This window comes from Antechinus flavipes, chromosome 1 (genome assembly GCF_016432865.1).
Source record: "Antechinus flavipes isolate AdamAnt ecotype Samford, QLD, Australia chromosome 1, AdamAnt_v2, whole genome shotgun sequence".
NCBI classification, from domain to species: Eukaryota; Metazoa; Chordata; class Mammalia; order Dasyuromorphia; family Dasyuridae; genus Antechinus; species Antechinus flavipes.
The window spans coordinates 483,833,620-483,977,798 of NC_067398.1; the positions used below are offsets into that span (position 1 = coordinate 483,833,620).

Consider the following 144,179-nt stretch of genomic DNA (forward strand, 5'->3'; position numbering starts at 1 on the left):
ATGTTAGACTGCCTACCATACTGGAAGTCTTCATAGCCATTGTGCTGATTTCATTTATGACTGAAATTTGGGCAGTCTATCAGCACCATGCCAGAAGATTGAACTGCTTTCATTTGAATACTTTAGGCAAGTTTGAAGTAGGTTGTGGTCCCTTTAAGAAACTGCATTTGTGATTCCTTTCAGATTGATTTGTGATTTCTTTCTGATTCCCAACCCCTCTTGGCTGATGCATTGTCAATCCAGGATGCCAGGGCCTTTGATTCACAAATCCTGGTTAAAAGCATCCCTTTGAATTACAATAGGAGATCTGGGCTTGTCCCAGCCCCCATGGGATCTGAGCCAACTTGGACCATCCCAGCCCCAATTCTGATGATCTGCTTGGGTTTCCTAACCCCCACCAAGCAAATTCTAGCTCTCACTGAAACCCATCGAGGAGCCAACTTGGGACTCCATCCACAGGCCCCCTTTAGCTAAATCTCTCATTATAAAAAGAGCCAAAATAAAATCCTCTCTTTGCAGAGGTTCCAAACATGTTAACTATACCATTCTTGGTATCCCACGGGGCCTCTGCTCACTGGAATACTCTTTTCCAGGGCCATCTTCTCTTTACCTTCATCTATTTCCTTAACCAGACTTTAACCTTACTTCCAATCCCCATAATAAACCTCTTTTATCAATCTAGGTTTTTGGGTCTGTAAATTCCTTTACAAAGAACCTATGCTTATGCTGAATCCCAAGGGATTGCAGGGGAGACAAACCTCTCCATTTGATTCCCTGAACCCTGAATCTGCCACTAGACTTTGTTTAACTCCATGACTACCACAAACCCTAATATCATTTGGGTTCCCCAAATCTAAATCTCATCAGGTTCTCAAGATTACTTGGCAGGATACTGTACACTGAGATCTTCTCTTGAGCCGAACTGCCAATCATAGCTTGAATGTTTACCTAACATTATTTTCTGGAGAACTCATACAAGGTGAGTGTTCACATGAAGGTCAGAAGAAATGGTACAGGGAGACTTTCAAGTTCTGGCTAAAGAACTTTAGTATTAATTGTGAGACACAGGAGATCCTGGCACAGAACCACCCAGCAGGCTTGGTTCATCAAAGAAGGTGCTGTGCTCTATAAGCAAAACAGTATTGCAGTAGTTTAAATGAAATGCAAAACAAGCAAATTTAAAGACATTTCCACTCCAAATGTTTATAGGAACTATTTGTGCTTGACCTGGGGTAGAACCTCTAAAGCTTGTATTGAACTGACCAGTTACAATTGAATACACTGTGTTTTGATTCTAACATTGAGATGTCATTGTTTATCTTTAAGTAGGAGGCTGAATAGGAACAGAATTGTAGAGAGATCAAATGGGATGATATTTCTAAAAAGCTTTGAAAACTTTATTCTATGGAAATCTAAAATGGAAACTTGAATGACCACTGCTCATTTGCTTGTTATTTAGATCATTGTCCTTTATTTTCAAAGTGAACCAACAAGACTCCAGCAGAAAGTAATCTTAATCAAGTATTAGTGGTATTGTTTAGCCTCTGAAGTCTTTCTATTTTGAAATTCCATGATTTCAGTTGCATTTCATTTAATCAATTGAAGATTAGAATGATTTGCTTTTGGTTTCAAAGTGACAATGAGAACTAACATAAAAATAAGGAAAATAGCAGATGTAGTTTTAGTGAATCTAACATCTGTAAATGCAAATATTATTGAATTTAATTATTTTGAGCAACATTCAATTAGAAATACTATAGAAAACAAGCATAGTCCCGATAGTAATCAACAAATACTGGCAGATATTCAGATGAGGTAAAAGATGTTTTCAATTTTGATTAATGGGTCAGATTTTATTATCTTGCGAATGTCACATTGTACTGGAGACACATTGTACTTTTGGAGGTGTGTTGGTTCTTTCAGGTCTTTAGGGAATGTTTAATGAATGTGAGAAATGAGTATTGCATAGTAATCTTCCACTAGCTGGAAGAAGTTGATGTGCTATGCAGCTAGCCAACTTTACCTAGGGACTCTTGCTAGTATCTGGCCCATTATACTTAAAACAAGCAATGCATTTTTTTTGAGAACAAGGACTATTTGTTTCTACATTTATATCCCTAATACCCAGTACAATACCTGGAATGTAGCAAGTACTTAATAAATGCTTGTTGACTTAATATGTTTATATATACAAATATATATGTATGTGTATATATATATATTTCTTCATGAATCAGATTAGCCTTTTGCCAGAATTTATTCTTATTAACCTGATTTCTTTTGGGGTCAGAGAAGATGCCCATGAGAACCAAGCAAATTTTGGATCCCTCTTCTTGCCAAGATATGATCTGATAGATGTGGTAACAATAAAATGTAGGTGAGGGATGTCATACAGAACAGGCAGCAACATTCTTCTGCTCCAGGGACATTTACTAGTTGGGCCCCTTTCTCAAGGAAGTATCTTTTGACACTGCAAATGACCTATTCTGTTGCAATCTTTTCATTCTAGGAAAGATCTTGGGATTCTCTTTCCTTATTTTCTACAGTAGTGGCTATAGAAAGCAAATAATTTCCCAATAGTACTTCATCATCTGATTTAGATTATGTTGGAAAAGTGTGCAATATGTATGATTGTGACTCTAAGGCTAGCCCTTTGATAACCAATGTGAAGAGTTTTAAAATATGTATTTTAACATAGGAAACTATCTTCAACATTACTATTAGTAAAAATAATAGAGATATAAGTTGTACCAGTAATTTCTTTGTTATAAAGGACTCCTGGAGAGAGAAAGTTCCTCCTTCAATGCAGGTATACCCCTGCAACTTCTAGTTTTTTATAATTGGAGTGCAATAAAATTCATTGATTGCTTATGTCCATACCACAATCATTATCCTCCAAGGGCTTATGCTCTGGTGGTAGAAATGAAACATAAATACATGAAAAATTAACTATTGATTTTTTTAAAAAAAGCCTTAAATTATATAATTCTGCATTAGAAACTGAAGAACTTTGGGGTACTAGGGTTATGTATATTGTGATGACCGCGTATTTTAAAATCAGCTGGAGTCAGGAATTCAGATTAAGGGAGAATCTTCAATCTTTATTCTTTTTGAGGTGAAGGGGGATTAGCAATGTGAGCAGATGCAATAAGATGCCAGCCAGCAGTCTCTTTCTGCTTCTCTCTCCACCCCTCTGCCTCCACCCACCAAAATCGTCATTTCCCATACAACACATCAGGACTTGCACAAAGAGTGGGTGGGGGCCAGTCTTTCTCCAAGCATATATATTAATAGAGTATGGTTCAATTACTATTTAGCCTCACGTGCTTGGGATCTCAGTGCATCAACTCGAGCTTCAGCCCATTACAATATATCACCATTTTTGATTGAATAAAGTTCTTTGACAAGCTAGCATCCAGAGTAAGTCCTATGAAGTTTTAAAGAAGATTCAAAATCACAACATATAAAGATTCCTTAAAGGATGTTTAGTTCAGACAAGGGAAGACTTGATCTTCTTGGTACTAGAAGGTAAAACCAGAAGCAGTGTGAAGACATTCCAGAATTATGCTTCACTCTGTTAGCTCTATTCTTGTCTCCAACTGGGTTGCAGCTTCTAGTCTTCAAGAGTTTCCTGGGACAATGAGAGTAAAAATAACTTGCCCAGAGTTAGACAGCCATGAATTATCAGGGACAGGGCTTGAATTCAGTTCTTTCTGGCTCCAACGCCAGCTTTTCACCCATTATACCATATTGCCCATGCTAACTCTAATAAGAGTGAACTATTGCATAATTGAATTGAATGGAAAGATTGTACAATTTGAAAGAATAAGTAGAGTTTTCAAAGAATCACAAAAATCTTTTTTAGTTTGTTCTGAGGAATTTCTTTTCCAGTTAATCCCTGCAGCAATAACTAGACTTATTATTCTCCAGAGTGGGTGCATAAAATTATATCGTTCTATGCACCCATTTTATAAGAGAGAAAATTGAGATCCATAAAAGAGAAAACAGATCCTGAGATGTCAAGTGGCTTCTCTAAAGTCACACAAATAGTCACTGCTTAAGCCAAACACACTTTGGACTCCAAATCAAATGACTTTTCCGTTACATCGTGTCTCTCAACAAATAGTTTGAATAAATATTAAACTCATGATGAGATATGCAAAATTTAAGTGAAGACTTACAGCCTAATAGGTATTAAATGATGAAATTTAGATTTCTAGAGCACTGAACTCAGAGCCAGAAGATCCTGATGTGAGGGATGTAGAAAACCCTTACCCAAAATGACTACTCAGAGATCATTCAGTAGAAGGCAGAAAAGTTGTTTATTGAAAATCTCCGGAGGATGAGCCGTCCCATCACGAGATAAGAAAGAGAAAGCTTGTGGTAGGAGGGCTAAAGAAGTAGTAAAGATACATAGCTTTTATACAAGAAAGTACATCACAAGTAAGAGAGCAATTAGAAGAGGAGGGGGAAGCATCTAATTGGTTGTTGCTATTTGGGGAGATTGGAATGGAAGGTTTCTGCTTCCCTGAAATCTCCTGATTTCTAGGAAACAGAAAATCAGGCCTTGAAGCTTAATCAAGCAGATAGTGGTCCAGCTAATAGACTAAATACTGATAAATGGCATCAGTTCAGGTTAAGTAAATATGTTTATAGCTGGTCAAGGATCAAGTAAATATGAGCCTGTACATATTATACATATAGGGGAAACAGAAATGATGAAAATAAAATACAGAAAAAGAATTCATACTTTCTGTTGGAATCCTTACAAAGTAAGGTACTTAGCAAATCCTCTAGCTCACTAATGTATTTAAGTTCTCATTGGAGTTCACACATTTGGGAGATTTCAGGGTTTAGTATGAGATATCTGAATTCACACCTCCCTTAATCCCTGCCTCCAGAAGGAGGAGTCAACCTTTGGGAGATCATATATAAAGAGGCTCTTAGCTTTGAATTAGTGAGTTACTTTGGAACATTGCTACTCCCACTTGGCTGGTTGAAGGCTGAAGGACAAACCTTTGGATTTGAAGACATTCAGAGGGAGCTCTTGGAACCAAGCAGAGAGATAGGCCACTAAGCTAACCGGGTGGAAAATGGAATGAATCTCTCTTGCTTCTGAGAGAGGGCTTGTGGGCTTCCTCCCAGAGTGCTCCTCTCCAACCCCTAGCAATGTTTAAGGATTAAGGGAGGTGTGAATTCAGATATCTCATACTAAACCCTGAAATCTCCCAAATGTGTGACCTGCAATGAGTACTTAAATACATTAGTGAGCTAGAGGATTTGCTAAGTACCATGCTAAATTAGCACTCTGTAAGGATTCCAACATTTCCTGTAAATTCTTCACCTTATCTCTCTCTATTCTATACACTGACTTCAAATCCAGCCTCAAGTACCTACTAACTGTATAACTCTGGACAAATCACTAAACCTCTCTGTGTCTCAGTCTCTTTATTTATAAAATGGGGATAATAATAGCACCTACATCACAATATTGTTGTGAGGATCAAATGAAACAATACTTGTAAAAAGTTTTTACTTAACCCTATTTATCTCAGTTTCCTCTATAAAATCTATAAAATGAGCTGGAGAAGGAAAAGACAAACTGCTATATTTTCTCTACTAAGAAAACCCTAACAGGGCCATGAACTCTCAGACATGACTGAAAAAATGACTGAACACCAATAAAAAACCTTTTTTTCTGATGGAGGCACTAGTTCCTTAAGCTCTTTGATAGCAGGGATGATCTTTCTTTGTGATTGTAGTTCCAGAATTTGCCACAGTGCCAGGTATATAGTAAATGCTCCATAAATATTTGTTGACTGGTTAAGGAGACCAGAAAAGGATTCCTGGAGGAAGAGACCTTTGAACTGTCTTATAGAAAGGCAGAGATTCAAAGCATTAGAGGAAGGGAAGAAGAGCATTCCATGAATTGGAAATAATCACTGCAAAGATATAAAGATGGGAGATGGAATAATGTGTGTGAGAAACATGAAGTACTACATGGTCCAGTATGGCTGGACCAAAGAGGTAAAGAAGGAAGCAGAATATCAAAAGACTGGAAATGGAGAAAGAGGTGAGTTGTAAAGAATATTAAATACTAAAGGACTTTATATTTTATCTTAACAGACAATAGATAACTACTGTAGTTTATTGATGGGGCAGTGGAGGGTGGTGATGGTGGCGAGGGGCTTAGACCTATATTTTAGGGAAATGATTTTATTATCTGAGTGGAGGATAAATTGGAATGGGGAAAGATTTGAGTCAGGAAGGCCAATGAGAAGTTATTACAATAGTTTAAACATGAAGTGATGAGATCTTAAACTCAATAGATGCCAATGTAAATAGATCTTGAAGAAAAATAAATCATTAGACTTGATAATGGATAGGATATGTAGGACAAATGAAAATGAGGAGTTGGGACTGACCCTGTGGTTGTAGGCTTGGGTGACTGAAAGGATGCTGGTGCCCTTGACAGTAACAAGTAAGGTACAGAGTCTTAGGAAGAAATTATGAGTTCTGTTTTGGGCATATTGAGTTTTAGACATTCAATTCTAAATGTCTAAGTGGTACAGTGCATAACTAGAGCTAGGAGAGAGACCAGGGCTAGATAAATAAATAACAGATAAAAAAATAGATAAATCTGAGTCATCTATAAAGAAATGGTAATTGAATTTCTGGGAGCTGATAATATCACCCAGTAAAAGAATATATAGAAAAGGAAAAAAGGATCTAGGACAGAACCTGGAAAGACACCCACTGGTATTGGGTGTGACATGGGTAAAGATTTAGCAAAAGACACTGAGAAGAAACAGTCAGAAAAGTAGAACCAAGAGAGCAGAGTCACAAAAACCAAAAGAAAAGTGTCAAAGCTATCAAGAGTCCTAGAAGGATGAGTATAATGAAGTAATTACTGTCAAATAAGAGATTACTGATGAATTTGGAGAGAGGAATTTCTGTTGGATGATAAAGTCAGAAACTAGATTTGTAGATTGTTTGGAAGAAACTGAGAAGACAGAAAGTAGAGGCATTGGTTATAAATAGCTTTTTTAAAGTTTAGCTGAGAAGGGGAAGAGAAATAGAGAAAGAGAGCTGATGATCATGGTAGCATCTAATAAGAGGTTTTCAAGGATGGGAGTGCCTTGTTTTTATGCAGAGGGAAGGAAACAGCCAAAAGGAAGATACTGAAGCTTAAAGCAGATTATGGGCAATCTGCTAGAGGAGAATGGAAGGTGAGGTCAAAAGGACTCTATGGGGGAAGGATGGCCTGGCAAAGAGAAGGATCCTGGTATAAGAAATTGGACTGAAGAAGTTTTAAGGGGGGAGGTATTTGAGTGATATGAGGAGGAGAAAAGAAGGAACTCTTGATAAACAGATTCATTTTTTTGGTAAAGGATGAGACAAGGTCCTCAACAGAAAGGTTGGTGAGAGGAAATAGTGTAAGAGGCTTAGGGATAGAAAAAAAATGGTTTGTGATAGTTAAGCAAAATAGGCAATCAATTATGTCTCACCTTAGAGAGAGCCCACTTGAGATAAGGTAACATGAATTTATAATGGACCCAATAATAAAGCTTTTAGGACTTCCTCCAATTCTGTTCAGTAGCATGTGAATAGGAACAAAAGAGATGGTTAGTGGGAGTCATCTGGAGCTGGGATTTGGCAAGACATTGTCAGAGTTAGGACAGGGGTAAAAACAATTTGAGAATAGAGGATAATATAGAATTGATCAAGGGTAATGATCTGAGATGATCTGAGGGGTTGGAGATAATGGTAAGATAGAAATAAGTTTAAGAGATGTGAAGCATAGAGAAAGATGGAAAGATAAAAGATTTTGAACAGATAAAAGAAATTGAAAAAGGAAAAGTTTTGGAAATGAAAGAAAAAAACATTTGTGGGCAACTTTTGAGTATAGCTGAGGTGTGGTAAAGGAATAGGTCATGGGAGTTGATTAAAGAACTGGAAAATTAGGATATTTAAGAAACATCTACATGTACGTTGGAGTCATACAGAATGAAGCAAGAAAGGAGGGAGAATGTCCTAGTATACTGGTGACTGATAGTATTGGGGTTTAGAATGAATCACAAAGAAGGAGAGATTGTTGAGCAATGGATAATAAGGGAAGTGTTTGTAAGTGAGAATAGGGAGCAAAGAATAGTTTTAACTCTACCACCATAACAAATGAATTAGGGACATGAGGCTATAACTAGTACTTGGCAGGATGGCAAGGGACACAAATAGTGTTTGATCTGGAGAGAGGCAGGTACAGTGAGTTGCAAAAAATGTAAGAGTGATAAAGGAAGAGGTTTGAGATAAAAGCATGTTTGTTAAATTATGGAGAAATCTTTCCAGAAGATGCCAAGTACAGACACAGCTGAAGAGGCAGGGACAGGTGGAGTTGAGGGGATTGTGACTCAAAGAGTAGACAGCTGAGATTAGGGAGGATGGTTTGTTCTTTAGCAGCCAGGAACTATTGCAAGGATAAAGAATTTAAGAGGGTCACTGAAGAATGAGTTTAGGCAGTAAGTAACAATAAAGATAGAGAATCAGAAAGTTCAAGTTAAATGATTTGTGTTAGTGCAGTGATCGCAGTACCAGGTTCATTTACTAGTCTAGAAGTCTAGGGAGAAGAGAGAGAAGGTGTTTTATACCTGGAAGCTCCCTAGGAGCAGTGACTGCCTAAATTTTCATTAAGCAAGAGTGTAAGATAAAACCAATTTAAAGAAAGCTTGGTTAGATTCCTATCGAAGTATAGAACATTTAACAATGAAAATGGAAGGATAACAAACAGAATAAAATGAAAATCAAATACAAATTTTTTAAACTGCAAACTTTTTTTGTATTGTACTGATGACATCAAATCCCAGAATAATGTAGAGACCCTGGAAAAGATCTGTACTCACTCAAAACCATTTGACTCAACCAACTACACAGAAAATGAAAAACAAGTGGAAACTGAAGATTTTACTGACATTTTCATAGTTTCACTTAAGGTTGCATGCGCCAGTGGAAAGTTTGCCTCAAAAGCCACGAAAGTCTGGGTTAAAGTCCCGCCTCTGATAAATACATGTTAGTTCTCAATTACTTAGATCAGAGGTTTTAAACAAGTTTCTCAAGGCTTTCTGGAGTGCAGCTCAAATCAGATTGAAAATAATTGGAAAATATTTAGCAAAATTAAAAAATATAAAACAGATTAGATTAATAAGTGATTTTTAAAGTCAATATGCTGCCTGCAAGGATCCTTATGTAAGATTTAGGGACCCCATTTCTTTTTGAGTTTGATACCATTGTTCCAGACAACCCTCTAAAATGATGGGTTTCAGAGAAGGTGGTTGACCTGTATTGGCAGAAAAAATTTCCTTACCTGGGAGTTTTGTACATCATTGAAATCAAGGTTCATTCTTTCTGAGTATCCCCTCTCTTGCTTTCTTTTTAGTGGTTTTAATTTAGAGAACATCAATATATTTATAACAGAAATCAAAAGGAAGATTTTAACAAAATTTTTAATAGTAAATTTCATTGGGAGGCTCTGATTTTATTAATACCAAATAAAAAGTTTATGTGGTTGTAAAATTGGCTTTCCAATTGGACATTTATTAAATACCTATTAAGACACTTGCTAGGTTGATAAAAATATTAAAATGAAAGTTGTTCCTTTTGAAGAGCTTATATTCCATTGTTTAAAGAAGGTAACAATAATAAACATACTATTTTTTAAATGAAGCTCAGCTCTCTACCTAGAATTGTTTAAAAAGTATAAAATTGTCATTCTAAAATAAATTTATTTATATGGATCTTTAATAAATCATAGGTCTAGTCCTTATTTCTTCTTTTATTTGATAAGCTGATATAGGTATATTAAAATATCTTTATATCAAAAAAAATTTCAAAGCCTCTCATCAGTTTTCACAACAATCCTTTAAATAATGATGGCATCATCCAGGGAGATTAGGCAATTTAATTAGACATTCATTCCATTGAGGTACAAAACAAACCTAAAAATAGACTTTGGTGAGTCTGTCTAGTGGTGAGATAACCCATGAAATTTGGTACTTTGGTGACAAAGTAAACAGATTGATGGTATGGAAGTGATAAAGACTTTGGGGTTAAGGTACTGGCAGTAGAAAAATGTCAGCAATGTCCAGATAGCTCTGAAGAGACCAGAAAGTGAATGATAGTATAAAAGTGCTGCGCTAGGAATCAGAATGGATCCAATTTGGATCCTATTTGTTGTGTGAACAAGGCAAGTCAGATCCTTTCTGATTGCTTCCTCATCTAAAAATGAAGGTGCTGGATTAATAAACGACTAGAGGCCCCCTTTCTATCTGTAAACGTATGATCCCAAGAATAACTCAGTATCTCCCCAAACTCAGTATTTCTCGAAAAAATCGCATCAAAATAAATAACAGCAAAAAACAAACCATTGTTTGAAACAATGTGATATTCAGGTCAGTAGACACCAGATGATCTGCAACTCCCCTGCAAAGGGTGCCTTTTAAACAAACAAACAAAAAAAATCTGATAGCAGATCTCTAGGTGGCTTGAAAACAATTGGAGGCTTTGCAAATTGAAGGAGTGCAGCACCGAAAGGCCTGCCAAGGTACATGGATCTCTTCAGTGATGACTAAAGTCAGAGCTACTGACCACCACTAAATTGTAACATCATCTTCCGACTGACCTCTAGACCGAACATCTGAAACTCTGCTAAATCTACTATTATTCTAAGAAGTGTACGTGGAGAACGGGAGCCGGGTTGCCCAGTAGTATTACAGCGGACTGTCCACTTCCATGGCATCACCTGTGACCCAGAGCCCTTTTGTACCATAATATACTCAATACCTTAATATACTCAAGACCCTATCCTTAGCTTCAGAAAGCTTCAGAAGACAAGACGGGGGCAGCTCCGCCTACAGGCCCCAAGAGGGTTGACCGACCCCAAGGGCAGAGCGAAGTGGTAGCAGAGGCAGCTGGGCGGTGACGCACGAGGTGGACGCGGGTTCCTCCCCTCGACTCTCCTCCCTCCCGCGGAACAGACCAGAAACACGAATTGGGGGAGGAAGTTGGGAGGTTTGGGGGATGGTTAAAGAAAGGGCTGGTTTGTTTGGCAAATTAAAGGGCTTTTTTTTTTTTTTTTTTTTTCCTGGGCTGAGATAGGAGATGGCACCGACTACGGTGTTTGTGCCAGACCTTTGGTTTTCCGCAATTCCCAATGAGGATCAAGTACTCTTTCCCCTCCTCCCCCCTCTCTACTGAGTGGTGCGCTCGGCCCCGACCCCCGTTCAGGCTCCGCGGTAAATTCACTGCAGAGAGTCGCGGAGGGGAGGGGGCACGTGGGAAGTCCCACTGGGGAACCGCGAGCGTCCACTAGTCTTCCCAGTTTGCTCGCCCCCTCCCCCTGCTCCAGCCGCTTTCCTCCCTCCTGCAGAGGCGCGGCTCCGGCGCCGCCCAGTCACCTCGCACCCCGCCCTCTTTTTCCTCCTGCGAGCAGGAGCTCCACTTCCCGCAGCCCCCGTCTCCCTGTCGCTTTCACATCTCTCCCTTACTTGCCAGCGCGTCGTGCGGGGGCGGCGCCGGGGCCCTGCTGACTTACCCCGGCGCTGGGAAGCGGGGATGCTGCCGCCGCCGCTGCTGCTGCCCCTGCGGCCGGGACAGCACCTGGAGGAGGAAGCGGTGGTAGCGGCTGCTGCAGGACCACTAGCTTGTGCGCCAGTCCCGAGAGGGATTCATCCTACAGCTTCGCTGCTTTTAGGGCTTTCCCCGTTGTCGCTCGGTTTCTGCTGCCGCCGCTGAGCGCCGGGCCTCGCCAGGCATGAGGAGACGCAGCACCGGCCAGCCGAGACCTCCCGGGCCCCTAGGGACGCCCCCGGCCACAGAGCATCGCGCATGCCGGAGGCGGCCAGGGCTTCTGCTTTAGTCTCGGTGATAAGAGAAAAACCGGCGGAAGAAAGAGAGCTTGCGGCTGCTGCAGAGGCGGCTGCTGCGGGAAACCGGGAGAGCCCGGGCTGGGGGGGGGGCGACTGTCCGAGCTGGAGATTCCAGTTCCCGGGAACTGGACGCCTTGCCCGGGATTCGAGATGAGGATGCGAGGCTGGAGCATCTGAGGCGGTGGCGCTTTGGCCACCGCCACTACGCAGGGTTGTGCTGCAGTTCGGTGCCCCTTCTCCGCAGGGAAGGCTAAGCCGGGGCTCACTGCCTGCGCTTCACCCCACACCGATCTCCCGCTGCTGCCTTTTCCCACCTGCGCTCCAGCCCTATAGTGTCTAATTGAAATAAACTCCCTTCGTCCCTGCGCCTTCTCATCCATCTCCCTCTCTAGTTCTTTAGTGCATTTTCACCTTTTCCACCTTCGCTTTTCTAAATCCTTTCCCCAGCCACTTTAGCTTTCATCCGGTCCCCTCACTTCCCCTCCCCCTCCACCAAGTTCATTCATTCCTTCTGTGTATACCCGTCACTCAGACCTCCTAGCTTCTTTTTCTCCGATCTCTACTTTCACCCTTTCCCGGCTTCGGCTTCCCCTCTGCATTTTGCGGGGCGGTTTAAAACAGTCCATGGGAGAGTAAGGCCTGGACAGTTCCCTAGTGCTCGGGATCGTTGAGCATCCTGCTCGGCTAATTAGGAGGAGGAAGATGTCTCTGCTTAAGTGGTTGCTGCGGGTCTCCAATCGCTCTTTGCTCGCCTTCATCTTCTTCTTCTGCCTCTCGTCGTCTTGTCTATACTTCATCTATGTGGCTCCAGGAATCGGTAAGCGCTAAGGCATTCCCTCCTTAGACCAGAAGTCATAAATCTGCATACACTCGCACCCAGCAAAATCCAGATAGGGAAGATAATTTGGTTATTACTGGGGTAAGGGTCTTTAGGAAGTAGTTTACTTCAAACTTTGTACCATTGGATATGATATGTGTCACAGTTTTGTTGATTTGAAACTAAGACAATGTCAAGTAAGTAGATTCAGTCTAGATTCAAATAGACACAATTCACTGTGAATGCCTCTGTACCTTTTTTATGTATTCATGATTGTGTTGTACTACTGTACTGTCCAGATTTATCCCATCACCCCAGCTCTGCATAATCTTAGTAATCTTAAAAAAAACCCCTCTAGTTCATTAGTTGTGGAGTAAAATAGATTGAAAAGAGGAATCAGACCCTAAGGAATTGGTTTTTTAGGTAGCTGAGAGTTTTGGAATGTATTTACTGCATTTCCAAAATGAAATCAGATGAAGTATTCCTCTGCTGTATGGATTTAAGGGAGAGTTCCATAATATGTCTTGATCAGTTAACACAGTTACTCCTTGTGGAGATAGTAAATATGTTGCATTTCAGTGATAGATTTTCTCACCTGCTACCTGTTTGGGTGTTTTCAGAAATAGAACAATGTTAAAAATTAGTGAACCATAGATATATTAAAATTTGTATTACAGACTCATGCTTCTTTGCCACTGAATCTAATATACAGAACTGATGGCTTAATGTTTTAAATGATCATTTCCCTAGGATTTTTTTCCTCCACTAGCTTGATTGGTTGACAATCTACCATATTGTTCAAGAGTTGTTTTATTCTAGCATTATGGCTAGGACCTGGGAGAATTTAATGTTTATGGGCATCCATACATAATGTTTTTAAGTAGTTTTGCTGTACTTCTCCAATTGCTGATTTTATTTCTCACTTAAAAGTTTTCTATTTTATCCATCATATGTGTTAAAAACCATCAACTATATAACTTGAATATGTAGATATACATGCATATATATTTGGAAAACTCCTAAATTTACAAGTCGTTGAGGCCTAAAATTTATAGCTTGCCCTCAAATTCAAAACTAGAAATCTAAAAAAACCGTAATTTGCTTGTATGGCGTGATTTTGAAATTTTCAAAGCATTTTACATATACTATCTTAAGCTACAACAAGCCTGGGAGGTAAGTAATATTTATCTTTATTTTTCACATGAGGAAACTGAGGCTAAGTGATTTGCCCAGGATCATACACCTACCAAATAACTGAGGCAAAATTTGAACTCATGTTAACCTGACTCCAGGTGTCTTGAATTGTGGTTAGTTTGAGTGATGAGGGGGAGGGGGAGAAGTAGTCTCAGAAAGCAGGGAGCATTAGCATTCTTGAGAATGGATTTTTTTTTTTTTTTGGTCCTTTGATATTTAGTTTTTTAAGATAGAAAAAATATTGAAATCTGATGTCTAGCAAACCTGAAATTTCGCTGAAGTCTGATGTATCTTAAATTTTTTTGGACATAGTTTGGACATAGCTTGAGTACTATAATTATTTCTCTGAAATGAAGTAAAACATTTATTAAAGTCCTACCATGTGCCAAGTGTTTTATACTGTCTTTATGAAGTATTATTATTATTGTGGCAACTTAGGTAGAGAAAGGTAAAATAACTTGATCGGGGTCACAACTAGGAAGTGTCTGAATTTAGATTTGAACTCGGGTCCTCCTAATTTTAGGCAAAACCAATGCACCCAATCATAATCCATTTTACTTGACTCTAGTCTCAGCTGAGCTAATTCCATTAAATAAAAAATCCTGTGGCACTGACTTCACTAGCAGTAAAAAAAAAAAACAAAAAAAACACAAAACAACAACAAAAAAACTCAATAGAATTAATTATCAATTTATAAGGCAAAAACCATAGTAAGCTTTCTATTCCTAAAGGTCTATCATTTTTTGAGTCTTACAAATCAGTTTCTCAAAATCTATAATAATCTATGCTTTGTGATCTGATTCTTTAAAATCCTTTTTCTAGGGTGTACTTTTTCTTGAGGATGTCTAATTTTTTAAACCTTGAAGAAAAAGTACTTAATTTATAAGCTACAATATTATTCATTTAATAGCATTTTACAACAATCAGATTTTTTGAAAGTAATTTAAGTTCTTTACAAGCCATACAAAAAAAATTAGTGGATTGAACCTAGTCACTTTATTTGGAGGATCATTTATACTCATCTACCTTTTTCTTTGATTAGTAGTTTTAATTACTAATTATTATATTTTTATGTCATATATTACAAATACATTAAAATATTATGGATATGACTTCAAAATTTAATTGTACTGAAAAACATTGTTAAAAAAAGACTCAGCAGTTTATTAATCATCCTTATCTGAGCATGCATTACATGTGTATAATTGTATAATAGAAGATTAATTTATTTACTTCCATAAAAACTCTAATAACCCCAAATTGAAATGATTGAAATGACTTAGGCTTACTATCATTAGAATGTGATATTTGTTCAAAGTCTGGACCGCTTGTATAGTAAGATTATTAGATTTCATTAATTTTATAAAAGCATGGTCTCTTTTAATACGTGTCATCATTTAAAAGCAATCACAAGTGATGTTCTAACTTGTGAATGGATATCATTTTATTCCCCTGAATCATTTGATAAGGTGTAGGACAGTGAACTCAAAATAATTTCCCTGTTCACTAATGGCAATTAGCATGACACTGTTATTTATGCAAGGTTATGTTTAGACTAAAATCTTGTATTAGTGATTTGCCTTTGCAGTAGTAAAAAAAAATCATTCTGATAGTCTACTTACAGGATATGACTTGCATTGTTTGCAATAAAAATATAATTAATGATGGCCTTCAACATTTCTGAAAACTTACTGTTTATATGCTTCATCCCAGTAATGATACTATGTCCCATCAATGATAGCATAGAGATGAAAAGGCAGCTCCTTTCAGCAGCTTTTGGTCAGTTTCCTAGAGCAGTGAGAGGTTGTTCTGGCCCTGAGTCACACAATTAGTAGTCTCAAAGGTGGGCCTGCAAGGATCCAGGTTTTCCTGGTTTACTGATCGTCTTTCTATTCACTGTACAACATGATAGTAGTAGTTAATAGCTAACATTTTATATAGTGCTTTTTATGAGCCAAGCACTGTGCTACATTGATCTTTACAAAAATTCTGGGAGGTAATTGCTATTTTATCCCCATTTTACAGAGGAGAAACCGAGGCAAACTTTGATTAATTTACTTGTCCAGGGTCATACAGATAGTATGCATATGAGATCAGCTATGTACTCAGGTTTTTTCCCAACTTAAGGCCCACTATTCTATCCATTGTGCCACCTTGCTGCTCTGAATTGAAACACTGCCTCTCTGCTAATCAGATATATAGATAATATAAAGGAAAATTGTATGTATATATATTGTTATTGTTATTATAAAAAGAGAGCATCAAAATGTGCTTATGAATTAAACTAATTAAGAACTATTTTTGTCTTCTCCATAGAAGAGATGATACTCAAACTGAGACTTTTTTATTGGGGCAAGTCTTTCTCGGGCTTATACAGGGAACATTTATTATTTTTTATTAAAGTATTTATTAAACACTTCACATACCATGCTCTGTCCTAAGTACTGGAGATACAAATAAGGAGAAGTTCTAAGAAGGAGCTCAAGGAATGTATCAATCTGATGGGAGAAGATAGCACACAAAAAAGAAGCTTAAAAGGGAGAATACTGGAGGATACAAGGTAGGGGGCCCAATGAAGATGATGATGATGGAGTTTCTGCTGGTGGTGCAGATGAAGAGATGGTTGACATTTTGAGAGAGTACAGGGGAGTTTTTTTGTTCTGTTTCCAATCAGAGAGGCAGAAGCAACTGAGGTGACTGATGAGATGTGAGTAGCAAAACTCAAGTGTCTCCAGGATGATGAATTTATCCTCCATGGGGCTTGATGAAGATGATGATGGAGGTGAAACCAAACATCACACCTGGTGTCAAATAAAAGGCTTGTTCAGATTCCATCCTTTCTTTCTAGTCACATCCAAGATTTATGTCTTTTTTTTTAAACCTTTCCAAATGTTATATTGATAGTTTGTATATCACTTATTTCTCAGTGACCATCCTACTCACCAGATCCCTTCCTTATAATAAAAAAGTACAGTTAAAACACATCAGCACATTGGCCATACTTGCCTTATATGTAGGCTACTTGCTCTTTTTACTGCCTGTCCAAGGAAGTCACAAGTTGCATCTCCAACTATCTGGATTTCTACTTTACTTCTTAGACTCAATATATCTCAAACTGGTTATCTTTTCCCCAAACCCTCCTCCTTTATGCCTTTTCCATTACTGTAGAGGGCAATGCTTTCCTCCCTGTCACCTGGGCTCACATCTTTCACTCCTTAGTAAGTTAGTTAGTTAGTTCCTCTAACCTTGCTCCCTTCTTTCCTATTCCATCTCTTGCCAAAGACCTGACAACATCTCTTCAGCATCTCTTATAAATACCTTCTTTTCATCTCCAATACTGCCATCACTCTGGTGCAGGCTTTCATCACCTTCTGCCTGGATTGTTGAAATTGCCTGCTACTGGGTTGTCTTACCCCCATTCTATTCTATTCAGTTGGCAAGATGATTTTTTTTAAAGCAAAGGTATGCGCATTTCACTTTCTTCTTTAAACTCTATTGGCTCCCTATCACTTCCAAGATAAAACATAAAATCAGTTGTTAAATAAATACCATGAATTCAATACATTAGTGCCAGAGGGGGCCCTGCTTGTTTGTAAACTATTTCTGCCTGAAATTTCTTCAGTTCTCTGCTGTGCATATCTCCCCCTCGCCCCCCCCAAAAAAAAAAACTTAATTGAAACTATTTTTTCCTTTTGGGCATCACTATCACTATCCTCTCCCTTCAGCCTCATTGACAAACCCTCTTTTCTATTATAAATCATTAGTCAGGCAAGACAAATGGATACATTGATCATGTCCAGAAAAATTATGTCTCATTCTGTAAGTTTCATCATCAATTCCCTGGAGTTAGTCATTGCCTTAATTGGAGCTGTTAAGTCTTTCACAGTTGTTTTTCTTCATATTGTTGTATTTAATACTGGGTCTGGATCCATTGTTATGTATTATTAATTATTAGTTATTAATTTCCATGAGAAAGGTCCTATAGTCACCAAAATATTTGCAACAGAACTTCTTCTAATAGAAAAGAGCCGGAAACAAAATCCATATGCAGGACTGGGAATAGTTACACAATTGTGATATGTGAGTATAATAAGACATTACTGCTGTCAATCTATGAACATTTTGTGCTGGACACCGAAGTAAGAACTGGGGATACCCCAAGCACCTGGTACATTTGGTAGAGAAGGGAGGGATGAGTTTTTGGAAATCAAACCCTCTGGCAATCAAAGATCACCATAATTTGTTCTTATATCTTTCTTGTCTTCATATACCTTCCCTCTTACTCTTACCCCCATGGAGTCTATGAACCAGTGACAGTGGCTCCCTTACTGTTCCTTGAACCAGCATATATCTCATCTCTCAAGGCTGAATTTTCACTGGCTGTAATCCATTTATCTTGAATGTACTTTCTCTTTTTTTTGGTCATATTTTTGCTTCCTTCAAATCCCATTCAAAACCCTACCTTCCACAGGAAGGTTTGTTTGTTTGTTTGTTTGTTTGTTTGTTTTGATTCTCTTAATTCTAGTGTTTATTTCCACTTGTCTATATATAGCTTGTTTGTACATAGTTGTTTGCATGTTGTATTTATCATTGTACTTTCAACTCCTTAAGAGCAAGGACTGTCTTCTGCATTTTTTTTTGAATTCTTAAACTTAGCAGAGTGCCTGGCACATAGTAGCTATTAAATATTTGATTTATTGACAGATGTATGTTGGGGGAGGGGAGACAATTGCTCCTAGAGAGGCAATTTTTATTATTAATAATAATAAAATATTTAATCTTTTAATTAACAAGAATTTGTTTTCTCTCCCAGCCTCTTCCCCCAATTGATTGGAAAAAGAAAAAAAGTTGTAATAAATGTATAATCAAGTAGAATAAATACCCTTATTGGACACAATAAAAATTTGTCTCATTCTGCATGTTTAGTCAATCATTTCTCTATTAGGAGATGGTGATCATTTTTCATCATTAGTCTCTGGAATCATGGTTGATTATTGCCTTGATAGAATTCTTCAGTCATTTATTTTGTTGACTTTATAATGTTGTTATTGTATAAATTGTTCTTGTAGTGCTCTCTTCATTTTGCATCAGTTCATACAGATTTTTGTAGGTTTCACTGAAACTGTCTTCTTCACCATTTCTTTCAGCACAAATATTCCCCAACTGAAGGCAGTTCCTTACTTTAAAATTGCTTGCTATCACAAAAGAAGAGCTGCTTTAAATATTTTTTGTATGTATTATGTCTTTTCTTCTTTCTTTTAATTTTTTGGGAGTATATGCTTAATAGTAGTATAGTTGGGTCAAATAGTTTGCACAAATGTTGGTGTACTTTTCCAAATTGCTTTTAGATTGTCTGTACTAATTGTTAGCTGCACTGTACTGCATTAGGCATTTCCCATTTTCCTTCCTTACAGGGATAGGTTGAGTGTTTAAAGATTCAGGATATTTGAGGACCCTAGAGCCAATGTTAACCTTTTTCATTTTAAGAAGCATGGATTAGAGAGAAAAGTTCCTAATGCTAAAGGTATTATCATCCCTTCTTGGGACTTCTACTGATACAGATATTCAAGTAGTTAGCTACAAGAGATACTAAAATTCAAAGTAAGGAAAAGAATGGAAAGGAAACCACGATCATTCTTTTTCTTAAAAGATTCTGGATCTTAGTAATTATTATCTAATCATAGGATCCTCAAGAGCCTTCACTTGATTTTCAGTAGAGCATAATTTGATTTAACACTCAATTTACAAGCCTTCTCAGCATGCTATTTCTGATAAAGGTCTCATCTCTCTGGTTCCTTCTCTAGGGAGAGAAGCAGCAAGTTAGGTTCCTTGAGTATATCAACTCTAGTTTAGGGCTCAACTCATATGGTTACTATAGGCATTTTCCTAGAGATCAGTCAAGTAGTGTTTAATAAACACTTAGTACTGGCCTGGTAGGGTGCATTAGACTATAGAGTGAAGGATGTGGGAGATGTGGCAAGGGACCAGTACATAAAGACCTTCAATACTAAATGAAGGAATTTGTACTTGATACTGTCTGTTCTGAGCTAGAAGTGTAGTCCAGTTTATAGTGATGCAAAGCTAGAGAAATGTGAATTAGTTCTTAAAATCAGAAAAATAAAAGTAGAAAATTTTAAAATGGTTTGTTTACTGATTTAAATCTGAAAGGTTTCTTTCTTATAGACAAATGCCCTCATTTTTGTTTTGCTTTTCTCATTTACATGTGATTAAAAACATGCTATTAATATTATGCTGAAATTCAAATAGAATGCTTTAGTAAGGAAAAAATATAACCTTTTTTTAGTTTTTAGTATTGTTGTATTCCATGCTTTGAACTCTTTTTATTTTCATTTTTCTTAATATGTTCCAGTCAGAATTCATGCGTAAATGAATACACTGTCTTTTTGTTTTCAACCTTATGAACTCTAAAATCATACATATTCAAAGCTTTTTAGCATTTTCATTCAGGTTTGATTTTTTTTAAAATAGGAAATCTTAATGTGAATTTCTTAACATTATATTTAATCTTCTTAGTTACCAGCTTTTTCTTCCCTGATTCTCCAATCTATTCCTGGGTTTCTTAATCTAATTTTAAAATCAGTAAGAGTTGCTTTTAATCTTTGACATTAGATTTCTTTTAAGACCGCTGATGTTCTACATAATAGTCTATTTTAAAAAACTAATTAATGCATTTATCATTCATTTATTTTTTAATTTTAATTTTCAGGTTTTTCTTTCTAAATTCTCCCCTCCTCACTGGGAAAGCAAATAATTATGAAGACATGTAAAAACATATTTCCATATTAGCCATGTTACTAGAAAACCCCCCAAGAAAAATAAAGTGAAAAAATATGCTTCATTTTGCACTTGTAGTTTATCAGTTCTCTCTTTGGAAGTGGATAGCATTTTTATGAGTTCTTCAGAAATTATCATGGATCATTTACTTTATCAGTGTTGTTAAGTTTTTCACAGTTGATTATTGTTACAATATTGTTTTTACCTTGTAGATTGTTCTGGTTCTTCTCACTTCACTTTGCATGACTTCATATGAGTCTTCCCAGGTTTTTTTGAAATTATTGTGCTCATCATTTCTTATAGAACAATAGCATTCTGTTACAATCTATACCACTTCTTTAGCCATTCCCCTTTTGATGAGAATCCCCTCACTTTCCTATTCTTTGCCACCATACATATAGGTCTTATTTCTTCTTCTTTTATTTTTTTGTAGTACAGACCTAATAATCTATTGCTGGGTCAAAGGATAGTCCTTTGGGCCTAGTTTCAAATTGTTCTCCGGAATGGAACTCTACCAAGAGTGCACTAGCATATCCATTTTCCCACATTCTCTTCATCATTTATCATTTTTCTTTTCTGTGGTTTAACCAATCTGATAAGAATGAGGTGATAACTCAGAATTGTTTTTAATTTGCATTTCTCTAGTCAGTAGTGATTTAGAGCATTTTTTCATGTGATTATTGATAGCTTTGGTTTTGTCCTCTGAAAATTGTCTGTTCATAATCTTTGACTCTTAATTGGAGAATAGTTTTTATTTTTGCAAATTTGACTCATTTGAGAAATGGGACCTTTATCTCAGGAAATGGTAAAATAAATTGGTCTTAACTAGTTTCTTCCAGACTGCTTTCTAGTTTTCCAAGTATTATTATTTTTTCCTTTTTGGTCAAAGAATGAATTTTTGCCTTCAAAGCTTAGATCTTTGGGTTTATCAAACACTATATTATAATGGTCATTTATTATATATTATGCCTAATCTGTTCCACTAATTAGCCACTCTGTTTCTTATTTAATAGCAGACTGTTTTGATGATTACTGCTTTGTGATATAATTTGAAATCTGGTATTGCTAGGATGCCTTTTTATTTTTTCTTTGATTCTCTTGATATTCTTGATTTTTTGGGGGGGGGATAAATTTTATTTTTTTTTCTAGCTCTATAAAGTGTTTTTGGTAGTTTGATTGGTATGGCAATGAATAACTAAACTAATTTAGATTGAATTATCATTTTTATTTTTACTGGCTTAGTTCTATCTATGAGTAATTAATATTTCTCCATTGTTTAGATCTGACTTTGTGTATGAAAAAAGGTTTTTAGTTGTGCTCTTATAGTTCTGTTTGTGTGTCTTGGCAGATAGACTCCAAAGTGTGTAGTTATTTTAATTAGAAATTCTCTTTCTATCTCTTGCTACTGGGTTTTATTAGTAATATATAGAATGCTAATAATTTAAGTGGATTTCTTTTATAGCCTGCAACTTTGATAAAGATGCCAATTATTATATGATATGAATTTTCATGTGTTAGAGTAGTAGTTTCATACATGTTCAGAATTTGGTAAACTACCATGTTTAAAGTAAGCTAAATTGATATTGTAGTTGTTCAAAAAGGAATTCCTTTTATCTTGGTCAGTTTACATGAGTGGACTTTACAAAATAACCCAGAGAACTGCAATATCGCCTACCTTGAATTTCTCTAAACATTCATTGTCCAGGAATCAGCAAATTGCATTGTGTGTGTGGGGAAGCATTGAATAAATAAGGTATACATAAAATAAACTGAGAGTAGTCTCAGAGAAAAAGCAATAAGAATAAGGAGGACTGAGGCTTCTTGTAAAATGAGAGGAGGTAAAGCTTCAGGGAAGACAAGGTGCTAGAATTCAGAATTGAGGAAGGAAAGCATCCTAACATGGGAGAGAGGTGTTACCTAGGAATAACTTATAAAAATGCAGAGCTGGGGAGATGGAGAGTCATGTTTAAGATGAGCAAAGAGACCTAAATCACTGGATTATAGAATATGTGTGTGTGTGGGGGGGCTGGGAGTAAGGTATAAGAAGAATGGAAAGATAGGAAGGGGAATTTACAAGCTAAGTGCATGCTAGCCCGTAGGAGCTGTAGAGTTTGAGGTAGGAAGAGACTTGGCAATCTTCATCCAAAGGGCAAGGGGGAAGAATATTTCCTATTGATTTGAAATTAGCTTTCTGTGGGTATGGAAATTGAACAAGGATCTACTTAACCCTTCTCTGATGAAATATGAAATTCTATTCTGTATTCTATTTGGCCATTATTGTAATGCCGGAGAAACTGAGGCAGGAGAGAGATTAGAGAGTTTTTAATATTTTTTTGATGGGAGAGTAAGATTGACTGGACAGGACTCTTGTCTCAAATTATCCAGTCAGACAGAGATAAAGATATACTGGGACCAAGGAATCCATGTTGGTCCCAGGGCTGGAGGAGACTGTCATCCCAAAGAATCCAGCATCCAGCATACAGCCACCAGCCACCAGCCTCCAGCCATGAATGGAGGAACCCCAACTTCTTAAATACCTTTTCTCTGAACAAAGGAAGGGGTGAGAAGCGCGGGAAAACTGTCAGGATGGAACTGATAGGATGTCTGAATATACAGAGATAAAGATGTCAGTGAAATATCTTGGAATATTTTAGAGGGATATTGTAAATTCTTGAGGACAGAAAAGAGTCAGGAGGTCTACTCTCTTGTTTATCTTGCTTGGGCTAACAATTTATAACCTTAGAGTAATTTGCCCTCAGTAATGGACCAGAAGGGGGGGGGTGTTTACAACTTAGGGGATTGACACAGAACAGTTAAAGAAACTGAGACAAGGGAAACTAGTGCAGGGAAACCGAGTCAGGAAAGTTAAAGAGAACTGTGGCATAACATTATAATGAATGTGTGTAAAACTTTTCTTAATGATTGGGAGTTTTTTTTTTTTTTTTTTTAAGTATTCGAAGGCAACTTAATAACTCTGTGCCTTTATTCAGGCTGTATGGATTATTCTTAATGCTTTCCTTCCTTCCTTTTACATCTTAGAACTAATTTCCTTCTAAACCCATCTAAAACTTTTCCTGATCCCTTCAGCTGCTAATGTCCCTCACCCAATTACCTTGTATCTTATTGTATATAGTTTTTATCGTTTCCCCACTTGAAGGCAGGAAGTGTTTCCTTTTTGTATTTGTTCTTAAGACAGAAAACAAGTGCTCAGCAAATAGTAGATGTTTAATAAATGATTATTAATTGCAATGTTTCTTGTCTGGCAGGCTATCTCATGGCTTTTAAAGAATTTTAGGTATTCACTTTTCTGCCCTGTCTCTCATTCTAGAACCTGTTAATTATGAGTTCCAAATACTCAAGGGTAGGTTAACCAAGATTTGTGATTTTAAGTTGTAATTATGGACTATGGAAACACTTTTAAACAATAATGAATTAGTTGTTTTCCTTAGATATTATTTTTGTGCTCTTTTTTTTTTGATACTTTCTTATTGAGAAATCTGTCTTTTCAAACAATACTTTGTTTTCTAATAGTTTTTCACTTCAGGGATTAGATCTCTAAGGATGATAATTTAAAGAAGGCTGTTTAATGAACAGGAAATTATTTTTTAACATAGCTAATTGATTTTATATTGGTTTCTAAGGGTATAATATGATAAATTTTTATTCATCTACCACCTCACCATGCACTCTAAAATTTATAATACTGGAAACTATTATAAAACTTTGTCACAAGTAATTACAAGATCATGAGTTCTCGTTGGCTTTTGATTTTGACATCTTGGGGTATTACAAAAAAAAAGCATGATTTTGATATTTAATTCCAAATTTCCATTATCCAGCAGTTTTTCTGCTATATTTGGATGATTTAGTTTTGTTAAAACCTACAGTGCTCAGGGCTTAACAATTTTCTATTTCCTTTATTTCCCACTGTGTTGAATTGAAAACAGCCCCTGGTCTTACTTAGATTAAAAGATCTTAGGTTGATGCTTACTTTGCCCTTAGGAAATCAATTAACTGCTCTTTGCCCCAGTTTTTTACTTTATAAAATAAAGATGATAGAATTCTGTCTTGTAGTATTGTTGCAAAGAAAGCTGTTTGTAAATTTTAAAATATGATGTAAACATGAGGGTTGAAAACAGTATTCTGAAAAACATATCTATATGAATCTGGTAATCAAGGGCAGACTTCTTTTTTTCTATGGTTTATAGAATATATATATATATACATACATATATATATTTGCTACAAACTTTTCTGTACATGTAGGTCTTTTCCCCTTTTAAAATTTTTTTATTTTATTTTAAATACACATTTCTTTATGAATTATGTTAGTAGAGAATAATCAGAACAAAAGGGAAAAACCACGGGAGAGGAAAAAAACAAAAACAAAAAAAGTGAACATTGCATATGTTGATTTACATTCAATCTTTATAATTCTTTTTCTGGATGCAGATGGCATTTTCTGTCCAAAGTTTATTGGGATTGTTTTGGATCACTGAACTATTGAGAGGAACCAAGTCTTTCATAAAAACCACACATTCTTGCTGTTACTGTATATGATGTATTCCTGGTTCTGCTTGTTTGCTCAGCATCAGTTCATGTAAATCTTTCCTGGCCTTTCTATAATCAGCTTGTTCATCATTTTTTATAGAACAATAATATTCCATTATCCATGTGCCACAACTCATTCAGCCATTTTTCAATTGATGGGCATCTACCCATTTTCCAATTCTCTGTTACCACAAAAAGAGCTGCTACAAATATTTTTGCACATGTGTGCCCTTTTCTCTCCTTAATGATTTCCTTAGGATATAGACCCAGTAATGGCACAGGTGGGTTAAAGGGTATGCAAAGTTTTATAGCCCTTTGGGCATAGTTCCAGATCGCTCTTCAGAATGGTTGAATCATTTCACAATTCCACTTTACACAATTTCACAATCAGAAAGATTCATCTCTTTGATTTCAGGCCTGACACGCTATCCACTGTGCTAGTTAGCTGTTTCTTTGCATCAGAAGATTAGATAGCATCCAAAACTTGTTATTTGTGTGACATAGAGTCCCACATTTGAAAGAAATGGGGATGTCTAACCTAGTAAGGACAAAATTTAACAGGATCATGATAGCTCTCTTTATTTGAAAAACTGTCTCATGGGGAAGAATTTAGGGATTATGTTTGGAAATTGCAAGAAATCAAAACAATCTGGGGACTGCTTCAAAACTTAGTGGGGTTCCCCTTCCTTAGAATTCTTCAGTCAGAGGCTCAATGGCCATTTGTCTATTATATTGTAGAGAAGATTTCTGTAGAGTTTCACTTAGGAAGTCCCTTGCAACTTAACCTTCACCAGACTACTTAATCTTTCTGAACCTTAGTTTCCTTTATTTATAAAAAGTTAAACTTGATCTCCAAGGTCTCTCTTAATGATCCTATAACCCTCACCCATTCCCTGAGACAGTAAGTTAACATGGTACTTGATTTAAAAAGGGTAAGATTTTCAGAAGTTCATGTTATAGATTTGATGAAGACAATTTGTGTATGACAACTGGTCATCATTTTGAATTCCTCTGTTGGGGATTTAATCAATCAAGTCTCTATCATTTAGCATCCTAGAATCATCGATTTAGAACTGGAAGCATCTATATAGTCTGTCTACCTTATCCTTTTATTTTATTTTACATATGAGGAAACCAAATAATTATATACATCCACATACATGTTTTTTGAGATATTGGAATGGAGAATGGAGGCTAGACCTGTGATTTTTTTCAGTGTAGTAAACTCCTAAGAGAGGAAATTTCCTCTAGCAATGCAGATCTCCAGCTGTTCTCCCATTTAAAATTTTGAGTTTTCTGGGACACTGAAAAGTTAAGTGTTTTATCCAATGCTACAGAATTATTTTACTACAGAACAGATTTTAATACAAGTTGACCTGACCCCTGGGAAGGCCTTTTAACCCTTCCATCAGGCTACTTATCTCATTTATTAGTATAATAAACATTTGAATTAAATTAAAATTACTTTCCCAAAGTGATTAATATTAGGGTATTGACCACTTTTTCATAATTGCTTTTAGAGGCAGCTCTTTATGAAAGATTAGAAAAGAATAGAAAAATTTTAGTGTTTTATCATATCGCCATAGTACCTCATATAAAAGGTTTTTTTCTGGATTGTAAAGGATTTTTTTTTATTATTGAAAATTTAGACTTAATAGAATATGACTGATGATATTTTCATTTTCAATTGGAACTCTCTGCTGATAACCCAGAAAAGACCCCCAAATTTCCTCTTCTTGTAAAGAATTTTTTCCTATTATGTTCTGTTGCTCTTTATTGACTGTCATCAGATGAACTCCTTTGGCTTTAATATGAACTCATACTGTATCTTCAGTGTTTCATTAGATTAGAAATGTAAAAGATGGATACTACCTTCAAAAATTCTGATTGTAACCCATCCATTCTTTTCCACCCTTGTCCATATGTGTATAAATAAATACCAATGAGTCCATCTTATATAGAAGCCTTTCCCTAGATCTTCTAACATAATTTAAGTATTAGTGCATCTATTATCTATTATCCTTTTATTGCTTCCTTTTCTGGTGATAGATTGGTTTTATGTACTTTTAGGATTCAGTTTATTATTGTTAAAAAGTTACTTACAGATTTGATTTTTTAGATATTGTAGCCACATAACATTGGTGGAGAATATTTATGTAAAATAAATGGGATTTTATTTCAGGGAACAATTCTCTTCATTGAAATGTTTTTGTTATTTATCAAATGTAATTCAACTGACCTCTTTCTTCTGTTCAACTAATAGCCAATAGTTTATCATCTTTCTATGGTGTCTATCCAAGAGTTATGTAATAGCTCTAATTGTCCAACTATATAACATAATCCATTCTTGTGGATAGTTAGACTAAACTCATTTGAGTAATTAAGGCTCACTTGGGAGTTTGATGCAGTCATCACAATAACATTCTTAAATAGGAACACTTTATTTTTCCTACAAAGGATCTTTCTTTCACTTGGATTCTGAATTGAATCTCATCCATGACAATTGTAAATATCTTTGGACATATTTGTTTCCCTGTTTGTCTTAATTGATATGAATAATCTCTTAGTTATTCCTCTTTTGCTTAATTCAGTGAATTAGAATTCTTCTATCCCACTTAGCAGATCAATTTTGGTATCTAGGCCACAATCTCATCTCATCTTGAACTTGTTTAGTAACATAAAAAAGGAATTTCTTGACCTCGTTGTTTCCAAATATTGGTCTTTTGTAAAATGATAGGATTGGAATAAGTGATTTTTAAAGGCCAGTTCTAATCTTTTTTTTTCTTTTGGAAGTTGTTTATCATTTTTATTACTATATCACATTTCTCTCTCCTTCCCTCACCCATTCCCTGAGACAGTAAGCAATCTGCTATAGGTTATGTATGTTTAATCATGCAAACCACGTTACCATATTAGTTATGTGATGAAAGAAGACAACAAAAGGAAAAAAAAATCCTCAGAATCATAGAAAGTGAAAAACAGCATTAATTCAGGTTGCATTCAGACTTCATGAGTTCTTTCTCTGAAGGTAGGTAGCATTTTTTCATCTTGAGGCCTTTCCAATGGTCTTGCTGAGAATAGCTAAGTTATTCACAGTTGATTCACAAGTAATACTATGTTACTGTGTATAATGTTCTCCTGGTTTTTCTTATTTCACTTTGCTTCAATTCATATACATCTTGCCAGGTTTTTCTGAAATCTTTCTGCTCATCATTTTTTTTTTTTAGCACAATATTATTCCATTACACTCATATATCACAGCTTGACATTCCCCTAATGGGCTTATTCCCCTCAATTTCTAAATTGTTTTGCTAAACTCCAAAAGAGTTGCTATAAATATTTATGTACAATTAGATCCTCTCCCCTCTTTTAATCTCTTGAAGACATAGGCCTAATATTAGTGGGTATTGCTGGGTCAAAGGATAGGTTTGGTTTGATATCCCATTGGGCATAGTTCCATTTTGCTCTGCAGGATGGCTAGATCAGTTCACAACTCTACCAACAGTATATTGGTATCCCAATTCTCCTATGTTTCCTCCAAAATTCATTATTTTTCCTTTTCTGTTATATTAGCCAATCCAATAGATGTGAGGTGGTACTTTAGTCACTTTAAAAAAATGTAATTATGGTGGCACAGTAGTTAGAGCACCAGCCCTGAAGCCAGGAGGACCTGCATTCAAATCTGGCTTCAGACTCTTAACACTTCCTGGCTGTGTGACCCTGGTCTCTTAACCTCAATTGCCTCAGCAAAAAAAAAAAAAAAAAATGTAGTTACAATAAAAAATATGATGGTTGGGCTAATTCATTTTTTACCAATTATTAGTATATTAATTTGTTAACATTAATATTTTCAACTTTTGTGATTTTTAAAAGAGCTTGGATGTATGATAAAACCCCAGCAGTCCTAACATTTTATCATTTTATTGTTTAATTTTTGAAGGATATGTGTATGTGTGTGTATGTTCAAATTCATAGTTTCTTTTCTTTAGAATTAGAAGGATTTATGAGTTTGGAGTCAGTCACACATTAAACAAGCTAATTAATCATTTAATATCTATTTTAAAATTAAATAATTATTATCAAAACATTTATTAAATAAATGTCTATTACATAGAATGCATTATTATGTTAAGTACTGGGAGATGCAGTTAATAAAAAAGATAATCCTTGCTTTCAAAGAGCTGACATATGATTCGGGAAGTGAAGAAAATATACAAAAAAGAGGAAGAAAAGTGTGTGTGGGGGAAGATATTTGAGTTAAATGATGTGGGGACATCTTATTTCCTGGAGTTGAAATCAGGTAGCCGATGCAAAGTAGAGTGAGTTAAGCATCCACTTACTTTCCTCCCATAAAGGAAAGCTTTGGGAGACTTTGGTACTCTATCTTTCAGCCCTCCAAACAGAGGGGAGAGGAAGGTGGAGAAGATGTCAATCAAGACTTGAGTTAGCATGCTGGTGGTGAGGTTAGAAGTGATGGACTTAGCCTGGGAGAAACATCTTGTTCCAGGACAGCAGATACAAAGTGAAGTGAATTAATAAAGAAGTTAGAAGCTAATATTTGATTTTAGGAGAACGATTGAAATGCTATAAAGATCTTTTGGAGATAGAATAAAAACATTGCTAGTTTATTTTAGGAATACAATTTTCCTGTATTCTGTAAATTGAATGTATTAGGTGTGGTATTACATAAGTTACTTGTTTCAGCAGAAATTATTTTTAGTTTCACTGAAGAATCTTCTAGCTTTTTTTAGTGATTATTCCTTTTCTTTAGTCTATAGCTTAAAAAAATCCAGAGCTAGAAGAAAAATCTGTTCTTTGTAAGCTCAAATAGCCAGGAAATCCTGCCTGAATAAATAAAATATATTTACTGTTCAGGTTTCTAGAAACATTGTGTCCATGCCTGAGGTAAAACTGGATTGAAGTCAGATTCTTTATTTCCATTTTGAAAGACTGGAAAGCAAATGAAACATATAACTTTATTTCTTTACTAATCATCTTTCGTGGCTGCCCATTTGTTTTAAAGAATATTGTATTTCATTGTACTCTTTCCCATTTGGGTTTTGGGAAATTCAGTTTAATATGTGGAAAAGGGAAGGTTGTTAGCAGGTCTAGCAGAGCAAATTAATATTTTTCTAGCTCCGTGGAGTAGTGGATAGAGTGGTGAACTTTGAATCAGAAATGCCATTGTGAATTCTGCCTTAGACATTTACTAGCAATTTGACTGGGTAAGTCACTTAACATTTCTCAGTCTCAAATTCCTCATCTGCAAAATGGGAATAATAATACCTGCCTCACAAGTTTGTTGTAAAGATCAAATAACATATAAAGTATCTTGCAAATTTAAAGGAATATATATGTGTATACATATACACATACACATATATGTATGTATACATATATATATATATATATATATATATATGCTTTGTGTCATTAATCAACTAGTTTATCTTTATTCTAGCTATAATTTTAATGAATCAAAATAATTCCGGCTATATGCTAGGCATTTTTCTGGGAATTGGGGATTCAAAGACAAAAATGAAACAGTCCCTACCCTCAATTACATTAGGGAAACAACATGCACACATAAACATTATGTGCAAAATATTTTACAGGATTGGGGTAGATATTTGTATGTTTGAAAGAAGCCAGAGCAGGCAGAAGACTTTGGGTTTTAATCCTGATTCTCTCAATGGCTGCCTATATTAAGTGTTTTCAGTTATTTAATTTCTATGAATCTTGTGCAAGTCACTTAACTTCTCTGACTTTTAACTTTTCTGTAAAGTGGAAATAGTGACCTGAAAACACTGGGCCAATTAATTGAGCTAATTATAAAGTACTCTATAAATTGTGAGAAATTTTTAAAGGACTTAACTGGAAGGAATAAGCAATAATTTTAAAATGTTAATTATGCTACATTGAGTCAGAAAACATTTTTCATGCTTTAATTTAATTAAAAATGTGTTAGAAGGAGCAAGTATTCTTAGAATGGTGTGATTTGGGCAACCATTGAGATTGATTGAGATTGTATTTTTTCCATCCCTCATTGATTGAATCAGAACTCATTTGTCAGTCTGACACTATCACTTTATGTTTAAACAACACTAACTAGGTAATTTGTGTAATGTGGAGAGCAATTTTCTAATGTTTTGTTTTTCTTTGTTTTCTTTTTATCAAACTAGATAAAAATCAGTTTAGGTTATAATAGCTAACAAATTGAGAAATTGTTATATTAAATACAATGTTTATAGTATGTTACTTTATGTTTTTCTTGTCTTTATAGTCAACACCTATCTGTTTATGGTACAAGCCCGAGGTATAATGTTGAAAGAAAATGTGAAAACAATAGGACATATGATCAGACTATACACAAATAAAAATGCTACTCTCAATGGTACAGGTAAGAATATTTCCTGCTTAGAATGTTTTGCTTTACATTGATTTCTATTTTTAGAGTAAGCAGTAGTTGAAATCATTAAACTCTAGGTTTACCCCCATCTGAATACTTGTTAAAGATGAAAATATTTTCTTGTATATTTATTTTTGACTTCCTTTGAAATAACTTAATTTTCCCAAACTAGGTATTGTGTGTCATATGCATTTTAGAAGATGAAGGCAAATTTTAGTAAAGTGATGATGTTAAGCACAAAAATATCAATTCTTACAACAAAAATAAAATAAAAGCATTATATGGATAAAATTTTAATTTACCCATTGTTTTAAGAAGGAATTAGCCACATAAAGACAATTTTGTTCATAATTTCAAAGGACTACTGGGTTTCCCTCATGCTTATTCTACAAAAGAATATTGAGTAGAAGTTGGAATGCAATAACTTTCCATAGTCATTATGATCTATAAACCTAAGAAATGAAATTTCATTGAAAATATATATTGAGATTTAAAGTTGTGTAGTATGTAGAATAGCTAGATAATCCTAAGGATTTGTTATATATAGACTTGGTTTCATTCAAAACCATTTTCGCTTTTTCTCTTTCTCTTCTCTATCTCTGTCTCTCTGTTTCTCTGTCTCTGTGTCTCTCTCTCCTCTGTCTCTGTCTCTCTCTTCTGTCTCTGTGTCCTCTGTTTCTCTTTCTCTCTCTTTCTCTGTTTCTGTTTCTTTTTCTCTGTCTCTGTCTCTCTCACACATCAGAGTTAATATCTTGCCCAGGTCATACAGATAGTGTCCAGTGTCTTGAGACTGAATTTGAATTCAGGTCCTCCTGATTCCAGGACTGGTGCTCTATCCACTGTACTACCCAGCTGCCTTTCAATTGAATCTTCATGCAATCACACACACACACACACACACACACACACACACACACACACACATGTCTATCACAATTTTCATGGGAGACATTATGTCAAAGCAAGAAATGTGTTTAAATCTTCCTCTCTGTTGTATATTTGCTTCATGACTATGGGCAAGACACTAAGCCTTACCATGCTCTGGGTGACTCTGAGACTCCGAGTTCCAATTAAATTGGCAATTTATTCAAGGGAGGGATTTCTCTTCCTCACTAGGAGTATCCCGTATTGATAAAATTAAAGATCTGAAAAACCTTTTTTTGTCCTTTTTATATCTGTATATATTATATGTATGTCATATACATTTAAAAAATCCTCAACATTATTTTTATAATTTAGTTTGTGATGTCATAAATCAAAAAGCAAGATTTTTTTTTATTGTTCTTCACCCTTCTGGTTTCTGGATTAAAATTTCCAAATGTTTCTTACCTTTCTTAATAGTAGAGAAAAAAATTATAGTAATTGACTGCAGTTTAAATTTCTGTGACCAGAAGATCCTTTTTTCAATAACACCTAAACTTTTCTTTAAAATTAAAAAAAAATGATGAATTCAGAATTTTCATTACTCTATTGAAGCTTGTAAGTACTTCATATATTGTGTTTACTGCTGTTCAACAAATAGAAGTGTTTAAAATTCCCAGCTGTTCTTGAGAGGAAAGAATTCACATAATTGGAAAGAAAACATCCATTAAACACATTTGGGTTATTATCATATTTATATAATTGAGTACTATTTAGAGAATCTGAATCTTTTGTGTAAGACAGGGCCCACTGAAGAGAAGGGCTTATTGGTAAAAGAACAAAGGAGCCTTGTCTAAATGGAAAGTAATCATCCATGTGTCTGGTAGTTCATTTTACTTTGTCAGTGTTACTGATCAAGTAGTACGGGCCCCATTTTTGTTGAATAAATTTATGAATCAGTAAAAGAATATGGATTGTTGACTTCGTGAGTTTGTTGAGATAATAGAAATCTTATTTTAAAAATTGCTATTATAGTGTTTGTTATCATATCTTTTCTTTATTGGAAAAGGGGGGTAGAATTTTTTTTTTTCTACTTAGGTGTCTAGAGCAAAGGATTATTGATAGAAGGGCAAGTGTTTTTAATAAATCTTGGAAGAGGATATTTGTTTAGGTATTCTCAGTGGTTTTTCTTTTGCATTCCTGTAGATTTCTCTGCCAAATGTAGGCTTTGTCCTAGGTCAAGCATGTCAGAGTTAATACCACTTTAGAAAATAGTTTTTTTGTTTTCTCTTTCAAGTAATTTAATAAGCTTAGAGAAAATTAGGAAATTACAGGAAAAACCTTCTCCCACAATAAAATTCTAAATAAATAAATTCCTTATTTTGTGGTCTGATTGGGGTGAAGGTGAAAGTATGCCTTTTTTTTATCCTAGGATGGAAAAGGTCTATTGTAAATTCACAATTAGGTGAGTGGGGAGCAGTTTATATGAAGCCTCAACTTTAGCCCAGAGTACCAAACCTAAATTTTTCTTACACATTTTTTTTCCTTGTATGTGATACTGAAAATATACTGTGGAGTCCTTTTTATTTTTAGCATACATAATTTTTTATTCAAAAATTTTATTTGAAAAAAACTTTCTCAAATCTGTGTTCAATCTGGCAAGCTTAGGTTTTTTAAATCCTATTTTTAGAGTCAAACAATCAATTATCAGTTTTCTTAAATAGACTTTCTTTCCCCAGTTTTTCTCATTACCTCATTTTCTCTCCTCTGAACTCCTTTAAAAAAATTTACCCCAATAAGGAATCAGACAAATGTGTAATAGCAAAAAAAGTAAAATTCCAGGCAATAAATATCTTTAATTAGATTAAAAAAAAAAAAAAAGCTTAGCATGACATTTAAATCATTCCTGAGAGGAAATGGTTTATAAGGAACTGGTTTGAAAAAGCCTGTTTCCGCCTACTGGAAAAAACATTCATTTCCATGAAAAATAGGATATAGAAGATAATTTATATGTGAATATGTATATTCTTGGGGTGCTAGGGCTGAACCCCAAACATATTGGGGTTTCATACTAGTGTCATGAGATCTCTCAAAAGAATTTGTAGATTTACACTATCTCCAAATTAAGAGGCTAAGATATTATTGCACTACTGGCAGTAGGCTAAGTTCCAAAAAGGAGTTTAGCAACTAATAAGGGAAAAAGATGTAGGCTAAATTCCCTAGTAGAAGGGGGGAAGATGCCATAAGGCAGGCAGAGTTCCTCGAGAACTTGCTGCTCCAAGGTGGGCAGTTCCTAATAAACTAGCCATTGGGAGTTTAGTAAGTGGGCTAAGTTACTAAAAGGAGTTAGTGAAGAAGTGAGACACCCATAGGTTCTTTTACAGGAGAAAAATGACCTGAAATGTTGACATCTATACCTAATGATTGGATACAGTCATGGTGGGGTCATGATAGTTTTGTCAGTGCAAGGAATTGGAACAAGGAATTCAACAAGGGCCCACTGTAAAAAAAAAAAAAAAAAAAAGGCATATTTAAATTCCACTTAAATTCAATAGAAGCCTTTTCCTGTCAATGCTCCTTCCTGTTGCTTACTTTATTAAGGACTTGGAGTCTTTTTTGCTGGGGTCTATGTAAACATATTCAAAATCAATATTATTTCTCAATTCTTTATTACTAGGCTTCTAAATTATAAGTGAAAATTATCTGTTTAGTAATAAAATAATTATTTTTTTAGCCTGGAATCTCATATTTCTGAAGTATTTATTATTTGTACTATAATTATTTAAATTCCACGAGCATTTGTTAAACTGGACTATGTGCTGGGTACTCTGCTAAATATTTTGTAATATAAACAAAAGTAAAAAGTCCTTGCCTCCAAGAAGTTTATATTCTGTTGACCAAAGTTAGATATACACATATATAATGCAGACATTCTCAGTACTAAGATTATTAGTTCTTTAAGGGCAGGGACTGTCATTTGCTACTTTTTCTGTCTCCAACATTTAGGATAGTACCTGAAGAATGAGGTACTTAATAAATGTGATTAATTGGTTGTTTTTGTTATTTCACCAGTTAGATTATAAGATCCTTGAGAGTAAGGACTACCTTTTATAAACTCTTTTTGGAATCCCAACTGTTCCAACACTGCCTGGCACGTAGAAGGCACTTAATAAATATTTATTGATTGATTGGATCAGTCTCAAATAATCCATCATACATCATACCTTGCTGTGAAGGTTGTGATTCTAATAGATTTACTCTTACTTATCTCACCATTTTTTTATTCTCTTGAGAGAGTAGTGGTTTTATGAATTTATTATAGTGTCATTTCTTCAGAAGCTTAGATGGTTAATTACCTTTGTCTCACTCTTTGGTAAGAGAGACTACTTGACAAGCTGACTGGCAGTTAAATGATGGAGAATTTACTAATTGGTCTTTTAGGGAGACAATGTAGATAAAATATGGGAGAGGGAATCTTTTATAAACAGTATAAGTATCTTTTCTGTTTCCTTTGGAACAGTATGGGGTTACTATATGGAATTAGAATCATTTTTGTAGTTCAGCCTTTGAATGTTATGTGGATTGCAGAATCTATAGAATTTTGGCATGATTTGTAAAAGATATTGGGATCAATAGAATACTGTATTATTTAGTTAAAAATAAAATACTCTGCTGATTTAATAAGTTGCTGTGTAGTTTTAGGGTTTTTCAGTTTTGGTTTAGTTTTTTCTCCCAAGGAAAATAAGCTTCAAATTGGAAAATGGAAAAAAAAAGGATAATAGGGAGGTGATCATTATGATGAGTGGGGAGAATATAAGAGAGATGTAGCTCTATTTTATGTTATCAGGCTAAGATGTACTATATCCTAAGGTATTAAAAGATTTTGTAGATGTGACTTCAGATCCCAGTGACAATATCCTTTCTCTCCAAGAAACCTTCTCCAATTCACATTGTTGCCAGTAATATTTGTTGTCTCCAAATTTCTCTGGTATAGTGTTTGTTTGTATAAAATTGATTGCTTTAGATTGTAAGCTTTCTGATGACAGGAATTGCCTGATTGGTAGAGAAAGGGCTGAGGGTGTATGATTGGGGTAGAATGTCTAAACCTTTCCTGAAGAAAGAATGTCTGTCGTCTCCAAAACTTCTTCAACTCTTTCCCTCAGGAGTCACACAGCATCACATCAGCATACTATTGACCAATTAATAGGCTTCACGTAAAATATTACAGGCTGGGCTAACAAACTTGGATTACATTTATGTACAACAATTTTTTTTGTAGCATTTGCCAATTTTGTTTTATTTTTTAAAAACTAATAACTTTATTTTCAAAATACATACAAAGATAGTTTTCAACATTCATCCTTGCAAAACCTTGTGTTCCAAATTTTCCCCCTCCCTTCTTCCACCCCTTCCCCTGGACAGCAAATTATCTTAAATATGCTAAATACATACATATCTTCCATACATATTTCCACATTTATCATGCTGCACAAGAAAAATCAGATCAAAAAGGGAAAAAAATGAGAAAAAACCCAAAAAGCAAACAACAACAAAAAAGGTGAAAAAACTATGTTGTGATCCACATTCAGTCCCCACAGTCCTCTCTCTGGGTACAGGTGGTTTTCTCCATCACAAGTCTTTTGGAACTGGCCTGAAATCACCTCATTATTGAAAAGAATCATGTCCATCAGAATTGATCATCCTATAATCTTCTTGTTGCTATGTACAATGATTTCCTGGTTCTACTCATTTCACTCAGCATCAGTTCATGCAAGTCTCTCCAGGCCTCTCTGAAATTATACTGTTGGTGATTTCTTACAGAACAATAATATTCCATAACATTCATATACCATATTTATTCAGCCATTCTCCAGTGGATGGGCATCCACTCAGTTTCCTAGTTTCTTGTCACTACAAAAAGGGCTGCCACAAACGTTTTTGCACATAGGGGTCCTTTTCCCTTTTTTGTGACTCTTTCAGACGCAGTAGAAACACTGCTTGCTCAAAGGTTATGCCCAGTTTGATAGCTCTTTCGGCATAGTTCCAAATTGCTCTCCAGAAGCAATTGGATTAGTTCATGACTCTACCAACAATGTATTAGTGTCCCAGTTTTTCCATATCCCTTCCAACATTCATCATTATTTTTTTCCTGTCATTTTAGCCAATCTGAGAGATGTGGTGCTACCTCAGAGTTGTCTTAATTTGCATTTCTCTGCTCAATAGTGATTTAGGGCATTTTTTCATATAACTAGAAATGGTCTTATTTCTTCATCTGAAAATTGTTCATATCCTTTGATCATTTATCAGTTGGAAAATGGTTTGTATTCTTATAAATTTGAATCAGTTCTCTATGTGTTTTAGAAATGAGGTGTTTATCAGAATCTTTGGATATAAAGGTTTTTTCCTAATTTTCTGCTTTCCTTCTAATTATTGCATTGGCTTCTAATCTGCATTGGTTTTATTTGTATAAAATCTTTTAAATTTAATATAATCAAAACTGTCCATTTTGTATATCATAATGTACTCTAGTTCTTCTTTGGCCATAAATTCCTACCTTCTCCATAGGTAGACTATCCTTTGTTCTCATTTGCTTATGATATCACTCTTTATGTCTAAATCATGAACCCATTTTGACCTTATTTTGGTATATGGTGTTAAGTGTTGACCAATGCTTAGTTTTGGCTATACTAATTTTCATTTTTGTCAAACAGTGAGTTCTTATCCCAGGAGTTAGAGTCCTGGGGTTTGTCAAACACTTGATTACTGTAGTCATTAACTATTGTGTCTTGAATCTAACCTATTCCACCAATCAACTACTTTATTTCTTAATATGCAACAACATTAAACATCCATTTATTCAGTACCTGTGTTGTAAAACACATTATGCCTAAAAAGCTTAAATATAATACTGGTTTTGTCCTCAAGTTGCTTATAATTTAATAGGGCTGATAAAACATGTACTAAAAGAGAAATAACTAGAATGCAAAGTAGACTTTAAAATGTGTTTGATGTTCTTTTGTGTTTGAAATCCTAAATTTCTTCAATATATATTCATTATGGGAAAAATGTCTAATTATAAAATGGACCCTAGTTTTAAAAAATCATTAATAATATGGTTGCTTATTTATGAAACAACAGCTGGGTTGAAAAACTAAATTTTTACATCAGTGAGAGTTTTCTTACATCTGAGACTAACTTTAAAATATACATTTCAGGGGCAGCTACTTGGTATAGTAGATAGAGCACCAGCCCTGCAGGTAGGAAGACCTAAGTTCAAATATGGCCTCAGACACTAAACACTTTCTGGCTGTGTGACTCTGGGTAAGCCACTTAACCCTAATTTCCTCAGCAAAAAAATTGGGCATTTCAGTTTACTAAAAAATGTGCAGTTGCTTGTATACATTTTCCTGTTGAGGAGATAACATGCAGTGAAGGGTCAGTGTTTACTTCCAGAATTTTTTGGCAGTTTAGGTGGTGACAAATTTTAGGATTACCCCAGCATCACTATAGTTTTTTTATTTTTATTTTTTTTCAATTTGATGTATATTAGCTAGTACCTTGAAAGTGTTTAATTTACATTTCTTTGATTATTATTTGTGAAGTTGAGCATTTTTCAGGTGATTATTATAAATTTATTTTTCCTTTTATAACTTGTCTTTTGATCATTTATTCACTGGGAAATAAAGGTTTCAATTCAGTTTTATTTTTTACCAGTTCTTTCTTTATTTTAATTGCATGTAAAGTTTATAACTGTGAATTTGCCATATATATGTCTAAGTGATTATTTTTCTTTTGCTTATATATTTGCATATAAATTTTTATTTTGATTTCAGTATACTTATATTGTACCTAGTAATTCCTTATATTATATTTAAATAGAAAAATCCAATTTCCCTGAAAAATTGAGATGACTGCATTATATTTTATAGGAGGTTTAGCTGTTTATTTAGTTACCATATGTTATTGAGTCTATATTAACAATAACATTTCATGCTACAACCTCTCATGACTTCTGTCTAGTGTATTGCAGTAGACTCCTAATTGAGCTCCCATCTTGTCTTTCCTTCTGTGTTATTTCCAAAGTGATTTTCTTAAAGTACAGACCCCTTGCCTTCTCCTTAAACTTCAGTCCTTCCTTATTAACCTCCTGTTTGGCATTTCAGTCTCTTCACAGCCTTCCCCCAAACTACCCTGTCAAACTTTTCACTCATCATTCCTTTCATGCACACTGACTTTCATGTTGTTCCTTACATAATGACATTTCATCTTCTATCTTTCTGCTTTTGCAAAGCATATCCCCCATGCCTGGAATTTAAGTCTTCCTTCCCTCTGCCTCTTAGAATACTTATTATACTTCAAAGCTCAGCTCAAAGTATGATCTCCATGACATCTGTCCTTCTCTCTTAGCAACTAGTGACTTCCTGCACAAACCACTTTGTATTAATTATTTATTTTTGCACATATTTATATGTAAACATTCTTTCTTTCTGATATATTGTATTAAAGGCCTCCCCACTGCACCTGCCTCATTTAGAATTTTTTCTTTGTGTACATGATGCTGGCAGAATATATGTTTTTGATAAATGCTTGTTGATTATTTTCAGATTATTTATACAGTTTTTAGAATAGTCTCTTAATTAGTATTTATATTTTATAGCCATACTTTTCTGTGAATGTAAAGACTTTCATCCTTAAATATTCACCTAAATTTTCACATGAAATGTATAAGAAAATATTCCTACAACCCACTTTGAATGACTAACCTGTGAGTACACATGAAAGGAGAGAATTCATACTTACATTCCCCAATTAGGGATTAGAGTAGATAATCTTTCAAGACTCATTAATCTTTAATTCTGTTTTTTTCCTATGATAGTTTTAGGACTATGATTCTCTGACAATAGAAAGTTAGTTGAGTTGCAATTTTATCAAATACGCATGTGATACAGGTGTTATTGTAGTTAAAGAGTATTGGGATTACTGTAAATGTTAATGAGAGGTAGATACACTTGGCCAAAATATTAAAGGGAATAAATAAATCTCATTCAAAATAAATTTTTTTATGTTAGCACATGCTTTTTAAAATCTGTAAATAGTAGGAAGAGGGTTATGAAACGATTCTTAATACATTATCTACAAAAGTGTCAAATATCTACTATAACTTACTACAGATGGTATAAGAAGTACTGTTTTATATGTTGGCAATTTGAAAGATTAAAATAAGTAGAGTGAGAAATGTGATGTTGTAGCAAAAGAATATTATAATGATTTCCTTCTTAAATCTAATTTTATAACTACACACAGATCTGTTTATCTACAATATATATGTATATAATTTGGAGTTTATTGGATTTGGAGTTAATTAGCACAGGAAAATTTCTGGACCCTTTACCAATGCTTATTGGAACCTGTTGCAAAGTTTATTGTATTAGAAAATTGCTTGGTCAAATGAGAGATTAATTGTCTTGCCCAAGATTTCCCTCTTCCCACAGCCAAAATGTTTTAGAGGCAGGATTTGAACCTAGGTTTTGACTCTAAAATTAGTTCTCTTTTCTCTATAGAGTCCTCTCATTTGATCTTTTTAAGAAGTAATTTTTGTCTTTTGTTTTGATTGAAATTATCAGACCACAGATATGTCAGTGTATAGTCACTCATGTATAGAAGGGGAATTTTGTCAAAAGTGTGGAGGTTAGGAATCCTTGATTTGGAGTTATGAATGGAGTTGGAGAATAAATTGGTATAACTAAATAGATGAGGATAGGTATATGGACCATTTTCAAAATGTCCTCTGAAAAGTAACAAAACCCAGAGTGATTAAACTAATACTTTCACACTAAGCAGGAAGAAAAAGAACTAAGAAGAAAGAAAAGGAAATGATGTAGTTTGGAGTGAATTTTGTTAGAACATTTTGAATGACACCTGGTCATGTAGCTCAACAATTCAGTATTGTACTAATTAATATGTGATGCATTAGAATGACATATTAAAAAGCTTGAATGATCACAGTAATGAAAAACTTAATATTCCTGAATAATGGTAGCAATATTCATTTTAATCTTCAAGACCCTGTATAATATAAGAGCACTCAGATAATATGCTTCCCATTTCTACAGCTTATAGATTGCATGGATGAAGCCTTATTGTGAGTTTGGGCATATTTCATTCTAGTTGTTTGGGGTAATAGATAACTTGCTGTGATTTGATAGTTAAGTGGTATGTTTCCCTACTATATTTCCAAACCATTTGTAGACTTGCTTGTGCTTTACAAAGTGAGTATGGGAATCAAAAATCCCTGGTTTGCCATCATTTAGACTATCTAGAAATAAAGTATAGGGATATAAGACAGGCAAAAAAAAATTAGTTCTTATGAAAATGGATCTGTTTCTTTCTAATCCCTATGTTTAGGGTTCCCTTGTAATCTTTGTAAAGTCAGTCAGATAACAGATATTGAACATATGACTTGGATTCAAGAAGAACTGAATTAAAATCCTGATTCAGACACTTGAGGCAAGTCATTCAACTTTTCTCAGCATCAGTTTCCTTATCAGTAAAATGAGAGGGTGGATTGGGTGATTTTTAAGTTTGCTTCAAGCTGTAAATCTGTGATTCTGTGGCTTTAAGGACATTACCCATAGTGACTACATATCCTTCTCCCTAACTGTAGTTTTGTACATAATTTCTGGGACTGCTCCTGTGAATTCTGTGTATGTTATTTTTTCCCACATTGATGATAATACATATGCTGAAAAACTGATAACATAAGCATCAAGTAATTTAATAGAGATAGAAAACTCTAATTTTTCTTTTTTTTTCCTTCAAAGATTACCCTGAAGGCAATAATTCAAGTGATTATCTTGCCCAAACAACAATGTATCTTCCAGAAAACTTCACATATTCTCCTTACCATCCATGCCCAGAAAAGCTGCCTTACATGAGTAAGTGAAACCTAATGTTAATTCAATAAAATGTTTATTTGTGCTATAATTCATGCTACACTGGAGCCATTGTCTCATTGCTGTGGGAATTTCTTCCATCAGTGAAAATTGCAATCTATTCATGTCTTCTCATTCTCTATAATTTTTGTCCATGTTCTTCCATAGATCCTTCACAAAGGCTCTGGAAAGGCACAATAGAGATCCTTTCATTTAACAGAATAGGAAACTGAGACGAAGTCAGGTTTAATTGACTTGATCAGTGTCTCATGGATAAAATTGGAATTTGAACCTAGTTCATACTACTATAAATCCTGTGCTCTTTCTATTGTATTGCATTGAGACCTTCCAAGGCTATTTCAGTATAATCAGTTCCTTTAGTTATACTTATATGTTTTATTTTATACATTTAAAACCATGTTCTGAGAAGAGGTCCATAGGCTTCATTAGATTGCCAAAGAGGTCATAGCACAAGAAAAGATCTATCTCTGTTTTATTCTATCCTTTGCATTTTAAAAATAAGGAAATCTCAAGGCCTATAGAGATGAAATTATTTTTTTCAAAATAATGCAGGTCATAATAGATAGAATTGCACTTTAAAACCAGGTTTTATAAACTGTAAACCACTATGAATGTGTTTATGTATTCTTTTGCAAAATCTGAATATAATGAAACTGTTGAGTAATGTTTTTGCTGATATGTCAGTTTGCATGGGTCTTATTCATGGTTCCATGGAATTTCTCTTTTCACTTACTATTGGCTATATTATTATGTTAGATCATCATAGCCAGAAATCTTGTTAACAAAATGTGATAGTTCCATTAGAAATGAAGAATTAGGCTCTCAAATTAAAAAAAAATTATTTTTAATTTATGAAATAAAACAAGCATTTCTGTAATATAGCAAAATAATAAAAAAGATGATTGCACATGAAATTGCAAGCCCATTGTGTAATAATTTGCTATTTTTAAAAACATATAATAACTATATCATGTAAATTTCTTTTTTCCCTTTTTTTCTAGCAGATTAGATTCTATTATGATATTATATAAGGTTTTACACTTGGGTTCAAATATCACCTGTACAGGTTCAGAAAACATGACTCGGCAACAATTCATGTGAAAATGATCTTGGGAGTTTTAGTAGACTGTAAGCTTAATGTCAGCCACCAAACAGCAATGTGTGCTGCTAAGTATTAGAGAGACAAAGAAATTAAATGATCTCTGCTTTCAAGGGATTTAAATTTTACAGAAAGTAATAACATATTCACATATGATGATATGCAAAAAATGGTAATTTGTGCAGGAAAGCACTAGAGGTCTGGGACAGATCAGGAATAGCCTTTTGTAGAAGGTGGAACTAAACTTTGTAAGGAACTAGGGATTTCTCTCCTCATGCAGATAAGAAGAGGGACGATATTATAGATATAGAGGAAAAACAGTTGGGAAATGGAGTGTCACATTGAGGAACATGAAAAGAATCAGGTAGCCTGGAGTATAAAAAAGAAAAATAATGGGTAACAATCCTGGAAAGCTAAATTGGAGCCAAGTTATGAGAGGCTTTAAATCAACCAGATAGTGGAGTTTATATTTAACCCTAGAGATACTCGAGAGTCACTAGAGTATTATTGAGTACAGTAGTAGCATGTAACTAGACCTAAATTTTTTTTTTTAGGGAAATCATTTTGACATATGTAAAGTGGTCAAATTATTAAAGTGAGAGAGTTGATATTAATTAGGAGGTTATCAAAGTTACTCTGGTTAGAGATTATGAAGTAGTATGGTAACTATGTGAATGGGTAGAAGAAGGAAGGTGAGAAATGTGGAGAATTGTGAAGATTTGGCAATTTACGGGATACATGGGTTAAGAGAGAGTGGGAGACTAAAAAAAGATGGTGATGACCTTGACAGAAATAAGGAAATTAAGATGAAGGGTTTGTTTTGGACATGTGTTTGAAATATTCATAGAATATATCCAGTTTGAAATGTTTAATAGTTGATAAAAGACTAGACTCAGAAGATAAACTAGGACTGTATTTTTAAGTCTGTTTGTGATCTACATTGAAATGATGATTAAATCTATGCTAATAAGGTCATCAAAAGAATGTAGGAAGAGGAGAGGACTCAGGACATTGTTTTGGGATTTATGGATTAAGTATAAAAGGAATTGGGAATAGGAAATAGATCCAGCAAAGGGTACTGAGAAGTTGAAAAGTAAGTAGGAGAAGAAGCAAGAGAGCATAGTTTTTAGCACATAGTCAGTGCTCAGTAAATGCTTGAGGATTGATTGATCAGAAAGCTATTGCAATAGGATAAGCAAATGATAACAAGGACCTGTATTAAGGTGATGGTTGTGTAAGTATTGAGAGATTAGATAACAGAAAGGGTGCAGACCTGGGATCCTGGAAGGATAGTGATGATCTATACATATATGAAGAAGTTTGGGAGATGGAGAGGGAAGTATTTGGGGAAAGGTATTTGGGGAAATTGGATGTTGAATGTTTGAGCAATCCCCATTGCAGACCAACTACCATCAACAGGGAGGTAAGCTTACAAGTACTGGGAACAGTAGTACCTAGACTTCTTACCACGTACCACTGTCTCTGTTCTCAGCCATTACCTGGGAGAATAGCCCTTTTGGAGCTATGACTTGGCAATCACTTCTGTGATGATTGCTATAGCCACTATACTAAAGCATATACATACATATATATATATATATTTATATATTTATATTTATTTATGGGTGTGTGTATATATGTGTGTGTATATTATGTTATATTATACAAATAAAATAATATATTATACAAATAATATATTACACATATTATACATATAAACATATATACATGATATGTGTAATATATTTTTTATAACTATATGTATGTTTACATATATATAATATTATATATATATATATATATATAAAAATAAATAAAACATATATATTGCCACATCTACTGAAGACCCAGAAAAGAAAATTCTCACCATCAAAATCCTTGTTACTCTCAAATGGCTCAGCATCAGAAACCACTGGTTTTATTAATGGAGATGATCTTAACATGCATCACCATTTGCTTTGCCATTGTATCCTAAGGACCCCTGGACTTTTTCATTTGACTTGTACCTAACACCTTCTAAATGTTGATATATGCCCCAATTGGAGTATGAGTTACTTGAGAGCAGTGACTTTTATTTTCCGTTTGTGTTTTTGGTGCAACCTTTGCACATAGTAAATGCTTACTAAATGTTTTTTAATTCATTTATTTATTCATCAGATACGTAGAACTGGGAGTTATTTGCATAGCCATAGGAGTTGATAATGCAGAGAGAAGAGAAATAGACCTAGAACAGTTTTAGGGAAGACCCAGTATGGATGATGATCCAGCAAAGAAGGAAGAAAGAACCAAGAGAGATCAGTATCACAAAAACCCTTGGAGGGCTTTGGTATTTAGAAAAAGGTAGCTCATGGTGTCAAATGTTGTAGAGGGGAGACAGAACCAAGATGGTGAAGTAGCAGTAGGCAGTATAGCTAGTCCCCCCCTTTCACCAAACTCTACAGATGGTAGGAAAGAGCCTGAGTTTAAGATGGTCTAAATTGAATGCTACTCTTGGCTCAGTGATTGGTGACTCTTTCCCCTCCTGCCATCATGAGGACTAAGGGATTGCTGTGTCACTTTGGAATCCTTCAGTGTCAAGCAGAGATGAGGGATTTGGCTCAGTCCACTGTATTTTGTAAAGTGGCGTTGGGAAGCCCATCTTCACCCATGCTCCACGAAATTCTCCAGTCCCATCGGCCAAGGACCTGGGAATATTCACCCTAGAGAAGAGACTCAAGATGGACATGATAGCTGCATTTGAATGTTAGAAGGGTTGCCATATGGATGATGGATTAAGTTTGTTCTGTATGGCCCTAATGTTAAGGGTCCTATTTCAGCTATGCATAAAGAAAACTTTTCTAAGTGATCTGTCTTGAAGTAGAATGGGCTATCATGGGATTCCCATTACTGAGATTCTTCTAAAGAGATTTGAATGTTATATTTTCAGGTGGTTGTGTCAAATTTAAATAGAAATGCGGAACATTAAAATCTACATATATATTGACTTCAAAGACCACAAATTAAGTTTACCTGTGTTTATTTATTGAATTTTTATTTATTTTGTTAAATAGTCCTAGTTACAGTTTTTATCTGGTTTGGATCATACTAAGTAATGTTGGCAGCTGGGACAGTTCAGTAGGAACTATTTTGTAAGGAAGAGACCTTGGGACACTGGCCCTTGAAGGGGAGAAATCTGATATTTGTGGGGACAGAGAGACTCCAATATAGTATGGGAGAGTTTCCTATTTTAATTAATTTTTCAAATTCTGTGCTGAACTTTTCTGATACCACAACAGTACAAGACCTTTAAGCATTCTTTAAATTTTGGTTCTCTGGGCCTGGTCACTTCATGCAAGTCACATATCTGTTTTCAAGACTGAAATTAATTTTGATAACGTTCTGTTGTTTTTGTTGCTCTTCAGTTGTTCTTCATTTGAATCCAAATTATTACACCATTTGGAGTTTTCTTAGCAAAAATATTGGAGTGGTTTACCATTTTCTTTTCTGTCTCATTTTATAGATGAGGAAACTAGGACAAATAGGATTAAGTGACACAACAAGTTAAGTGTTTGAGGCCAGATTTGAATTCAAGTCTTCTTAACTCCAGGCCCAGTACTCTGTCCACCTGTCTTTCCCTGATGATGTCCTAATACATGAGAAATAGAATAAATGAGTAGAGTTGAAATTATCATAAAAAGTTTTACAGTTGGCTTAAAACTCATTAAAATGTAAAGTTTAATAGATTTTTTAAGAGTTGGTTGAGAACAGTATTATAAAATATCTACATAAAAATTTTAACAACCAGAAAAAATAATCGACAAATCTCTGAAGATTGTATTATATATATATGTATATATATAAAATAAAAATTAATGATAATAGGATTATTCAGGTTAATTTTCAGTTTAGCATCATCAGAAGTATAGAAAAAAATGGAGTATGTGTTTCTTTTAAATTTTTCCTAGAGTGGCAGTGACTACTATCCCTAGAGTTCTATCAAAATATAATTTGATTTTCTTTCTTTTTTTTTTTTAATAATTTTTTATTGATAGAACGCATGCCAGGGTAATTTTTTACAGCATTATCCCTTGCATTCATATAATTTGATTTTCAAGGTCAAATTAAGATGAAATATTTGGTTAACTTTTTTTTAACAATAATATCAAAGTTTTAAATTAATCATTGATAGTTTTAATATTTATAGATATTTCAGGGTCAAATTTGAACTGAATTTCATTACATTTTTGAGAAGTTGTTCTATCCAACTAGATATTATAGAAAAATTGTTTTTTTTTCCTAGATATAAAAAGTAAAAGGTACTTAGAATTATTTTTTGGTGGGTGTAAAAATGTGTGTAATGAAGCAATTTTTAAAATTAATGTTAAAATGGTTAATTTATCTTTACTAATTTTAATCTTTAAATTACCCAAATAAAGTTCATTTTGGGCCATATTCTTTCTGTGAATTCAATTTTAATTTATAATTGTTTTTATGCATTTTTTTGGGGTCACATAAGGGGCAGTACTCTTTGTAGTGTACAACCTTAATGATGGCTACCATTTCTAAAATGAGTAATATAGCAAAGCTCTGAGTAACAATGTTCTGTCTTAAAGGAGTTATGTTGTTTCCAATCTGGGCTTAAATAACTCAAAACTAGTGAAGAGGGGAAACAGAAATAAATTTTCAATAATAAATTTGCTGTGGAAAACTGAAAGCAATCAAGGTAAGGATCATTAAACACATGTTTACTCTAAAAGAGAAGGGAGTAGCATGGGAGTGTATGTATTTGTGAAAGTTGACTGCAGAACTTGTGAAGGGTAGAAGATTCATAGCAAAATATCTAATGAAAATGAATGAGCAAACCTGATCTTTGTGGAATTATAACTTTATTAATCTAGATATCTATCCCCTGATAGACATGATCATCTAATTTCTGTATTAGTATTTCTGGTTATAGGGAGCTCAGAATCTTATAAGACATTCCAGATCTTGAAGCTCTTTCATATATATTGAAACTAAATTTTCTTCCCCATAACTTCTACCCATCCTAGTTCTGTCTTTTGAATCCATATAGCATAAACATTTATTGCATATGACAATCCTATATCTGAAGATCTCTTTTGTGCCTCTCTAAATCTTTTCCAAGCTAAACTTTTATGTTATTATGTTAATAATATATATTATATTACTTTAGGTGAAGTAGTATCTCAACACAAACACTAGGATTATTTTAAAGATTATGTATGTAAAGCACTTTTTTTTTTTTTTTGGCTGAGACAATTGGGGTTAAGTGAGTTGCCCAGGGTCACACAGCCAGGAACTGTTAAGTGTCTGAGGCCAGATTTGAACTCAGGTTCTCCTGACTTCAGGGCTAGTGCTCTATTCACTGCACCAATTAGCTTCCCCTTGTAAAGAATTTTGTAAACCTTAAACTACTATAGAAATATTAGCTATTATTTTTATTCTGATTATCCTTAACTGAATATGGTTCAATTTTTCAAATATCCTTATTAAAGTATGGTACTTGGAAATTGACTCTCTCCCGGTTGTGGTTTTATCAGTAAAGAATATAGTAGAATATTATTTTCCTTAATCTGGACTCTCTATGTTTGATTGATTTACGAGTGACATAATTCCAAAATTAACACGCAATATTGATAATCATAGAGCTTTCAGTCAACTAAAATCTCTAGGTAAACCTCTTTTATGTGAACTGATTTAAAGACAAAAGTCAAGTTTTTCCCAACCTATTTTTATATAATTGATTTTTGGAACTTCAATTCAGGATTTTATTTTTACTTTTATTAAATTTTATCTCATTAGCATTGTCTCATTCAATCTATCAAAATAATTTTGAATTTGATTCTTTCAGCTAAGAAGATAACTTTTTTCCTAGCTTTGTCAACCACAAAATAAATAACTATCCCATCTCAAATTGAAATATTAGCTAAAACGTAGTGTTTAATATTAATGCAGATTAGCTTGTATATTAGCACTGAACTTGAAAGAATAAGATTAATAGCATGCTTACTTAGATAACCATGTGCTGATTTGAGGAAACAATGATACCAGGAGTCAGATCCAAGTAAAGATGTGTGAAGTAGACACAATTTGAGTTTTCTAGATTTTGGGTTCTGACCCAGGAAAGAAAAAATAATTGTTAAAAGAATATTTCAAGAAAACTAACAGGCACAGCATATTGGCAATTTAACCTTATATCAAAAGATAAGATTACCTGGTAACAAGAGGAGATGATTACCTTTAGAAGACAAATATCTGGAATCAAACTCCAGATGCCAAAATATTAGAAGTAGTGAAACTAATGCAGTGACTAAAATTAGTTGAGATCAGAGAAAAAGGAGAACTGAGTTTTTATATTTGTTTGATTCTTGATTCAAAGAAATTTCCCAATATCATTATGAAATTATAAAAATTTTTTTTGCATTATGGTGTTCAGGCCTCTTGACTTGTCTTCAAGTATAAGGTATTTCTGGTGATAGGGAGCTATTCTATCAGTCAGTAAGCATTAATTAAACACATAGTATATGCCAGGCACTGTGCTATGTAAGTTCTGGGGATACAAAGCTCTCAAAAAATTCACAATCTAATCAGGGAGACAAGTAAAATAACTATATGCAAACAAAGCATATAGAGAATAAAATGGAGATAAAGATAGGCACTAGAATTAAGGGACTGGATAAAAAGCTTCTTGTAAAAGATGAGATTTTAGCTGGTGCTAAATGCAGGAGAAGATATGACAAGAGAAAACATTCTAGACATGGGAAACAGCCAGTGAAAATGCCCAGATTTGGGATAGTCTCTTGTTCAAGGAACAGAGAATCCGCTATGCAAGTCATAAATTTTGCTGTCTTAATATTCCTGAACTCTTTAAAAAAGAGAAATAATTTTGCTGTGGGTCCCTGTTGACTTGGAAATACACAAGGTCTTCAACCAGCCTCATTATTTGCCAATTAATTTTTTTTTGTCACACATTTATTCATAAACCGTTTTCATCAAATTTTTTTGATCTGGAGACCATATTTCTTTCCATTATTCATATCTTCCCATTGATTTACCTACTTATGCCCAAGGTCTTTAGCTGGATTTTCTTCCTTCTGAGATGTGTGATAGTTTCAGTGTTTTTTTCCTCATAGTCTCCTATTGCTCATTTTCTGACTTTGCCCTTTGACAGTTTTCCTGAAGGCTAGACCTCAAAGCTTTTTAAGCCTCCTCCTACACAGGATAATTCACATTTCATCAACTTCAAACTCTGTCTGAAGACATATCTGGAGGGAAAAGAATTAGTCCATCTGGGTGCTGGGCCTTTTGGACAAGCCTGGTAGATACATAACATTTTGGCATTCTGTTCCGGTTCCTTCTCTTCCTCAGTTTTGTAACTGAGTACTATTGCAGCACAGAGCACTGTTTTCCAAATCATTGGGAAATAGATAGGATAGAGTTGAATTCTTTTACAATCCTGCTAGAGCATGGTAGTTAATGGAGGAAGCTTTGCTGTATGGATTAGAGATTAGTTTTCTCTGTTGTTTAGTAGTTAGATTTTACCTTGTGACAAAAATCATATTTGTAAGTATTATCCATGTTCTTGGAAAGTTCCTAGTAAAAAAGATTTAGGTTTGTGGTGTCCTACATGGTGGAAACAAGTGAAATCATTTTATGTCTTGCAAACAATTCTTATTTTAGAGAAATTTGTGAGGTTGTTAGTATTAGAGAAAAGTCTAGTCTTCTACCCAGAAATCTATAAATACTAAGTGCTAAATTATGCTTTTAGCAATTTTGTTATCTCTCACAACTTTAACTAGCACCTCTGCAAAAATAACTCCTAAATCTATAGCGCTAAGCTCTTGAGCAGCATTTTAACCTGTATACTTTGTATCTAAATATATATGCCCTGCTGGCCCCTTTTACACCATATCTAAAACTGAACTTTCCCCTCCAAACTTGTTCTTTCTTCTCAGTTTCCTATTTTTGACATTTGCCCTGTTATTTACAGTCACTTTATATTGATAAATTTGGTTTTATCTTTTACTCCTCCATCTTGCTTCCCACTCCCAATTAGTTGCTAAATCTGGTTGATTTTATCTCTTCAGTATTTTTTTGCATCTTCTTCCTTTTTCTTTCCACTATTGCAAATTTGGTAAATACCTCATTACCACTGACATGAGCTATTGGACTATTTTCCTAATTGATCATTACCTTCAGTCTTTATTTTCTCCAATTCCTGTTTCATATTCCTGACAGATAAATATTTATGAAAAATTGATCATTCATAATACTTCTCTAATCAAAACTTTTCAATGACTTGATACCTTCTGAATAAAATCCAAACTTCTCAGTCTTCCTTAAATGGCCCTCCACTATCTGGCACCAGCTTTACTTTTTAGCCTTATCTCATATTATGCCACTCCATGAACTTCACCTTCTAGCCAATTTAGATTATCCAGTTTTGCCTTTTCTCACACATTCCTATATGGAATGGCTTTTAAGACCTAAATCAAAATGTCAAACTTTCTCTCAAGCCTTTTCTGATCCTCGAGATGGAAATGATCTTTCCTTCTTCAGTGAGCATAACACTTTAGACTTCTCTAGTCAGCTAAGTGTCTCAATAGAGCATGAGAGTTGGAGTAGGAAAGAGCTAATTTCAAATCCAGCCTCAGACATTTTCTTATGTGTGACTCTGGGCAAATCAGTTTCCTCATCTGAAAAATGAAGATAAAGGCATTTATCTCACAAGGTCCTATTGAATAGTAAACACTATATAGAGATTAGTATTTATTATTCTTGTCTTTTTTTGCTTGCACTTAGTTGTACATGTGCTATATATCTCTTTCCTGGATTGTAATAAGCTCTATATGAGATAGAAACTTGTCCTATTGATTATTGTTTTCCCTGTATCTCTGTTGCGTAAATTTTTTTTCATCAGCAAAGGAGGGAATGGTCCCAACTTTTAATTATATTTGTTTAAGTATTTCCTGGTGAGGAAACTACCTAAGCCAGTGAAGATTCAGGACTACTATGCAGATTATTGTTTTAGAGAGTTAATTCAATCAAAGAAAGGTAAGTGATACATATACTATGAGTTCATGATATCTGCTCTGTGCACACCTGATGCTTAATTAATATTTGAGTGACATTAGAATATTTGCTGCAAATATTTTAAGTAATAGAATAAGTAATTTTTAAATCTAGTATGCCAAATAAGAATGTTTAATTCAAAAATAAAATAATTTATTTTCACTGAGTCATTTTGATATTTAGTATATTTGATTCTTTATTGCAAAAAACATTAAAATGTTTTCCTTGCATTTCTTTCCATATAGGGGGCCTTATCAATGTCAATATGAGTGAAATCAGTTTAGATGAAATTCAGCAGGTATTCTCTAAGGATTTAGACATTGGTCCAGGCGGTCATTGGAGGCCCAAAGACTGCAAACCCCGATGGAAGGTGAGAGACACTCTTTCATATTAATATTATTATGTTTTGAGTGTAAAAGTATGTTAGACTCAAAGCATGGAATTGATCAGACTAATCTTTATTCCTTTGATCAATCGATAGCTTTATTTACTATTAATCAGTATTATTGGCTTTATGATTTTGGATCCAGAAAGACATAATACAGCTTCTGACCTATTCTGGCTCTGGAACCCTGGGCAAATATTTTAACCTCTTAGTGTTCCAAGGAACTCTCTAAGACTAAAACTTGCAGAAAAAAATGCTAACCTGTCCTGGCTAAGAGTTCTCACTTGGGAATTCTTATACCAATGAAATTACAGGTTCTCTCCCTATCCCTAAACATATGGATTTATGAATGAAAAAAGAAGCACTTACTAAGCACTCTGTTCAAGGTACTGCTAACTGCCGGTAATTCAAATGGAAAAGGAACACAGTTCCTGCCTTCAAAAGACTCACATTTTTGTAGAGGGAGACAACATACAGAAGAGGTCAACTGAACTGAGTGGAAAAGGATTAGTTAGTGGTTTTTAGGGTAAAACAGCAAAGCTTATGTGCTAATGCATCTTTCAAAATCCTATTTTCATTGAAATCCATATTTACTTCAGGTGTTACCATTTGAATCCAAAGTGTCAATGGCCTTGTTTCTGCTCTACATTTTCAGCAACTGCAGATGTTACAGGTTGCCTCTCTCTAAGACTTTATCCCCACACATTCAAAATTCAAATTGTCAAATAGTTCTATAATCTCTTTGCTTTGGATGGTTTTAGCCCAGTGATACAGTTTGCAACTCTTTCATGCCTGATCATTCTTTGTGAATCTTGTTGGTTTCCCCCCATGTACTTAGATCCATCTATATAATTGGGAACCTCACTGTCTTCTGATACAAAGATAAACATTAGTGGAACTTGTGTTTTCTACCTGTGATCCTTTGTTTTTTTCATGTGACTAAGACATTTTCCTCTCTTATATTTCCCTGGGGATAGCTTTAACCCTACTTCCTTAAAACTAATTATTTTTTATATACTTAAGCCTGTGTATACCCACCATGCCCATCTCTGTTGTCCTCTGTGTTATATACATTTTCAGTTCTTTGGCAACTAACCGTATTGTTATTAAAAAGATGAACATTTGTTTCTGGGAGAAGTTTGGAGATATCAAAGGAGTTTTATAGTTTCCTCAAGTTTCCCATTCTCCTCTCCTGATTAATTCTGGTTAAACACCTTATCCTCCACTATTTCCCATAGTCTATCTAAACTCATATTCATTGTTTCTATGACGCTATCTACCCATCTCATCCTTTGCTATCTTCTTCTACTTTCAGTCTTTCCCAACATCAGGACTCTTCCAATGAATCCTGTCTTCTCATTAGGTGGACAAAGCATTTAAGCTTCAGCATCAGTATTTGTCCTTCCAATGAATAATTTGGATTAACTTCTTTAAGTATTGAGTGATTTACTGTCCAAGGGACTTTCGTAAATCCTCTCCAGCACCACAATTTAAAAGGATCAGTTCTGTAGCTCTAAGTTTTCCTTTTAGTCCAACTCTCATAACTATACCTTGCTACTAGAAGAGTGAGAGCTTTGACTATTTAGACCTTTAGATGACATTTCTGCTTTTTATTATGCCATCCAAATTTGTCACAGCTTTCCTTCCAAGGAGCATCTTTTAATTTCATGGCTAAAATTATTTGTCATTATCTTTGAATCCAAGAATATGAAATCTGATAGTTTTTACATTTCTTTTTCCTCCATTTTCCTGAAAAATGGGACCAGTTGCCAAAATCTTAGTTTTTTCATGTTAAACTTCAAGCCAGCTTTACAATTTGCTCTTTCACACTCATCAAGAGGCTTTTTAATTCTTCTTTACTTTTCACTTATCAGATTTTCACTTTTGGTAAATTACTTTGGTAGCATTGTGGAAAATGGTTTAGAGAAGGGCAAGACCTAGGGCAGGGAGACCAATTAAAGGACTTTTAAGGTGGTTCAAGTGAGAAGTGATGAAAGTTTGAACTAGGGTGGTGGCCATGTGGGTGAAGAAAAGGGAACAATTGGAGACATGTGGGAGAACTGATATTTAAAAACTTATTAGATACATGGAGTGAGCAGAAGTGAGGTGTCAAGGATGACACTGTGATTGTGATCCTAGGTGTCGAGGGGGGTAGTGATGCATTCACCAGAAATAAGAAAGTTTGGCAGATAGTTTTGGGGAAAATATGAGTCTTTTTTGAATATGTTGAGTTTAGGAAGTTGCTGATGTGGCACTGGCTTTTGGGAGACATACTGGGGTTAGATATAGATCTGATCAAGTATAAAGAAAATATATCCAGGAAGAAAAGGTCAAATGCTAATGAAAAAAGGGGAGACAGGGATGCAGTTTCATCCAAAGGGAGCCAGGTGAGTCTCAGTAAATGCCAGAAGATAGATTAGAGGAAGTGATCTGAGATAAAATGAAATTTGCTAATTTTGGATCATAAGTATGAGAAGTCTCAGATGGGTCTTTTTAGGCTGAAACATTTTGGAATAGGGTGGGATGAATGGTAATGAAGAGCCAGCACAGCAGGAGTTGTATAGAGAAAATTGTTCTTTAGTATTTTAGTCTTATTGGAATAGTAAGTGTCAGAGGGAGTGAGAGTATGCTAACAATTGGGGAATGAATCATTCAACGTATCAATGAATTCTGCTAGCTTAGATTGATGATTAAAAGGATACAGATTGATTCTTAAGGTTTTGGCACACCTCTTACTGTCTTGCCATGTCCTAGGAGGCATCTGGGAGCCCATATTTTCCATGAGTTTCTTGAATTGTCTTTTGTAATATGTCTTGATTTCAGTCACATCTGCTCACAGTAGGCATGAACATATAGTCATATGTTCCTGACCAAGAGAACTGACCCTTATTTGTTATTGATGTTAATTCTCTTTTTTCCTCATGAAAAATAGAACAAATTGATTACCTACAAAGACTGCAGGAAAAATCCAACTATGGGCTTGGGTACAAAAAAACTTTATTACCTGGTGAGTCCAACCTGTTCCCTGGCTATCGTATAGCAATTTCTATTCTGTAAACTTTCTTATGGTTGGAGGAATTAATTTAGGCAGGAAAATAAGTTTTATTTTGTTTTTAGCTGTTTCATGGCCAAAGAATTCATCACTTAGAGGTCACTTGTAAGTGCTAAACGTTTTCATATTTAGGTTGGTAAATGGATAGCCTGTCATCTGGCCTGTACTTGAATTTTTTGTAGCTCAGGGGAACCTACCAGAGTTTTCACTAGCTATCAGTGTGTGAGAACCAAAGGTCACTTTCTTGGTACAATTAAAAAGTTGAGTAAGACTTTGGCTTTTTAAATTGTCTTTAAAAATTTAAGAAGATTAGCATGTTCTGAAAAATAGAATATCTTGTTTGATAAATTTATAAAGTTGCTACTTTAGTAGTTTTACATTATATTTTCCTTGTTTCTGATTACATAGGAGTGTCTCATAGGACTTCCATTCATATGGAATTATTTGAAACAGCAGGTGATTACTTGTAGTAGCTTTGATTTATTTCCTGGCCTAGCCCTGTCCTAGTAGTTCATGTTTGATATTAGGACAAAATGAGACACTTGTATGTCATTCAGCAGTTTTAAAAATATTTATTTAGCCATACCAAGAGGATATTAAGCCTTGAATGAATTGAACTGAGCAAAGCTCCTTTGCTATAGTTTTTCATGACTTTCCACCAGCCCGTCCTAGGGACCCCCTGGAACCCGATGACTGCTTTTGACTCAAGTGGTCAGAAAGTGGTCAAATCTGGAGAATGGTTTTAATACTTCCTTCTGTTCCTCCCTCTTCTATTCTCCTCCCTTAAAAACCTCCAGTAGACAACCTCGTTTTATTTGCTAGGAGGGGAAAACAGGAAAGTGTTAGAATATTGTTCCCACCAGCATTTGTTAATTAATAACCTTAATTAGTAATACTTCTTATTGAAATCTCAACAGTGATGCGCAGACACTTAGAGAAGAAATTAAAAGTTTGATGGTGTCTATTTGCACATTTTTGTCTATCTGTATCTCTTCTTCTTACATAAATACAAGTAGTCATCAATTTGTCTGTAAAGATAAAAACATTTTATTTATGTATTATTTAATAATATCCAAATCCTATTTTGATGTTTCTTCATGACATAGAGGTGACTGAGGGATCTGATGGATCTTAGATAATATTATTATTATCAGTGTGATTATTCTTTTGTTTTATCCTTCATCTTGAAGAGGATCAATGACATCATGTCTTAACTTGCAAATGAATTGGATTTGAGGGATGCAGTGTTGTGCAAAGTCATCAGCCCCAGAGTCATCAGACACCAGTTGCAAGACTTAAGTCAGGAAAATTGGTGATAGTCCAGGATTCATTTAGAGACTTTGGCCTTTCAAAGCTAAGGTCTTTCACAGGTCCCAGTTTATATGAGGCAACACCTGTTCAGCAATTAAAGATTAGATAAAAATGGAGGCAAAGGATAACTTGGCAATTAGGGAGGGGGTGACCCTCAGAGTTTCTAGCCAAAACAAATGCAATTGCTATTTACCTGTTAGTGTTCTGCTCATTCCGCTATTCCTTTTTCTTTTAGATGAGGAACTCTTAGAGAGTAGACTATCTGGGGAGGTAGCTAGCTGGGGCAGTGGGTAGATTAAAAGGCCTAGAGTCAGAAAGAATCTTCTTCCTGAGTTCAAATCTGGTTTCAGATAATTACTAGCTGCATGATCTTGGAAAAGGGCAAACTAACTCAGCATATTTATTAAGAAAACTCCCAAAAGGGTCATGAAGAGTTAGCAGTGACTGAAACACTGCTAACCAGTAGACTGTCTGTGGAACTTAATAATAAAAGAATGAACTTTATAAGGTTTGTAAAAAAAAAAAAAAGTACTTTACATATATCGCCTCATTTTAGTAGCACAACAATCCAGGTAGGTAGGTACTATAGTTATTCCCATTTTATAGATGAGCAAGTTAAAGATCAGAGAAATTGTGATAGTGTGATTATTAGTATCATTATTATCATCATTATCCAACATTTACATAATATTTTTACTATGTGGATGGCACTATGTTAAGTATTTTACATTTTTCTCATATGAGACTCATAATAAGTCTGAGAGACAAGTGCTATTATTATCCCCATTTTACAGTTGAGGAAACTAAGGTGAACACATCTGAAGTGACTTGTGACACTGGCAATCTCTGTTGAGATTCATAGCAATGAAATCACAGATCTTTGAAATATTGTAGTAATAGCAAAAAAAAAATCAAAATTTGAAATTAAAAATTGTGAAAGAATAGCATACATGTCAAAATTAACTTAACATGTATTAAGATAATTCATGAAGGATGGCATAAGGTGATCAGATATTGAGGATACTTAAGATTTGGCTTCTTCATAAATCAAGAATCCCATTGAGGAATATAGATTGAAGTGGGTCATCTTTTAAGCTAAGTTTTTTTTTTAATAAAGTATCTCAAAAATCATCATTAATGGCAACATTTGTATCAAACATTAAATATTAAATCATTTGGGAATTTTCTTTCTTTATCTTATACTTTTTTTTATACTTATCTGAGATTTTCACTATTTTTTGTTTTTGTAGGTGGCAGTTCTCATTCCTTTTCGTAATCGCCATGAGCATCTTCCAATTTTTTTCTTGCATCTAATACCAATGCTACAGAAACAGAGATTGGAATTTGCTTTTTATGTCATTGAACAGGTAAGACTCTATTTAAAGTGGTAAATAAATATGTTGAATTCTGAGACCTTGTTCATTAATTGGATTAGGATTTACATTATTTATCGGAGTCAACTAATGGTCATAGTATGTAACATAAAATTTTATTTCAGTTATAGTTTAAATTCCAGCTTGCAAAATTACTTTATCACTAACTCTTTATTTAGATGTTATTTTAAGATAAAATCATCTTTGTTAAATTATATCACTATCTCCTTCCCGCCATCATTTGTATCCTTTAAAAAAAACCTATGTTATATTGCCACATCTACTGAAAAACCTTTGCTTTTGGGTAGAATTAAATTCAAAGTGTTTTTGCTCTCTTTATAGAAATTAGATACCTTAAGTCTGGATCTTCCTAAGATTCTTTCTCTTAATTATTCTCATTGTATACAGAATTTATTTTATTTTATTTATAATTTTTCATTTTTCAAAATAGATTCAAAGAGTTTTCAACATTCACCATTGCAAAACCTTGTGTTCCAAATTTTCTTCCTCCTTCTCCTAGACAGCAAGTAATACAAGGGGTTAAGCATTGAATACAGTATTTATAAGATACTTGATAATGTATATACAAGAACAATATGAAAAAAACTACAAATAATTGTTTTTTGGAAATATAAATCTAAGTAATTGGAAAAAATGAGCAATTGATAGTATAACTCAGTATAAGTTACAGTACTACCTTATTAATTTACTTACACAATGCCATGCCAAACAGACTAAGTATCGTTTTATAGAAGTAGAAAAAGATAATGAAATACATATGGGAAAAGTTCAACAATCTTAAAAGAAATGATGATAGGAATGAAGGGAGTCTAGCAATGCCAGGTCTCAAACTATACTAAAAAGCAATTATTAAAAATAGTACAATATTGGTTAAATAGGTCAGTCAGTGGAACAGATTAGACTTACAACAAGTAAAGGTTATCATACTCAAGTATTTGTTAAATACAAAGGGTTCAACTACTGGGTTAAGAACTCAGTGTTTGACAAAAACTGCTGGGAAAATTGATTAGTAGCAATGTAGAAGAAATTAGATTTAGATCAGCACTTTATACTTTATTCAGAATTAAACTCCAAATAGATACATGATATAGATATAAAAAGTTACATCATTAAACAATGAGAGAAGCATGAGAAAAAAATTACCTATCAGATTTATAGGTGATTGAAAAGTTCATGATCAAACAAGCAATAGAGAGGATCATAAAAGATAAAATGAATAATTTTGTTTACATAAGATTAAAAACTTTTTCTCATGAACAAATCTTTTTTTTATATAGCTTTTTATTTACAAGATATATGCATAGGTAATTTTTCAGCATTGACAGTCTGCAAATCCTTTTGTTCCAACTTTTTCCCTCCTTCCCCCCCACCCCTTTCCCCAGATGGCAGGTAGACCAATACATGTTAAATATGTTGAAGTTTAAGTTAAATACAATATAAGTATACATGTTCAAACAGTTATTTTGCTGTACAAAAAGAATCAGAGTTTGAAATCGTGTACAATTAGCCTGTGAAGGAAATCAAAAATGCAGGCGGACAAAATTAGAGGGATTGGGAATTCTATGTGTGGCTCATAGTCATCTCCCAGAGTTCTTTTGCTGGGTGTAGTTGGTTCAGTTCATTACTGCTCTATTAGAACTGATTTGGTTCATCTCATTGTTGAAGATGGCCAGGTCCATCAGAATTGATCATCATGTAGTATTGTTGAAGTATATAATGATCTTCTGGTCCTGCTCATTTCACTCAACATCAGTTTATGTAAGTCTCTCCAGGCCTTTCTGAAATCATCCTGCTAGTCATTTCTTACAGAACAATAATATTCCATCATATTCATATACCATAATTTATTCAGCCAATGTCCAGTTGATGGGTATCCACTCAGTTTCCAGTTTCTGGCCACTATAAAGAGGGCTGCCACAAACATTCTTGCATATACAGGTCCCTTTCTCTTTTTTAAGATTTCTTCGGGATATAAGCCCAGTAGGAACACTGCTGGATAAAAGGGTATGCACAGTTTGATAGCTTTTTGAGCATGGTTCCAAATTGTTCTCCAGAATGGCTGGCTGTATTCACAATTCCACCAACAATGTATCAGTGTCCCAGTTTTCCCACATCCCCTCCAACATTCTGTATTATCTTTCCCTGTCATTCTAGCCAATCTGACAGGTGTGTTGTGGTATCTCAGAGTTGTCTTAATTTGCATTTCTCTGATTAATAATTACTTGGAGCATCTTTTCATATGGCTAGAAATAGTTTCAATTTCTTTGTCTGAAAATTGTCTGTTCTGCATGCACAAATCTAATAAGTTAATAAGGAAATAATTAACCAAGAAAAATATTTATAGCAGATTTCTTCAGTAAATGTCTCCTTTATTTAAGGAATTGATTCAAATTAATAAAAAAAGCCATTTTCCAATTGACAAATGTCTAAGGACAAGAACAAACAGTTATTGGGGAATAAATCTAGGCTATTTGTAGTCATTTGAAAAAACACCTCAAATCATTCCTAATTAAAAAATTACCAATTAAAGTATTCCTGAGATTCTACCTCACGCCCTTCACATTAATGGCAAAGATAACAAAAAAGATAATGATAATATTGAATGGGTTGTAGTTAGATAAGCAGATTGATACACTGTATATAAGGCTGTGAATGGGAACAACCAATTTAGAAAGCAATTTGGAATTATACACAAAAACTTAGTAAACAGTAACGCCCTCTGATTAATTTAAAACCCTGCTAAACTTATATCTAAGAGATCAAAGAAAGAGGAAAAGATCGTTAGTATGGAAATATTTGTAAAAGCTCCTTTTGTGGTGATCACTGGAAACTAAGAGGACTTCCAACTGTTTAGGAATGGTTGAATAAGTTGTATATACGAGTTAATTATTAGGTTATAAGAAATAGATGGTTTCATAAAGACATGGAAAGATGTGAACTAATACAGAATGAAGTGAGCAGAACTATAACAGTTTATACCATAACATTAACATTATAAAAATGGACTTTTTATGAACTTTATAAACTAATCAAGAATGAAATAAGCAGGAGAACAATATTTTTTAAACAAACTGCAATAATATTATACAAAACCAAAAAACTTTAAAAGTTGTAACAACTATTGTTGGTATAATGACCATTTATAATTTTAGAGTATCGGTGATAAAACATGCTTGCTTATAAAGTGGTGATAGCTTTTGGGTGCAGAATAAGATGCATATTTTTGTGTATATCTATTGGAGGGATTTGTTTTGTCTTTTTCTTCAATATAATACATATTTATCTTCTTCCATAAATCTTTCATAGTGTATCTACCTGCCACATTGGAGCCTATATTTGTCTCCAATGTTTCATTATTATAAGTTCCATATTTGAGCTCTCTGTTACCCATATTATTTTATATCTTCTTTTTAGATCATATATGTTTTTAATGGTTTTTTTTATGTTACTTTAAAGCAAGTCATTTTTGGTATGTGCTGCAGCCTCTCACCTAGTTCTTTACATTGTACTTAGGTTAAATACAGTGTTAATTATTCATAGATTGTAGTGTTTCACCATTCACAGACATATAGCATCACTGGGAGAATATTATGTTATGTATGTTTAACTATGCATATTTATTCCCCCATAAATTGCCCAGACAATAGGCAATTTAAATGTGAATTAATGCACTTTTCCTATTCTTTTGATTTCCATTTTATTTTATTTTACTGGGAATGCTGTGGATGTACAACAGAGTTCTGCTTTTTTACAGTGTAGGCAGATGTTTTTATTTTCCTAGCCTATTAATTATGGGGAGCAGTATTTAGGATTAGAAGACAGTTGAACAGATAAATATAGGTGGAGTCCTTATACAATTTGAAAGTATAATTATTTTTGAACACTGTTTACAAAGCTATTGCAAGTGTGACTTGAGTTCTGAAAATGGGTAGTAGCTGAATTGACCTTGATGTTTTTAATGACTATATACATTTTTTTTTGTTTTTTAAGGAGCAGGTGTTCTTTTTAAAAGACCATAATTAATTTTATGGAGTGTCAGAAATTTTTCAAGTGATATTGTTTTAGAAATCTAACCAAGTAATACAATGCATGACAAAGCAATGGAATTGATTACCGAAACACAGTACAAACTATTCTCAATGCCCTGTGGTTACATCTTGTATCATTTCATAATTATGGCCTTAAAAAAATAAAAGTACTAGTTCTTTTTTTCCAGAGTTTGATAACTTGTCTACTTTTTGTTTGTTGGTCATCTTTTTTTCTGGTTTTAGTTGTGGTTTCTTATTTAATCATTTCTCCCCTCTTCATGCTTTTCAGTTCCCTTAGATTTGTTATACTTTGATTACATAGGGAATCCGAATGAAGAATTTCAGTTTTCTCAGGTTTCCAGAATTATATCTCCTTTAATGTTCTGCTTTGTCTTTGACATATCATTTAACTCTAACTCTCACCAACAATTCCTATTCAGATAAACTCTTTCACTGTTATTATGATAATGATGCTGTCACTACTTTGATGTTTTAGTCCTTTTAATTTTTGTCTCTTTCTTTTCAACATTTACCTTTTTACCTCCTGGAATAATCACATTTTTCTCCCATTGTTTACTTTATATGTTGGCAGTTGCTTTTATACTGCTTAAATTTCTTTCCAGAATCACGACTCTATCTGTTATCATTTTAGATATAGTTTAAGCTCAGTATCTTGAATTTGAATATAGTAGATAATACATGTATTTTTTTCTCTGTCTATAATTTTTTTAACCATTTTGTGATGATATAACTTTTATTTTTTTTTTCTCCCCTTCCGACCATTTTACCAATTGCTAAAACTTAGCACAGTCTTTCTAAAATGGTACATTTCTATTCCCAATATGAATTTTTTTGTGCCCTGGATATTTTTGGTTCTTATTTTTGGACAACTTCTCTTCTGATCTCACCTTATTTCTTATACAAAATCTGATTGTCAAAGATAGAATCATAAAATTTCAGAGCTGGAAGAGAACTCACAAAACTCATCTAGTACAACTTCATTTGAAAAGTGGAGTGTCTCTAAATCACCCATGACAAGCAGTTATTCAATCTTTGAAAATTACTAGTTTTAGGCTTTATCTAATATTAGACTTCCTCCATAGAAATAAAAATTCAAATTTCTCATGTACAAAGCTCCGTAGTATTTACTACTTCATGACTTAATTTTCTTCTCTATTACTTTTTTCCCCTTATGCATATCTTTCAACTTTATTCTTCACCCTAGAGAAACTCAGGGTCTTCTATCACTTCTTCCTTATTTTTACAAACATTTCTTTTTCTTTCTTAAATTTTGTTCCCAATTCAAATGAAATGGGCATCTTTCTATTTATAACAAAATCAGCTTGTAATACTCACATTCATTTCATAGTCATCACTACCATCATCATGTTCTAGTCTATTTCCTTCTAGAAAAGAAAGATAATTCCTTCTCTGCTGTGGAAGTAGCCATAATATTCTATCAATATACTGTATCATATTCATCAGTCTGCTATTTGCTTCTCTTGAAAATCCAGCCTTTTATATCATTGCTTTATAAAATAAGTTTTTATTGACATCTTCTGTTTGTGACATCATCATGGTTATCCCAAGTTTCTTTCTTCCATTTCCTTTTAAACAAAACAAAACATTGTATGTAATAAAACAATTGTTTTGTTTGTTTTTTTTTTTAGAAAAGAAGAAAAATTGAAAAAAATTCCAAAACATGTGCTATGTGTGACATTTGTGGAACTCATTTCACAAAGGGGTGGGCTGGGAATTTCCTCTCATATCTCTTCATTGAAGTTCTTGATCTTTAAAATTTTGTCACTTTTATATTTTGGTTTTTGGTGTGTAGTTCTATTCATTTACATTGTTATAGTTATTGTATAAATTTTCTTCACTCTTCATAAATTCATATAGCTCTTTCCTTGCTTCTCTTTCTCACACATATCATTTCTTACAGAGTATTAATATTTTATCACATTGACATACTTGTTTTTTTATTTCCCTGTTGATGGAAATCTACTTTGCTTCCAATTCTTTGCTGTGGCAAAAAAATAATGTTTTAAATATTTTAGATATTTGAGGACTTTCTTCTAATTTATGGCATCCTTGGTAGCATGCTAATGGGCTAAAGTTTCAATTTCAAAGAGTATGGACATTTTAATAATTTTATTTTCATAATTCCAAATTTCTTTTCCAAACTGTTGTACCATTTTATAGCTTCACCAACAATATGATAGCATTCCTATCATTCTACAATCCCTTCAACATTGACCAGTGCCATTTTTTGTTCATTTTTGCCAATTTTCAGGATGTGAGATGAAATTTCAGAGTAACATTATTTTCTATTGACACCTTAGAATTAGGGAAGGCAACAGCTTTTACATTTATATAGGAAGGTCTTTTTGAGACTCAGCAGTCATTGTGATGAATTCAGACACATTGGGAAATAATTTAAGAAATAATCAAGAGGTGTGGTAGCCAGTTGTTTGGGCATAGTCTAAAGTGACTATTAGTCATTAGAACCATCTAACTGGTAGTATGTAACCTTATTCTATCCATGATCTTTATCATATATAAGTTGTCAGAATAATTAGACAATGAATCTTATTCATTTGTATGACTCATTTGTCCATTTTACCATTTTATTTTACAAGGAAGAGGCTTACAAAAGTTATGTAATTTCTAGTCACACAGATTTGTGATAGGAGCCAAAATGAACTTATGTGAGTATCTTAGCTTTGGTCCAGTGATTTTAGTGTTGACTACATGTTCTATTTCATTCATTTGTAACTTCTTCCATTTTTCATCAGGAAATGTTTTTGAAGAATATTGTTTTCATGAGGGCAAATGTTTCAACAAATGTTTTGGACAATGCTTTGCAATTACCAAATGCTTGCAAATTTACAACAAAACTTAAAGCACTATATTATTGTCAATTATCCACTAAATATACAGGGTTTCCCAAGAGTCTTACCACAATTTAAAGCTGGGTTAAGACTTTTGGGACACCTTATTTATATTTTAATGTTGTCTTTGGCAATCAAAAAAACAAAAAAAAACCTTTTCTATCATTGTCAAAGATATTACTATTTCCCTAGTAATCCAGTCCACAAATTTGTTATAATTCTTGACTTTGACTTGACTCTTACTCCATATATCCAATTTATTGCCAAATTTTGTAATTTCTTCCTTTTCAGCATCTCTTATATATGTCCCCTTCTCTCCACTCACAAATTTACAAACCTGGGTCAGACCTTTATCATATCTTTCCTGGACTACCTGCAATAATCTTCCAACTGATTTTCCTGCTTTGAGTCTCTCTCTATTCTAGTCTATCTTCTGCTCAGCTGCCAAGTTGCCTTTTCTAAAGCACAAGCCCGACTATATCAAACTTTGCTCAATGAACTTCAGTGGCTTCCTATTAGCTTCATGATCAAATAAAAAGCCTTTTATTTGGCATTTAAAGCTCTTCATATTCTGGGTCCTTCCTACTTTTCTGACCATCCTATGTTATACTTTCTTCATGTACTCTACATTCTGTTACATTGGCCTCTTTATAGCTCCTCAAACATGTTCCTTCTTCTCCCATTTTGGTGCCTTTTTTTAAAGCTATCTCCCATCCCTGAAATTACTTGCCCCCTCATAATTTCTTCTTTATTTCCTAGGTTTCTGCAAGGCCAACATAAATCTTACCTTCTACATGAGACTTCTTTGAAATTACTTTCATACACTTTGTTTATATCTTATATGAATCTGGATATTTTCATGTTATCTACTCCCATTAGAGTGAATGCTCCTTAAGAGCAGGGGCCATTTTTTTTTTTGACTTTTTTTTTTTATCCCTGGTGCTTAACATAGTGCCCTGAAATTTTGATAAATGCTCACTGATTTTAAAATATCTTCAATAATACAAAGTAATTCTCTTAGTTTTTAAGTGTTTTGATTGTGTAAGTAATTATTGATAATGTAAGTAATTAAGTACAAAATCTTTGTGCCTTTGTTATAAAAGAATTCCACTTTTAATTCCTAATTACATTTTCAAGTTGAAAATAAAAATTTCTGTTATGAATAAACTCGATGGTTTGGAAAATTAACTCCTCCATTTTGATTCAATAGAGTCCAATAGTGACTTAACAAATATATATATCATCAACTAATTGTTCAGATAGCAGCAATACTTTTATTCCATTTCATTTGATGTTATCAAAATACTTAAATATGATAAAGGTAATTTTAACTAGTACTTGAAAATTTATATTCTAAAGTGTTTATTATTTTTATATTTCAATCAATCAGTAGCACCTTTTTAACTTTTCTTGCTATTTGTCATTTCATTTAATGTCGTTGTCATTTCATTTAATGTCATTGAGTTTTACAAGGAATAAAAATCTTGACCGTGGAACTTTGTAATAAATTTGCTTCCTCTTTAGTATGAGTATTTTTCTTGTTCTTATAATTTGTCTTCTCTTTGGTTTCTCTCCATAAAGACTGGCACTCAACCTTTTAATCGTGCGATGCTCTTTAATGTTGGATTTAAAGAAGCTATGAAAGATATGATGTGGGATTGTATAATTTTTCATGATGTGGATCATTTACCAGAAAATGACCGAAACTACTATGGATGTGGGGAAATGCCACGTCATTTTGCAGCAAAGTTGGACAAATACATGTACATGTAAGTAATATACCATTTCCTTGGGACAATATATTTATAAAATATTAATAATAACTGTATAGCATTATTTGGCTTGTAACAAAGAATTTAAGAGTTGGAAAAGATATTAGTGGTCCAGCTCATACATGGGAAAAAAGGAAGCTACCATTTATAATGTGCTTTAAAAGATTTGAAAAAAAAAACTTTACATATATTATCTCATTTGGTCCTCATGTCAAATATGATCATGTGAGATAGATGCCATTTTTATCCCATTTTACAGATTAAGAAACTGAGACTGAGAGAAGAGTAAATAAGTAATTTATCCAGGATCACATAGTTATAAAGTATCTGAGAGAGGTTTTGAACTGAGGACCTTTAACTCTTAATCCAGCATTCTATTCACTGTTCCACCTAGTTAACAAGGGAATTTCCTCTACAACTTATGTGACAAAGTGGTCAATCAACCCTTCCTTAAAGAACTCCAATAAAAAGAAATCCCTATATGCTCTGAAGCAGGCTCTTCCATTTTTGTACAACTCTTAATGTAAGCCAGTTTTTCTTTATATCAACCTTACTTTTGTCTCTTTGTGATTTCTGTTCATTGTTCTTAGTCATTTCTTCTGGGACTAAACAGACTGCATCTCATCCCTCTTTCACCTGGTAGTCTTTCAGACTTGAAAACTCACTGTCATGTTCATGAGCCTTCTCTTTTTCAAACTAAATGTCTCAAGTTTCTTCAAATGATTCTAAACTAACATGAACTCTAGTCATTGTCCCCAGAACTGAATTATTATTAATTCATCCAGGGAATCTATGAATTTGGATGGGGAAATAATTGCATCTTCATTTCAATAGAATTAGTTTCATTTGTAGTTCTTTAGAGTTTATTTTATGTGTGTAAAAACTTTTATTTCTGAGTAGTCCTTAAGTTTCACCATATTTCCAAAATGTCCATGACTCCCCAGAAGTTGAGAACTCTTGCTTTTAAAAAAAAACTTTATAGATGTAATAATAAAGAACTTAACCTTCATGAAGGACTTTTGATCAGTATTTTGTCTATTGACAAGCCTTGCTTCTATGGAATGAATCAGCAGGCAGCTACTAGAGACTATTCTAGGCCACAACTGAGTTTTCAGAATTTCATTCTTGATAATTTCCCACCCTTGGTTTACTTATTCCTGTAGAACTTTAGTTTATGAGATCCACCTCCCTTATCTTCTAAATTCTGGCAGACTAGTTTTAGCTTTCTTCCCCTGTGTCACAAAATTGGGTACTACATTATAGGATCAGGGAACCAAAAAGGAAACCCGTCACATTGAAATAAAGATAGAATTAGTTTCCTATCTAACTTTATAGACTTCTTGGTTTCATGGAACTAGAATAAGAACCTTTGCTTTAAAGGGTAAAAACTGACTCAGAAGAATTAAACCACAAATTTAGGCCATGAACAGGTTTAATAGCATTGTTTTATTTTGCCAGGAAGCTCTCCACTTAGAAATATGAACTCTTGGGATCTGGGAAATGGACAGATAAGTGGTATAAATTAATTACTATTACTAGTACCTTTTTCTAGGCATGGGAGCTGCAACAGGATTCATTGATAAAATTTAGGCAGGCATTAGACTATTGAAATAATAGCTTCAGTAGTTTTCATACTCTACACTGGTCTGTGCTATTGGAGATTGTTCCGTGGAATGACAAGATGTATCTTGGACTATTGCCAATATCTGAGACCCCTCCTTCTGTTCCTCTCTTCACCCCATTAATAATGATCACTTTACAAAGAGGTATACCAAAGAAAACATTATGGATAATATCACAGCTGCCTTATAATTCCCAGTTGTCATCTCTTTCCCAATTCACACAAAATGCTCTTTCCATACCCAGTAACACTCATCCTCCATCCCAAATAAGGGCTAGTTTCATGCTCTGCCAAATGCTCTCATAATAGCACCATTCCCTGAAATCAACTAATTCATTGTTAGCTGTTTTTTCAGCAGTATGAGCTGTACAAGAAACTGAACTGCCACACTTTATATCTTTAAGACCTATATACTTCTCTGATTGCCAGTTCCACAGCATCCTATTCTCTTAACAAACAATAAACAAGTATTTATTAAGTGCCTACAACATGCCAGGAGGTACTGAGTACTAGGTTTTTGACTACAAAAGTGAAAGAGATCTGACCTCAAGAAGCACATATTTTTTTAGATTTTATAGTTCATCTTGTAATTTTTAAAAATAATGGCTTTTTATTTTCAAAATATATGCAAAGAGAGTTTTTAACATTCACCCTTGCAAAATCTTGTGTTCCAATTTTTTTCTCCCTCCCTTCCCGCCGCCTCCTCCCTAGACAGTAAGTAATCCAGTATAGATTAAATATGTGCAATTCTTCTATTCATATTTCTACAATAGCTTGTTGCACCAAAAAATCAGATCAAAAAGGAAAAAAAGAAAAAGGAAACAAAAAGCGAGCATACAACAAAAAAGGTGAAAATACTATATTGTGATCCACATTCAGTCCCCATAGTCCTATTTCTGAATGCAGATGGCTCTCCATCACATATCCGTTGGAACTGGCTTGAATCATCTCATTGTTGAAAAGAGCCATATCCACCAGAATTGATTATCATATAATCTTGATGTTGCTGTGTACATTGTTCTTTTGATTTTACTCACTTCACTTAGCATCAGTTCCTGTAAGTCTCTCTCAAGATCTCTATAAAATCATCCTGCTGATCATTTCTTACAGAACAATAATATTCCATAATATTCATGTACCATAATTTATTCAGCCATTCCCCAACTGATGGATATCCAACTCAGTTTCCAGTTCCTTGCCACTACACAAAATGCTGCCACAAACATTTTTGTACATGTGGGTCCTTTTATTATGATATCTTTGTGATACAGGCCCAGTAGAGACACTGATGGATCAAAAGGTTTGCACAGTTTGATAGCCCTTTGGGCATGGTTCCATATAAGGAGCATATATTCGAATGGGAAAGAGAACTTTTACATTTACAGGGTGTCCCAAAGGTCTTTATGCAGTTTTAAAAAGGCATTACATTTTAACATCTACTGAGGACTTTTGTCCAGCACTTTGCATATTCAGGAGCCTTGAGTTTTTGAGATGAATCAGCAGGCAATTCCTAGGGACTAGAATTCTAGGTCCTACAAGTATATCTTCAGAAATTCATTAACCTGTTAAAACTTTTTTACTAAGACTTTTGGGACACTCTAGAGATGTAGATATATACAACACATAATCAAAGCAAATGACAAATAGCCTTTGGCAGAAAGGCATTAGCAGGTAGGATAGAGAAGATGTTTGCATAATATTTGAATTGAATCTTTAGTCAATAAATAAACAAGCATTTATTAAATGCTTACACTATACTGAGTCCTGAGAAAAAAGAAAAAAAGGTAATTTAGTTTCTAGCATCAGGGAGCTCATATTCAAATGGGAGCAGATAGTATTTACATAAATAGGTACTTAGAAAATTCATACAGATAGCAGCTGAGGGTAGAGGACTAGGAAGGGTCTCCTTCAGAAGGTTGGGCTTAAGCTGAATTTTGAAGAAAATCAGGGATTCTAAGAGATCTCAGTGAAAAGATAGGAGGACAGACAAGCCATCTTAGAGGTAGAAGGGACCTTAGAATTTATCTAACCTACTTCTCACCTCCACCAAAAAGAGAAATCTACCTAATAGCATAGCATGGTGGATTGTATGTATTTATGAATGTGTGTGTGTTTCTGTGTATGTACTGTATATATGTATATAATGTACATACAAATTAAGTATAAGGTAAATAATGGAAGGTAATTGGGTGGGGTAGATACTAGGAGATAAGGGGATCAGAAAAAACCTCACATGGGAGGTGATGGTTGAGCCATGCTCTCAAGAGGGATTCTCAGAGTGAATGTGAAGGAGGTACAGAGGACAGACTTTTTTGATGGTGGGAAAACAGGAGAGAGGAGATCATGAGCAATAGGCAACAAATGGGCTAATTTGACTGGAATATAGTGAGTGGAGGAGAATAAATATTAAATCTAGAAAGATTATTTCAGTCATTTCAATCATGTCTGACTCTTTATGACCTCATTTGGGGTTTTCTTGGCAAAAATACAGAAATGGTTTTTCCATTTCCTTCTCCAGTTCACTTTATAGACAAGGAAACTGAAATAAATAGTATTAAGTGACTTGCCCAGGGTCATACAGTTAGTAAGTGTAGTGTCTGAGGTCAAATTTGGACTCAAGTTCTCCTGACTACAGGGCTCACTTTCTTCACTTAAATACCTAAAATATCCCAGGTCTAGATGGTAAAGGACTTTGAAGGAAAACAGAGTTTTATCTTTTTTTTTTCTTGCTGAGGCAATTGGGGCTAAGTGACTTGCCTAGGATCACACAACTAGGAGTTTTATTCTAAAGGCATTAGGGAGCCATGGGAGTTTCTTTAGTGGGAGAATGACATTATCAGACTACCGTTTTAGAATTATATGACTTTGTCAGCCATGTGAACTTGGAAAAACTATTTAAATTTTGTGGACAAGATGATGTGAGTATCTGCATAGTACAGATAGTGGACAATGTGAATGCCATATCACTTGGTTAAAGTTAATAAAGAATAATGCAGAATGGAATCCCTAAAACAAAAGTGCATTAGAAATTCTAAAATTCCTTTATCACCAATTAAGAGAAAAAGTCAAAATTTTAAGGTGATATCAAGGAGTCTTCAAGGAAATCAAGGATTTTTTTTTTTCCTGAGGCAATTGGGGTTAAGTGATTTGCCCAGGTCACACAGCTAGGAAATATTAAGTGTCTGAGGCTAGATTTGAACTCAGTCTTCCTGCCTCTAGAGCTGGTACTCTATTCACTACACAAAAATCAGGGATTCTAAAAGGCGAATGAATAGGTAGTACCTTTTAGGCAGAAGGATCTAGAGTGGCTTTTCCCCAAAATATTGTCCATCCTAAAGAGCCCCAATATTCTCTAGGGAGTATTCAATTCAATATATGCATTATGTGAATGTTGTAAAGGAGCAGACAGACAGATAGGAGGAAAAGGAAAAGAGTTATGTTATAAAAATCCAAAGAGGTCAGGGTATTCCAGAGGACAAGGTGATTGGCAGTGTCAAATACTGCAATAATTTTGTGAGCTAGGGACTATGACTATCCTCATTTTAATGAGATTTATAGTTTTTTACTTGCCAAAGGTGAGAAAACTAGTAAGTTTCTGAGGTAGAATATGAACTTGGATTTCCTTACCTAAATCCAGCATTCTACTTATCTCCTAGCTGTGAAAAGATTACAATTGTAAAATACTCTGAACCTTAAAGCATATTATATATATGTATATATGTATGTGTTTTTATGTGTATATGTGTGTAATACATATACACATGTATATTTATATAAAATCTTTGTCTCTCCTCAACAATCGTTCCTCTGTACAGCTGCCAAATTGGTATTTTTAAGGTATTTACATCATCTCCTTACTCAATAAACTCCAGTTGCCCCTGGATAAAATATAACCTCCTGTTTGGCATTTCGTTTTTCACAATCTGCCTCCTACCTACATTTCCATTTACTGCACACTATTGTTCTGTCTATGCTCCAGCAAAACCAATTTCTTGCTATTCTTTACATATAATATTTCATCTCCCATCTCTGTGCTTTTGCACTGGCTTTCTACCACACCTGGAATGCCCTCCGTCTACATCTCAGACTTCAAAGCTTAGTTCAAGTGCTACTTCTCATAGAAAACCTGCCCTAATCTTTCTTTCCACAGCTTCACATGCATGTGAATTACTTTGTATAACTTTGTAATTTGCAGTTTTGTAATTTTTTGGTATTATGTGTTGTTTCTCTCTAGTAGAATGCAATCTGTTTCAGAGCAGGGGCCATCTAGTTTTTGCTATTTTAGAAGCTCAGTAAATATTGAATTAAATTGAGCTTATTTTAGTGACTGAAAGCTTCTGCCAGAAAAGCTCTTCCTTCTATCTAATTTAGATCTTTTCTCCCTTTGCTTGTCTTTATTGAAGGTGAAGACTAGCAGGTTATCTATCATCCACAGGTTATCTGTCATCCACACATTATCTGTTCATTATTCTTCATTATTTTGGGCTTATTGGTCCTATGTGGTTCTAGTTTCTTTAATCTTTTTTTATCTGGTCATTTCTTTACTGAGGGATTTTATTCTGCATTCTGTCCAAAGTTTCCATTTTCTTTTTAAATTGTGGACTTCCAAACTTTGTTAGTAAATAGGGTTTAAAGAAACATTTCTATGGAAATCATGTGTGTTGTGATTTCCTGTTTATGAAAATAAATAAGGCGTTCAACTGTTAAACAAATAAATAAAGTAGTAATTGGAAAGAGCATGATTTGGGGATATGGATTTAAGCCCTGACCTATGTGACTGTGGGCCTTTAAACCTGACTCCCTGTGCAAACTTCTCATCGAATATGGACTTTTTCTTTACTTTTTCTTTATGTTTTTAATCAACCAATTAATTAATTTTAAATTTTAATTATGTTTTTCCTTTTAATGTAGTTCTTTGTATGTGTGTGCTGGCTCCCTATTAGACTGTAATTGTCTTGAGATTTGGCTCTTTGTTGTAGCTAACATTGTGAACTAGGGCTTCTCAAGGTAGCTTATATAAAATGACATGTTTTAGCTGAACCGAAATCCTTTAGCAGGGTACAGTTTCCTGTTTGTTCAGTGGAAGAGCACTGGTTCTGGAACTAAAGGATTTGAATTCTTGCCTTAGATACTTACTGTTTGCATGACATTGGACAAATTAGTCAATCTCTCAAATGAGGGAGTTGTACTGACAGAATGTCTAAGACCCCTTGCAGTTTTTGATGATTTTAATACAGATGTTTAAGGGTCTCAGTAAGGTTTATAAATCTAACATTGCAACTTAGTGTAGTGGAACAAGTGTGTGTGTAGCAGTAAATGTGTGTAGTGAAAACTTAGAGCCAAGAAATTTGTTTCAAGTTCCAGTTTTGATACTTAACAACTGAGTGGCCATTGGTAAGTTGCCAAACCTTTACAAACCTCAGTTTACTTGTTAATAAAAATGGAGATCATAATTCTTTGCCTACTTCACAGTGTTCTTTTGAGGAAAACATTTAGTGAAACCGTAAAGCAGTCTACAAATGTGACCTATTCTTATTATTGAAATTGAACAGCTTGTAGCTCCCTTTCTAACAAAAAATAAGTATTCAGAGGGAAGGGAGGTGGCCCAGACCTAGTGTCAGGAGGATCTGAGTTCAAATCTGGCCTTAGACATTCACTAACTGTGTGACTCTGGGCACTTAACTATGTTTGTCTCAATTTTTTCATCTGTGAAATGAAATGGAAGTGGCATCTGCCAAGAAAACCCCAAATGGGGTCACACAGAGTTGGACATAAACCAAAAAACAGCAAAAACATTCAAAGATAGATTTGTTTAGCCACTGTGGAATTACTGTTTGAATAAGCCATACTTTTAAATTTAATACACTGTGCATGATTATTGTATTAGCAGAATAAGCTATTCATGTCATGAAATGGTTTCCATTTACTCCCTTTGGGAAGATGCTGAATGATTTAAAAGGAATCAGATACCTGGCTGGATAAATTGATAATTCAAATAACTCTGAATTCAGCCTTGTCACTACAGCTCTCCAGCACTAACTCTAGTACCCCAGAGCCTTTCATTGCTTTACCTGAGAGAATGATAAAAGATGCAAAAACAAAACAAGACAAATGAAATCTTCAAGATGAAAAGTGGGACAAAAGACTTGTATGTGCAGGTGGATAGAATACATAACAAATTTCTAGCGGGGAAAGAAAAATTTAGGAAAGTAAGGTCAGACATTTTAAATTTATAAACATTTTCTCTGTCCTAGAATCTCCACTAAAATCCAACTATTATTTCTTATCAGAGGAAAAAAAAACACCTTAAGTTTTAAAAATATATAGCCATGGCTTTTATTTTAAATAGTCACTTTTAGAAGTACCTTCATTACCCTTCCAGATTGAATCATGCCTTGCCAGAAAGAAAATCAAGGAAGAAATACTAGATACATTGTCTAATATAAATAGTGCTAGTTTTTGGCCTCTTTGCAGGGGAGAGAGAATTATGTTTTGTTATTAGTTTCTCTTAGAATATTAGGTTACTTAGAACATTGTTACTTATGAGTTCAGCTTCCTTTTAAGGATCTTTTCATTATGATATTGCTATGGTTGTGTCGACTATTGCAATTCTGATACTATCTTACTCTCCGTTCATAAAATCTCCCCATGTTTCTCTGAATTTTTTATATTAATAATTTCTTAGTGCAAAATAATGTCCCACTACATTTGTTCAGGTTTGCTCAGCCATTCCCCAGTTGATGAATATCTACTTTATTTTAACTTCTTTGTCACTACTAAGTGTGCTACTGTGAATCTTAGTTTTTATTTTTATTGCCGATGCAGAATATATGCCTAAATGTATATTTGACTTGATAAAATAAAAGAGGGGTCATTTTCCACCCAAATGAAGATGTAGGAAATGGGAATAGTTCAGTTTATGATTGGCCAAAGAGCTAGAAAATACTCTGCCATTCTTAATTTTGTTTTTTTCCTGTGGCTTAAGAAACAAAAAAGGAACTAAGAGCCATTGTGTAGTTTTTGTTGCTTCATTGATGTGACCAAAGAATTTCATCTCATAGTAGCCATTCTACTGGGAATGAGCCCTCTTTACCTATGCTTCGACTGGCCTTCAGAAAACTACATGTATAGTCTGTTGCTGGTCTCTTGCTCCCTTTCTAACAAAAGTTCATCTTGGTCAGCTCTGTAGAATATAAGCTTCCTGAGGTCAGGGATTTTTCTGTATGTGTGTATGGGGAGGAGGGGAGGAAGGGTCCTCTGCCCCTAGTGTCTTGTATGTAGTAGGCCTTAATAAATATTTATTGAATTGAAGAACCCAGGGTTACCTTAATACATTATAAGGAAATAGGGAGCAATTTTCCCAGAGGCACTAAAGTGTACTAAAAAAAAATCCCTTCATTATAATGTTTCTAAAATTTCTTTTTCAAAGTAAGTAAGAAATAACCAGCTCAAGTTTGTATAAAGACATTATGGCATAGCAGGAGAACTTGGAGTCAGAAAGCTCTGGGTTTGAATCCTTTAGTAAGTACTTAATAAATACTAATTAGCAGTACTTGGGAGGGAATCACTTTGTATTAACATCATCACTTAGAAATAATGAGCTTAATGATCTTGGAAATAGATGGATAATCTTGTACAAAATAATGAAGAGCAAAATGAGTAGAAGAAATAGAACATTATATTGTTGTTTTAAGAACAACTTTTAAGTGAATAAGTCATTTTGTTTATTATCAAAACCCAAATTAATTTCAAAGAACATATGAAAGAAGATGCTATCTGCATCCACAGAAAGAATAATAATAGAAGCATGTATAGAATGATTTTATACACATTATACATAGAATTGTGTCTAATAGTAACTATATGTGGAGTGGGGAAAAGAGAAAAAAGAAATTTACTTAACTATTATATATTTAAAAGGAATAACAAGTTGTACATAATATATTTGTAATTTCATGTATTATGATCTTTTTTATTAGACCATGTTATGAAAATGTTTTATTCCATAAAATAAAAATGAAATAAAAAATTTAAAAATTAGTTTTACACTTCTATTTTTGTGACTTAACATGTACTTTTGAAGAGCATTTCCCCCTGTCACTGTAGTATTAAAATGTTCTATTTATTAATAATTTTTAGTTATCATTTATATATCTTAATATCATAAACTTTTATATTTTGGAATAACAATGATAGGTCTTATGAACATTTTAACAACTCATTTATTCTAGAACTAATATCATGAAGATTTATATATATATGTGTGTATATATATACACACACACACACACACACACACACATACCTATATATGTAATATATGCACGTGTGTGTCATTTTTTTTTTTTTTTTTTTTTGCTGAGGCAATTGGGTTTAAGTGACTTGCCCACAGTCCCACAGCTGGGAAGTATTAAGTGTCTGAAGTCAGATTTGAACTCAGGTCCTTCTGACTTCAGGGTTGGTGCTCTATCCACTGTGCCATCTAGTTGCCTAACACTGATATTTTCTTTTTTTCTTTTTTTTTTTTCAGTTTTTTTTTTTTATTTTTAACTTTTTATTGACAGAACATATGCCTGGGTAATTTTTTACAACATTATCCCTTGCACTCATTTCTGTCCTGACTTTTCCCTTCCCTCCCTCCACCCCCTCCCCTAGATGGCAAGCAGTCTTATACATGTTAAATATGTTACACTATATCCTAAATACAATATATGTGTGCAGAACTGAACAGTTCACTTGTTGCACAGGGAGAATTAGATTTAGAAGGTAAAAATAACCTGGGTAAAAAATGCAAACAGTTTATACTCATTTCCCAGTGTTCTTTCTCTAGGTGTAGCCGCTTCTGTCCATCACTGATCAATTGAGTTAGATCTTCTCTTTGTTGAAGATATCTACTTCCACCAAGACTGATATTTTCAAAGTAAATTTTCATCCTGAAAATAAGGTTATTCACCTCCCCCAAGTTATACTTATGCATTTATAAAATGAAAACTCTTATTGCATGTAAGATTCCTGGGTAAATTTTAATGCTTAGAAGAAATTTTACCTCCTTTATTTTTCAGTCTTCCATATAATGAGTTTTTTGGTGGTGTAAGTGGACTGACAGTGGAGCAGTTTAAAAAGATCAATGGATTTCCTAATGCTTTCTGGGGATGGGGAGGAGAAGATGATGATCTCTGGAATAGGTATGTATCTTGACTGTAGAAATTCTTTATTTAATGCAAGGGTTCAAATCTCTTTTGCTATTAATGAGGAAATAGTTGGTTTCATTAAAGCAAGTCTATTCGTTGCTTCCTTTCAACTACACAATTACTTCTCAGTCCTTTCTTGATGGTCAGAAGCTGGTTTCTCCAAGATTTCTAATGACCTCTTTATTACCAAATTTAATGATCTTCTTTAATCCTCCTTGAGGTCATTGACCTCTATTGTAATGAAAGTCAATCAATCAATATTTATTAAGTGCTTTCTGTGTTCTAGGAACTGTATTAAGCAGGGCAAAAGATAGTCTCTGCTCTTAAGGGGTTTACAATCTCATGGGGGAAACAAGATGTAAATAAATACATACAAAGCAAGCTATAGCTGACATAAATAGGACATAATTTACAGAAAGAAGGCTCTGGAATTAAAAGGGCTTGGGAAAGCTTTCCTATAGAAGATGAGATAGGAAACCAGAGAAGTCAGTAGTCATAGCAGAAGAAGAACATTTCAGGCATGGGAAACAGCCAGAGAAATGCCAAGAATTGAGAGTGGAGTGTATTATTTGTGGAATAGCCAGGAGATTAGTATCTTTGGATTGATGATTATGTATTGGGGAGTAAAGTATAAGAAGACTAGAAATATAGAAGGGGATAGGTTATGAAGGCTATGAATGTCAAATAGCACATATTTTGCCTACTGGAGTTTATTGAGTAGAGTGACATGATTGGCCTGCACTTTAGGGAAATCACTTTAATGATTGAATGTAGGAAGGATTAGAATAGGGAGAAAACTGAGCCAGGCAGGACCTACCCATAGGCTATTGCAATAATCTAGGTATAAGATGATAAGAGCCTACACTAGCATGATTGCAGTGACAAGAGGAGGGATCAAGTTCATAAGAAGCTGAAATGATGAAATCAGCAGATCTTGGCAATAGATTGGATTTGGGGTTGAGAAATAGTGAGGAACCCAGGATAATTCCTACGTTGTGAGCCAAAGGGATGATATTCCACAGTTATAGGGAAAGTTACTATGGAGGGAAAATAATAAGTTCCGTTTTGGACATAATGAATTTAAGATATCTACTGCACATCCAGTGCAGGCTAAAAGATATTTGGAGATGTAAGATTGGAGCTTAGCAGAGAGTCTGGGACAAAACAGGTAAATTTGAGAATCATCAGTATAGATTTTACAATTAAATCCATGATATGAGATTACCAAGTGAAGTATTATAGAGGAAGAAGAGAAGAAAGTCCAGAATAGAAGCACCTAGTGTTAGAGAGTGTGATCTGGAAGAAAATGCAGCAGAAGATCTAGAGAAAGAGTCATCAAATAGATAGGAGGAGAACCAGAAGGAATTTTGTACCAAAGTGATCAATGTTGTCAAAGATTTAAGAGAAATCAGGGAGAATAAGAATTGAGAAAAGGCTACTGGATTTAGCATCTAAGAGATCTGCTGATAGCTTTGGAGAGAACAACTTCAGGGGAATGATGAGGTTGGGATTTGGATTATAAATTAAATTGAGAGTGAGAGGAAATTAGAGGCACCTATTGTAGATGGCCTTTTTAGCTACAAAGAGGAGAAGAGATATAGGACAATAGTTAGCAGAAATGGGAGGATCAAATGAGGTGATTTGGATTTTTTGGGGATGAAGGCAACACGGGCATGTTTGTAGGCAGCAGTTAAAAAGCCAGCAGAAAGAGAGAGAGACTGAAAATGAGTGAGAGATGGGGATAACAGAGGGGAAAATCTTTGGGAAAGATGGGATGAAATGAGATTACTTAAATCAGTAGAGGACTTAGCTTTGGTAAAGAACAAGGCCATTTTATCATGGGAAGGAGGCACAAGGCATCTGAGTAATAAGAGATAGGAAAGAGAAGAGAAGAGGGAGTTCCTGAAGAAAACCCTAGTGTATTCTAATGAAAATCACTATCTGCTTTAGCTTCTATGACATTATAATTTCATAATTATATTTCTATAATCTGTCCTTCTCTGTCTTCCTTGAATATTCTTCTTTCTTCTGAATTCTAAATATGGCCATTCTTATGTCCTTGGCTATCTTCTCTTCCTTTGAGAATTTAATCAGTATTTTCACTTCAGGTTATCACTTCTACTCCAAAATCTTCCAAACCTATTTTTGTATCCCTGACTCTTTCCACACATCCAGATCCACTTTTCCATTAATTAGATTTTTTTTTCTCCAAGAGATTCTGCCAGCACTTTAAACTTAGCCTGTCCTTAACTCAATATATTGTCTTTCTCCTGGCCATTTTCCTAATTTCTCTGTTTGTTGATGGTATCCCTATCTTTTCATATACTAGGAATCTCATATATCATTTCAATCTCTAAGTCATTCTTCCCTCTGATTTACTCTGACACATTCAGTCAGTTGTTAAATATTGTCAATTCTACTTCTCCACCGTTAGTCAAATTTCTCTTTTTTCTATTCCCAGCTAAAATCATCTTGGTTCAAGTCTCATTACCTCTTGCCTTAATTATTCTTATCTGTCCCCCTCCTCAACCTGTTAAGGTGGCCTGTGACCATAGTCAATATACAGAGATTTTTACTCTTAGAATAAACCAGAACCTAGAGAAGTAAATGTTTTAAAGCATTGGAATCCTTTTCCTAGCTCAACACCCAGAGGTTGTTTAAATAGTAAACACATTAAAAAATGAAGGGAGGGAATAAAATTCATTTTTCTATCCCAATACTCAGATCAGTTGCAGAGAGATTTTATAATAAGTGATCCTCTAACAAACCTAAGAAAGGATATTTCCAGTATTGATTATTACCCATGATTATCTAAGCTCCCCATTTGGTCAAGTATAATATTTAAGGAGGAAAATTAGACTGTCTCATATAGGTGACTGCTTGCCAGACTTAACTAACTATATCTCTCAAAGCATCAAACTTAATGTTCCCTTGTATTTCTTGAGAATCTTACCACACACCTCAGTTTTACTCTGTGTAGTCAGTTCACAACTAAATCTTGTAATAAATCTTTACAAGTTTGCCTCTTTACTTCTTTGGCTCAACCCAGCAGGAGCACAGAACTAGACCTTGTATGTTGATACCAACAGTTGTGAAATTTGTCAGTTCTCCCTCTGGCTGTCCCCTAGTGTAACAGAAATTAAGCTGGAGGAGCCAATTCTTACTGGTATTTGATATATCTCAAGGCAAAGGGCATCTTGATTTTCTGAATTCCTGATCTAACCTCACAATATAATCTACTAGAAAGTATCCTAGTTCTCCGAATTTCTCCTAAACTTTGTAGATTTTCAGAAGCTCAGGGTCGCTTGACCTTCTACATCTGAAAGAAAAAATATTAGGGGCAGCTAGCTGGCACAGCAAATAAAGCACTAGTCCTGGAGTCAGGTAATTGAATTCAAATCCCACTCAAACACTTAACTTTACAAGCCGGACAAGTCAATTAGCCCCCATTGTTATGAAAGAGAATAAAACAAAAAAGCAAGCATTTTAAAGCATTTACTATATTAAGCCCTTTGCTAAATCCTTGGAATATGTATATAAAAATGAAACTAGTTTCTTTCCTCAAGTTGGTGTAACTTCTTAAAATTTCATTTTATTATTCAGTTAATGAGCACTTGTTTTCTTTCCCTCCAACCTATTTCCATTTAGAAGGAAAAAAAGAAAAATATAACAAATATACATAGTAAAGTAAACATATCTATTTAATTTTTAAATAGAGTAGCATAGTTTATTATCAGTACCAATGTTGGTCATTTCATTGATCAGAGTTTTTGTTTTTCAGAGTGATATAATTTGTTCTTCTCTTAATTAAGCCTTGGTTCATATGAATCTTCCTAAGGTTTCCATGAAACTATCCCTTTTGCTGTTTCTTATGGTACAATAGCATTCCATTGCATTCATGTACCATAATTTATTGAGCTGTCCCTCTAATGTCCCTCTAATGACGGGTACCTCTTTAGTTCTTAGTTTTTCACCACTGCAAAAAGAGGTGTTTTAAATGTTTTTGGAACAAAAAAAGGAGAGAAATAACACATAAGAAAAAAGTGGTCAGGGAGAGATATTTTGGTTTGGAAAACTGAATGCAGCCATAGGGGAGAGGATTCACACATCCTTTCTAGGAGTAGTAAAAGAGATGAAGCTTTGGGAGAGAATGGGATTGTCAAGGAAGAGAGTGTAGAGAAAGCAGGGTAGAGAGCTAAAAACATTCTTAGGAGAACATCTACTATAAGTTGTCAAGAAGAGGACAAACACAGAGGAATGGTTAGTTAGATAGGAGCAGAACTAGGACAATAGCACACCTGTAAAGCCAGAGGAGGAGAAAATATTCAAAAACGAATTTTATATTTTATGTTCTGAGATACCAAAGATGATGAATCAAAAAACCATTGGTGTTGGATGAATGTTCAGAGAGTAGTTTCAGTAGAATGGAGGAAGGAAGCAAAGGTACAAAGAGTTGGGAGAAGGATACAGGCTCAGATTTGTTTTCAAGAAATCTGAGAGAAGAGAAATGGAATGGGAGGTATATGAGGTAGGAAGGTTATGGAGATTAGGGAAAATTGGACATATTTGGAAGGAAAGGTTGAAAAGATATGAAAAATTATCATTCCTCCTAAATGATTAATGTGTTTAGTTCTGGAGGAGACCAGAGGAATAGGTATCAAGGGAAAAATGGGCTTATAATTTTAGTAAGGAGTAGTGATAGTTCCTTTTCTCTTCCTTATATATAGTTCTCCAATTCCAGTTTGTATTAAAATAATTTGTGTATGTCCTGCATCTGATATATATACTGGCTACTTTGACAGAAAATTAACCATAAATACTGAAAATTAAAGGATTTTTGTTTGTTAAATTATTCTTGGGACTGATTTTCATAAATTCATAAAATTTCTAGAGGTCTAATTGAGATGAAAGTCAATATGATGTAGTCATGGATAAAAAGTTGGCTTTGAAACTAGGAAACTCCAGGTTCAAAAAGTCTTCCTCTGACATATACTGTCTGTGTGACCCAAAGCAAGCCATTTAAAATTCTTTCTTACAATTTCCCCAGGTAGCTCTTTAGGATTATTTATTGTAGGGAAAATGCTTACCTACATCGGTAGATGAAAATTTCTTACTATACCAAAAAAATTATAGACCTAGGTCGATAAAGGGAATTTGTATTACTGTAATCATTATTTGGGTGTAGAAAGACAAGTGGTCTAGTTCTTTTCTATAACATACAGAAAGCTCAAAGCAGATATAGAAGTAAGTCAGATTAGACTATAATTAGAATGGACCAAATTGTTCATAAAATTACAGCATTCTAATAAAATCTTTGTTGAATTGATTTTAATTGATTATTATACTTTTTATCTCCTAATATCTATTGGGCAGACTTCCCAGTATTTCTGAATTCATTTTATAGGTGGTTATTCATAAATGTTTTGCCATGAACTGATTCGTGACTCGTCCATTGCTTTTTTTTCCTCCTTTCTGGACCATTAGAAAACAAAAGAGTAAAATAGAATACAAAGGCAGTCTAGTATTACTCACAGAAATTTAAACAGATTCTTCAGAATTGCTTTATATATTTAAATTGAAAACATGTGTAAAGTTTGCCTTCCTTATATTTTCCTCTCTTCACATATTTTGAACTGTAGAGTTCATTATGCTGGATATAATGTTACAAGACCTGAGGGAGACTTAGGAAAATACAAATCCATTCCTCATCATCATCGAGGAGAAGTTCAGTTTTTAGGACGGTAAGTTCATATTTAGAAATCTGAATATAAAATGTTCACATTTAGATGATCTGTATGCTATATGAAGCATTTTAAGAATTATTGGTATGTTGATAAAATCCTGTAAAAAAGATTTTGTTTTAAAAATTCCTATTATTTATAAAATGAAAATCGATACCCCCATTATAGTAAAAACACATGGTATTAAAGACTTCAATTTGTTTCTAGTAAAAATGATTCCTCAACATCTAGAAAAAGTTCTCCAATCTTGATTTACAACTTTCTCTGATGAATGAGGTATATTTTACTTCACACATTCTTTTTTATAGGGTCTATGTAAATCCAATAAAATTAATGTCATGAGAAAGAATAGTAATCATTTAATTACCTACGATTATCACATTGCAAAAGGACAACTTTTTTTTCAACTTTTAAAAATGCAAAATGTTTGTAATTACAAGCCAAGATTTGGGCTTAAAATATTTGTGAATTTTTAATTATTACAGATTTTTAATATATCAAAGACTTCTCATATTTTCAACGTAAAATGTATCTAAAGATACTCTTTACCATATTTCTTTATATACTTTTCACCATATTTTCTCTACTTTCTTGTCCTGCAGATATAAGTTGCTACGGTATTCAAGAGAGCGTCAGTATATTGATGGGTTGAACAATTTAAAATATACTCCTAAAATACTGATCAGTAGGCTGTATAAAAACATCACTGTAAACCTCACTCCAGATTTAGCTCCTGTTCAAGATTATTAAAAGAAATGGATCTTACTTCAAGACCAAATGGAACTGTTGGACTGGATGCTTGGTGTGCACTGGTGGGAAATATTTATAGAAGCTTTTTGGTTATTGAGAGATCTGTGAAAAGTAAAGTATGTGACAGTGCACTGTTTGCCGAAAAGAAGAAATGCCAGCAGCCAATACTCAATGTTTACAGCATGGAACTTTTAACAGCCAAGCCTTCTTTCACTATATTCTCTGTGTTAAGAAACCACTCAGCTATATACATGGATAACACTGCAGAAAACAGATACCATTGCTTAGGAGTGAGAGCTCTCTTCTACCAGAAAAAAAATTTTATACTAAAAACTATGATTTTAATTTGAGTGAATGCTTTATTTCCTTTAAAAATGTTTTGTAAATATATGTGATGTAAATTTATGTGGTCAAATAGCTTTTAAAAATAATATGTTGAAATTCTGCATGCCCTTATTTGTTTTTTGTAGGATTTTTTTTAGTCTGCATGGAAGAACCAATGTACATTTGTTACCAAGCAGAGGTAAACCCTTGTGTGAAATGAAGGAACTGTCAATAATTGATGGCCAGCTATGATAGTAACTTGTAATACTAGTTTTGAGCTTTAGGCCTCCAGCCTTTTTTATTGATTAGATTCATAGCTTTCATCAAATATTAATGGTAAAGGGAAAGAAATTAAGTAGTTCCCTTCCTGCTAAGTTTAGATAATTTCCTTGCTTACTTTCTCATCTAGTTTTGCTGATTCACAACCATATCATTTATGCATATTGCATGTATAATACCAAGAAAATCTTAAAAGTTCTTATATATCATAATATAAAGGACCTCTTATTTTAAGTGTCTTCACATGTGCCACTAGTGTTAGTGTCAGGGATTCTGTGCCTAAAACAATGTTCTCAAGTTCCTGAGTGTTTGTATACTGTAGTGGTTTTTTTTTTTCTTTGTTTGTTTTTATTACTGGTGAACTCATTTTTATTCTTCCCATATCAAAAGAGCCAAAAAAAAAGTCTTCATTTCAAAGAAAAACCGCCACCTATTATAGTTTTGTTTTTATTTCTAAAAATGAATTATGGGAAACACTGCGATGCTTGTATTATGCTAATCAGTTTGGGGGGTTAAATAAAGAATTAAACTTTCTATTTTGTGGAGATAAATATTAGAAGGAACTACCATATTTTAAAATTTGATTCAGTCTACATTTTATATATTCAGAAAATTATAGCTGGAAAGGGACCTATGAGATCATTTAATACAACTTTCCCATCTTACAGATGAGGACAGATGGAGATGAATTGACTTGCCCAAGATCATCTATCTAGGGGCAGAATCAAGATCAGATCCTGGTCTCCTGACCATTGGTCCAGTCCTCACATCACTTTACCACACTGCCTCTTCTATATCATTTAAGGATCACTCATATGGTATTATTGATTCCATTTAACAACAAAGAGCATTCATGGAGAGAACTCATAAAAGAGCTTGTTATGAAATTAATTTAGATATGAGTCAAATTATGTCATTCCCTTTCTCCCCCGTAGCTACTTTTAGAAAATGCCTGATATAAATCAGTTCATAAGTAGTGTTAGTCAAGTCTCTAACACTAAGGTAATAAAAAAAAGTTCCACTTTATTTAGAAACATGATATATTTAGTTTAAATTTTAAGTGAACTTTTCAATGTTAAAGCAAATTATACCAACATGCTATCTTTTCTTTTGACAGCTGTGTCAATCATAGTCATTTAGTATTTCTTAAACCAAAGATTTTTTTTAATCCTTAAATGTTATGACGAATGTCAGATAAAATAAGTATTTGTAGAATTAGAAAATGTGCAACCTTATTTACAACTGAATATTTGCTTCATGGATTCTTCTGAAAAGATCCATAGTTGGGTCATCTCAGGTTGTGAGTGTAACCTTAAAGTTGTTTTTGCTCTGGCAACCTTGACAGCACAAAGGATCATAACCAAAATCTTAAAAATCATTAGCCTGTCTGTAACTTTGATAAAAGAGAAAAAATTTTGGCATAAAATTAGGAGATGAGATAAATTTATTTCTGTTATGTTGCTTAGAAATGTTTTTTATTTTTAATATATTTCTTTTTCACTCTCCTTCTGTGGCATAAATAAATGTCAGCCAAACTTTTAAAAATGATTGTTTAAAATGCTTTGAGAATTTCATTCTCTGGCCATTTTTCTCTTGTATCAAATATATTTTCTTACTGTTATAAAATGAAAGAATCTGGATGGAAAATAGTATTTATCAAGACCTATAACACTCAATTTTTTTGTTTTTTAAGAACAAAAAAGTCTAATTAGTAAATACACTGACAATTATGGAATGAAGTTGCAGATGGAGAGAATGCAGGCTCCTATTTTCCATTAAAGAAACATTTCTTTTTCTTAGAATGTGTTAAGGAGGTATAAATCTTACATTGCTTTTTAAAAATGTAACTTTAAAAAGTTGAGAGTTGCCCACATTTTGGTCTTTTCATTTAAATGCATCTGCTGCAGTATTAAGGAAAACATAATACTGTAACATGCTTGGCACGTTTGTTTGCGCTACATGTTTTTTGACACAACTTTAATTTTTTTCAGTTTTGAAACTGAATGTTTGAAAACATTCAGGTACACATAGTTGGAAATTGTATGTACCTTTTTGTAAAAAGTCTAGATAATAAATTTTATAGTTAAAGTAGTGAACATGGATGTGGTTCGGTATTAGTGGATCAAATTTTGCCCAGTTGCTTAATAAAAGTTAAAATACAAAATAATTTATTCCAGAGAAATTAAAATAATATACAAATGTACTAATGTAAAACAATGTTCTTAAATCAGTCAAGTACATTTTGCTTAAGCTTAAATCATGTTTATCCTATTAAAGGATTATATATTGCTCAATAATTGAAAAACTCTAAATACTGATCCAGGATCTTTTAAAAATATTATCTTGAAGATATGATTTTAAATTGTCCTTAGTGCCCACTGCACTATAGCAGGAGTTAACACAGTGCCTTTTACAAAAAGGAAATGTAAAGACTGGTGTGCATACTAGTAAGCAAAGTTTTGTACACATGGTCTGTCTGCTGCTGAGATTCTTTTCTAATTCACAATTTAAGTATAAATTCCATCTTTTCTGGCTTCTACTCTTGACAGAAATAGTAAAAACAAACCTATGCCAAATATAAGATGAAATGAACTTGAAAAATCCAGTTTTCAATTTTTTTCTTATATTTGGAGGGGTGAGGGTGGGGGATTAATGATTGTACCTTATTCACTCAGTTTGCATGGAAAAGTGATTGCTTTTTGAGAGACTGTCTCTATTACTCTCCTAGCCAAATTGTTGATTTCCATTTTAAACCAAAATGGAAAAAAAATCAATAGAACTTCCTCCCTTTTTGGGGAGGATATTCTGACAAGTGAATGCAAAATGTTTCTCATTTTATTTGACCTTTATTGGTCTGCATTATATTTCATTTTTGTCTTTCTCACTAAATGATAAACTACTAGTCTTGTTGCAGTGGAATCATGAGTGTGTTAGTGAAGAAAAATAAAAAGGATTCAATGGTGTATATCAAGAGAAAGTGTACTTAAGACTTTTACTTATAAAAGTGTGAAAGGCTTTTACAAAAATGCACTGAAATGCTGGGAACTTACTGTGTACTATCATGTTCTGATTTTTATTTTGCTCTTCATGAAAATGTTTGTACTTTTTTATCATTGTCTTTTATGAAATATAATGTTCTAAAGATTTTGTGTGCTTTAATTTTTTCTCACAGATGCTTTTTGTTGGTTTATCAATACAATTTATTCTCATTTTCTAAGTTCCAAATGAACTTTTTTGTACATAGTCTGATGAAAGATAACACAAATGTGAGCTAAATAGCTCTTTGCACCTGTAGTTTTAATTAGATAAGTAGAAAGAGCTCAACTTGATCATATATCTCTAAAGGGGCATATGATCACAAATCTCACAACTGGAATGGACCTCAGAGGTCAACTAATCAAACCTATATGTGGAGAACATCCCTTCTACAACACTCCTGAGAAGTGGTCATCCAGTCTTTGTTTGAGGACCTCAGTATTGAGTACTGTGTACCTCCTAAGATGGGTCAGTCCATATTGGTATGCCTTTAAATTTTAGAATCTGTCTTTCATCCTATTGTTCTTAGTTCTGGTGGCATCTATTATTTTATTATTTTTTTAATATATGGAGAGACAGAGGTGGAGAAAAAGGGGGAAAGAGGAGGAAGGAGAAAGAGAGGGAGAAAAAGAGGAGAGAAAGGGAAAGAGAGAGAAGGAGGGGGAGAGAAAGAGAGAAGGAGAGAGGGAGAGAGGGGGAGAGAGAAGAAAAGGAAGAAGAAAAAAGAAGAAAGAAAAAGAGGGAGGGAGAGAGAAAGAAAAGGATGAGACTGTATTACCAGACTTGTGATTCCATTGGTATAGGTAACTCTCAGGGAGAAAATTTTCTTCAGTGCAGAAGGTGCCTGCCCTAAAACTTAGCAATCTTAGAGAATGATCTAGTCTGGGGGCATCAAAATATTGTGTCTTTCCCAAGTCCTAATGCATCTCTATCTTCTTAATAACTTCAGTACATCAAGTTGTTTTATATTTACTTCTTGGCTTTCACATAAAAAGTAGTATAAATATTAAGGCATTATTTAAACACTAAGAGTCATTTATTGTATTTTTTTTCCTTTGTTGATAAATGACAAAATTTGGGTCTAAATTATGTGACAATGCTTATATACCTAGAGACTTAGATGATTTACATGCTAGATAGTAATAATTACATTTTATGGTATTTAATATTTGTGTAGTGTCCTGTGACATGGGTAGCACTAATATCACCCCATTTTATAAGTGAGGAAATTGATATTTAGAAAGGTCAATTGACTTGTTTATACTCACAGAGCCATGTTTTACTCGAATATATTTCTTTTGGATCCAAGGCTCTTCATCATACTATGTTTCCTCCCCCTCCGCCAAACTACTGTCATTCCCATTCTCAAATATTAGCTTTTTTAATCCTCTTGGCCAGTGGTGTCAAACTCAAAAAACTTGGAGACCAACCTTTACACAAAGATCCCTACTGTTGCATGTTGATTTAGTAAATCATATATAAAAAAATTAATATTCTTTTTATTTATTTTGTTAAATTTTTGTTTGTGTGTTAAATATTTCCCAATTTAATTTTAATCTGGTTTAGGGAGTCACTAGGGAAAGTTCAAGTAGTTCAGATCTTTGATCTAGTCTAAATGATGCATTTGTGTTTTGTTTTTGTTTTTTAAACCTAAAAGCCTGAAGAATTTAACTTGCCCAAGATCATACAGCTAATGTGTATCACAAATCTAAGTCCAATGATTCCAGATCTAATGTATTTTCTACCACACTATAATGCAACACTTTCCTAAGATTAATTCAGTCTTGGGAATTCCCAATCTTAAGAATCACAAGAGATTTTCAAGTTTCCAATTTGCCAATGATTATCAAAGCTGATAACTCCTTCCTTGATGATTCATGTGAATACAAGTGCTACCACATGAAGGAGGAATCTTCTAGTAAGATTTTTGGGATTATTCTCCAGAACAAGAAACCAGAACTCTTCATTTAAAGATGGTTTTTTCATCATTATTTCTAGTTGAAAAGAAGGGACCCCAGAGGGTGAAGTTTGATTTAGAGATGTAAAACAGCCACGTTAAAAAAATAGCATCTGAAAACAAAATTTGGATTTTTGTGCTATGGTTTAAAATACATGAATGATCTGAATGTAGGTGAAGTATATATAATGGCAGCCAATGAGAAAAAAAAGCCTCAAGGCCTTTGAATATAGAAACTGAGAATATGATAGAAGAGAGAATATTATCCATATAGACTGCCAAACCTGATGATCAATGAGCATTTATTAAGCACTTGCTATGTGACAGGTATTGTGCTGAATTCTAAGAATCTAAAGACATACACAAATCTGTGTATATATTTATATGTATATATTTAACAATTCTTGGTTCAAGGAATTTATATCAGGAAAACCAATATTTACATATATAAGTATATATAAAATAAAATTGCTTTTAGTTCATATATACAAAAATAAATGCAAGGTAATTAAATACAAACTAGCGAGGTATAAATGGCACTAGTAATTGGGTATCAGACCCTGTAGAAAGTGGTATTTGAATTTAGTCTTGAAGGAAGTGAGATTTCATTGAAGTGACAACAAAAAGGGGGTGCATTCCAGGGACAGGAGACAGTCAGTATAAAGATATGGAGATGTAAAGGTCTGAAACTCTGAGTTGATGCACTGAGGACAGACAACCAAGTACTTAAGGCTAACTACCGATTGGACAATACTCTATTAGCATATGCTTGGAAAATGGCCCTTCCCACTATTCTGTGCTGATTCAATCTTTTGGTGTATACAGGGCCCTTCCCTTGTGGGAAGGATTAGGGGGTGGAGTAAGGCAAGACAGAGTCACTTTGGCGGTAGAGGAAGAGAAGGAAGATCCTGCATCCATCCTGTTCACTTCTACCCCTAACGACCAAGAATAAAGACCAAGGATTTTTGCTTATCCTGACTCTGGCTGATTCTAAGTTATCCAGGGTACTAACTCACTCGGTCTTCACATGGAGATAGAAATTGAAATAAAAGAAGGCCAGTTTGGCTATACTATAGAGAGAGGGAAGTGGAGTATAATGAAATTGGAAAGTTAGATTTGGGCCAGGTTCTGAAGGGCTTTACAGACAAAATAAAGAAGTTCATAATTTATCCTAAAGACAATAGGGAACCACTAGAGTTTATTAAATAAAGGAGAGTCCAAGCACTTCTTGGATGTCTTGAATTTAATATCTCATAGATAGATGTCTTAGACTCAACATGCCCCCAAACTGAATTTCTCCACAAATCTTTCTCCTTTTTTAAAATTCTCTATTATTGTCAAAAGCACCATCATCCTTCCAGGTCGGTGTTAGCTCTTCACTTTTTAATTTCCTTCACATTTAATTTGTTGACAAGTTCTGTCAATTCTCTTTTTGCAGTATCTGGAATACAATCCCTTTTCTCACTCTTCTGACTCTATCACCTCTGCAGGTCATTGTCAACTCATTCCTCAGCCATTAAAATGATTTTATTAAAGTATAAATCTCCCATACTCATTAAACTCCAGGGGATCCTTATTACTTCCAGCATCAAATATAAAGTCTTGTTTGATTTTTTTTTTTTTTTTTTTTACAACTTATCATAAATCTAGCCCCTTCCCACCTCTCTGGACTTCTCAAATTGCTCTTCATTTCCCATATTCTGAGCCAATAACATAGACCTCTTTGTTCTTTCTTTTAGAAGAGCCTACATTTCTCACCTCTTCATTTTCCCTGAAAATTGTCCTTGCCTGGAATGCTTGCCCTCCTCACTTCTGCCTCCTGGCTTCCACTATTTCCTTCAGTTTTCAGCTAAAATCCCACCACTTGCAAGAGTTTTGAGGTTTCTCTTCTGCTTGTGCCTTCTCTTCTAGATGACCTTCTATGTATCTTAGATATATCTTGTTCATACATAGTTATTTGCATTTTGATATCATAGAATGTGAACTCTGTAAGATTCTGGTCTATTTTTACTTTTCTTCATATCCACCATGCCTGTTGACTAGTAAACCCTTTATTGACTTATTGACTATATTGACTAGTAAACCCTTTATTGACTTTATTGGCTTATTGATTAAGTGACTTAGTTTGGTAGCAACTGAAAAATAGATTGGAGAGGAAAAGATTTGAGCTAAAGAAACCAATTATGAATCCAGAGGTGATGAGGGCTGGAACTAAAGTGGTATGGATCGTAAAGGAAGAAATGTCAGGAGTTGGCCATTGATTATATATTTGAGAGGAAGGGGAGATGAGGAATGGATGATAATGCTGAGATAATGAACCTGGGAAATGAAAAAGGTGGCTCCTTCAACAGAAATAGGGAAAAATGGCAGAAAGTAAGTTTAGATGGTAAGATGATAATTTCTCTTTAGCACATTTGAGTGAGAAGTCTCTGGGACATCTGATTTGAAATGTACAGGAAGATGTTAGTAACATGGTACTGAAACTGTAGAGAAAGATGTAGAATGTATATAAATGTAAGATATATAAATCTGTAAGTTATATATGCATGGAGATGCTAATGAAAACCATAGCACTTGAGGAAGTCACCAAGAGAAAGAAAAGATCCAGGATCACATGTTATTCACAGATAATTGGTAATTAACTAAAGACAATCTAAGAGCTATCAGTTATGCCTGAGCCTTGGGGGCCTATGTAAATACTATGCTAATAATAAGGTCAACTAAAGACCTTAAATCAAATACTCAAATGGACAGATGATCTCACTAATGTGGATGTTCCCCTCCAGTGCAGCAGATCACAACCCATCCATTTCTACTGTTCCAACTAAGTTTTGTACATTTCTTTCCATAAATTCACCACAAGGGGTCAGAATAATTTGCCAAAAGCCATCCTTCAAGTCTTTTGACATATCAAGGAAAGCCCTGGAGTTTTTGGGCTCTCCATTGGTTATGTGCCATTTTCAACACATGGCTAGTCCATCTTTTTCAGTTTTCAATTCAGTGTGAACATTTGTTAAAATGTAAAACAAACAAACAAAAGTCCCTAAATATTTCTTTGTTGACATACATAATATTGCTTGTCCTTCAAATCTATTAGTAGTAATATATTACAGCTTGTTCCCATCCAATTGCACATCTCCCCATTATCTTTTCAGTGATTCTCAAATGGAATTCTTTAGAAACTCTAATGGTCCGTAACACTAGGATATCACTGGAATAATATTGATGTTTAAAAGATGAAACTTGTTCAGGGCAATGTTTGAGATCATTAAAAAAATCTTTGTAGTTTCCCAAAATTGATTCAGCGTTCTCTTCTCCTTTTGTTCAATCCTTGACCTAGCTTATTCATTTGCAGTGTCTGTTAAAGATATATACTATACCTCTATCTCTATATATTCTGATGGATGAAGCCAATCCATTGTCTTTCCAACTACAAATCTATTATAGGGTTTATTGAACTGTTACTGCTGCAATTCTATAATGTCTGATTTATGGTTTTCTATAAGGATGTATTTGCTTCTTAGAAATTTACAACTGAAAGTTCCATCTATTTTCTGGAGACTAGAAATGAAATTATATTGATTGATAGATAATATATATAAGAATGGACACATTCATACATAGCTATATTAATAATTAAGGTCTTTTCTCTCATTGTTGGGACTTTTGAGCATTAGAAATTTATTCCCCTTTTTCCTTTATAGAATCTGGGTTATTATTCATCTGTAGAATACAAAGGAAAAGAAAAGTTATAAGCATTTCCACCAGAGACCTGTGATTTTTGCTTTAGGTCATCTTATTATCATAATTTGTACGTAGGCCACCCTTCAGTCATTGATTAGGGTACTTATTTAGATAGTTTTAATTTAGCTTATTTTAATTAAAAATCCACTTTCTCTCCCTCCTCTTTTCCACCTCTGTTAAAAAAACAAAAACAAAACCCTTGTAACAAATATGCATAGTCAAGTAAAACAAATTTATAGTGTTGATTCTATACCCTTCATTCTGCATCAATTTTTTTTAAAGAGAGAATACAAATATACAAGGAATTTTTATTTATTTATATATCTCTTCTCTCAGGAAAAAAATGTTTTCCAGTCATCAGTACCACGTTAGTAGAAGCAATACTATTTCCCTCTGCTTTCTTTTTGTTGAGGAAACAATTTTGGGAAATCCACTTTTAAATGCTTAAATTTTCTTATAAATGAGCTGTTTTGATATTTTTGATATTTTAGTATATCTGTGATTTCACTTTTTAAATATAATAGATTTTTATTTCAAACTATATACAGATAATTTCCTAACATTCACACTTGCAAAATCTTGTGCTCCAAATTTTTCTCCCTCCTTTCTCCCAGCCCTCTCCTAGACAGCAAGTAATCCAATATATGTGAAACATGTGTAGTTGTTCTATACATATTTCCACAATTTTCATACTACCCAAAAAAAATCAAATCAAAAAGGGAAAAAAATGAGAGAGAAAACAAAATACAAGCAAACAGCAACAATAAGAGTGAAAATATTATGTTGTGATCCACATTCCCATCCCACATCCAGAGAGAGGACTGGATTCTGCAAGAATTCCTAAAGAGCCTTCCCAGACTTCCTTAAAACTACCCTTTTCAACATTTCATAAAACAATAGAATGCCATTAAATTCACATAACAGTGTTAAGCATGGCTATCCCCTTGATTTCAGTTCTTTCCCACTATAAAAAGAGCTATTATAAATATTTTTGTACATATGGACACTTTTGTTCTTTTTCTTTGGGGTATGTATTATTGATCAAAAATTTATACACATTTTTGTAAATTTTGGAGCAACCATTTCAAATTGCTCTCCAAAACTCTTTTGGGTACATTGTCTTGTAAATGAACTCCACCTCCCCCCCAAAAAAAATTCATAATAATTCATTTAGAGAGATCATTGTCACCAGCATAACAACTCATCTAGAAAGCTCTCAGCTACAAAGAGAGAGCCTAATTTAATATCATTGTTTGAATTATAGGCATTCTTTATTTACCTGGCTTTTCCCAGTTAATAATAAACCAGTTGTGAATAAACCAATCTCTAAAAGATTATGGACTTTTTTTTTTCAGGAATTTTTGACCTGGGGTCCACAAACTTGTCTTAAAAATAATTTGATAACTATTTTAACTGAATTGATTTCCTTTGTAATTCATTGTATTTTGTTTTATGCATTGAAAAACATTATTGTGAAGAGTCCACAGACTTCACCACATTGACGAAGGGGTCCTTGGACACACAAATAAAGAGTTAGTATTCCTGCTTTAGATGATTCAGCAGTGTTCTGGAGTTAGAATCAAGAAACATCTGGAGGACCTGACTATAACAAATCCTTCAATTGATATTGTGTATTGAATCTCTTCTATGGAAGTGGTGAACAATTTTATTGTACATGTTTTCCTATCTTATGCCTTTCTTGATATTAATAATCAGGAAATAATTATATTAGGTTTCTGTTATATGTTTAAAGGAATCTTGTATCATTTTTTATAGATGCATAGAAGACATCTTGTAGGAAACCTTTTAAAGCTGCTGCAATAACGCATTTTTTCCCTACCAAACCAAATATTCTTTTGTGAAAAACAAAAAGTAAGAATAAAATGTTTTAGTCTCTACATTTTTAGCCAATTCTGTGAATGATAGTAAATATGTGGTCTGAGGCAAGGAGAGCACAGTGGATAGAACACTGGGCCTAGATTCAGGAATGCCTGAAATCAAATGACCTCAAGATAATTAGCTCTGTGACTTTGAGGAAGTCTCAACCTATTTTGCCTCAATTTCTTTATCTATAAAATGAGGATAATAATAAAATTTACCTCTCATGATAGTTGTGAGGATCAACAAAATGGTATTTATAAAGCTTGGCAGACAGTAGGTGCAAAGTGAATACTAGCTATTATATATATATATATATATATAATTATTATTAATAGCACTTGCAACAATCTACTTATTTTCTTTAATACTTTTAAGAATGTCTGCAATATATGCGTAGTTTAGTATAATAAAAAATTTATATAGAAAGTAATTCAACAGGGGCAGCTAGGTGGTGCAGTGGATAGAGCACCAGCCCTGAAGTCAGGAGGACCTGAGTTCAAATGTGACCTCAGACACCTAACACCTACCTAACTGTGGGCTAGTCACTTAACTCCAATTGCCTCAGCAAAAAGAAAGAAAGAAAATAATTCAACAAAAGCTGGCTTGAAGCTTAACATTAAGAACAAAAAACAACCCTAAGATCATGGCAACCATAATGATGATGAAATGGAAGCACTGTCAGATTTTATATTCTTGGGCTTAATGATCACTTTAGATGGTAATTACAGCCTTGATATTAAAAGATGCTTGCTTCTTATAAAAGTTATAGCAAATTTGAAATCTACATTAAAAAGTTCATAAAGTCAAAGCTATGGTTTTTCTGCTAAGAAGATATGTTTGTGAGAATTGGACTATAAGGAAAGCTGAAGTTTGTAGAAACTACACTTTTGAATTATGGTGCTAGAGAGATTTTTGAGAGTCCCTCAAACAGCTGGAAGATCTAAGTCAAAACTTAATTCAGACCATTCATTGGAAGAACCAATACTGATGTTGAAGCTTACACATTTTGTCCTCATAATGAAAAGATAGGAATCATTGTAAATGACCCTGATGTTGGGAAAAATTGAAGGCAAAAGGAGAAGAGGACAGCAAAAAAGGAGATGGATAGTGTCATAAAAGCAATGACTTGGATTGACTTTGGGAGATAATGGAGAATAGAAAGGTCCTGTAATATAGTACATGGGGTTATGAACAGTTGGTTATGACTTAATGATTGAACAACAACAAATTCAGTAAGTACTTTTTCCCCCAATAGTTTCCCCAATTATCTTCCCAAATACTTATATGTATAGTTTTTTACATTCATTTTTTTGTAGGGTTTTGAGTGCCAAATTTTTCTCTTCTGTCTCTTCTTACCCTCTCCCCAAGAACAGTAAGTGATCTGATATATAGGTTATACACATATAGTACTTTTAAACAAATATCCATATTTGTCATGTTGTACCAAAAAAACAGGCCAAAAGGGAAAAAATGAGAAAAAAAACAAAAAAAGGTGAAAATAATATGATTCAAGCCATATTCAGTCTCCATAGTTCTCTCTCTATATGCAGATAGCATTTTCCAAACAAGACTATTAGAATTGTCTTGAATCACTGCATTGTTGAATAAGAGCCAGTCTATCTCAGTTGATCATCACATAATCTTTTTTTTTTTTTTTTTTTTTTTGCTGAGGCAATTGAGTTATGTGACATGCCCAGGGTCATACAGCTAGGAAGTGTTAAGTATTTGAAGTCAGATTTGAACTCAGGTCCTCCTGACTTCAGGACTGGTGCTGTATCCACTGTGCCACCTAGATGCCACCATCATCACATAATCTTCTTGTTACTGTGTACAATATTCTCCTCATTCTGCTTATTTTACTCAGCATTAGTTCATGTGAGTCTTTCTAATATTTTCTGGAATAGCCTGCTCATCATTTCTTATAGAAAATAATATTCCATTACATTCATATATCATAATTTGTTCAGCTGTTCCCCAACTGATGAAATTCACTTAATTTCCAATTCTTTGTCACTACTAAAGAGGGTTGCTACAAATATTTTTGCACAGGTGGGTCTTTTTTCCTCTTTTGTGATCTTTTGGGGATACAGATCCAGTAGAAACACTGCTGGATCAAAGGGTATAGATAGTTTTATAGTCCTTTGGGCATAGTTTCAAATTACTCTCCAGAATGATTGGATCATTTCACAACTCCACCAACAAAATAATAGTGTTCCAGTTTCTCTACATTCCCTCCTACATTTATCATTATCTTTTTCTGTCACCTTAGCCAATTTGATTGGCATGAAATGATATCTCAGGGTTATCTTAACTTGCATTTCTATAATTAATAGTGTTTTAAGGCATTTTTTATATGACTAAAATGGTTTTAATTTCTTTATCTGAAAATTATTTGTTCATATCCTTTGACCATTTACCACCTGGGGAATGACTACAAGATGCATTTAAGTGCCTACAATGTGCTAGACACTGTCTTAGGATAGAGTGTGAATTCAAAAAAGACCAGATTTTGAATCCTAACCAAGATCTTGATTGGCCCATTTCTCTTACTTTTTTCTTTCTTCTTCAAAGAGGGTATGTGGTAGAAGGATTAAATGGTGTTATCTCTTCTCTTTGAGCCCTCCCCCTCACTTCCCTCTCTTTCCTCCTTCATTCTTTCTTCTCTATATTTTGTACTAATTGAGTGCCAATTTCCTCAAGCCAGACAAGGATAAGTTTGTTTGTTTTTTTTTTTTTTTTTAACTTTAAACTTTATTCTTTTCAATTAACAAAAGCTTGCCTTCTCTTCCTTTTCCTCAAACTCTTCCCTCACCAATTATAATCTAAGAAACACGAGACTCCTAATACAAACGTAGATAGTCAAATAAAACAAATTGCCACATTGGCCATGCCCCCCAAAATTCCATCTCTTTTTACCCTGAGTCTTTCTTTTCTCAACAGGTGGAAGCATATTTCATCATTAGTCCCCTGGAATCATAGTTTGTCATTACAATTATCAGATACCTTAATTTTTTCAAAGTTTTTTCAAAGTTTATTTTTATTGTGTTGACATCATATAAATTGTTTTCCTTGCTCTGTTCAGTTCATGCTGCAATAATTCATTATTAGTTTTCCCTCTGGAGTTTTTTCCATCATTATTTCTTATACTTCAATAATATTCCATCACATACAAGTATTATAACTTCCTCAGTCCTTCCTCAATCCATAGGATTCCCTCAGATTCTCACTCTTTATCTCAAAAGAAGCTATGAATATTTTTGTACATTTTTAGAGTTTGTTGTATTAAGGACTAAGCTTCCTTAATTTACTTCCTTCTGATTCCCCCTTTCCTCTTTTCTATTCTATTTCCCAAATGAGTGAAATTTTTTTTTTGTAATAGTCATTTCTAAGGCCACTGAGGTTGTTTAATGTATATCAAAGCTAGGTTAGCCAAAACACTTATAAGAATTCAAAAAGCTGTCCAAAAATCTTAGTTATATATGTACTGTGGCCACTTGACCCTCCTTAAACCTTCAAGATCAGATTTAGTTGAGAATTTACTAGGTAATGTCCAAAACAAGAATTTTTCTCCATATAAACAAACACAAATCATCTTTAAATCATACTCTTTTGAAGATGAACTCTTTCCAAAAATCAAGGTTGCTGAAGATTTACTGCTTACCTATTTTTCTTCAATGTGGCATCTAACATAAGCCCCCAAAAAATACTGGAGGCAGTCATGTGCCAGAATCTTTCTCCTTTATTTTGGAATATGGATGACTGGTGTCTTTTAACAAATTCTGTTTGAATTAGTAAGAGATACATTGTGTCTTGCTTCCATTTTTTATCTTATTATTATTATTATTATTTGTTATAGAGTAGGAACTCTTAGCATCTAACCATTGATTTTTTTTTAAAATACCTTTTTATTTACAAGTTATATGCATGGGTAATTTTACAGCATTGACAATTGCCAAATCTTTTGTTCCAATTCTTCCCCTCCTTCCCCCACACCCTCCCCTAGATGGCAGGATGACCAGTACATGTTAAATATATTAAAGTATAAATTAAATACAAAATAAGTTTACATGTCCAAACCATTATTTTGCTGTACAAAAAGAATCGGACTCTGAAATATTGTACAATTAGCCTGTGAAAGAAATCAAAAATGTAGGCGGGCAAAAATATAGGGATTGGGAATTCTATGTAATGGTTCTTAGTCATCTCCCAGAGTTCTTTTGCTAGGTGTAGCTGGTTCAGTTCATTACTGCTGCTTTGGAACTGATTTGGTTCATGTCATTGCTGAGGATGGCCAGGTCCATCAGAATTGATCATCATATAGCATTGTTGTTGAAATATATATAATGATCTCCTGGCCCTGCTCATTTCACTCAGCATGACTTCATGTAAATCTCTCCAGGCCTTTCTGAAATCATCCTGTTTAACCATTGATTTAAAAAGCATTATTATCTAATAAATATTAGAAAATGAATAAGAAAGATTGAGCTAGCTTCTGTATTCATCTTCATCTAAGATGACCCTAAGATGTCAAGTCATGTCAATCCAATGAAGGATTCATGGGAGCACCTTGACAAGAATCAACCCAGATGAGGCATGTAAGAGATATGAGACACAACTTTGAAAGAAATGTTTATGTTAATTAGAATCACTAAAATGTTTCAAAGTATTATTGCATTGTACTTTATTTCTTACCTTTTATGTATAATACATTTTATTTGATGATATTTCCAAAAGAGTCATGGTTCACTGAAAGAACCATTCTTTTGATATTTAAATTGATGTCTGAAATGCCAACATTTGATATCCTGAACAAAATTACACACATAAAAAGAATCATTCAAATTGAGTAAGAACACCTGGACAAAAAAATAAAGGTTAAACAAAAATAGTCTTCCCTTCTATTGTAGATAGGCGTTGAAGTGGATTTTCTTTTTAAAAATACTCTCCTCCACCCTGTAATCTGAAACACCTTAAAACTTAATTAACATGAAAAAAAATTTCTGTTAATATTGATGTACAGTTCCATTTTTTGCTTGTTTTAGTGCAGGTTCTTCTTTTTAAAGTTCTTCTCATGCTCTTTTCCCCTACTGATCATTTATCATTCATTCATTCATTTAGTAATTAATTTGTTTATTTATTATAATAGCTTTTTATTTTTCAAAACACATACAAAGATCATTTTCAGCATTCACCCTTGGAAAACTTTATGTTCCAAATTTTTTTCCTCCTGTTCTCTTTTCCCCCTCTCCTAGACTGCAAGCAATACAATATAGATTAAACATGCAATTCTTCTAAAAGTATTTCCACATTTATCATGCTATGTTAGAAAAATCAGACCAAACAGAAAAAAATGAGAAAGAAAAAATAAGCAAGCAAACAGCAGCAATAGCAAAAGATGAACATACTATGTTGTGATCCACATTGAATCTCCCTAGTTCTTTCTCTGGATGCAGATGACTCCTTTCTATTTAGTCTATTGGAATCATTGTTAAAAAAAAAGCCAAGTCCATTACAGTTGATCATCACATAATCTTGCTTTTGCTATATATAATATTCTCTTCATCCTGCTCACTTCATTTAGCATCAGTTCATATAAATATTTCCAGGTTTTTTGAAATCAGCCTGCTCATAATTTCTTATAGCAAAGTAATATTCCATTATATTCATATATCATAACTTATTCAAACATTCTGTAATTGATGGGCATCCATTCACTTTTCAGTTCCTTGCTACTACAAAATAGCTGCTATGAACATTTTTGCACATATGGATCTTTTCCCCTTTTTATGATCTCTTTGGGACACAGACCCAATAGAGACACTGCTGGATCAAAGGGTATGCACAGTTTGGTAGTCCTTTGGGCATAGTTCCAAATTGCTCTCCAAAATGATTGGTTCAGTTCACAACTCCACCTACAATATATCAGTGTCCCAGTTTTCTCATATCCCCTCCAACATTTATCATTGTCTTTTCCTGTCATCTTAGACAATTTGAGAGGTGTGAGATGGTACCTCAGAGTTGTCTTAATTTGCATTTCTCTGATCAATAGTGATTTAGATTATTTTTTCATAAGATTAGAAATTCTCATATTCTTTCAAAGGATCTTCCAGTGATAGATCAATCAGAAATCAAGATAAACATTTTGTAAATAAGTGTAAAAATTGGAGATTAAATAGGATAAGTTTAAGTATATAGAACTTATATTTTGTGTCAGTGGAAAGAAGAGGACAGATGCAAGAGACAATGAAGGGGAAGAGAAACAAGACTTGGTGGCTGATTAGCTTGGGGGGGCAATGATGGAGAAGGAAAAACTAAGAATGACTGCAGGGTTACAAACTTGAGAGAGTAAAAAAAGAAAGGAGAGTTTTAAAAGGTGGGCATGCTTAGTAAAGTTCTTGGTACATAGGAGGTGTTTAATAAATTCTAGTTGACTGTTGATTGAAATGTTGAGTTTAAGATCCTTATGGAACAACCAAGAGAAGACAGTCCAGTAGGGAAGTTGATGAAGTGGGAGTTAAGGGGCAATTATATAGATATATCAAGATAAAGAAATAATACAATTTTATGAAATATAACTGCTTTATAATATGCTTGGATAACCTGAAGTTTTAGAAATATAATAGTAGATGTCTTTTTTTTTTTTTTTTGGTTGTTGTTCTTAAACAATACTCTTTCCAATTCACTATATCTCTGATCCATTCTGCTAAAAGGTGCTATGATCAGGTAGTAGTGCTGTAACCTGGCAACTAATTTTTACCTCTACATGCACACATTTCAAATGCTAATGAGTGTCTTAGTTTTCTACATCGTTTCCACAGCATCTGCCACACCATATAATGTAATAAAACATTTCACTGGGGAACATTATATCCATGATGTACTTAATTTCAAATGATGAACTAAACTGTGTGGGATCCAAACACCATTAACCTTAGCGCAATAACCTATGCTCATGTAATCACTTCTACTTTTCCAATATTATGTATAGTTATACCTCCACTCCATCTCTTCTTGGCATTATTTCTTGAAATAAGACAAAATATAAAAAATTCTTTCTTACTGTTTGAATTCTGAACAATGAATATAATAAGCAAGAGAATAGTAAGAAGATGATTTTTTTGTGACCTTTATATATTTTCAAGAGCAACTTAAAGGATTTAATGATATACTGACAGGAAGAAGATGCCAAGCTAGGATTCAAGGAAGACATAGAACTATTCTTTAAAATCAGGAAAAAGTGGGGATTAGAATCATGTTTGCAAGTGGAGAAAAATTAAAGAGCATAGAAGAAGACAAGGATGAAGTATTTCATAAAAAAGAAGGAATGGTACAAATAAATTTAAATAGTACATAGTTTTTCTAAAATATTCTTTCTAGGTACCAGTTCATAATATTAGAACTCAGTCTTAAGAAATCCAGAAATTAAACAATGTTTAATAACACTATAAGCCTGATTGTCCTTTATAGAGAAGATAAGCCAGCAATGAAAAAGAAGCAGCTTGTAACATTGCAAAAAGTTTTGAATTTGGAATTTAAGGCCCTGGGTTGAAATTTCCTTCTGCCCCTTATTATCTATAGTATGTAAATGGGCAAATTTGTTGTTCCTTTGTAAAGCAAGGGAATTGGACTAGATAACATTTAAGATCCCTTCAAATTCTAAATCTGATGACTTCTTAAATAAAGTAAAGAAATTCTCCCCCCTCAAAAAAAATTCAAAAATGAGAAAAACCATTTTGAAGGTCTAGGAGAAAATTTTACAGATAGTCAGAGGTAGCATTGTATAGTGGAGAGAGTGCCAGAGTTGGACTTGGGAAGATGTGATTTTAGTTCCCTTTTCAGAAACTTATTTGCTGGGTGACCACAAGCAAGACTTTAAACTTCTATAAGTATCAGTTTTTCCCTTAGTTAAAATGGGGATTGTAAGAGGAGGATTGAAATAAGAATGAAAGATATAATTAACCACTAGAAATACCTGTGAAAGACCTGTCTCTCCATATTATTTTTCTCTCTTTTTGTCTTAAAGCATTTTTACATTAATTTGAAGAACACTGCATTTTTTTTTTATTAAAGCTTTTTATTTTCAAAACATATGCCTGGATAATTTTTCAACATTAACTCTTGCAAAACTTTTTGTTCCAATTCCCACTCACCCACTCTGTTCCCGCTACTTCCTCTCATAGATGGGAAGTAATCCAACATATGTTAAACATGCTAAAATATATGTTAAATCCCATATATGCCTACACATTTCTATAATTATCTTGTTGTACAAGAAAAATCAAACCAAAAGGAAAAAAATGAGAAAGAAAATAAAATACAAGCAAACAACAACAGAAAGAGTGAGAATGCTATGTTGTGTTCCACACTTAGTTCCCATGGTCCTCTCTCTGGGTGTAAATGGCTCCCATTATCACAAGATCATTGGAACTGGCCTGAATCATCTCAGTGTTGAAGGGAGCCATGTCCATCAGAATTAATCATCTTGTTGTTGCCGTGCTAGTTCTGCTCATTTCACTCAACATCAGTTCATATAAGTCTCTCCAGGCCTTTCTGAAACCATCCTGCTGGTCCTTTCTTACAGAACAATAATATTCCCTAACATTCATATACCATAACTTATTCAGTTGTTCCCCAGCTAATGGGCGTCCACTCAGTTTCTAGTTTCTAGCCACTACAAAAAGGGCTGCCACAAACATTTTTGCACATGTGGATTCCTTTGCCTTCTTTATGATCTCTTTGGGATATAAGCCCAGTAGAGACACTGCTGGATCAAAGGGTATGCACACTTGTATAGCCCTTTGGGCATAGTTCCAAATTGTTCTGCAAAATGTTTGAATCAACACTGTATTATTTCAAATAAACTGGAGAACAGAATCATTTCTCAAGCCTTTTAACTTTTACTTCTAGCAGGGAAATCAATTGTGTATATAATTAGTTCTTAATGTGTCATGGTCCCTACATACCTGGAATGTTCCCCATTCTCCCTTCTACTTCCCTGGATTCCTCGGTTTAAATTTCACCTTCTTTTCCAAAGAGTTATTAAATTGCCTATATTTTTTTGATCCAGCAATATGCTAGTGAGTCATGAATGAGGAAAAAGGAAAATTACCTATATGTTCTAAAATATTATGGTACATCTCTTTGTGATAGCAATGAACTGGAAATTGAGTACCCATCAATTGGGTAATGGTTGAACAAGTTGTAGCATATGAACATGATGGAATATTGTTGTGTTATAAAAAGTAATGAACTCAACGATCTTAGAATAGCATGGATAGAGTAGCACAAAATAATGAAGAGAAAAATAAATATAACCAATCCCCCCATAGAGTTGTTTTGAGTGTCCAGATGCCAAAGTTACTTGATCCTGGGAATATCTAAGGAAATGGCAAACCATTTCAGTTTCTTTGCCAAGAAAATCCCAAATGGGATCAAGAAGAGTTGGACATGACCAAATTGACTCAACAAAACAAAATTAAAAGAAAGCTTTTTGTCATTCCCTCCACCCATCTACGTATCCCCAGAAGCTAGACCATTGCGCGTAGGAGATGTGTAAAAATGTTTGTACTTTTGTGACCCAAATCAAATCACAGTTGCTTTCTCCTGACTTTCTTGTCAGTTTTACAATCTTGACCATTTCTCTCTTATTGCTTAGAATCAGACCAAGAATAGGATCAGACCAAGAATAGACCATTTCCTGCCTTCTGGAGTATAACATTATCAGCAAAACAAACAAAAAAAATTTCTTAGTTACTGCTTTTAGCAGAGGGAAAAAAATCCATCAGATGTCCTTATTGATAAAATTTCTTCATCATTACTCTATCTTGCATTCTTTCAAGCTTTATTACTTGCTTCTAGAAGTCATTATCAATCTTTTCCTTTTCACTGTGCAATCTAAAATATACTTCCTCTACTATATTGCTTAGTTTTTTCCATTTGTTCCCATTCCAAAGTTTTTTACCATTCATTTGCCCCCTTTTCTGGTTCATGGGTTTCTACAATGGAATATATCATCTTGATACACCATGCTACTTTATCACCATTTCATCTATTCAGTCCCTGATTAGAAAGTGAATAAGATAGGCATTTGCATTCCTATATTTCAGTTATGAATTATACATAATTCTCAGTCTTACTGGAAACAAAATTTATTGCATTAATATCCCCAGTCCACTTTTGTTATTGCTTGTACTTTGCTCATTGTACTTTGTTCATTTGTATATAGACACTTAAGACTTTAAGTACTGCTCCTTCTCATGGATATTATCTCCTTTGAATTTTGAGTATCTTCATTGTGTTTTTCTCCTTATGTTATGCCTTTTATTCTCTAGCTTAGTATTTGTCTATGAGCAGTCCCCTCACTCCTCCCCAACTTCACTTTTAGTTTCAAGCTTTCCAGAATAGTTTTGCAAGATTCCTGGAAAATACATTTTCCTAATTTGTTGAGTTCTATCCTTGGTCAATAATACAAAATTCTTTTATTTTAACTCATATCCTAGAACATTCAAATGGTGTTTTAAAACATCATCTTTTTAACCTAGTTCTTAATTTGATATACTTTTTTTTCTTCTAAACCCTAACTTTCAGTTGGCAGCAGGGATAAAAATGCCAACTATAATTCCTAGAAATATTTTTGAAGTTTCTTCTAGCAGTATCATCTATTTCCCCCACATGAATTCTCAGAATTAATTAGGGACTGACAAGTTTGACAAAATTGTGTGCTATCATATTTTGACATCTCCAGGAAAATAAGATACCTATTAATTTCCATGCTATGTCACATGGTTGTGTTGGAATCCCTCAGCAGGGAGCCACCAATTTCCAGGGTTTGTCTTTCCTTTCTATAATCATTTTGGGAAATAAACATTGGTCTATACCAAACATTCAATCTTCTGTAGAGGATTCCCATGATCATGTGTAAACTGTGAGAACTAGCTTCCTCATTTCTGCTTACAGTCAAAAGATGCTCAAACTTATTACACAAGAAAGAGAAGGGGTTCCTACTCAATACTTTTATAAATGTTTTTAGGTCACATCTTCTCTAATCTGATATTTCTTCAGGTGCAGCTACTTGGCTATTAGAAGGATCTATGAAAGGAACTATTTCAGGGGTGGGGAGTCCTCTGGCCTATCAGCTGTATAAGATCCACAAAATTATTTGCATAATCAACTGTAAGCAATGAAGAGTTGAAAGCTAGGTATAATAATCTCCCACTGCGTTGAGTTCTATAAATTGATAATTTTGTATGGCCTGCAAATGATGTTATAAATATCTAAATGGTCCTTTGGCAGAAAAAAAAGGTTCCCACTCCTATAGTATTTGATTGATGTGATCTCAAAATTTAGGATTCAACTTTTCTGACAGTTTCTATCACTTTTCAGAATGATAGTCATTCAGTCAACTGACATTTATTAAGAGTTTACTATGTGTCAAGTATTGTACTAAGCACTAGGAATACAAAACACAAGTAGAAAGCCAGTGTCTGTCTGTCCTCAAGGACAGAGGGAAGATACCACATAAAAGGAAACTAAATCAGAGGAGAAGAGATAAAATGTGCCTTGAGATCCCAATAGTGGTGGTAAAGGGAGCAAAGGGATGGGCAGAGGAAATCTGGACTGCAGTCTAGAGAGGAATGAAACTGTCTGAACAAATATAGTGAATGAAATTGAATAAAACGATTTATTTTTTCTAATAAAGTGAGATAATTCTCTTATTAGTCTATTATTGAAATTTCTGAACAATGAGAGCATATGATAATATCCTTCAAGTGATAGGATATGACAGTAATAATAATAATTCATAGTAATGTGGGATTTTATAACTTAAAAAGTGAATATCTCACACGTTGTAAGATAACTAATATAAGTATTATGCTCATTTTATGGATGAAGAAACTGACAATAAAATAGATTGACTCTTAAATTAACATATCATATGATTTATAAGAGATAAGTCAGGACTTGGATTTAGCTTTCTGACGACAAATCCTGGCTCTTTTCAATGGATCAATTGCTTATCCAATATTAATTGTGTGAAGTTTAGAGAAAGTAACTTGTAAAGACCTATGGGAAATACAAAGTTGAAGAAGCATCTTTACCCAAAAGATCTGCAATTTAATTATCTGTGTACTTGTTGGGGTTGGAACTTCTAGGGGTTATTTAAATCTTCCATGATGATTTCAGTAAGGATAAGATATTTTCATGCAGTGCTGGTGGATGTGAATAGATGCAACCATTCTGGAACCCATGCAGAATTATGCAAGAAAATCACTAAACTCTTCATATCCTTTGACTCAGAGATCCTGCTAGACTCCCAAAGAAGATAATGACAATAAGAAATCCATAGGTATAATATGTTCATGACAGTTGCTATTTAGATAATCACTGAATCTCTGATTTCATTGATATAGACAATTCCCATAGGAGAGTACTCCCTTTATCAATGTAGGTGGACTCATTTTTTGCGATTGAGTCTTAGAAAGTTGTCTAGAATACTGAGCCATACTGCCCATATATGTCATAAGTGGGACTTTAGGCTTGGTCTTTCTGACTTTAAGGACAGCTCTTTAACCACTATGGCATGATGTTTCTCATTATTTATGCTAACAAAAAAACTGGATGAGGCTAACAATTAGGAAAAAACTGAATAAACTGTGGATTAAGAATATTACTGAATCTTATTGATCTGTAAGAAATGACAAATAATAATTAGAAAACTGTGGGAAGATTTAAATGAAGTGATATAGAGTGAAGAAGGCAGATCCAAAAAATAGATTATGTAATAAATACAACTAATTAAAAAGACAATAGAATTCAATTAATAATTTAATTTAATAAGCAATGCTCATACTATACTATCAGAATTAGAGCTCATATCTTTCATTTCTGTTAACAAGAGGTAAGCAACTAACTAATAGTTAAAAGACAAAAGTGGAAAATAGCATATGTTGTATTCATGATCAGACTTTTTTTAAAAATCAGTTTTTGGTTAAGTTTTCAAAGAATATTCTTTGCTTAGTAGTTTGAGTTTTTGCTAGGAAATGTTTTCTATCAAATAATATGTATTAATAGAATAAATTTAAAGGGTAAGACTGAAATATTGCTTAGAAGTAGATAGCTATTCTCCCCCACCTATTCCCCTAATCCTCACTCAAAATTAACTATTAACCTGGGAAACATCAGAATGTTTTTGGTACATATGAGCTTTGCCTGTAAAGCTTAGGAATCATAACTTCATCCTTTCCATTTTATCCACATGAAAAATGATCTTTTCCAGAAATTGACAAGCTCTCACCTAGACTTCATCAGGAACAGGATTAAAAGCATTGCCAAGGAAACAGGCTACTGTCCCCCAACTAGCAACAATGAGGACCAAATACAAGCAAATCTTTGACTGCAGGTAGCTTCTCAGCAGGGTGGTCTGGACTGGGAGAATTTGATTGTACCTCTTCAGAGGCTCAAGTGACCTACTCTCAGCAACTTTTATGTTTAGATATGGATGAAAGGAGGCCCTTTTATTCTTTTAGAATGTTTAGTCCCTGCCAGAAGGTAATGTTTTCTTGGGTCTTTGAAGGGCATTTTTAATAGATTGTTTCTATTTTTAAAAATTCACAGTGAACAAGTATTTGACTCTTATCCAAGGATGCAGAATCTGGGACTCAGCATTTAGTCAGTCTCTACTGGAGAAATGATATGAGTGTTACTTTCTTTTCTGACTCAAACAATGTAAATAATTTAACATAATTTTAGAGGGTTTTCCAATCATTTTTCAGAAAACTTCATGGAAAATATCACTTGAGGAAAGTTTAGTTAGTGACTTTAGAACTCAAATGTGAATAAGTCATCCAGTCTGGGTTAAGTGTTGACAAAATTAAAAATGATAATTTACTTCATTTTTAAATAGGTGGAAGAACCAACAAGGGGAAATTCTAGTCTGAATTTTATTTTTTAAAGAGCTTTTCTGTTTTATTTATGTTTAAAATATTATTTTATTTTTCCCAATTATATATCAAAGCAATTTTTAGTATTCTTTTTTTAAACAAGATTTTGAATTCCAAAGTTTTTTCCCCTCCTCTCCTCTTCCAAAAATGGTAGTCCATTTGATATAGATTTTATATGATATAGATATATGTAATATCATGTAAAACATATTAGTCACAGTTGTGAAAAAAGAAACTGATCAAAAGGAAAACAGCCCTGAAAAAGACTGAAGTAAGTGAAAAAAAAATGCTTTAATCTGCATTTAGAATCCTTCTATTCTTTATCTAGATGTGATAGTATTTTCCTTCATGAGTCCTTTGTATTTGTCTTGGTTGATGAGAAGAGCTGAGCCATTCATAATTGGCCAACATGCAGTATTACTGATTCTGTGTATAGTGTTTTCCTGGTTCTGTTCATTTCATTTTGTATCAGTTCATCAAGTTTTTCCAGGTTTTTCTGAAATCTTCCTGTTAATCATTTCTTATTGCACAATAATTATTATGCCATAACATTCATATGCCATGACTTGTTCAATCATTCCCCAATTGATGGGCATCCCTTTAATTTCCAATATTTTGTCCCCATAAAAAGAGTTATTATAAATATTTTTGCTCATGTAAGATCTTTTTCCTTTTTATGATCTTTGTGGGATACAGACCTAGTAGTGGTATTTCACAATTTGGTTGCTCTTAGAGAATAATTCTAAATTGTCCTCCAGAATGATTAGATTAGTTCGGAATTTCCTCAACAATGCATTAATATCCCAATTTTCCTACATCCTCTTCAGCATTTATCATTACCCTTTTAATTATAGTTATGATTATAAATAATTATATTAATTATACTGAAAGGTATGAGGTAGTATCTCAGAGTTCTTTTTATTTGCATTTCTTTAGTCAAAAGCGACTTAGAGTTCTTCTCCATAAGACTAGAAAAGTTTGATTTCTTTAGCTGAAAACTGTCCATTCATAGCCTTTGACCATTTATCAACTGGGAAATAGTTTGATGCTAAGAGAACTGAGCAGAGCCAGGAGATCATTGTACATGGCAACAATAACATTGTATGACGATCAATTCTGATGGATGTGGCTCTCTTCAACAATGAGATGGTATTTGTACATGGGAACCAAATTATATGACGATAAATTCTGATGGACGTGGCTCTTTTCAATAGTGAGACGATTCGGGTCAGTTCCAATGGTCTTGTGATGAAGAAAACCATCTGCACTCAGAGGACTATGGGTATTGAGTGTGGATCATAACATAGCATTTGCACTCTTTTTGTTGTTGTTTGCTTGCCTTTTGTTTTTCTCTTTTTTTCCTTTTTGATCTGATTTTTATTGATAATTATGGAAATATGTATAGAAGAATCGCACATGTTTAGCATATATTGAGTTACATTTAGGGGAAGGGGTGGGAGCAAGGGAGGGAAAAATTTGGAACACAACATTTTGCAAGGGTGAATGTTGAAAATTATCTCTACATATGTTTTGAAAATAAAAAGCTTTAATAAAGATAAATAAGAATAGGGAAAAAAGAGTTGCCATTCATGGTTTGATGTTAACTTGGTATGAGGTATCCAATGGTGTACTTCACAAGGATCTATGACTGACTTTGTTCTGTTTAACATTTTATCAACAATTTGGTTAACAGATGGAAGACTTATCAAACATGCAGATCATACTAAACTGAGAGGATTGGCTAACATCCAAGATGATGGAGTCAGTCTTGACAAGTTTAGAGCACTGGAGTGATCTAATAAGATGATATTTAATAAGGATTAATATACATTTTTAATTTGAGTTCAAAAATTAATGTCACAAGTACAATATAGAAGATGCATGCTTAGATAGCAGTTGATTTGAAAAAGATCTGGGGGTGGGGGAGAGGGCAATTGGGGAACTGCTTGTACCTCAATATGAGTTAACTCTGTAATATAGGAACCTCCAAAAATAAAATCTTGAACAATTTTGGGCTGTTTCCAAGAATAAGGAAGACGATAATCCTTCCATCCTGATTGCACAACAAATGGAGCATTGTATTCTGCGCAGCACTCTTTACGAAGGACATTGATAAACCGGGAAATGTCTAGAGGAAACCAGTACGATGAAGGGTTTCAAGTTCACATAACCATTGATTGAAAAAATATAAAATATTTAGTTTGAAGAAGGATTTGGGCAGAGCCTGACAACAATCTTCAAATCTTTGTAGGGCAATTATAAAGAAAGAGAGAATAAAATTGCTCTGTTTTTTGTCTTCAGAAAGAATGAGTAGAGATAGATGGAAGTTAGAGTGACAAATTTTGTCTTAGTATATGGGATCACACAGCTAAGAATGTTTAGAAATAGTATTTAAACTCAGAGCTCTCTTGTGAGTTCAGATCTCTTATCCTTAAGAGATAGGCTTTCAATAAAGATTTGTTCATTAATTTATTCTTGTGTTTCATCATCTTGTCATATGTATACGCCCCGGGGACACTGATGGAGACACTATTATCTCTTATCTTGATTATTGCAGCAGCATCTTGCTTTCCCTGCCTTCAATCTTTCCCCATTCCAGTCCATCCTAAATATTGCTGCTAAAGTACTTAGCCTTAATTTCAGATCTGAAATTCACTTCTAATTTCACTTCTAATTAACTCCAGTGGTTCCCTGTTACCTCTAGAATAAAATACAAATGCCTTTGTTTAGCTTGTAAGACCTTATACAACCTCCAGCATTATTGAATATTACTCTCCTCCTACTCTTTGAACCAGTTAAACTGGTCTTCATGGTGTTCCTCACAGAAGACACTCCATCTCTCCTGTCTGTTGCTTTGCACTGGTCACCCCCATACTTGGAATGCATTCTCTCCTTATTTCTCTCTTCCTCTATGATGCATCTTAGTCATTATCTTCTGCAAAAAGCCTTTCCTGATCTGCCTCAACTTTTAGTGCTCTTCCCCCCAATTATGTATATAGTTTTATATATGTACTTGTGTCCTATCCATTAGAATATAAGCTCATTTTGAGTAGGGATTATTTTATTCTTTGCATATATAACCCCAGCTCCAAGTACAGTGACAGACATAAAGTAGGCATTAAATAAATATTGGTTGATTGATTGATTGACAGGAGTTAGGGATCCCTGACCTATTTACTGCTACTAGAATTACAAGAGTGTATCCCTTGGTCCTGTCAGTGCTAGTGCAGAAAGGGGTGGAGCTGGGACTCTGCGGTTCCCTTTCTTTTGCATTTGGGAACCACTTACAAGGGGGAAGCCTTAGATGAAGGAATCACATGGGCTAATTATGGGCAGTGGTTTGGTGATGAAGCAGTTGACAAGATGTTTCCAACAACAACATTAGTGAAACCTAATGGAGATTAAAGAGCATTTTCCCCCACCCACAAAAATCCTTCAAGGTAGGTCATGTGAATATCTTTGTAATCACTTGTAAGTGGTGACTTCTAACTTCAAGCTCAGTGCTTTGTAAAATCCAGAACACTATCTCCCCTGTTCTGGTGAGCTCAGGATCCTTTAGGGAAACTACTTGGGGTGCAGGAAAAGGAATAAAAATGGAGGAAACGGGAAATGCTTTTGCAAGAATGGTTTATTGACTCTGCCCAAGTTAATAACAAAGTGGAAATAGTGCTTTGTGGAAAAATGTGATACTATTAGCTCCATGAAAGATGGTCCTTTCTACCTTGCCAAATCTCTATTAATGATTGTTGCCACAGAGAAAAATGACATTTATTTAGTCTTTTGGGTTGCTCACTACAGCTGTGGTTGAAAAAGAGAATGGGCTCAGTTGGGCAGCAATAGTATAGTGACGGTGACCAGCATCATTGGCAGTGAACACCACCTGAAAGGGAAAACAACCACCATTAGAATTAGTTCCTAGAGAATGAAAAATATGGAAGATCAATTCAAAGTTTATGTGGCTGGAACTTTCAAGCTGGTTTTCTTTTCCTTCATAATTTGCTTACTCTTTCACAACATGAAGAATTTCCTGAACAAGTAAAGCAGTGCTAGAAAGTGAAATGAAGTAGTAAAAATCTTGTCTATAGAGTTTGTGAAGGAGAAAGTAAAGGGTGGGACAAGAAACCCATCGCTAGAAGTGTTATGCATGCACATCACAATAATGAACTGAAAAATGGGGCCTCTGATACTTATCTAACTCCAACATTGTGGGATGGATAGACAAATTCCTCAAGTGGGATGCTTTTTGGAAAAAAGGAATGTTATCTTTTTTGTTGTTGTTGTTGGTTAAAACAGAATGGAAATTCAAATGTATTATTGACTTAAGCTACTGACCTTATATTCCCTCTTCAGAGAAAAGAAAAACAGCTAGTTCCCAATACAAAGAAGAAAAAAGAGATAGTTTCTGTTTTCAATGACTTAATAGTTTACTATATATTAATACTAATAAAACTTAGAATTAAATAAGTACCTTTATTTGTCCCCCCACCAAAGTTTTTCTTTAGTGGAGATGTGGAAGGAGTCTACTTAAGACATAGGGGTCATTGTGGGAACAAATGAATAAAAATGAAGTCTACAGGAGTAGTACAAAATGGATAGTGGTCTGATTTGGATGAGAGAAGGCTGAAATAAAGCTGAAAAGATAGCATGGAACTAAGTTTGTGAGGTCTAGAATCAGGAGTTTTTATTTTATCCAATAGAGGAGAGAGAATAATGGCAGGAAGATCAATTGGGATGTTATCATAATAATCCATAGGTCTCACACTGAGGGTATGATTGTGGCAATGGAAAAGAGGAGACAAATATATAGAAATTGCAGACAGGGGAGTAAGGGAATGGTGAGAGAAAAGAAAGACTCAGATATGACTAAAAATTGGGGCCTGGGTGAGAAATTCTACAAGGCTTCCTCAGTAGAAATAAGAAAGGTGGAATTGGAGGCCAGGTCTGGAGGAAAGAATAATGAGTTTCATTTTGCACATTTTGAGTTAGAGGTGTTAAGTTGGAGATGTCTAAGAAGTAGTTGAATAGGAAAGTCTAAAATTTAGGAAAGAGATTGGAGCTAGATGTGTCAATTTGGAAGTTTGTTAGATGGCATATCAGGATAGGAAATGTTCTTTACTTTTAAGGATATTAAAGATCCAAGGCTGTTTACAGGCAAAGGAGGAAAAGCTAATAGAGAGGAAGCAAATGAGAATGAAAGAAAATGTGGGGCTAGTTGCTTCTAGAAGGCAAGAGATTTGACTAAGAGGTAGGGTGTAAGAGGGTTAATCTTTGTAAAGAAGACTGCCACTTCATCTTCTTAGACTGAAGGGAAGAGAGTGAGATTTTGAAGTTTGGAGGAAGGGAGATAAAGGAACTTAAGATAGAGTCCATCTCAGTTGGAAACTTGAGGAAAAATCAGAAGGTTGGAAGCAGTCTCTCTAGTGAGCAATTATATCCATAAGATTTTTAAAAAAGGATTGGAGTGCTTCTGTGAAGGTTTAGTTGAAGTTGGAGAACATGAATCTGTAAGTAGACCCATTTAAGATTTTTTGAGGCTTCTCTCATTTGTACTTAGCTCTGGGTTTTGAAGAGAGAGAGAGAGAGAGAGAGAGAGAGAGAGAGAGAGAGAGAGAGAGAGAGAGAGAGAGAGAGAGAGACAGAGAGACAGAGAGAGACAGAGAGAGACAGAGTCAGAGAGACAGAGACAGAGAGACAGAGACACAGAGAGAGAAGGAGAGAGAGAGAAAAAGAGATTTCTCTTATGTTAGCTCTCTATTAGTTGTAGGCAAGAGATAAGGGAGCTTTGGGAGCAAGGATGATGATAGTTCTATGACCAATGATTTTATGTACTACTGAATGTGGAGAGCTACTGAGTGTGGAGACTTAGCACTACTTATATAATTAGTTTTGTTATTGAAAAGAAAAATAAATGCTTATTATACACACATAAAAACTTCAATATTTAATAGAAAGCAAAAATGTTTGAGGTGTCATTGCTAGAAGTAGGAAATAGAAATTCTGAAATCAAATACATCTGGATTAAGGTAAAATAATGCAGTTCTATTTGGTTAGGTTAGTTAGTCAAATTTATATTCCTTCTAATCATTATCCTTATGAAGAATCCACCAGAGGACCCAAATCTTTGCCTGATGAAGTTACATTGCTGACTCAAGGAAATATTTCATGATTCTTTATAGGGTAAAATTGGTATTTTCTAGATATCTGTTTTCAAGAGGTGTCACAAATGGACTTTTATGTTTTTCTTCCCCTAATGAACTCAGAAGTATTAGGGGATAGCTAGTCCTTCATCTGTGGGTCACCCATATCAAAAAGAGAAACTCAGTATTTCATTATACTCACATCTGCATACTCATGGAATGGGGAAATACCAAAGGCTTTCCAATAGGAGATGGTGTCAAATTCCACCTTGTATAAACCCTCTCCAAATTGGTCATCACTTGTGAGTTCATGGATTTCTCCATTGTTATTGGTTTTCCTGGACAATGAAAAAGTGAATGTTAAATAGTATATGGCTCTAGAGGCATCAAGAAAATAATTAACAAGATGACACTAACACTGGTAAAATATAATTATGTACATAATATAACCCAAACATCATTTCTGCCATATAATTTCAGACACTTTACTGGGGTTGTTTCAATAAGGATACCAGATGTTTATGAGGCGTATAATAAAAAAAAAAAATCATTATTTCTAGTCTAGAATCTTATTTTCTTTTGCATTGGACGGTGGAGAAAATGTTCATGCATATTCATCCTGAGTCTCTAGTGCTTTGCAGGGGAGTAAGTTCTTAATCAATGCTTGTTGAATAGCATTATATAAAGTGAACAGTTTGGATTAGCTGATCTCTGAGGTCCCTTCTAATTCTAAATTCTATGAAATAAATTGAATAATTCAGTTTCCAAATACAGTTCTTACAACAAAAGTTGCATTTTTCTCTCATATAACATGAGTGTTTTATAGTTGAAGGAAATTTGGATGTGTAAGGATACATCTAAGGTAAAAAAAAAAAGAACAGGAAACTTACCCCTTTATTTGCTTAAACTCCCCAGTTACTTGCCTACAAATGGAATTTGTATAGTTTTTGTTGTTTCCAAAAGATTAAGTATAGGATTAACCCAATAACATCACATGGCCAAAGGGTGCAGAATTTGTACAAAACAGAGGAATTTGGAAAATAGCTGTGTTCTTGATAGCTCTGCACCTTCTCTTTAATCCTTTCTTTTTGTTTTACTCTTTTTTCTAATACAGAAAAAATAACTTTAGTTGGATGTACTATTTTCTTTTCCTTGACAAGCCATTTTCATACCAAACATCTGAATTTTCTTTTTAAGAATGGCATTACCTGCTTACAATACTCTACTAGTCTACTTTTTAAGTTCTACTTGGTATTTTGTGTAGGCAAAAGTGATCAAACAAATACAAATTCAATTAAAATCCCTTCAAGAAAATAGATTTCCTAATGATGGGTAAAGAATCACGATGTGGTTATTACAGATTCAATTAAACAACAAAACTATTCTTTTAAAGTGATATAAATACTAAGCAGCTTCTCTTCCATTCTGTTCTGTAAGGCTAGATTAGCTGCTCTGTCTTTAGATCAATTTACTGAATTTTATTAATAGGTTCAGTGATTTCTCTGAAAATCTTCAAGGATAGGGATTCCTGGATGAGCAGGATTAAGAAATCATTTTTGTATTGAATAGCAGGTATTACCTGGTAGTAGATCATAGAATCATAAATCTAGAGCTGGAAGGAATCTTAAGATCATTGAATACAACCCCCCATATTATAGATAAATAAACTGAAGTTCAGAGAGATTAAGTAAATGCCCAGGAACTTATATTAGGCTAGGTCTAAGGTGGGATTTGAGTCTCTCTCTCAAAAAAGCTTTTTGAATTGTCTAACAGCACTAGCCAAAGAGTTGACACTTGAAATTTAGCTTGGCTCAGCTGTTTCTAGCAGTATTTCATCTTTCTGGGTCTTATCTGCAAAATGTGCATTAAAAACATTTACACAATCTACCTCCAAAGGTGACTATGAGGAGCAAAACAAATAATGTTTATAAAGCTATTTTTGAAATATAAAAAACTCTACCCTTCTTTGAAATATTTGGGATTTTCTAGAAGTGGATACTCCCTCCATTGACTTAAATCCTAATTCTTCTGTACCTGGGACTTCATGAAATGCTTGTGGCCAATCTTCTGATGATCTCTCTATAAAGGATTTACAGTTTTCGAGGGAAGGGAGTGTTTCACTCTTGTGGCACCAGTGCCACTCTTGTGGCACTCTTGTGGCTTAACTGGTATACTGAATACTTAATAAATATTTTTTCATTGATTGCACTTCTCTAAAATGATTTAAGTTGGTCCTCAGGTGACAGGCATACAATACAGTCCATATTAGGACCTAATAGCCTTTCCAGTTTGATAGAATCCACTGGAACTTTGTTTTCTGCTGACATATGGTTGGGGAACCTAGGATTGACTCTGTACTAAAAAATCTGAGCAAGTATTCATCCCGAAGTAATACCTCTATTTCCTTTACAAATGTTTGAAGCTTAATATATGGGATTATAGTATCTTTTTTCCCCATCTGAATGTCTCACTCTGTGACAAATGGTAAAGGAACAATTGGGAAAATGAATAATTAGAGACTATGGTTATATAGTTACTTACCCACTTGCAAAGAGCTCCCAAGTTTGCTCCTCAGTTTTTTTGAACACTTTTACATCCACATTGACCGCTGGGCTTCCTCGAACTGAATCAAGAACTTTAACCATCAGAGGGCACTTGGAATCCTCAGCTCCATGGGCCTGTGGAAAGCAACAGAAAAACTCAGTGGGGTATTGGAAAATTAAAGTGAGCCAGGCAAGTTATCTAGATAACTATATTATCCAATGTTCTAAAAGTATATGCATTAATTCTAAAGTTACTAAAGAGGTACCATCATTATCATCATCAAAAATAGCTAGCACTTTATTGTTCTTTACATGTTACCTCATTTGATCCTTACAATAACCCCAAAAGTAAATGTTATTATCTCCATTTGACAGATAAGGAAATTGAGGATAATGAGTTTCATACAGATAGGGTCTGAGACAGGGTCTGAACTCACGTCTCATCAGTGTGCAATCCTTTCAGTATAATTTTTACAATCGATTGAAGTATTAGATATCTATCTATCTGATTGAAACTTTTTTTTCCCAAATCAAAAATCTTCAAAGGTTCAAAGGTAAGTATATCACTGAATCACGAAATATCCAATTTGGAAGGGACCTCATAGGCCATGAAGTCAAATTTGTACTAGAGTGAAACTCCCTTCTACAATATGTCTGACAAGAGTTATCCAGGATTCACTTGAAGACACTAATGAAAGGGAGCCTCCTGTAGCTTATGGCAGCTCAGTCCACTATCTTTTAAATTTTTAGAAGTTCTATTTGTCTTCTGGGGTCAGGGAGATATGTTACATAGCCAAAGGACTTCAGTATAATTTCATTTACATTGGTTCTCCATGCAGAAATTTCATAAGGAAAGCTAAGATTAATTCCGCTTCTATTTCCATTATTCATCAGCAATTACTAAGACACCAACTGCTCCCAAGGAGCATTTAGAACACAAGCAGAGAATTTTAACTCCCTGCTCAGTTCAGTTGACATTTGATGGAATTTAACCCTCTCTGGAGGTTACTTCAATTTATTTGAATTTTAAAAGGTAGGTCATTAATTATAAAAAATTTAAAAAGTAACTTAACCATTTTTGCCTTGTCAACTATGGATATGAGAGGCTTACCACAGAAGAACTACTTTCAGTAACCAAACTCACCACAGGTCCAGCCTCAGAGAGGAATACCAGGCCAGCGAGGCAAAGGAGCAGCAGGGAATGAAAAGTCATCTTGTTGTCAATGAACAAATCTGTGTAGCAGCCTCTTCCAGTTTGGAGCTTTTATACCCCAGTCCTTTGAGTTAAGCTGCTTATCCTTTTCTAACGGATCTTAAATCTGCTGATTCTGATTATTTACCTAGTCAACAGTAAGAGAATAAGTAACTCACTCAAATATGAACCTTGTCTGGAGAGATTAGACTGTCAGAACATTCTCTCTATGGAAAATTGCTAGGATTCATTTGCTTATAATAAAAGTTCATTTTCATTGTAATGTCAGTAGATGTTAGATTGTATCAGAAGTATTATTCTTATATTAGACGATCACTGGATAAATATCATTGGCTATATTTGTATAGAATATCATTCTTAGCAGGTTAAAAGATTCAAAGGGTTTAAAGCTGGAAGGAAATCTATAAATCACCAAGTCTAGCTTTTTCATTTAACAGATGCAGAAACTGAGACCAAAGAAAGCTTGGCCAAGGAATAGAGATGATAAATGGCATAGTTATCATCTTAACTCTAACCTAGGTTTCAAACCCAAGGTGATTCAGATACATTAGCTGTGCAGGGTTGGGTGAGCCACTTAAGTTTTGTTCCATCAGTAAAATGATGAGCTTGACTATCTCTGAGTTTCCTTTTATCTTTAACTCTGTGATTCTGTGATTCTGGGATCTTTAACTGCAGATTCAAGCTCCTGCTTTTAGATTATGATCTTAGTTTTTTTTTTTTTTTTTTCAATACCCCCCTGTATATTCCCATGTTTCTCTTGCTATTTGTTCATTTCAGTAAGAAGATGGAAGTTATAGATGAATTATTTTTTTCCTTCAACCACAATGTTTTTCTCTCGATGTGAAAATGGACTGCATTAAAACATATCACATGCCTTAATATATGATGATGAGCCTTCAGAGAAACCCACCTCCCTTCCTATGACAGCGTCTAAATGTAAAGAGGTTGCTTTTAGCCAGACTAATTCACCAGAATGCTTTGCATTGTCAGCATTTTCTCTCCAGATTTTTTTTTTGCATTTCCCTCACAGAGACTACCTAAACCCAAGGTAAAATGTCTCCTGCCTAATTGATAAGAGTGAACAGCTGAGGCAACCAGAGCAGCAGCGGCCATCCAGCATCTTCTCTCCTCTGGCATACCCAGTCCCAGCCAGACCAGCTGCCTTCTGTCAGAATCAGAATTTCAGGGGTATGATCAGACAGCTGTTAGAACTAGAGGCAGTGATTACCATAACATTATATTTAATCTGACAGCCCTGCAAGCCCAGGAACTGAAATCATCTGATAGCATTTATCAAGTGCCAACCCATGTGGGATGCTGTTTTAGGTGCAATACCGAACAATTGAGACAGAGCTTGTCCCTGATGGACACACTGACATAAGCAAATATTATCCAGGATATAGAGTAGATAAAGATACTAAACAAACATTTGACCAGGGGAGACCAGAGGGACATTTTGAAGCCAAACCATTGTTAAATTTTTAAAGTGAACATTTACACTTCAGATTTTAGTTAATTTATTATTTTGTTGATTTTTTTAGATTTAAGAAAGTGTTAAAATCCCCCCTTTTCCCCAGTTGTTTTTTATGGCTAGTTAGATGGCATAATACAAAGCTTCTTAAACTGTGGGTCCTGTAACTTAATGTGGGAGATGGGAAATTATGATTTATTATCAGTAAATATTTGACATATATATTATATACCTATATATCTGGGATCATGTAAAAATTTGTCTGTGAAAAGTGGTTGCAAGTGGAAAAAAATTTAAGAAGGCTTAGCATAATAAATGTGGTGATGGGCCTGGAGTCAGGAAAACCTGGGATTTCCTGAGTTTCCTAGCTGTGTGACACTGGACAAGCCAATTGGTTTCTGTCTGCCTCAGTTTCTTCAGCTGTAAAATAGAGGTGTAAAATAATACCTCTTCATACAGGGTTGTTATGAGAATCAAATGAGAAGACATCTGTAAAAACTTAGAATAGAGTAGCACTATAGAAATACCTTTTCCTTCTTTTTCCCCTCGCTAGACCTGGTTATTAAACATTTAGGGGAACATCCCTGTATTGCTCTATAAACACTGTTTGAGTTCAGGAGTAGAATAATCAGGGAATGAAGACATCACTAAACTGGATACAATATAATAACAAGAGTAATGATAACCAGTATTTATATAGCACTTTAAGATTTGCAATGTTCTTTATATGTGTTCTCTCCTATGACCCCATCAATACTCCTGGATGAGGACCATCACAAGTCTAGTGCCCCATTTTGGGAGGGCTAGAGGAAGTCCTTATATTTCCTTTGATCAGCCCATGGGCTGAGAATTATCATAGAACTGGAGATAGAAGGTAAATCATCTAGTTATACAATTTTTACAAATTTTACAAATGAGGCTACAGGCTCACAGAGTAGTCATAGACAATATATGAAAGCCAGTGGTCAAAACTATGTCCTTTGATTCAAACTCCATCATGCTAGAAAGAAAAAAATGGGGAAAACTAAGCAGTTCATGCTTTGTTGGGTCAATGATAGTATATACAGTTTGAGATGGTTTGGAAATGGAGTATTATTCAAGATTTAATCAATGAGAAATTTCAGAGGCAGATAAATAAATCTGCCCATTATCTGCATATGACTAGCGACATTCATGGGACGATATTCATGGAACTATGGTGATAGCTGAGAAGATAGAGGTGGAGGTGAGGTCAAAGGCTTCCATGTGCCAGGAAGACCAGAGACTGCCTGGGTCAACAGGAGCAATCCTAATGAGGTATCCTGGCTCAGGAAGCATTTAAGGGGGCAGAGAGCAAGATGGTGTTTTAAAGTCAATTCTCTTTTCTTTCTTTTTTTGCTTTTTTTCCCATCTGTGTGTCATGGCTTCTGGTTTTGAAGGCACCCCTACTGACAGGGCTACACTTTGTCTGGGTTACTGAAATGAAAAAAACCATTAAGACTTCCGTAGTTCTCTCATTATTCCAGTTGATCCAGCTGATTAGTGTGCGTTGCTGGGATATCCAGCTGTTTGAAGATTCATCCTCTGACTCTGACTCATAATAAATAGGTTCATTTCTTATCACAGAAAAAAAAAACTGAATGTCTAAATTGTCAGGAGAACTAATTGTCAAAGTGGATAGAGTGCAGACATAGGGATAAGAAAATCTGAATTTCCCTCAGCTATTTACTATGGCTGTATGACCCTGGGCAAATTACTGAACTCTTTAGATCTCAGTTTCCCCATCTTTAAAATTGGGATAATAATAGCATCTACTTCATATAGTAAGGATCCAAAGAAATAACCTATGCAAAGTCCTTTACATATCTTACTAAATTATGATCTGATGTCATAAGAGTAAATATCTCCAACTTGTGGTCATGCACTAGTCACCACTAATGCCTTTTTTCAGCATTGTTAGAGATCAGTTGGTCTGAGCTGGTTGAGTTAGAGCAGAGCTCTAGACACTATCTGAATTCAAAGATTTCTGACTCTGGCTTTTTATACTCTCATGTTACTTGAAAAAACACTATCTTATGCTACATAATATCCACAGAAAGGAAGGAAGAAACTCTGTCTATCTTTATTAGATCATTTCTGGAGGACTATGTTCAATTTGGATGATACATTTAAGGAAGGCCATTACCGAGTTAGAGTGCAGCTCTCAGAGGGCAAGTAGGAAAGAGAAATGGAGACCAAGTTGCCATTTGAGGATTTGGAACTGGAGGTGTTGAGTTGGAGATTTCTAAAGGAATTGATAGTTCCCTTCAAGAGTTTGCAAAACTCATATGAAAGAGCCCCAGAGGTCAGAACAAGGAATAGGATGGAAACTTCAGAAAAAGAGATTTCATCTTGAGGTTAAGAAAATTTTCCTAGCACTGCCCAGAACTGCCCAGAAATGAAATGAGTTGTCTTAAAAAGTAATAGTCTCCTTACCACAAGAATTCCTTTAAGTGAAGGTGAAATGGACACTTTGGGAATGTCATCATAGAGGGGATCCTTAAGTATGAGTTTGAGTAGATGATCTCTGGGTGCCTTGTTATCTCTCAGATTTTTGTGATTCTATATACATAGAATTGAAAACAGATTTCAGAAATACTATTTTTCCATCTTCCACTCAAATCTTTTGTGGAGGAAGCCTGAGTACTTTGGGTTCAATTTGCAGCAATATATGTATTAAATCTGAAATCATTGTGAATCAATCATTTGTCATACTGCATTGAGAAAGGATAATAAGAGAACATTTATCTATGGTCCACAGCAAATTTATTGTTTTTTTGTTGTTTCTTAACCTCCTAATGTCTACTTATAGAAAAGTGCCAATGTAATTCCTCCAAGTATGTCTAAAAATTGAATAGAACTTAAATCATGTATATAATAAATGAAACTTATGTAGGAGGAAAAATAATTTAGTGGAACTCCCCTTCAGAAATCTCAGCTGAAAGAAGTTTGAGATGCAATCCTTTATGTGGTTAAATTCTTGACTCTATAGAGGCCTGGGATGCCTCCAGCAGAGCAGGATGCCCATGACATGACTGACCCATCTTCCTCCAAGACTTTTATTCCTGAAACCTCTTTATCATATATGGAATCACTTTGTAGAATGTAAATTTGCCATTTTTAACATATTGGGGCATTTATGCACTTTTAGTTGTCATTTTTGTTTGATGTATTTCTTCAGTTATACTATAATTTATAATTATGATAGCTAGCAATTATACATTTTATAATTCACAAAGTATTTTATAAATATTAACTCCTTTTTATCCCTCAATAACCTTGAAAAGAAGATGCTATTATTATCCTGATAGTACAATTGGGAAAACTAAGACAAACAAGTTTAAGTGATTTGCTGAGGGTCGCACATCTAGTTAGTGTCTGAGGCAGGATTTGAATGTAGGTATTCCTGATTTTAGATTCAGCAATCTATACCCTGCAATCTAATTTTAAATCCAGGAAAATTAAATATTAAATAGTGATTGGGGTTGGTCTGGTAGATGGTAGGAAGCTAAGACCTGCCATGGATTTAAGATAGTTGCATAATAAAGAACTTTGTCCCATTTTAAAAGAATTTCAAAAAAAGGGGAGGGGTTTCTAGGATGAAAGAACCTTCCCTTTGTTTCCTATGAAATCACATTAGACCTTCTCACAAGACCTTCTTTGAATATCAGTCTTATTTTATTTTTTAAGCATTTTCATATTCTTTCCCTAAATGTTTCCCCCAGGAAAAAGAGTTAAGGCTGACCTGGCAATGAATGGCTACTGGAGATCCCCCTACTTTATGAGTTGCCATAGAATATCCTATCATCACTGTCAATGTCCATCTAAAGTCCCCAGAACCTGGAGCTCCCCTTTCTCTTAGCTTCTATTTAGTCTGGCTACTGCCTTTGTGCTCTTTCCTGGTCTTCTTCCCTGTTTGAGAATAGACTGACTTGCTTCTTCCTCAGCTCAAACTTTTTTGTTTTCCTCAAACTCCAAGGCTTCCAAATGTCATGAATGCAGAGTCCAATCTCCTGCTGTGCTATATATTCTTGCCTTGGATCTTTGCTGTTTAGCCACCTGAAACCTCATGGCTCAGAGTCCTGCTACCTTGTACTCTTTAGCTCCTGATCCTGGAAAGGATAATAAGCCACCCAAGGTATTGTTGAAGAGGAAACATGACATAGATCAGTCACTGCAGCTCTAGATCTAGCAGTGAATGGAATTTTGGACTTGGATTCAGGAAGAACTGAATTCAAATCCTGTCTCAGATACTCACTAGCTGTGTGATCCTGGGTACATCACTTAGTGTTTCTGTGTCTCAGTTTCCCTATCTATAAAATGAAGCTAATAATAGCCTACATTTCAGAATTATTTGAGGATCAGATGAAGTGATACATGTAAACTGCCTTGAAAACTTTATAGTGAAAACTTTATACTCTTATATAGATACTTATATAGATATTCTTGATACTCTTAGTGTTATTGCAAGAGATCTACAAATCCATAAAGAAACAACTATATCTTCTGTCAACTGAATAAATGAACATTATAATTTCTGAAATATATGATGACATAATTGATAAAATGAATTTTGAAAGCATTTCTGAATTCTTAATACTTTTAGTCATTTCACATTTTCTTAATCAGCAGTTAATGATAATACAGCTACCATGTAGTGGGTGGTGAGAGAGGTGGTTAAATATTTTGTTTACACTAATAAGTGTTTCATGTTGCAAAAACAGCAAAAACAGCACAAGATTGAGAACTGCTATACAATGTTGGTGTTATAGTAATCAGAGTGGGGAAGATCTAGGGTCAAGTTCTGCCTCTCACACTTATTAATTATGTGATCCTAGGTAATTAACTTAAACTCTATGTGATTCAGGAAAGTCTCTCTGCTATCTCTTAAGTCATCGAGAGCATGTAATTTGCATTGGAAGGTAGAAAGTGACCATAAGTATTTCATTTAATCTTTTCCTCCATAATTGGTTGCTAAGGGAAATTATGGATATTTGTAGGCTTATTGATTAGTTAACTAGCTAATATATGTTGAACATTTAAATGCAAAGCACTTGTGCTAGAGAATATGGACAGCCATAAATGAGAAATAAAGTTGATGCCCTGAACTTCATTTGAATCCATTTGGGAGTACCAAAGATATTCTACATATAAAACAAACAAACAAAAATTGTAAAAGTAAATTATGCGAATGGTACAAATAGTTCTCAAAGTGAAAGAATCATGTTCAGCTGCAGCAATCAGTCAGAAAAGATATGGGAAATAGAGAAAAGTCTAGAAAGGGAGACTGGAATCAGATTGTGAAGGAATTATAACAGTAGGTAATTTGGGTTTTTCCAGTAGGTAAATGGAAAATTTTAATCCACTGAAAGTTTTGAACAGAAGTAAATATTATGAAAGCAAATTCTAACAATGGTATGTAGAGGGATTGGAGGGAGAAGAGAACCCTGGCTGGTTGTGACAGTAGTGGGCAGAGAGGGAGGAAATGTTAAAGATCTGGTCTAGTGGCAACAAAGTAGAAAGGAAGGAATAGATATGGAAAAATGAGCAGAACTGAAGGCATTAATTAGCTAAAGAGGGTGGTCTGTTTTTTCTTGAAGAGGACAAAAATGATTTTACAAGTCAGTCTGACTGTGACTGATCAGAACAATACAAACCGGAATGCTCTACTACAGTTGGGCACAAATTGTCCATGTAAACATTTGGGATGGATTCTCTAAATCCAAGCATCTCATGTTTCTTTTGAGTTATTTTAATTTTGCTTTGCTCACAAAGCACAGCACTTTCTTTGATGAGGGCACGCCATGCTCAATGGTCCTGTGCCAGTGTCTTCCATGTCACATATTCAATTCCGAAATTCTTGAGACCTTGAAAGTATCCTTCTATCACTTTACTACCACTAGGTGACTGCTTATTTTGTGTGAATTCTCCATAAAATAGTCTTTTGGGCAAGTGTACATTTGGTATTTGAACAACATGGCCAGCCCATTGGAGTTGTGCCCTGTGCAGGAGAATTTGAATACTTGGCAGTTTAGTTCAAGAAAGGACCTCAGCATCTGGTACCTTACCCTGCTAGGTGATCTTCAGAATCTTCTTAAGATAATACAAATGGAAATGATTCAGATTCCTGGCATGGAGCAGGTATAGTGTCCAGCTTTCACCAGCATACAACAATTGAGGTCAGTACAATGGCCCTGTAGACCTTCATTTTGGCAGTTAATCTAATACCTCTCCTCTCCCACACTTTCCTTCAGAGACTTTTAAACACTGAGCTAGCTTTAGAGATAAACGAATCAACAATTATTATTGGGTACATCCCGGCAAAGTATATTACCAAGGTAAGTAAGCTTATCCACAGTATTAAAAACTTCTCTATTTGCTCTAACTGATCGTTCCACAAAGGGATGGTGTGGTACTGACTGATGGAGTACCTGCGTTTTCTTGGTGTTAATTGGAGGTGATAGGCAAAGGCAGTGGATTGAATCTAATAAGATAAAAGCATAAATATAAAACCTTATACTCCAGTCAAAAAACCGCAAATATAAGCTAGGAGAAGCATGTTTAACAATTTTGCCTGAAAAATAAATGAGGATGTTATAGAACTGCAAGCTCAATATGAGTCAATAATGGGATATTATGACCAAAAATAAGTTAAGTGACCTCAAACTATAGCTAAGATAAAGCACTACCTAAAGTCCAGAAGATATGAGTTCTAATGCAGCTTCAGACACTTCCTAGCTTGAGAAGGAAAAGGCAAACCATTTCACTGCATTTACCAAGAAAACTCTAAATGGGGTCATGAAGAATAAGTCATGGCTGAAACAACTGAAAAACAAATTACAAAGAATCCCAGTGTCCAGAACAATAGAGGTCATAGTTCCACTTTATTCTGCTTTCATCAGACCATCCTAAGGGCTTTTTGCATTCAGTTCTGGATGTCATGTTTTTGGAAGTACATTAATAAACTGAATAGCAGCCAATAGAATGAAATTAGGACAGTGAAGAGCTTCTACCATGTTCTAGAGAGAGGTTTCAAACTCACTGCCTTTTCTAGTATAAAATGTAATTGGGAAATATTTAATAAAATAAAATATAGTACATCTTTGATAATGTTAATTTGAGGTTTTCTTGAGTTTGATATCACTGCTCTAGATGCTGGTAGCAACTAAAGAAGTTTAGCTTGGAAAAAGTAAAAGCAAATTGTTTTCATATAACTGTTTTCAAATATATATATTTTTTATTCTTTTTATTTAATACAGTATAATTAAAAAGATTGACACAAAACTGCAAATATATTGCAGAAACTTGCTATTCCTTTCAAATATATAGTAAAGTTATCATGTAAATTTCTTTTCTTTCTTTTTTTTTTTTGAAAGGTTATCATGTAGAAGAATTGAACTTATTCTCCTTGGTCCTAGAGAGAAGAACTAAGGGGTTATCAATTAATAAAAATCATTTATTAAATGCTTATTATGTTCCAGTCACTGTGCTAAGAACTAGGGATCTTGATCTTTTTCTGAAGCATATGTCTAAACTATACTACTCTCATCTCTATTCAATAAAATTCCATGGCTCCCTTTTATCTCTAGGCTCAAATATAAAATTTTCCTTTTGCCTTTTAAAAGCCTCTATAATTTGGTCCCTTTCTCTGTTTCCAGTCTTCTTACATTTTATCCTCCTTCACATATTCTAAGATCTATTGACACTGGCTTTCTTGTTTTTCCTCACAGATGACTATCCAATCACAATCATTAACTATCTCCCATGCCTAAAAGATTCTCTTTCTTCTTCTTCATCTACTAGCCTTGGTTTCCTTTAAGTCTTAGCTAAAGTCCTGCCTTCTGTTTTCTCAGACTTCCCCTCAATACTAATGTCTTCCTTCTGAGTCCCCAATCTATCCTTTATATATTGTTTGTAATTAGTTCTTTGTATGATTTTTTTCCCCATTACTACTGAGCTCCTTGACAGCAGGAACTGTTTTTTTTTTTTTTTTTTTTTTTTTCCTGAATGGAACTGAATGACACATGAAAACTGGATTGGTATATTTTCCTAGGGAAAGCTTCAAGCTTCAGTATGATAGTGGATTTGTGATTTCATCAATGTCACTATTTCTTTCATTGACAGAGTTTTCAACCCATCCATTCCCTCTCATTCTGTGGTATTTTTTTTTTAACCATGTCTTTCCATAAATCCTATAGAGACAGATGTTCCATCCAATTTACCAGAGAGCTTTCCCCCCAACTCTGACTTTTTGAACATTTCATGGATTTCGGTCCAATAACATCAACATTTATAGTTTTATACATCTTGTTTAACATCTTTTTATACAACTTTGTACAGGCAAGTCTGATTTATTCCTGTGATAGAGTTTCTAGGGGATGTCATCCTAAAAGTGTAAAATAAATAAGTCCCCTACATAGATGAGTGTTTACTATGGGAGTTCAAGCCAGTCCAATAATGTGTACCCCTGGCTAAAGGTGTGGCTAATGTCTCTTTAAAAAGAGCAGGAGCAATCTGGGCTTCACTTCACAAAAGAGCTCAGAATGAATTATTTGTTGGTTTCAATGTGTTAGGAAGCCCTGGGTACAAGCAGTGACCAGGCTAGAGGCCAAAAGCAAACAGAAATAACCAAAATCCAGCTTAGTACAACAGCAGTTCTTTAGTTGCTTAGGAATTCAGCGGAGGCACCCATTTGCTGAGCTCTGTTTGAAAAGCTTAGCCTGCAAGGTCACTGGGCAAAAGAGGTTTGTTTCTTCCAGGGAGGCTGGCCATGTCATTAGCAGCTGGTACCACTAATGGATTCCCTTGGAACAAAACTTCTGTTCTTTTCCTTAATACATATTCAAGCCAACCAGCTAATCCTTCAGGCTAGACAAATGATTGCATGGGAAACAAAATTAATTTCTCCATAACTTTAATTGAATCACACACAAGCCCAGCTGGTGTCCTCCTCTCTGTTTGGCTCTGAGAATTGTTCTAAAGTTGTAATGAAGCTAAGTGATTCTGTTGACCCAGTTAGCTTAGCTGCTTGTCTCCTGCAGGTGGAGGTCACACAGGGGATTTACATTTTTTTATCCTCCACCCAAAGAAGGTGTAGAAGCTCTTGCAACTTCTAGAAAAATGCGAATTCTTTTTCATCTTGTGTAATGCATTTAGAAGAAGAGCATATAGTCTGGGAGTTCTAATTTAGGGGCTATAGGCCACTAAGGGTTCTAGATTTTAAATATAGATTTTAGAAATCTATATTTAGATTATTATGGAAATTATGGAATTATAGAAAATAGATTTTAGGGATGTGAACTGAAATGGTACAAAAAAATCACATCTTATTTTCACTAAACACCAATTAAAATTCTGCATTTTCTTCAATTATTTTCAAACATTACTTGAAGAAGAGGTCCATACATTTTATCAGATTCATTAAACACACAGAAAAGTTTGAAATCCTAATTAGATTGAAAAGAGTTCTGAATAAAAGGTGAATCTGGACCCTCACATTTACTAGATATGAACATCATTAAATTGCTTAACTTAAGTTAAATTAATTAAATTGCTTAATCTTAATCTAATACTATATATAGTAGTTTCCTTGGATTGCTGTGAAGCCCAAATGAAAATATGTCAATAAACTACCAACTAAATTTAACTATTATTCTTGGAGTTTATTCCTTCTATGAAGTTACAGAAATTTTGAGGAGTACAGATCATGTACCCTTCCAAGCTCAGCTCATTTTTGAAATGATCCTTAAAAGCAGTGATATAAGCCATCTCATATATTTCTCAACACTGAAATCTTTTCTTTTGTAGATGCTCAGGATGAGAGCATTTCAGACACACCTACAGAAAGGACAGATTTATAGGATGTCTCTTCTCGCTTTATATCCTCCTTACAGGACCTAAGGATACAAAGATAGATATATAACACAGAGTTAGCAATCAAGCATTTTATAAATTTAAACGGGAAGGGAAAATGTTGTACATAAAATCTATTTTCAAGGCAGCTGTGATAAAGTGAATGAAGAGATGGACTTTTAAGGCAACTCTCTATGTCTATGAATTGCAGAATAGCTATTGAGCTATATTAGTAGAGGGAGTTTTTCTCATGAGGGAACTCCCTACACATGATGAAACCATGGGTCTAGACCTTCAAAAAATTACACAAATTAATTACAAGGGGGAAGAGTGATGAATACAAAGCTGAAGTCTGGGCAAAGTTCTAAGTGAAAAATGAGACAGGAAAGATAATTTTCAGACTAGGGAGAAGGTGTAGGACAGTAAAGGGTGAATTTTACCAAAGACACACAGCAGCTGAGAAGGCAATGAAAGGAGGGACATCCTCAGCAAGAGATGGAAGAGAGAACTATGTTCCAAAGATAGTTGACAGTGTGAACAAAAGACACAGAGATAAGACAGTAAAGAATAGGTGTAAAGCAGAGAGGAGAGTTCAGTTTTGATTTGAATGTAGAGTTTGTTAGAGAGAACAGTATGAAATAAGGCTAGAAAAGTTAGAAACAGATCACAGAAGGCCTTGATTGTCAGGATCAGGAGTTCAGTGTCATGGCTACTTCCGTGGAGTCTTCTGTGATGACCATAATTCTCCTGCTCTATGAAAGAACTGCACTGCATCTCCTCTGCCTTCCCATTTTCTGACAGGAGTTTTTTGCGGGGGGAGGGGAGGAAGAGGACTTGATTTACTTCTAGTTTATTGGCAAAGAATAAAAGCCAGGGAAGAAGATACGTGAAGAATTTGCTTATAGTGTCTCCTTTGTTAACTATACTTGTCACCAAATACCAATTCATGACCAACCTTGGCTCTGTTTGGATTTATTTTGAATACTCTGTACAGACAATTGAGGACCCAACCCTTCCTGGTCAGGTGTGGACTTTGCTCAATTCCCTGCTGTTTTGGCTAACAAATGGATTACTCATATGTTTCCCAGAGGGTCAATTTAAAACCCCATTGTATTTTACTTCTAAATGCTTACTCTGTCCCAGGAAAATACTTAGTGTGGGGAGAAAATTTTAATCGATGGTTCTCTTTCACTTGTAAGTTTCTGCTTCCTAGTAGAAAGCACAGGATTGAATAAATTCTCATGTCATCCTACTAGAGTTTTCATTGATTTTTGTGGTCCTCACTGTGTAGAATGTCAATAACACAATGAACTGTTTAGTAGAAATAGTAGTGGTATTGTGAGCCAAGGAGGAAAACAGCCCTTGTGTTACTATTAATACTGTGATATGTCATCAGACTGGATGGGAGATCTACAGCAGTATATTGAACTACCAAACCTCATCACTGGTAAAATTGCAGAGAACATTAAGGTTTACTAAATGCTTTCTCTTGCAACAACCTTAGGAAAGTAGAAAATAGAGCTCTCATCATCTAGGAAGCATCAGAACCATGATGCAAACAATGACTCCATGTCATCCCCAGCCCCACTCCCTTTCACCAAGCCATATGAGCACTTCACCAAGCCATATGAGCACTAGCTCATGTAAAATCTTATCCAAATGATGCACAAAATAATGTTAATATTTAGTACATCATTTGGATGCCACTAACTTAAAAAATCATTTTTTCATTGTCTATGTATATGCTTTAGACATTTATCTATCCCAGAATTTCTAGATTGCCTGATAATTATAACATTTAGCAAACTTTGTGAGGGCTGGTAGTTTATTCATCAGTGACAAGGAACAGCTAACCTTTGCCCCAGGCATTCAGAGATCCAAAAGTTCCTCTTGTGATGAGTTAAATGCCAGAACAGAGATTTCTGTCTGACTCATCTGGAGTTCATGACAAGGGTATTTGGTCACAAAGGTCCACAGTTACTCAGACAATAAGAACAGCTCACAATGGTACATTTAAGCTTGTAAAGCTTTTTCCTCACAACTGCCTGTGAAGGAACCCAAGTAGTAGTAACTATTTACAGATGAGGAAAGTGGGACTCAGGGCACTCAAACATTAAGTGTAAGAGCTGAAACGTTAATCCAGATCTTTAGGTTGCTAAGTCAAACACATTTTCCATTATCCATTAAGTCGAAAAATTAGCTTTACAAACTTTATTAAGACTCTCTCACTTCTATATTAGGATCTTGGATCTAAAGCTGAAAGAGAATTTAGAGGTCCTATAGTTAATTTCTCTCAATTTGCATATGAGGATGCTCAATCCCACTGATAGAAAGTTATATAAGCACTGAACATCAGAGGCAGAATTCAAATACAAGTTCTCTGTCTCAAGAAACAGTGTTCCATTCTATAACACTGCCTCTGATTTAGTGGCTTTGTGGTAGTTCAGGTGGTTGAAATAATTCGATTTAGTTCAATGAATATTTGAATGTCTACTGTGTGGAAGGTACCTTTCTAGTCACTCTGTTCAATCATTTTTAGTTGTGTCCAACTCTTCATGATTCCATTTGCAGTTTTCTCGGCATTTGGGGTTTGCCATTTCCTTCTCCAGCTCGTTTTACAAATGAGGAAACAAGGCAAAATTAGTAAGTGTCTGAAGCAGGATTTGAACTTACTATCTAGCTGCCACTGGGATATAGACCCCGCTCTTAAGAAAATTACAGATTATTGTGACATAAAGACACAAACACATACATACAAACACACACACACACACACACATACACACACATACACACACACACACACACAAACAATCCAAATAAGAATATGTCTACAGGTATAGAGAAGTCTGAGCAAATACTCAGAAGTTTGTGCTGCTTTAGGGAGAGATCCCTTCAAGCTTTAGGAAGCAGGGCTGGAGCTGATGGTGTGAGATGGGAGAAATCCTTATGGAAACAGTTGGTTTGGGCTTTGAAGGAAGGGAAGGATTTCAAAGATGAAATAGGAAAACTGGAAGAGTTCACTCAAGATCAATGGCCCAGACTTGGAAGACAGAAACATGAAAACGGGGGACAATGTCTAGTCTAGTTTGATTGGAACCTAGACTATGAAACTAAGCTCTGTGAGATATGGGACTGGTTTTTGTTTTTGTTTTTTGCACTTCTTTGTATTTTGGGTGCTTAGTACAGTGGCACATCATAGGTGCTTAATAAATGTTTTTTAACTGACTGATATAAGGGACTGCAATGTTAATAATCTGGAAAAGAAAAGGCAGGACTTTCTAAAAATGCCAATATACTGTAAATTCATCAGTAAACTTTCAACTTTATTTTTTAAAAGATTAAAAAGTTATGTATTTACATGATCTCATTTCTGAATGTATCCATCCTCTTATCCAATGAACCCAGCCCTTCTTTTTTCTCCTCAATAGTATTTTATTTTTCCAAATACACATAAAGAATTTCCAAAATTCGTTTTTGTAAGACTTTATATAACAATTTTTCTCTCGCCCTTCTTTACCTTCCCAATCCCTAAGTTAGCAAGCAATATGATATAGATTAAATATATACAATCCTTTTAAACATATTTCCATATTTGTCATGTTATACAAGAAAAATCAGACCAAAAATAGAGGGGAAATTGTGAGAAAGAAAAAGCAAGCAAGCAAACACAAAAGTGAAAAGTATATATTTTAATCCATATTCAGTCTCCATGATTCTCTCTTTGGATGCAGATGGCATTTTCCATCCGAGTATATTGGAATTGCCTTGAATCACCACATTGTTGAAAAAAACCAAGCCCATCACAGTTGATCACCATATAATCTTGCTGTAACTGTATGTGATGTTCTCATGGTTCTGCTTGCTTCGCTCAGCATCAGTTCATGCAAATCTTTCCAAGTTTTTCTAAAATCAGCCTATTCATCATTTCTTATAGAATAGTAATATTCCATTCCATTCACATACCATAACTTATTCAGCTCTTTCCCAACTGATGGATATCCACTTAATTTCTAATTTCTTGCCACTACAAAAGGAGTTGCTACAAACATTTTATGGATATATAATTTGGATCCTTCTCCCTCTTTTATGATTTATTTAGACTATAGACTCAATAATGACACTGCTGGATCAAAGGATATTGAGTCAGCCCTTGTAACAAAAAATAAAAGGGGTATGGGGTGTGTGTGTGTGTGTGTGTGTGTGTGTGTGTGTGTGTTTGTGAGTGTGTGTGTGAAGCAGTTAGGCAAATCTCATTAATGTGTCAGTCTAACTTCACAACATATGTTGTTCCAAAGCCAAAATCTTCTTCCCTGAAAAGGAAGGATAAAGGTACATTTTCCCCATTTTTTCTGTGGAGTCAAGTGACTAATTTTGATTTTTAAAAGATTTTATATATATAGTTGTTTTAGAAGCAAAGATATAACTGAGGATGAATATAATAATAGAACAAATCTGCAAGAATAAAATAATGTCAGGCCTGCTAAACAGGTTTCTGTCTGACTCATCTGGAGTTCATGACAAGGAGCTGTTGATGAACGATTTCTAAGGATTGCTACTTGAATATAAAGTCTTAAGGAAGTGAGTATAAGAATAAAAAACAATTCAACTTTTTTATGAGAGGCAAAGTGACATAGTACAAAGATTATCATGCTTGGAGTCAGGAGAGACTCATGTTTGACTCTTACTATAACCATGAATAAATCTCTGGACCTCAGTTTTCTCATCTCTCAAATAAGGATGATACTTATACTTAACTCGTAGAGATGTGTGGCTCATATGATCAGTAAAGCACGATTAAAGTATTATATTTTGTTTCCAATTTCTCTACCAGGGAGAATGAGATTAATAAGAAAAGGGGGAAAGGGTGAATGGAGAGTTGATGGCAAAGATAAGCCAGGAATTGGTGAGAAAACACTTGGTTATGTGCATTGAGTAGAAGCCATTGGGCCTGGACAAACGACATCTCAGAATACTGAAGGAACTGCTGGATTTGGTTGCTGAACAACCATAATTGATCTTGGGAAGTTGCAAAGAATGAGAGAAACTGCAGGACTGGAGATGAGCAAGGTTTTGAGTTTCAAAATGGAAAGAGGGCAAAGTCTTCAAGTTACAGGCTTGTGAACTTTATTTCTATTCCTGGCAAATTCTGGAATGTATTATTAAAAGAATGGCTTATATATATAGCATCAGAAATTTCTCAGTAAGAACCAGCATGACTTCATTGAAAGCAAATCATGCCAGATTCATGTGATTTCCTTTTCTGAAATAGGTTACTAGACTGAAAGGGTTATCAGACTGGGAGATCAGGACACAGATATAGTACACTTGGATTTTACCCAGCAATTGGAAAAGTCTCTTATACCATTCCTGTGAATAAGATTAAGATATATCAGCTGGATGACAATATAAACTATAAAATTTAAATTGGTCAATAAATGGACCCCGAAAGAAGTCATTAATGGACAAATGTTAACCTGGCAATCACCATTGGATTGTCCTATGGATCTTCTCTTGCATCTTTTACAGTCTGTCTGGTTCCAAAGAAGGGAAAGTGAGACTCAAATTCATCAATGCTGCTGTATTTTTACTCCTTCAAATACATCTCAATGCCATAGATGAGGAATAGATAAAAAGGAGAGCAATTCAACATTTATATGAGAATAGGACTATGTTGGAACAGAAGATTCAAAATAAAGTCTCAGACAAAGTTTAGGGATTTCTTATGGATTTCTATGAACCTTGTCTTCTATAAGCAAAAGAATCTAATCTTCATTGCATAATGGTTGCCTCTTCAGCTTTTTTTTGTATGGCCTGGAATGCAGGAAAACTAATTTTCCATTAGGCTGGGTGGCAGTGGATCTAACACTGAATTGAGAGGGAAAGATGCGAATTCAAATTTTGCCTCAGACACTCCCTGGCTGAATGACTGGGGAGAATCACTTAATCTAGTTTAGCCTCATATAATAATAGAATTTGTGTGATCAGGTTGTGAGAAATTAGGTTGCCTGCCTCCTCTTCTACAGAGGAACAAGGAGAGGAGCTAGTCTCCCCACTGTTCCAATTCTACTTTTCACCTCAGATTTCTGAAAAACAATTCTATTTTGACTCTATTCTAAAATAGTCTAATATTTTCTACTCTAATCCACCTTAGAAGAAGAAAAAAGTAGAAGAAAGTTTGAAAAAACTGCTTAGAGTACAAATATGAATCAAGAATAAATCACAACACTTTTATTTTCACACAGAAAGGCAATGTTAAGCGAAAAAGAATTAAGCAATCATTATGATTAGTAGAAAGTTTAATATGCAAGCCTCTTGGAATATCTGCTATTGTTCTGAAGATGTTTATGGTCTATAATTCAAGCGATAAGATAAATGATTGGAGGAAAGGTAAGGTAGAGAGTCAAAAGACTTCTTCCTCCCCATAGAGAGAGCCTTCACTTATAACATTTTTTTTTTTAAGAGGGGTGAGGAGTTAAATACAACTAAAGAAAACTTCAGTGTTCAATACCCGTAGTCCTATACCTTTTCAAAGAAGGGATAGATGTGTATTCTCATATTTCTTGTAGAAGTGACAGTGTAGTTGTTTCCAGTTTAGACTGTGGGACCACGAAGTATGTTTGAGCAGGGACTGTTTTGCTGATTTCACTAGAGGGATAGACCTATGACCAGTAATTGTTTCTCCTTTCTTTCCTCCCTCTTCCACTGCCACTGTCTGGTTTGAAGAGGATCTGTTTGTTTCTGAAAAGTATCTATTTCTTTAAAGTTTTAATTACCTTCTTTTTTTTTTTTTTTAAACCTTATCTTTAAAATTAGGTGTAAGATAAAGGGATTAGCCACTGTATTACTTATTACTTAAATGGAACAGAAAAAGATGAGGTAGATGAGAAGCTTGGACAAGAGAGAAATAGATTTTGTAGCTATCATATGTATATGTAGGCAATTGCATACATTGTGGACATATGTAATTATATATATATGTACACACACATAGCACACACACACACACATATATTCATACATATACACACATTTCCCTTGCTGGGAGGCTCAGGACTTTAGAAAAATATTTATTGATTCAATTTTATAGCTCCATAAAGCAAAGAGAGAATCTTTTAAGTAATGAATCAGTAATTTGTCTGTGAGTGGCTCTGATAAACTCAATTGTAGGGTGGGGTTTGGTCAATTCCTTTTGCTATTGTTTTCAAATGGCTATCAAAGGAAAAAAAAACAAAAACTAAGCCTTGTGAGGGCCAAGGGAGAAGCAAGAAAGTCTTTCCAGAGAGAGAAGTCTAGGAAGTGTCTGGAAAGGAGAAAACTCAGTCCACATGAGGGTGCACACCAATGGGAGGGAGAGATAAATCCCACTACTAGTCCACCACCACCATCAATCAATCAATCAACAAATGTCTGTTGAGTAGTTCACTATGTTCCAGATACTCTGATGAACCATAGCTAGACAGCTTTTTTTTTCTCTTTCTCTGAACATTTGCCTTTCTTCTCACACAAAAGGAAGAAGATGTGGAGTAGAAAGCACTTCCTTAGATAGCTAGACGGTTTTATTTTAGGGCCAATAGGACTCACAAATTATTTTCAATATTCCTAATTAGCTCTGAGAATGAAAATATGGCTTGAAAGTATCTAGTAGGTTTTTTTTTTTTAAATTTTATTTTATAAAAAACTCCTTGTTACCTATTTGTAGTTAGTCAGATGGTTTGTTCCTACCTTTGTTATATATTAAAAGGAAACTTCCTGACTAATTTATATATTTGGTCTGGGTTTAGACGCAGTGCTAGTCAAACTACAGTAAAAAGGGTTCTAGAATTGGAGTCAGAGCACTGGGCTCCAGACTTGATTCTCTCTCCACTTACTTCTCTGTAGTTGTTTTCTCATTTGTGAAATGAGAGTATTAGATTAGATGAAATCTAGGGTACCACATATTTTTGTATACACTCATTTATAAATACATATATTTATAAATATTTATACATATACACAGTATATACACATGGCTACATATGCATATGGATAGATATATGGAGAGATAGATATAACTAGATAGATGAAAGCTAAATAGGTAGATAGATGGTAGATATATAGGTAAATGCATAGATTGAAGAAAGATGGATAGATAGATCTAGAGAAATGGATAGATAGATGACTAACTGATAGATAACTAGATAGCACAGTGTGGGGCCATTCTCCAGTTTTCTGTCTTTCTGGACTGGGATTGGTGCTTTTATTCTACCTGCATAGGGCATTGGGGTGCATACTCATATGTGTGTACATGCATATATATGTATATACATGTATATGTCCATCTATACAAGCATATACACAGGGCTGGTATCCTAATAATTAGTAAAAATCTGTCCTGTATGAAAATAAAAAAGAATATGTTAAAATATAAAAGATTTCTAATCTCTGAACTTTACAAATTCTTTTCTTAAAATGCAGAGATTTAGTATTATAGTTTTTCTATGTGGTTATGTTCCCATCAGAAATCTGTCTCTGAACGCACATGGACCTAGTTTATTCCCTTGAGGTGAGACAGACCCCATTGAAGGAGATCGGGTTTTTCTCAATTTCTCTAAAACTTATTTTTCTTCACTCTGGAATAGTAATTTTAGAGAAATATATATGATATATATGCTATGTATATTTACATATATATTATTCTCATCTCCCTCAGGAGAGTTAAACTCCTCATAAATAAGTATTGTATCATCCTTTGTACTTGTATTCCCACCTTCTAGTGTAGTTCCTGACATATAGCAGATGCTTAACAAATATTTGTTGATTTATAGAGATTGATTGGAATCTCTAAAACAACAATTAGGCATGGCCCACATATGGGTTCTCCCCAAGAAGTGAGGTGGTGGTATCTTTCTTAGAGAAACTGTTCAATGCAAAACAGGGCTTTTGGACATATGTCAGTAGCTTCTGCCATCTACCACTGAAACAATTTAAAAATCTAAATAACTCAAACATGCACTTACCAAATAAAGAAAACATAAAACAAGAACCCATCACACACAATGTCCTCTCCCTGATCCCAGCAAGCACAGATGACTTTTTATTTACAAGATCTTCAGGCCAATTAGAACATGGCTTGAGCTTTTTTATGTGCTTTTTCCCCTTTTTCTTTTGTATATGTACCAGCCTTCAGGAAGCGATTTTTCTTTTGTTCTGAAAAATGGTGCTATTGTGGGAATCAGTTTTCACTGGGTAGCTGAAAACTGATTCAGAAACTTTCAAGCTCTAATTTCATAAGATTCCCAATTGGGCTGGAAACATCCATGTTTGATGATTGATTGCTGGCCTATGTTCAGGGAAGAATATGGAAAGGAAAAAAAAGGCTGTCTTGCCTTGATACAAGTTTTCACTGCATGTGTTGAAAGCTAATATTTTGCTGCTAGAGAGAAATTTTCTCTCTTTATTCTTATTAGAAGCTCAAGAGAAATCAAGAACTGAGAGAGTTCCCAAAGATAATGCTTCTTAGTTCTTTGCGAAGTCTATCAGGTGAACAGCCTTTTCTGACTCCTTAGCCAACTTATGCAACACAAATCAGTTCTGCTCAATCAGGAATTGATGCATCACTTCAACAAGGATAAATGCTTCGACAAGGGAGGATAGCTCATACTCAATTGGATGGGAGCTGTCCCATTTCAGCAGTTCAGGAGATACCGCTGATTGCCACTATTTCATGTGCATTTTTCTCTGTTTTCTTGTATACTCATTCAGATGACTTACTCTTCTCTATGTATTCTGCAATCCATGAAAATACTTATCAGCAAAATTTAAATATTTCATCTCTTGATTTCAAATGGCTTTTCTCCGTGTTCAGAAACTTTCCCTGCTCAATTCCATCTCCTGGCTACCTTGACTTCTTTCAAGTTTCATTTAAAGTGTCACCTTCTGCAAGAAGGCTTTGCTAGTTCTCAATGTTAGTGCTTTACTTCTGTGTCTACCCCCAATTTATTCTGTTTCTGCCTTTTTTTCCTCATGATTATTTTCGTGTTATCACCTCCCTTAGACTGAGTTCTTTGAGAGCAGGGACTGGGTTTTTAGTTTGTTGTGATTTTTGGTCTTTCTTTGCATTTCCAAAATTTAGCACAGTGCCTGGCACACAGTAGATACTTGGTAAATGTTAGTTCCCATGACTTTGACATTTATAAGAAAGAGTAACTTGTGGAATTATGGAAGATAACAACAGTAAAGACCCATATGATAGACAGGAGGCAGAGATTTTGGGAGCAGGATGAGGGAAAAGTCAGTAAGGGCAGGGTGTATGGTTCCTGAAGCAAACCAAAAGATCAGTAAATGATGAAAGATTCTTCCTTATATTCTGAATCTGCAGATCAAAAGAACATCTACTCATATCCAACATAGAAGAGATTGGTGTTCATTTTTTCAACCTAGATAACACTATTAGAATAAATCATGCATGTGTCTTTTATATTCAAACAGAGCAGCTGTTAGAGTGCTTGGAAGCTTCAGGCACCAGAGAGTTGTTTATCTTCTATTATGAAGAATGATGATTTGTTAGTTTATATGAAACATGCTTTAATAATACTTGGCATTGTGTAGAAATATTAGCTAAACTTAGATTTTTATTGGTATTATAAGACTGAAATTAATTCATACCTACTTATGGAAATTAAAATATATTATCATTCATTAAAAAGTGACAGCATTAATGCCAGGGAGATTTATGTCAAACAAACATAGGATTAGGGTTGGTAATAGAAGTGTGACTAGAACTTTAATTAATGAACTGGATAATCTTTCTTGCTGATATTAACTGTTCTAATCTAGACTATAGCATGCATTTTCATTCTCTTCCTTATTTTGAAAGGCATAGGGTTATAAAACATACAAGTGTCTTGTACATTCCTAGAAATTACTATCACATCCTAATATGACAACTGTGCTACCCATTTGCATGCTATTGAGAACTATATTTGAAATGCTATGAATTATATTTTTCCATGCCACTGACCTGTCAGTATTTATTTAAAATGAGAAAACACTGAAATACTCCACTGTTTTAAATACTGACATTTTTGTCCTCTTGTTCTCAAGTCATGACATTTATTTATATCATTATTGCCCCATCCTTGTGGTGATTATCTGGTAACCTCCAAATCCTAGCTACCCAACTTTTTCTACAGCTAAATCTATTTTCTTTTTTGAGATTGAGTTATTTTAAGACCTCTATATAACCTTATGAAAGTTTAGGTATTTTTGTATTTTTGAAGGTGATCCTTTCTTTTTCTTCCTTCTCATTTTTGTAAGCATATAATGCTGCATAATATGATCTGATTATTATTTTTTATTTTTTTTGGTTTTGTTGTGATTTCACCTTGCTCAATATTTTGCTGATTTAAGTTTTTGCCCTCTTGTTTTTAATCAGTTTAGTTTAAAGTTTGTCATTTTTATTAATTACTGTTCCCTCCCACCCCCCACAAGAACCCATTTTTATTTTCTATTATTTCTATGGTTTTTTTTTTTTTGTCTTCAATTTATCTTTTTCTCTAACTTCTGTCTTCTTGTTTTTGCTTATTTTAGATTTATTTATTTGTTGAGTTTCAAATATTTAAAATTAGACATTCAGCTTATTAATCTTCATTTTTTTCCATTTTGTTTCCAGAGATATGATTCCTACCTTTCTTCTCTTCCCCTTCTCCCTTTCCCCAGGATTGCTTTAGCTACATTTCAGAAATTTTAATGTGTTGTTTCATCATTATCATTTTTTGCCACATAACTATTAATTATTTATATGATTTTTTTCTTTGGCTCATTCATTATTCAGTATTTTAATGTTAAATCTCCACTGGATCTCTGTCTTTTGCTTTTGGGATCTGAATCAAAGACTATTTTTATTACATTATAGTCCATAAAGAATGTATTAGCTATTTCTACCTTTTTACATTTGTTTGCAATGTTGCTGTGCTTTGATACATGGTTATTTTTGTAAAATTCCATATAGTGCTGAGAAATACACACATACACATATACATGTAATATACATGTTACATATATTATGTAATACATATAGATATAAGTATATATACTTTTTCTGTTGCATTTATCTGTTGCACTGATAAGTCCTTTAACTCTAGTTTTCCAGGGATTTGTTCAGTTTCATATTTTTCCTCTATTTATCTTCCTATTAATCTTATTCAAAACTGAAAGAGGGATATTAAGGTTTTCTGTCTCTATTGTATTATTGTTTATTGCTTCTTGTGTTTCCATTAACTTTTTCCTTTTTAACTTTGATGCTAAGGCATTTGGAGCATAAAAATTTATTATTGATACTGGTTTGTTGTCTATGATTTCTTTCACCATAATCTAGTTTTCTTGTCCCTTTTAAATTTGAATATATTTTTTGTTTTCTCAGATTATAACACCTGCTTTTTTAGATTCCCTTGATACATAGTTCATTTTTATGCTCTAAGTTTAATTTGTATCATGTCTTTGTTTTTTATTTTTTATTGGATTTTTTTATTTTCAAAACATATGCAAACATGATTTTTTCAACCTTGACCCTTGAAAAACCTTATGCTCCAATTTCCCTCCCTCTTCTCCTCAATCCCTCTCCTAGATGGAAAGTAATCTAATATATATTAAATATGGTAAAATATATGTTAAATCCAATACAGCATACATATTTATACAATTATCTTGCTGATAATCAAGAAAAATCATATCAAGATGGAAAAAAATGAGAAAGAAAATAAAATTCAAGCAAACCACAACAAAAAGAGTGAAAATGCTATTTTGTGATCCACCATCAGTTCCCACAATCCTCTCTCTGGGTATAGATGGTTCTCATCATCACAAGATCATTGGAACTGGTTGAATCATGTCATTGTTGTTGACATGTACAATGATCTCCTGATTCTGCTCATTTCTCTTAGCATTAGTTCATGTAAGTCTAAGATTTTCATTTCTTATAGAACAATAATATTCCATA

At 34.2% G+C, this 144,179-nt stretch overlaps 2 protein-coding genes across 3 annotated transcripts; one reads left to right on the top strand and one right to left on the bottom strand.

Annotated features, from left to right (window-relative positions):
- Nucleotides 1–12,620: 12,620 nt before the first annotated feature.
- B4GALT6 (beta-1,4-galactosyltransferase 6) lies at nucleotides 12,621–88,552 on the top strand. Of its 2 annotated transcripts, XM_051970289.1 has the most exons (9): nucleotides 12,621–12,735; nucleotides 31,559–31,675; nucleotides 42,367–42,480; nucleotides 52,915–53,039; nucleotides 58,668–58,784; nucleotides 67,312–67,499; nucleotides 78,186–78,308; nucleotides 83,954–84,055; nucleotides 84,658–88,552. In XM_051970289.1, exons 1-9 carry the CDS (start codon nucleotides 12,621–12,623, stop codon nucleotides 84,803–84,805), a joined length of 1,149 nt encoding a protein of 382 aa, XP_051826249.1. In that variant the 3' UTR covers nucleotides 84,806–88,552. The 2 variants fall into 2 exon arrangements, with proteins under 2 accessions (XP_051826249.1, XP_051826250.1); XM_051970290.1 differs by lacking the exon at nucleotides 31,559–31,675.
- A 25,024-nt stretch (nucleotides 88,553–113,576) lies between these two features.
- TTR (transthyretin) lies at nucleotides 113,577–119,905 on the bottom strand. The gene is made up of 4 exons (XM_051999661.1): nucleotides 119,791–119,905; nucleotides 118,645–118,781; nucleotides 116,306–116,441; nucleotides 113,577–113,846 (listed from the first exon to the last, which is right to left on the bottom strand). Exons 1-4 carry the CDS (start codon nucleotides 119,857–119,859, stop codon nucleotides 113,739–113,741), a joined length of 450 nt encoding a protein of 149 aa, XP_051855621.1. The 5' UTR covers nucleotides 119,860–119,905; the 3' UTR covers nucleotides 113,577–113,738.
- Between the last annotated feature and the right edge of the window lie 24,274 nt (nucleotides 119,906–144,179).

Bases quoted from the DNA above. Each gene is read 5' to 3' on its own strand.
- B4GALT6 (XM_051970289.1), top strand. From the start codon at position 12,621: ATGTCTCTGCTTAAGTGGTTGCTGCGGGTCTCCAATCGCTCTTTGCTC. The intron at 12,736-31,558 runs GTAAGCGCTAAG...TTGTCTTTATAG, and splicing joins CTATGTGGCTCCAGGAATCG to TCAACACCTATCTGTTTATG. The intron at 84,056-84,657 runs GTAAGTTCATAT...CTTGTCCTGCAG, and splicing joins GAAGTTCAGTTTTTAGGACG to ATATAAGTTGCTACGGTATT.
- TTR (XM_051999661.1), bottom strand. From the start codon at position 119,859: ATGACTTTTCATTCCCTGCTGCTCCTTTGCCTCGCTGGCCTGGTATTC. The intron at 118,782-119,790 runs GTGAGTTTGGTT...TGCTTTCCACAG, and splicing joins TCTCTGAGGCTGGACCTGTG to GCCCATGGAGCTGAGGATTC. The intron at 116,442-118,644 runs GTAAGTAACTAT...TTCATTGTCCAG, and splicing joins TGGGAGCTCTTTGCAAGTGG to GAAAACCAATAACAATGGAG.